The following is a 118,737-nucleotide window of genomic DNA, read 5'->3' as shown; positions in this document are numbered from 1 at the left end:
ACATGAGATATTGAACATTAAAATAGTGTAGTGAGATTGCCCTCAATATAATAATTACTTGAGGCTGCTGGTGCGTGGAAGCTCAATATGAGCTGCCAGTGTGAACTTGCAGCCCAGAAAGCCAACCATATCCTGGCCTGCATCAAAAGAAGTGTGCCCAGCAGGTCGAGGGAGGTGGTTCTCCCCCTCTACACTTCTCTCATGAGACCTCACCTGGAGTACTGCATCCAGTTCTGAAGCCCTATTACAGGAAGGATCTGGACGTGCTGGAACAGGGCTGGAGCACCTCTCCTATGAGGACAGATTGAAGGAGTTGGGGCTATTCAGTCTGGAGAAGAGAAGGCTCTGAGGAGACCTTATTGTGGCCTTCCAGTATCTTAAGGGGCTGGTGAGGGACCTTTTAGGGTGTCAGGTGATGATCGGACTAGGCAGAATGTAGCAAAACTATGTAGCAAAATGGGTAGATTCAGATTGGATGTTAGTAAGAAGTTCTTCACCATGAGGGTGGTGAGACGCTGGAACAGGTTGCCCAGGGAGGTAGTGGAAGTCACATCCCTGGAGGTTTTTCACGCCAGGCTGAGCAATCTGATCTAGCGTGAGGTGTCCCTGCCCATGGCAAGGGGGTTGGAACTAGATGATCCTTGAGGTCACTTCCAGCCCTGACAATTTTATGATTCTGCAAAGTGAAGACACAAAAAGAACCAAGACAAAAAAAATTGGAAATAGTTTATTTGCTGCATAAGGAAACTTCTTGTAAATTACATATAAAGAAACTTGCTATGCTGTAGTATATAATTTTCAATATTCCACAAAGATAACTGTAATAAATATACAAACCAAAACAAAGTAGAAGACTAAATCCATCAGGCAACCTACAAAATGGTTCATCAAGTTTTATACTTTGCAGCATTAGCATGCTTAAAATCTCGTTGTTCATTGTGAAGTGCTGCAGCAAAATTCTTTTCACATTTCTTTGGAGCATTTTAAAAACCATCTAACTATAAAATACTGTTTAAAATTAGCTGGCATTAGTCAAACCACCCAAGGAAAGTGACACCAAGGTCTAACTGATGCTTTTAAAATCCATTTTAGTTTTGCCAGGGTTAGGGATTATCTGGTGTAAGTGCACTACAAATTCAGTCAGCTTGAGGCACTGCTGACTCGTCATATGATGACTCTATATAAACTTCATAGATTGTACAGCTCTGGAAGATTTCTCTATTAGAGACATATCGACTAACAAGGAAAAAAAACACAATAGTGAAGCTGCAAGCTAGTTAGAATGGTTGTACCCTCAAGTGAAGTGTGCACTTAGAGTAATTTTCCCATATTTTCATACTATACCACATCAGACAGTTTTGCTTGACTTTTAATACAGAAGTGCTGATAAAGGCTTCACTGATGGCCCTAGCCTCTAGAAACAACACGTAGGAATTTTTGACACCTTTGCTGTTCTCCACCTATCATGCCTACATTTTGTTTCACACTTCACTGCTCTTGACCAGACTGACAGCCAGGTCTGTTATTCCCTACAGATCTTTTACAAACTGAGAACACTTCATTCTGCTTCACTACTACTGAATACTTGGGGGTATAAAAGGAAACTTTCTAAAACACGATTACCTAGAAATATTTGTTAATAAGCTTAATGCAAATACGTAGAAAAAATGGTCTAGTTACAAAAAAAAATTATTAGAAGGCCAATAAAAATATACTGAGGAGATCTTTATAAAAGTGAGGTTAGGAAGTATGAGGCATTGACATTCACTGTAAACATCCTGTGTTCACTAGAATCCCTTGTCTAAAGTGTATGTTCTGGTTTTGTTCCTGAGCTTCATGGGCAACACTTGCATAGACAGCTAAACCTATCATCAAGGGTTGTTTATACAGATGTTTCTGTACCACTTTGTACAGAACTTCAAGAAATTAATGATTTTGCCTTTTGAAATAGTTTCATTACACTATCAGGCAATTCAAGGAAACTATGAAGCATGGTATGATTTTTGTGTACTCAGTGCATCGGATGGTTTGTGACAGCTACCTCATGGAGCATAATTCTTAAATAATAAGCTACACTAACAAGTGTAGTTGTTTGATGTCCTGGCTTAGCATAAATACCTATTTCTGCTCACTGCTGCAAGGCTCACTTCTGCTCTGCCAAAGACTGCATATGGCAAAATGTCAGGAATCTGAGTGCTGCAACATCAAACAACTAAGTTTATCCCCATTAATAAGATGCAGCTTACAAACAGTACAGAAGACATAGATAATTTCACCTTTACCCAGGCAACGTAAGTGCTTTCTTCTAGGTTAACCTCCCTCTACTGAAGGAAGCTAGAAGGTACTTTCAGGGTAAAGAGGGCATGGAGTGGCCTAAGTAAAAAGTTTGAAGAACATGCTTGCATTTTGGGTAGGAAAAGCAGGCATGTGTTTTAACTACTGCACATGCAAAAATACAAATGGGAAGTGGTAGAGACAGACAAACAAATCCACCTCACAAACAGCACAGTAACACAGAAGCAGCAAATTGGCGATTTTAAGTCTTACGTTAAGGCAAGTCTAGATAAACATCCATAACAGGAATAATAAAAATGGAGAGTTTTCCTTGGCTTTTTTTTGTTTACTTTTTCTGTGATTGGCTTTTACACATTGATAGAATTTGTTTGAGCACTTTCTGGACATCTTCATCCATTTGACCCTAGACAAAGGAAGAGAGAAGAAAAGACGACTGAATTCAAGCATCTATCTACTCTTTCAAAGATTTACAAATTGCTTCTCAGGAACAGAATAGAATAGAATAGAATAGAATAGAATAGAATAGAATAGAATAGAATAGAATAGAATAGAATAGAATAGAATAGAATAGAATAGAATTAACCAGGTTGGAAGAGACCTTCGAGATCATCATGTCCAGCCTATCATCCAACACTACCCAATCAACTAAACCATACAACCAAGCATCCTGTCAAGCCTCGCCCTGAACACCCCCAGCGACGGCGACCCCACCACCTCCTCAGGCAGCCCATTCCAGTGGGCAATCACTCTCTCTGTGTAAAACTTCCTCCTAACCTCCAGCCTAAACCTCCCCTGACGCAGCCTGAGACTGTGTCCTCTTGTTCTGGTACTGGTTGCCTGGGAGAAGAGACCAACCTCTGCCTCACTACAACCCCCTTCAGGTAGTTGTAGAGAGCAATAAGGTCACCCCTGAGTCTCCTCTTCTCCAGACTAAGCAATCCCAGCTCCCTCAATCTCTCCTCATAGGGCTTGTGCTCCAAGCCCCTCACCAACCTTGTTGCCCTTTTCTGGACACGCTCCAGCAAGTCAACATCCTTCCTAAACTGAGGGGCCCAGAACTGGATAGCAATTAGATAATTCCCCCAAAACGAAGCAGTGCTAAATTTATGCACAAATAGCCACATTTTCTGGGTGGGATGATTGGATAAAACATGCAAAGTTCTCACTAGATCTGCAGCAGAAACATCTTTCATTGAAATACTACCGCTGTGTAACTGATAATATGCAACCATACCTGCACAGCATACAGAAGATGCATCCTGTAAACTGAGACAATCTCCTGATGTTGTTTCTTTGTCTCCTGGAAAACAATTAAGCAGAAAGTCACAAACTGTTGAATTCAGAACTCCTCAACTAGATTTAGAGAGGTCTGGGGAATTATGAACCATGGTCTTACGCATGCATGGAAAACCAGCTCAGGCAGTACTGTGCCACTATCCATCCAAAACATAATTTGCTTGGAAGTGTGGTCCACAGAAACACTCTTATTCTACCTGCTGAGCTGCAAAGTTGTGGAATATGCACAACTCCTGCCTGAGTTTATCAGCAAGCAGAATTGAGGAAAGCCAACAGTATACTGACATATCAACCCTCAGCTGCAACTGAGCCCTTTCCTGAAATCAGTGACCCCTCTGTCAGCTAATGTCTTCCCAGGGAAGAGGAGATGGTTACAAAGCTCTTAACGTGTTAAATCCTTACATGATTACTACACATTCCAACAAGACTGATCACAGACCACCACATTTCAGCAGCCATCCTTCCAAATCCAGGTGAAGCTATTAGGAAAGCTAGACTACAAGAAGGAAAAATGCCTGTGTCTTGTTTCCAATCCTACCCACTTCCCTAGTATGAGGGGTATCTTTGCACCTTACACTACTCTGCGGATCCTTGAGAGATCCTTGGGAGATGAAGGATGATTCTGAATTTGGTGGACTGAGGCAGGCAACAGTTTACACTGATAGGATGCAGTCTTTTACTGTCTGCCAACTTATTTCTCAACATTGCAAGAGAATTGTTTTGGCCCATACTGACTCTTCTTTCTGCTGGAGAAGGCAGGAGAACATACACCAGGTAAGCCATTTAGCATGTCACACTGGGAATTCTCCTTTCAGACTCACTCTGGAGCTCTCAACAATGGCTTCTGGTGGGCAGTACCTTCTCTTCACCCTCAGCAATGAATTTGTGTTTCTTTTGGCAGGAAAGCTCTTGGAAATAGCAATTACAACTTAATCCAACCTGTAAGATTACCCTTTTCATGCACAAATAAATGCAGTAATAATAATAATAAAAAAAATTTAAGCAATCCAGAACTTCAGAGGATAAACTGTGCTCCCTATAAACAGATGGGTTTACTTGATTTGAAACTTCAGTGACAGATTTCTTCCAGAAAGTCAAACTTACTTTAGCTTATAAAAACCAGTAAGCCTTCAGCTGATGAATATTCTTGAGAAAACACACCAACCCACTGCACACTGCCCATATTTTTTCACAAATCAGGGTCTCAGCAGCAGGTCTGGTCACTACATTCCACTGCAAGTATAGGAACTTTGCTCCACGACTGATCTGAGGAAATACACTGGGGGAAAAGGATTTCACCTTATGGAGACATTATAGAATTTCTGGATAAAAATTAATTTCCTTGTATTCATTGACTGTGCCCCACTTTACATAAGGCAGAATGGAGGAAGGCAAGCATTATCTTCAGAGAACTGGGAATAATGGTGGCTTTGCAAATTATCACACTTACAGTCAGTTGGTTTTGCAACTGCTTCACTTGTTGTTGTAACGCCTCCAGCTGTTGGCTTTGTCTTTTGGGAGCACCAGTTGAATAGGAAAGCTGAGAAAGGCTGTTCAATGCTTCTTTTAATTTGCTAACTTCCTTGGACATTTCATTGATCTAAGGAGGCAAAAAAATGCTTTCACTAAAAGCCACATAATGTAGTGCATTCTTGTGGGTCTAATCTTGGGGTTAAAGAGACATCATACAAGTGAAAAGCTACAGTGCTTCTCTATCCCCCCACCCCTTCCTAGCCCAGACTATTAGAAATGCATTCCTTATTCTGAAAGTCAGTAATATTTACAAACAAGGATTGCATTTACCATCTTTACAAATGCTGCTGCTGAACACAAGAGAGAAACATACCAAACACAGGTCAGCTACTCAGACCCACCAAAATATAAAAATCCCTGTAGTGACAAACATGGTAGCTACAGAGGGAAAACTTAGTCAAGTCATGGTAAGACTGAGATGATAAAATCAAAATAGTAATTCTTTTCTCCTTTCTGATCTTTTGTTTTCTTGTCTCCTCTGGAATCTCTTCCTGCTGTGAATCCCTTTTTGCCTTCAGTTGCCTGAATAGTGTGAACCAAACAAAAGTGGAATTTAAAAGAGGTACACTGAAAGATCACGGATATCTCCACAGGGGAGGGAAACCAACTGTGAAGATAAACATACTGAAAACTTTGACTTTGCTACATGAATTTTCACATAGGTAGTTGTTCCACTCTGTAACACTTGACACAACATCATCTGTCAGGTTACTCATGCACCATTCAACACATTTTGCAGCCTGAACTCATGTACTACCCCTGCAGTGTAGTGAATCACCAACCTTTTTGTCTTTGTCCTCTTCTAGTTTTGATGAGCTTTCAGAATATCTTTTAATTTCTTCCTGAGCTTGGCTGTACTTTTGCTGAAGACCATTCACCTCCCATTCCTTTGTTTCAAGCAGAGTATGCATACTTGCTTTCTCTTCTTTCAAGTGCAAAATTTCATTTCTCAGTTGCATAGCAACTAAGGACACATTTTCCTTCTCTTGGATCACATCCTTCAGTTTGGATGACAAAACACTGACTTCACCTTCTAGTGAAGACTGGAGCTTTTCATATGTAGCCTTGGGTACCATTGCTTCACTAACTGCAGCTTTTTCTTCCAGCAGTTCCTTTTGCAAGTTTCTTACTTCTCTTTCCTTGTTGCTAAGCAGTGCTTTGAGGTCATTTACTTCTTCCTCCATTACCTTTACAGTATTTCTGAGTGCATTCATCACCTGATGGTGTTCAGTAATTGGCAAAGAGTTTTGTTTCTGAATGTCTAACAGTTGCTTTAGTTCTTCTGCTTCATCTAATGCTTTTGTGTACTGGGATTTCATTTCTGATAGCTCATTTTCTGCTTTGTATTTCAAAGAATTTGTTACCTGCATCAGCTTCTCATGTTCATCTCTTGGAATGTAGTCCAAAGCTATATCATCTACAGTTTTTCTCTTCCTGTAGTCTTCAAGTTCTGTTTGTGCTTCTTTGTACATCTGGGACAGTTCACTAAGTTGTCTGTTGAGCTCATCTACCATTCTGTGCATGACATCTTTCTTTTCTCCATCTTCAGCACTAGCTTGCAACTGTGTCTGACTTGTCAGCTTGTCCTGTAGCCTTTTAATTTCCTCTTGCCCTTCTTTGTACCTCTCAATCAACAATGCTTTCTCTTGATTAATATTATCGATAACTGAACAATATGAATTCTTCATTTCCTCACACTCTTCAACAGATAATTTGCTTGCTACATTCTGCTCTCTTTCTTCAAACTTCTTCTGTAGCTCTCTCACTTTCTCTTTTTGCCTTTCACTTTCCTCCAACGCTCTCTTCAATTCTTGCTTAAGAATTTCGACTTCTTCACACGTAACCTTCAGTCTACTCAGATCAGAATTAGTCTCATCACGTTCAGAGGAACTAAGACCCACCTTCATTTGCCTTTGTATGTTCAGAATCTCTTTTACAGCTTCCTCATACTTGTTTTGACTTTCTTGGAACTTCAGGTTAAGATCAGAACCATTTTCTGAAATGCCTGTACTGTTTAAATGGTCTGTTTCTGGGACTCTAGACTGGACCTGAGCTTCTATGTGCTTTCTTTTGGCTTCAGAATTCTCCAATTTCCTCTGTGCATCCTTTAAGTCTTCCTGGAGGTATTTCACTTTTACTTCACTGGGGCTTGTCAACTTTTCTTGAATTTGGGTGGCATTTAATGCAGACTTCAGCTCCTGAGCTGAGAACTCATTTTGTCTATCGGCTGTTTGATCAAGTTCCGTTTGGGTTGAATGATAAGATTCTACTGTTGAATCCACTTCTTTTGGTGTTCTTTCCTGTGCAGAGAGAGACCCAAATTGCACAGTAAAAGCAAGTACATGATTATACTTTTAAAAATAGAGTAAGAAAGGAAATCTTTCTGTACCCTACACAGGGAGATAATTAAAACAACATGGAAGGCAGTTATATTAAAATTCAGAACTCAGCTGGTCCCATTTAGTCATCTACAGTGAGAGAAGGCAGTATGTGCCATGCTCCTCTGAAAGTCTGGGCTGATCTCCATAAGCAAATAATCAAAGCTACATAAATTAAAATGCTGCTAACACAACTGTTAACAATATCTTTTAGAATGTGTTTATCATAATAAACAAATTTATTCCATAGCTCATGGGAAAAGTGAGAAGATCAAAACACTGATCCTTTGGGACTGAGTGTTTCCATGATCTTACCACCAAGAAAGCTCATGAAATTATCTTCACAGTACACCTCTTTAAAATGGTAAGCAGCACTTTGTTCTGCTGGAAGATTAAGAGAGTACTAGAACAGCCACCTGTAATTTGTCCTGCAGCTCCTTATTGTGCAATGTCAAAGAAGCAATTTTTGCTTGCATCAACAGAAGTAGATCTTGCTGGTCAGCTTCAGAACTTACATCCAACAAACTATCAGGACCTTTGGAGGGGAAAAAAAAGATTCAAAAGCTTTCAGAAAGATGAAATGCTAGCTAGTTAGTTATTCTAACCTTTCAAATTGAGCAGTTTGTTCCCATGAACTCTACTGAGCAAGAAAACTCATCCTAAGGACTCTCTCCCCAAGAACATGTTCAGTCACCCATTAGAAGCAGGAGCTTTTGGAGGGGAGCTGCTAATGAAATTAAAAAACATTACCCCCAATAGTGATTCTGTGTCACATTTGAAGCAGAAAGGCAGAGAGGATTTCTGACCAGAATTCAACATTGCACACCACCTCAACCATGCAACTGAATATGAAAACAAGGATTAAGTATTGTTGTATACCTGTTGTGCTGTCACTCAGTCTGTCTTTATTATCTTGATGCAAGGAGCCAAATTCCTCCTGCTGAAATATCAAAAGAAAATGCTTTCACAGAAATCAGTTGTAAAGCTGGACTGTTCAAACAGGATAGCACAGTACAGCTAGTGATGAATAAAGCCTGGCAAATGGGTTTATTTCTAGAGTCTTGTTTACTTGTAGCATGTGGCCAGTATTTCAAAATCTTACATACTTTTTAACTTGGATTCCATTGCCCAATTAGATATTAATGAAATGTGGGCAACAACCTGACACACTGTAGCTGCTGTGATAAATTATAGCAGTATTCCCTAATGTATTTAAAACCCAAAAAATCTTCACTACCATAAGGAAAACATCAAACAAAACACAACTCAGTCATTTCCCTGATGTCTTTTGGTGAAAGGATTTCTACATTTGCAGTGCACTACACTTGGTGAAAGGGTTTCTACATTTACAGTGCACTGCACCATGATGTTTCCTAGTAGTAGGTAATGAGCTCTCACAGCATTAATACTTACTTCCACAACCACATTTATGACTCATTCTACTTACATAATCAGTAAATATAAAGTAATCCACACTTGCTTTATAAATTACATTGAAATAGATTTGGATTATTTCCTTTTCCTAAACGTCAGTGAATTAATTCAGAGGAAGTTGTGCAGACAGCTAAACAGATTATTAAGATACTGTACTTTCCTTCCCTAGCTTCCTAAGAACAGAAAACTGATACCTTGCACACTTGATCAGCAAAGAAAGCCTGCCCCTTTCCAGTCATGGGAGTTGAAGTTGATGAGAGTGGAGAGGATATATCACTAAGCTGTCAAAGTTAATATAAATAGGTTATGCATACATATGTGTATATACGAGTACCTCTCTAACACATGCCCATATACACATACATCAAAGAGCAACTTTTCCCTTCACTAACATAACTCATAAATCTAGGTTAGTTAAAAAAAGCAGATATAATTGCTCAGTGCTCTTCAGAGTCAGTATAACATATGCACTGTGGGTGTTACACATAATATTCCAGCTTAACATTAAACCTGTTACACTGGATTTTGATACTACCTGCATCTACTTAAGAATTTTACTTTCAAATGTATATGTACATATAATAATGTGTGCAGGTATATGTATAATTAAAATATACATAACCATTTATGGAAGTTGGCAAAACCGTAAGACCTTCTTCAACATTAGGTGGAAGAAGAAACTGTACTGTAAAATTTGTGCGGTTGTATCCCAGACCATGATGTATTTCAAGCAATTTTGCTTAGTTAACATCACCAACATCTGCTTTCATGGTAACATCCTAATGTCACAGAAAGCACTCATGGTAAGACAGGCATATAAAGCAACAGTGACAGAGAAAATTCAGCTCACATCTTTCACATAATGTTCAAAATGCTCTTCACCCCCTAAAAGCATTTCAAAATTGGTCTTGTCTTTACCTGAATAGGACTGACAGGAGGAGGTGGGGCTTTGCGTTTTTTTGGAGTTCCACTTCTTTCTGAACTTAATTTAGAGCCTTGATCATGCTGAAAGTTTCACCAGCCAGAAAAGGTAGGTTTGTTAGTTTGGTTAGTAAAGTCCGAGCAAGTTGTTTTGTAACGAACGAACAAACAAACAAACAAACAAACAAACAAACCCACATTAAGACCAACTTGAGCAGCTCATGCAGTGCCTTTTTTTTTCTATCTAAAGACTACATCTCTACCAACACAAAGATATTAAACATGCCTGACATTAAGAATCTGCCCCCTTGTAATCCATGCTTCAATTAAGATTTAGTGAAAAAAGCAGAAGCTGACAATAGGTTTAGCACTACGTATCTTCAATACTTCCATTCATACATAATCCAGTCATGCCACTCTTAACTGCTACTATCTTTCCCCTCCACCAACTTCTCTGAGATCCCTGAAAAACCCATCTCTCCATTAAGAAAAGGAAGGAATCAATGCATTGCACTCTCATCTACTGTTCAGCTACCAGGACATCTACAAGGTCTACTTGCACTCCATGACACTAAATAAAAAACATAAGAAACTAATTTAATTGCCTAAATATTCTGGGTTTCTCACTGGCAAGAGTCTCCAGTAAGATTTAACGAGGGATAACCTTCAACTGTGTGTTTTGGAAGCAGGGGACTTTTCTAGATCATCATCCCTACAGTTTAAAGAGCCAGCCTCTTGTATGACACATGAGAAAAGTGGCACATCTTCCTGACACACATTCACAAACACTCTCCCTTCCTTTTAGAATAGAATTAACCAGGTTGGAAAAGACCTTTGAGATCATTGAGTCCAACCTATCACCCAACACTATCTAATCAACTAAACCATGGCAACAAGTGTCTCATCCAGTCTCTTCCTAAACACCTCCAGTGATGGTGACTCCATCACCTCCCTGGGCAGCACATTCCAATGGCCAATCACTCTTTCTATGAAGAACTTCCTCCTAACATCCAGCCTACACCTCCCCTGGTACAGCTTGAGACTGTGTCCTCTGGTTCTGGTGCTGGTTGCCTGGGAGAAGAGACCAACCCCCACCTGGCTACAACCTCCCTTCAGATAGTTTTAGACAGCAAGAAGGTCTGCCCTGAGCCTCCTCTTCTCCAAGCTAAGCAACCCCAGCTCCCTCAGCCTCTCCTCATAGGGCTTGTGCTCCAAACCCCTCACAGCTTTGTTGCCCTTCTCTGGACATGTTCCAGCAACTCAACATCTTTCCTAAACTGAGGGGCCCAGAACTGGACACAGGACTCAAGGTGTGGCCTAACCAGTGCTGCGTACAGGGGCAGAATGACTTCCCTGCTCCTGCTGGCCACACTATTCCTGATGCAGGCCAGGATGCCATTGGCCTTCTTGGCCACTTAGGCACACTGCTTTTCTCACTGAGGGTGCCAGCTGCTGTTACAGAGAGAAGCGAAGTCTAAAACCAATGTTGAAACACTTGTCTTAAATAAGCAACACAACCTTCTCACATTATAGAGTAGTCAATGGCAGTGCTTCTCACAGTGACATTTACTTTTGCTTCTAGACATGCCAATTACTGTTTTTTCTTAAGTTACACATCTACATTGCTATTTTTAAAACTAAAAGGACAAATACCTCCTTTGCTTTTGTTGGTGACTTTGTATCTGTGAAGCAGAAAAGAAGTGAAATTAAGAACAGTAATCAAAGAAAAAAAATTATTTGCCATTCCTAACCCATCTCTCAGGTCTGCTTTCCACACTGTAAATACTTCACTGTTTTTTTAATTCCATTTGAAATCTGAGAAATGTACTTTAATTTCTAAATTTCACTTGAATCATACCTTTTTTCTGATGCTTTTTGGGTTTCGTAGAGGTAAAAATTTGAAGGATTGAGACAATTCTTATTCTAATATAGTCTCACAACATTCTGGCACATTACCTCCTGCTTTAGAAATCTGTCATAGTTTGACCATAAAACTCTGTCTGCATTAGTCCCTTCTCCAACCACTCTGCTGAGGAGCTGTAAGTTCTTCTTACCCTACCACATCATAAAAATAGGATTCCAAACTATGCAAGACTTTATAATGCTGCTGTATCAGCTTACATTTTCACTCTTCAAAACACTTCTTTATGCCCTGCTCAGTGCCTTATCCCATGCTAAATATCACCATCTATGGCAAAGTCCACATTTTCCTGCTTTTAGAAAGCCTCAGCCAGATCACCTTTAAACTTTTCAGGCTACCTTATGAAATAAGGCTACCTTATGAAATAAATTTGTTCATTGCTAATCACACACATAGCCATTTCAAGAAGTGACAAACTGCAGATTGGCATCTCTCACATACCCACATCCTGAGATAACTTTGATGACAGGAGATTCTGGATCCCTGTATGCTCGGAGAGCTTGGAGTAATGCAGGGCATTCTGTCCAAAGACATCTACTAAACTGACATCTGCACCTTTCTTAAGCAAGGTTTCCACCATGTTAAGGCTACCAGCCTCACAAGCCATCATCAAAGCAGTTCTGGATAAAACAAACAAAACACACACACACAAAGTAAGAGTCAGGAGTGTACTCTTTAAGCAGCAGCTCATTTTTTCAGGACAAAAGCACGACAATCATTGTGTGAAAAAGTCCAAGAGTTTATCAGCAAATGTACTGACAGGTATACACCTCTGCTATTTGTCCTTACAAACACCTGCCTGCCCCTCCTCCTCTTCCCTGTGTTTCCCAGCTGGACCCCCTGAAAAGACCTGGCATGATTTGCACAGACAGGTCTCCAAACATTTCTAGAAATAGGTTCCTGATGCCAAGAGGAGAGCCATGGACAGAAATGGCCGCAGAACAGATCTCACCAGTCACAGTCCAACTGCAGCTCTGCAAGCAGTGGTACAACACAGAAGCACTTACTTCATTGCTGCTCTCCTTCACAGGTTGCTTTTCGGTCAAAACAGGCAAAGAAATTTCAACCAAAAAGCCAAACAAACCTCTTCAGTGAGACTGAGAGATATGTTTGACCTGAAATTCTGACTTGTATAGTTTGGAATTTTTTAAAGAAATCCATTAGGGCACAACCAATTGCCCCTCCCACACAGGGCAGGTAGGCAGTGCCAAATTATAGAGTACACATAAGGAGTGTTTTCCTAACGACTTGTATCTGGTTTTCTCAGTTACTTGAAGGGGTCATAAGAGATGTACATAGTAATTAGAAACACACAGAAACCCCCACCTCTCACGTATGATCTAATACTGCTTTCCTCATTGAGCATAATTCTCCCTTCTCAACATGACAATGTGCCTAATAAGGTGGCCACATTCGCTGGCAAACGCATTCATCAGTGCAGATATGCAACTTAAATTACTACTATAAGCATATTTGCTAAGTGAATTAAACATAGTTGCCACACTAATTGAGCCTTGGAGAAGTGATGGTTGTTTCAGTGCTGTGCTAAAACATAGTGCTGACTGGGAACTTGGATAACATCTCCAGTCACAGGGATGCTTTTTGTATCACCAAAATAATTCACTTAGTTTGGACTAAATAGGAAACTGGAGCTGCCATTTTCAAACGATACCCTCTTCCTCTCTCAATGAGGCTTCTTCTTTCCCAGTGAAATCTACTTTTGTCAGCACAAGACACGAGAGTAGTCACTCCCCTTAGCAGAAAGGAAGCAAAAAGTAAAAATGTACGTTCCACGTTACAGAATTTTATGCTTCTACATGCAGTACTCTCTTAAAAAAGAAAACGCAAAAGAAGCAAGTTTGTCCTATCTGTGACAGAAATGCCCTCATCCAATTGAACTAGAACTTATAACATTGTCTGTTGATTAAACAGGAAGAGAGTGAGGGGGAAAAGAGGTCCCAGAGAGCACAGTACTTCAGGTTCAAAGCAGTGATAAGGCCATTCAAGCGAATCCAAAGAACAAAGGGGTTTCCTTTAGCCAACCTAAAACAAAGAGCACACTAATAAACTTTGGACTAATAAAAACCAAGTTACGAGCCAGTCTTATCCTCCCAGGTGCTGCCAAAGAACAGTGTAAGCATTGTATGACATATAATAATCAAGATTGATATCAGGTGTAAGAGCCAAGTCTTCTCAGCATCCAGCTTCACCTTCACAGATTAATCAACTGTTTACAAAACAGTCCATCATTTTCAAAGACTCTTGATCTTCGTTAGTATCACCACAACAAGTGCATTTTTCACTACAATGATGTTGCTTTTTAAAAACATGATTGTGAGACAGGCATTACCTATATGAGCAACACATCTCTAAGTGGCACTTCCTAAGATGACAGCAGCTCTGCTATACAGCCCTGGTTTTGGTGGGTTTTTGTCTTTCTCTTGCTGCTGTGGCTGCATTAGGTTAGGAAAAAGAGCCCTCCACAGATGTCACTGCCAAGTAACAGTTTTAGGATTTAAGTTGGAGAAATTAATTCATGTCAAGAAGAGAGCAGCACTTAAAACTGAGAGATCTACAAAATGATGTGTGGACAAGAGCTATCCTTCAGATTCCTGTTGGAATTATTCAAAAAATGGAATGCACTGCTCTGGTAGACCAAGGGAAATCTTACAGACACATCAACTTTTATGGCTGCATAGTTTCTTCTTCACCCTTCCCTTCAGGCAGAACTCTCTAAGCCTTCTCAACAACCAGGATGTATTGTACAGCACAGAAGACATTATTTCACCTAACAACAACTATTCTGGGGAAAATCTGAGAAGAAATTTTTATTTCACAGTCAGCTTCAGGGAAGAATTAACATGTTAACCTGCTGTACCTTCCATTTTTATCCCTGGTATTGACATCTGCTCCGTGGTCCAGAAGATACTTGCAAACTTCCATATGCCCATTTTGTACTGCAAGAAGCAGAGGTATGTTCCCATCCTAGGAATGCATTTAAAGAAACTATGAACAACAATCCATTCACTTACACATATCAGTGAAGGTCAGCTATGACCTTTACTTCTATGTAGCACAAATGAGGTGCTACTATCAATAGATTTTTCTCATGTACCATAAATACAGCTGGGTTTACCTTACTTTCTTTCTTGATCATTGGGGCTGCAAAGCATTAGGAGTAGCAATGCTGTTTGCTACTCATACTCCATTTGTTGTTTGCTTAATATTATAACACAATGCTTTTGTGTTATAACACAGCATCTTAAAGTACCTTCAGAACAAAAATTATCATTTTAACTAAGTTCAAGGGAAAAGTACAACACTTCACATAATCACAGAATAACTTATTTAGAAAACACCTTCAAAGGTCATCTGAGGTTTCTCCCCCTTTGCTCTCAATCCAAAGCTAGGCAAACTTGAATTTACAGAACAGTGCTCAAAGACTTGTCTAGTCAAGTCTTAAGCATCTCCCAAGGTCATTAAATCGCTGGGTACTAGTTTCAGTGTTTGACCACATTTAATGATGAGGTATTTTTTTACCTGGTACCTAACTGGAATTTCCCAGTTATGTCCACAGCCCAAATTCTGAGGTTGGGCTGGCATGAGGAAGTTGAGGACAGCCTTTTCTTAAGACTGAGCAAACCTTTTCTGCCTTTAAATGGCATCTGATGAAACTTTAGATCTAATCTCCGTGACAGACTTTTTTATTAGAAAGATCAGATAGGAAGGAGATAGATCCAAGTCAAAACCAACTAATCAAACAAGTTTAAATATTGTTATGCCTTTCCTTTTCCCCCTGCCTTTTGCATGTAATTGCTGTTAGGTCCTTTCCCTTTATCATCAGAGTGTTTTCTGTCAGGCAGTTGCATCATTTCCAGAAATAATCCTGGCTGTTGTCAGTGTTTACAGTGTAGTTGTTTATTCATAATAGTGACTGTAATACTCCTAAGCCTTTAGACTACATCAAATATAACTTTTTCCCCTTCAGGCTTGTTATACTTTGGTTGGGATCTGTGAGTATTGCACAGCAGTTGGCCACATAATGGTCCTTTTTCAAAGGCTACCACAGAAGATAGAAAGACTTTTAATTATCTTCTGAATGTATCAGAATTGAATCTAGTTTCTTGTACCAATGCCCCCATTTAATGAGCATCAACCCTGCCATTACTGTATTAGATTGTGAAGTGCTTCCCCACCTCTGCTATGGCATACTGCAAAAAGAACTTCCCTCATCACAGAAATCTCAGAAAAAAATATCAGCATAGTATTGCTTTGAACTGCTAAGCCCGAGATTGACTGGAGTGGAGGGTGATATAAGCTCTAAAGTACCTGAAGTACAGAAAGAAACAAGAGGTACATACCAAGTCTTTCACATTAATTGGACATTTGTGTTCACACAGAAGCTGAACTGCCTGAAGACAACCACACGTGGCTGAAAAAAATGAAAATAGACAAGGATGGAAGTCCATTAAATTCCATATTAAAAATTTGCTTTCAGTGCTTGGATGGGCACTACAGTGGGATCTCAGAAGAAAAATCAAATTGCATTTCTGTTTTAAGAAGGAAGGACAGAAAGACTAAGAGGGTGAACAGCAAGTTGTATGCAGAAATATAACCAATATTCATGGTCCAAATTAGCAGGAGAAGATACAGTCTTTAAGGATTAACATTAAAATCAACCTAATCTGAAGTATTCCAATAGCTCTGCACTTGCAAACTAAGTTTGCTTGCTGAAATTCAGTATTCACAGTATTTCTCAAAAAAAAAAAGAAAAAAAAGAAGTAAAATACCTGAAATTTGTGAACCATATAGATTTATGTAATTAGATAAAAATCCCCATCAGGCTGAAGAACTAGGAATATCAAGCATGAGAAAAGACATAGTACAAGCTTTAAACAAGGCAGTTACCTGCAAAATGTAAAGCTGTTTTCCCAGAATTGTCTGTGCTGTCCACTGGACATTTACTCTGCATATTTCAACAAGGAGAAAGGAAAAAAATACAATTAGAGGAACACCAAGAAAATAAAACATGCTGGATGACAAGGACACAGTGATGAGCATCTTTGGGGAAAGTTTTGCGATACTCCAGGAAAGAATACCAAAGAAAGGCACAGATTTCCTCTAAACCAGTCTGGCCTCTCATTTCTCTCGTTTCCACCTTATACTGAAGCCACAGGAAAAACTCTCAGTGAGAGAGACATCTGTACAAAAAACGTTCTAGCTTTCGAGTCATTTAAATCAGGAAACAAAAAAAAAAAGGAAATAAATGTTCTCCTCTACCTCATATAGGCTTTGTATTTTTCTACATTACAGTAAGAGCTAAAGCAACCATGATTATGGAATCAGCTACATTGGAAAAGACCTTCACGATCATCAAGTTCAACCATAAACTTAACACAGTCAATCCACCATGAAACCATGTCTCTGCTCACCACATCTACATGCTTTTAAATACTCACAAGTATGGTGACTCAATGACTTTGCTGGGCAGCCTGTTCCAATGTTTTACAACAATTTAGGTGAAGAAATTTTTTCCACTACCCAATCTAAACCTTCCCTGGTGCAACCTCTTGTTTTGTTGCTTATTAGCTGGGAAAAGAGACTAACAGCCACTTCCCCTTAATTTCCTTTCAGGTAGCTGTAGAGAGCAATAAAATCTCCCCTCCTTTTCTCCAGAATAAACAACCAAAGTTCTTTCAGTTGTTTCTCACAGGACTTGTTCTCTAAAACCTTCATCAGTTTTATTGCTATTCTTTAGCCACAAGAAGATATGACTCTGAAACAAGCTTCTGAAACTCAAATGTAGTGCTGCCTCCATCAACCCTATGATTTTCTAGGAAGGCAGGTTCACATAGATTATTACATTCTGTAACAAAAAAGTCAATATTCTGTGTAAAATAACTGCTTAGCCTTTTTACTGCACCTCCAGCACAGGAAGATTAGACATTCCTCACACACAGTTTTGTCACTATGCTGGGTCCACATAAGCACAAAAGCAATCCAGAAAACAACGGGCTTGCACTTACAAACATTTAAAAAGCTGCATATGTAATAAGCAGAATATCAACAACAGTACTCTGTGGTAGTAGCTGGTCACTGAATAGGCAGCAGATATTTGGTATTAGAAACACACCTCAGTGGATGAGGTATCATACCGCTGCATGCAATACCACCAGCGACAGCTTGATGTCACTGTTCATGCTATAAATGCGCTTGCGATAGAAGCAGTAGATACAATGACGTCTGGAAGAGGGGGACCTTAGCGGTTAATGATAACCCGTTGGTTAATGATAACCATTTTGCAGGTGTGGATGAAGAGGGGAGTCAGCTTGCAAAGAGCATGGAGGTGAGAATGAGTTAAACTGGATTCAGTATTTTCAGAGACATTGACAGGATTCAGTCACAGGACAACTGGAAAGACCTGAGGGAAGGATGTGACCTGATAGAGTGGGTCCAGGGGAGTACCATGAACGTAATCAAGGAGCTGGAACACCTCTTCTATGAGGACAGGCTAAGGGAGCTGGGGTTGTTCAGCCTGGTGAAGAGAAGACTCCAGGGAGACCTAATAGCAGCTTTCCAGTACCTGAAGCGGGCCTAAAAGATGGCTTGGAAAGGGACTGTTTACAAAGAACTGTAGTGATAGGTAGGACCAGTGACAATAGTCTTAGATTAAGTAAGAATAGATTTAGGTTGGACATTAAAAGGAAGTTCTTTACTATGAGGGTGGTGGAATAGTGGAACAGGCTGAGGCCCCATTCTTGGAGATATTTAAGGTTAGGCTTGACAAGGCTTTGAGCAGCCTGATCTAATGGAGAATGTCCCTGCTGACTGCAGAGGGCTGGACTAGGTGACCTTCAGAAGTCCCTTTCAACCCAAACCATTCAATGATTCTTTGATTCTATGGAAAAACAGAGGTATGGCATCCCTACTCTTTCTGTACCACTGTGCTCCAGTGGAGTTATAATTCATTATTTCATCTGTAATTTGAGCCACAGCCTTAACCATTAACTTCAAATGCTAAAAATGTGTCCCATTTCTCTGATCACCTCCATCAAAACTCAGCTGGCTTTCTAAAATGGAGCCAAGATGGGCAGTGTTTGGAGTCACCATCACTGGAGGTGTTCTGGAAGAGACTGGATGGGGCACTTGGTGGCATGGTTTAGTTGATTAGATAGTGCGGGATGATAGGTTGGACTTGATGATCTCAAAGGTCTCTTCCAACCTGTTAATTCTATTCTATTCTATTCTATTCTATTCTATTCTATTCTATTCTATTCTATTCTATTCGCACATCTTAAGACTCAATGCCATCTTCTCTTTGCCTTCACTTTTGTTTTTCTTATTTTCTTTCTTCATTCTTTCTACCTACCCATTTTATTGCCCCTTGCCGCCTTTAGCCTCATTTCACTGAGGATTTGTGTGTTTCCATATTTCAGCATCTGAACTGCTTTGGCTTCTTCTGCATTTGATTTTAAAATTTGACAGGCATTTGCATGGGAATAACAAACAGAAATCATTCCAGTGGAACAGTATCAAAATTCACCCATAAGTGAAAAAAAATCTTTTCCTTTACACCTCTTAAGCCATCTACTTCCAAACGACCCAATCACACAGACAAAATACAGTTTAGGAAGGACATCAAGACACTTGAACGTGTCCAGAGAAGGGCAGCAAGGCTGGGGAGAGGCCTTGAGCATAAGCCCTATGAGGAGAGGCTGAGGGAGCTGGGATTGTTTAGCCTGGAGAAGAGAAGGATCAGAGGTGACCTCATTGCCCTCTACAACTACCTGAAAGGTGGTTGTAGACAGGAAGGGGTTGGTCTCTTCTCCCAGGCAACCAGCACCAGAACAAGGGGACACAGTCTCAAGCTGTGCCAGGGGAGGTTTAGACTCGAGGTGAGGAAAAAGTTCTTCACTGAGCGAGTCATTCGTCATTCGAATGTGCTGCCCAGGGAGGTGGTGGAGTCGCCGTCCCTGGAGGTGTTCAAGGGGAGATTGGACGTGGCACTTGGTGCCATGGTCTAGTTGTGAGGTCTGTTGGAACAGGTTGGACTTGATGATCCTTGGGGTCTCTTCCAACCTTAGTTAATGTGATACTGTTAAGATAGGGAGAACCTGCAACCTCCTTGAAATCCAGCCCTGCTATGTCAGATCAGCTGATTTGCAGACCACTCAGAGTGGATACCACACTGTTTCCTATCATCCATTCACAGTGCCTAAACCGTCTTTAAACCCAAGCACCTCCTCTTGATTGCAACAAGATAGTGCAACGGTGTAGAAGTGTTGATGGATATATGTAGCAGGAAATGTGTCAATATGTAATGGAACCAATTGAAAGGAATAAAAGGAAACTTAGAATACAAAATTAAGTTTTTACTTTACCTGAAGTAACCTCTTAATGCAATCCAGGTGACTGTTCTTTGCTGCAAGATGTAAAGCACTGTGTCCTAAATGAATAAAAGTAAAGCAAATTAAGTACTGAATCATGCCAAAGCGTGGGAATAAACTCTTTTGTAAACACAAAGGCAACATTTTAAATTATCCACCTTGTTCCTATCATGACACATGAAAAGGATAATGAAAATAAGATAAAAATCTACATCAAGCAGAATAGATTTATGACAAACTGTTTTTCAGGCAGGTTAAGAGAATAATCTTAATGTCTAGTTTCATGTAAAGGAATGACACAAATGTTGTGTCAGATTACACCTTGGCAGGAGTAAGCCTAAGATTGTGCAGTAATGTTTTGTTTCTTAAAAACAACAAAAAAACCCCAACAAACAATTTTCCTGTATTACTCAGCCTCCTCTGCAGAGAGATGTCTGTCAAGCATCTGCATTACTTCTTCCATTTGGCCATGAATAGAATAGAATGGGATAGAATAGAATAGAATAGAATAGAATAGAATAGAATAGAATAGAATAGAATAGAATAGAATTAACCAGTTTTGAAATGGCCTTCAAGATCATCAAGTCCAACCTATCATCCAATGCTATCTAATCAACTAAACCATGGCAACAAATGCCTCATTCAGTCTCTTCTTAAACATTTCCAGTGATGGCGACTCCACCACCTCCCTGGGCAGCCCATTCCAATGGGCAATCACTCTTTCTGTGAAGAACTTCTTCCTAGCATCCAGCCTAAACCTCCCCTGGCACAGATGGAGACTGTGTCCTCTTGTTCTGGTGCTGGTTGTCTGGGAGAAGAGACCAACCCCCACCTGGCTACAACCTCCCTTCAGATAGTTGTAGACAGCAAGAAGGTCTGCCCTGAGCCTCCTCTTCTCCAGGCTAAGCAACCCCAGCTCCCTCAGCCTCTCCTCATAGGGCTTGTGCTCCAAACCCCTCACAGCTTTGTTGCCCTTCTCTGGACATGTTCCAGCAACTCAACATCTTTCCTAAACTGAGGGGCCCAGAACTGGACACAGGACTTAAGGTGTGGCCTAACCAGTGCAGTGTACAGGAGCACAATGACTTCCCTTCTCCTGCTGGTCACACTATTCCTGATGCAGGCCAGGATGCCTTTGGCCTTCTTGGCCACCTGGGCACACTGCTGGCTCATGTTCAGCCTACCATCGACTAATACTCCCAGGTCCCTTTCTGCCTGGCCCCTCTCCAGCCAGTCTGACCCCAGCCTGTAGCTCTGCATGGGGTTGTTGTGGCCAATGTGTAGAACCTGGCACTTAGATGTGCCAAATCTCATGGTGTTGGACTCTGCCCATCTGTCCAGCCTGTCAAGGTCCCTCTGCAGAACTCTCCTACCCTCTAAGAGATCAATTCCTGTCCCCAGCTTGGTGTCTTCTGCAAACTTACTGATGATGGACTCAATCCCCTCGTCCAGATCATCAATAAAGATATTGAACAGGATGGGCCTCATCAATGATCCCTGGGGGACATTACTAATGACTGGCTGCCAGCTGGATAAAGAAGCAGCCCAGCACCAAGAGCAAAAACAGCCAAATTCATGAGCTACTACTACAATGGATTTGCACTCAGAAGAGGAATCAGAACAAAAGCCTACTTCTGTTTGCATCTGACAGATTCCCTTTTTTGGTTAATTTATTCAGCATTTGTGAGCTCATATTTAGCTATGCAATATGGTTATTTACTGACTGGATTTATGATAACAGACTGCAGTGTCTCCTTTAGTTTCATGTTACAGAGCATCTGAAAAATTAAAGGGGCCATCACAGCAAAAGAATAAATTATCCATATAACTAAGAAAAAAAGGAGCTAAGATTTATTCTCAACACAGGCAGCAGAACTTCACTGTAAATGACCTGATTGTTACAGACAAGGCTCTCCTTGATGAATGCTGGGTTGACATTCTAAGGTGAGAGACCAGGCAACCTCTTATTCAAATAACTAATGAAATTCTGGGGCAAGACAAAGTATGAATTCTGAACAGTAGTCTGTATTGTCTACATTTATTGTCTTATCATTATATATAGCCTGAATGCTTCTTCCAGTACCACAGACACTTCCTTATAGAGACAAACCGTTTCCATGCATGACAGAAATTCCCTGAGGCTGCAATCAGTGGCCAAATCAGAATTCATGAGCCCAGCACACATCACTCCTGGAAAGACAGAATACTGACAGCTTATTAAGAAGACTTGGCTAACCAGAGCAAATGCTGGGCACAGATGCCACAGATATGTCAACTGAAATCTATTATGAAGACTTTACCAAATTCAAATTCAACTCCCGTCATTCTCTCAGTGGAATGAGTAGCAATTAAGGTATAGACTCCTGAGGGTTGTAACAGCATATTTGATAGCTCTCAGCTCTCTGTTTTGGCCTGTATCAGTCCTTTTCAGTTTATCATAATCCTGAAGAAATGTCTTACTGCGAGTCCTGTACAGTTAATTGGGGATACACAGAAAAGTAACACCAAAGACCTTGATGTAACCTATGAAAAAAATCCTCAAATGAAGTTAATAAAAGGAGTTGGGAGTGTTTGTGGTTGTTTTTTTTTTTAAAGTTTAAAATAAATAGTATTTTAAAAATTAACAATCAAGTAAGCAACTTGCATCTTGAGTCTACTATAAACGTTGAGGTTTACAGGAGGTTTTAAGGGCTTTAAAATATTAATTCTTCATTCAGAAAAGCAAATATGCCTAAATCTGCAAAGTGTAACAATTGCTTCTCCCATACACAGCATGCATGGAAATGCAGTGTTGCCAAACCTGTAGCTGCAATAGGCAAATTGAGTGTGTAGGTTTGGAGAGGCATACCTGCACCATCTTGGGCTGTCACATCTGCACCATGTGTCATCATGATCCTGAGGCACTCTGCATGCCCTTTTGTAGCTGCCAGGTGAAAACTGGAAGAGAGCAATTGCATGTCACTTTTCTTTTATTACTACCTCCTTTCCCTTACATTCACAACCCAGGTACTGGCAAGTCCTCCCTTTCCTGTCACTTAAATCTTCTGGCATCCCTCCACAGCCTCCCAAGAAGATAATAGCTCTGAAAGTGAGAAGGCACATCAGAAAGTTTTTTAGTCATACTTTCACACAGGCTGCTGTCTCATTAACCCATGCCACATGATTTAGTGTCTAATTAGTACCACTCAGTTTCTAAACTAATGTTTCTAGTGATGTAATATATCCTCACAGAATATCTCTACTTGGGAAATTAATGAAGAAAATATTCATGACTGACTTTGCTCTAGTCATTCTATTGGATCCTGATTTCCCCTTTTCAGTGGACAAATTTTAGACACTCTAGAAGGTAATTAATCTTCTAAGTTAAACTAAATCAAGCTGTGCTCCTACACTGTCCATTACAGAGTTCACCTGGGAGGTGGGGGGAACCCATGTTGTTTGTGAATATCAGCTGAAGAAATCAAGCTACTGCATATTTGTGAGACTATGGTAAAGATTTTTTTTCCTCCCCAACTTTTGCTTTACCTGCTTTTATAAACAGTTGAAAAACACACCATGGCAGGATGCACTTAACAAGATCAATTACCAAAGATGTAATTACAGAATGAATCAAAGATGTTTACTGAATTCAAGTCTTTTTACAGATGATGTTTCATGTTTAACATCCTTGGCACCTCAAGATTCACAGAAGTCTCACACACATGCTCAATTTTGCTGGGAAGCAAAGATAAAGGAAGAACTTCTGAAAAGAGAAGTTTATATGCTCCTGATGATTATTGTGCCAACATCAGTGAGTCTCATGATATGGGCACAGCAGAGGCAGATATATTGCTTCCCCATGGGTCCTAACAGTATTATCTTGATATATAGAGCTGTTTTTTCAGCGGGAGCAATGTAAAACACAAATTCAAGAAAAACACTTCCAGTTACTATTAAATTGCATGTGAAAAGTTGGAATCCTCATCAACATGCACCAAATTGAAAAAGTCAGCATTTCTGGGATGTTTTTTAGCATCTTTTAAAGTAGAAATTAATTTCACACATCATGCAGCCCTATGTTAAAAGGATTTTGCTCTGGAATCAAAAAGGAACATCACAATCACACAGTCATACCAACTACTGGATTTGAGAGTTTACATTTGGAAAAACTGCTTCCTTTAAATGTTAAATACAAAGTTCTGCTTAGAACCAGGGAAATTGGGAAAAAAAAAGGCAGGAATGCAACAGGCATTTCTGACACATAGTATATGCATTGCAACCCTGTTTCTCTTAGCCATAGACTTCTTTGCAGCCTTCTTGAAAACTGAGCAGGAAAAAAAAACACAAAAAGACCTACAGACAAGATGTGCCAAAGGGCATGTTAATCAAAACAGGAGAGCTCCTGGAACAGAGTTCTCTATCAAATACAGCAGCTACCTCATTTCCGACAATGAATCTGTCCACACTGGCTGCTGCTGATTGCACATGGCAGACAGGCAGCACGTAAGCTTTGAGCCATTCTCTGCAAACATAAAAAAATCCTGTGTGCTCATGCTTACTACTGCCATAAACAAGCTGAAGAGTTAACACTTCCAAGAGCACAAGAAGCACTGCTGCTGGCTGTTCTCCGGTCACTAAAAATCAAAACTTCATGTACTTGGTGACTAACGCAAAGTTGTATAAACATTATTCTTTTGAAGAAGTTTCTCGACTCTGGGAAAATGGCTAGGGGAGGAACATAAAACAAGTCTGACAAATTCCAACACCTCTCATTTTGCCAGCACAATATACCAACAAATACTGAAACATACTCAGATACATTTGTGCAGACACACAGCACAATCCAAGTCACTTAAATATTAGGAAAGCTGTGAAGCATGCTCTTGGCTCACTTACATTCGACAATACTTGCAGTAATAAATACTTGAATAATAATAACTTGGCTGAATCCAGGACACAGAGGTTTTATGGACAGATAGTACCAAATGCAACATGGATACATAAAGTGCAAAAGTTTTATGGAGAGAAGAAAAACTTAACCCCCTTCAGCCTATGCATCTCTAAACACGTCAGTTCCACCAACGTAAATAATGCCCATGGCAGTTCTCAACAAAATGTCACACATTCAGGTGCTTTGTTTCACATGGCCAAAAATATCTTCAGGTATGAAGGGCCTGAGTAAAAACGTTGTTTCTCCCAAGCTGATGGAGTGAAAAGAGACATCATCTATCTGAGAAAGTGCACATAGTGTGAAAGGTGAGATAACATTTATGAAGGATGCAGAGATCTAAGGAGGACAAAAATATGAAACTGATATGCAAAGTCCCATGAAAAGAGAGAATGATAAGGTTTAACTCTCAGTCACAGAACTACAGTATCACCAAGGTTTGAAGAAACCTCAAAGATCATCAAGTCCAACCTGTCACCACAGACTTCATGATGAAATCATGGCACCAAGTGCTACGCCCAGTCCCCTCTCGAACAATTCCAGGGATGGTGACTCCACCACCTCCCTGGGCAGCACATTCCAATGGTGAACAACTCTCTCAGTGAAGAACTTTCCCCTCACCTCGAGCCTAAACTTCCCCTGGCATAGCCTCAGACTGTGTCCTCTTGCTCTGGTGCTGGTTGCTTGAGAGAAGAGACCAACCCCTTCCTGGCTACAACCACCTTTCAGGTAGTTGTAGAGGACAATAAGGTCTCCCCCCGAAGCCTCCTCTTCTCCAGGCTAAACAATCCCAGCTCCCTCAGCCTCTCCTCATAGGGCTTGTGCTCAAGGCCTCTCACCAGCCTCATTGCCCTTCTCTGGACACATTCAAGAGTCTCAATGTCCTTCTTAAACTGAGGGGCCCAGAAATGGACACAGGACTCAAGGTGTGGCCTAACCAGTGCAGAGTACAGGGACAAAATGACTTCCCTGCTCCTGCTGGCCACACTATTCTTGCTGCCTGTCAGGATGCCATTGGCCTTCTAGGCCACCTGGCACACTGCTGGCGCATGTTTATGCAGCTGTTAATCAGCACCCCCAGGTCCCCCTCTGTTCGGGAGCTCTCCAGCCACTCCAACCCCAGCCTGTAGCTCTGCATGGTGCAGCACCTGGCACTTGGATTTGTTAAATGTCATCTTGTTGGACTCTGCCCATCGTCCAGTCAGCTGAGGTCCCTCTGCAGAGCCCTTCTACCCTCTAACTGATCAACATCTGCTCCCATCTTGGTGTCATCTGCACATACGCTGATGACTGACTCAATCCCCTCGTCCAGATCATCAGTGAAGATATTAAAGAGGACGGGGCCCAGCACTGATCCCTGGGGCACACCACTGGTGACTGGCCGCCAGCTGGATGTGGCACCATTCACCACCAGTCTCTGGGCTTGGCCCTCCAGCCAGTTCCTAACCCAGCACAGAGTGCTCCTGTCCAAGCCATGAGCTGACAGCTTGTCCAGGAGTTTGCTGTGAGGGACAGTGTCAAAGGCCTTGCTGAAGTCCAGGTAGACTACAACAACAGCCTTCCCCACATCCACCAGGCAGTCACCTGATCATAGAAGGAGATCAGGTTGGAGAGGCAGGACCTGCCCTTCCTAAATCCATGTTGGCTAGACCTGAGCCCTTGGCCATCCTTGAGGTATGCAGTTATTGCTGCCAGGATAATCTGCTCCATCCCTTTCCCTGGCACTGAGGTCAGGCTGACTGGCCTGGAGTTTCCTGGTTCCTTCATCCGTCCCTTCTTGTGGATGGGGACCACATTGGCCAGTTTCCAGTCATCTGGGACTTCTCCAGTGAGCCAGGACTGGAGGAAAATGATAGAGAGCGGCTTGGCCAGCTCATCTGCCAGCTCTCTCAGCACCCGAGGATGGATCCAATCCGGTCCCATGGACTTGTGAGAGTCCAAGTGGCTCAGCAGGTCCCAAACTAATTCCTCGTGGATTTCCGGGGCAACGCACTACTCTCTGACCCTCATCACCCAGCTCAGGAGGCCACTCGTCCTGAACTCCTCCTGCCTTGATGTTAAAAATTGAGGCAAAGAAGGTGCTCAGGACCTCAGCCTTTTCCTTATCTTCAGCTATAGTGTTCTCCTCCAGGTCCAATAAGGAGTGCAGGTTCTTCTTGCCCTTCTTTTTAGTGTTAATATATTTGTAAAAATGCTTTTTATTGTCTTTCACAGAGGTGTTCAGCTTCAGTTCCAACTGGGCCTTTGCCTCTCTAATTTTTCTCCTGTATAATCTAACAATATCCTTAAACATACCTCGAGAAGCCTTCCCCTCCTTCCAAAGGTGATACAGCCTCTTTTTTCCTCTTAAATCCTCCAGGAGCTGCTTGCTCATCCAGGCCGGTCGCCTTCCCTGCCGGCTCATCTTTCGGCACGTGGGAACTGCCAGTTCCTGTGCCTTCAAGAGCTCCTGTTTGAACTAGGTCCAACCATCCTGGACCCCTTGGTTCTTGAGGGCTGATACCCAGGGAACTTCCCGAATAAGTTTCTTAAAGATGCTGAAGTTTGCCCTCCGGAAGTCCAAGGTGAAGGTTCTGTTGGTGCTCCTCCCTATCTCCCTGCATATTGAAAACTTCACTGTCTTGTGATCACAGCCTCCCACCATCACATCTCCCACCAGCCCTTTCTATTGGAGAAGAGCAGGTCAAGCAGAGCCTGACCTCACTTAGGCTCACTTAACAGCTGCATCAGGAAGCAGTCCTCCTGGACTGCCTCCTCTCTGCTGAATTAAGTTCCCAGCAGATACCTGGCAGGTTGAAGTCACCCACAAGGACAAGATCTGATGATCTTGAGACAGCCTCCAGTTGCTTGTAGGATATTTCATCTGCCTCCTCATCCTGGTTGGGTGGTCTGTAACAGACTCTAAGAAGGACGTCAGATTTGTTAGGCCTCCCTCTGATTTTAACCCACAGGCTCTCAATCCCTTCATCCTCCACTTCAAGCTCTGTGGCATCGAGTGACTCCCTAATACACAGAGCCACCCCTCCTCCTCTTCTCCCTCACCTGTCTCTCCTAAAGAACCTGTAACCCCCCAGTGCAGTACTCCAATCTTGTGTATTGTCCCACCATGGTTCTGAAATGGTGACTATATCATAGTCTTCCATAGTCATTTATGTCATTTATATAGTCATCTAACTAAATAGCATTGGGCTGCTAAAGCTCCCTTCCGGTTGTTTTCCCTGTGTCCCATTCCTGTGTCCTTACACTGCTACCATCTCACAGCCCAGTTATCAATGTTTTTTCTTAATAATCTAAAAGCAATGGAGAGGAGAATGGGAGACATGGTTAGTTAGCTGCTGGTTAAGTTGAGCTGGCTTACCAGGAAATAAGGCCTGCTCAAGACAGAGAGAAGAATTACTCTAGACTAATATGAACCTATACACTCATATTTAAGTCTGAGCATTTAGAAAGCATTGGGCAAAAACTTTCACTTCAGGAGTAATTCTACTGACTTTAAAGTCAATAGTCCTTGCTTCTTTTTGTTCTTTTTTTTTAATGAACAAACAAAACAAAACAGAACAAAAACCCACACTCTTAAACAACAAAATACTTTAGTAGTAGATAATGAGGGCTCCTGCATAGCAAGAGAGGCTCTTGAAACAAAGAATCTTGTAGACATTCACTTCAGTACAGATTAATTCTTTACAAGCTACATGAACTTTCCTGAAATATTTAAGACAAAAGCTGCAGGTTTCCAAACACTGGAGTTCTCACCATCTGGAAGCATTAAACAGTGATGCATTTTATTTGCATCAACTTCCCTCGATATGAAAGCAAACAACTTTTCCTCCCACTTCCTGGTTGTGCAATGACTTTGACAAACAAAAATAAACATGTAAGGCTTGATTTGGAGCAAGGGCCACACTGAGAGTTAGATTCTTATTCAGCCTAAAATCCTATTACAACACAGCTTCATTTTCCCTTCACAATAGACAAGACTACTACTTAGAGCCACATCTTGATCTCCCAGACTGAGCTGATTTGAGATAATTTTTTACTGCTGTAAAACATTTCTATTTTTCCTGAAGGGTGGAGTGGTCTTCTATAACTGCCTCCAGACCCTTCAGTGCAGCAGAGGAGCAGCCACGCTTCTCAGTGGTTTTCTCATTGGATTCAGAAATGAAGCAAGACAGCATTTGAGATCCATCTCTGCAGCAGCTGAGAAAGGTCAGTTGGTTTACACCAGTTTTTCCTACTGAGAACGTACAGACCTCATAACTACTCAGTCCTTAACAAGCTACAGCAAAAAACTCTTTGTGAGGCCAGCAGGAGCAGGGAAGTCATTGTGCCCCTGTACTCTGCATTGGTTAGGCCACACCTTGAGTACTGTGTCCAGTTCTGGGCCCCTCAGTTTAAGAAGGACATTGAGACATTTGAATGTGTCCAGAGAAGAGCAACAAGGCTGGTGAGAGGCCTTGAGCACAAGCCCTATGAGGAGAGGCTGAGGGAGCTGGGGTTGCTTAGCCTGGAGAAGAGGAGGCTCAGAGCAGACTTTATTGCTATCTACAACTACCTGAAGGGTGGTTGTAGTCAGGAGGGAGTTGTTCTCTTCTCTCAAGCAACCAGCACCAGAACAAGAGGACACAGTCTCAAGCTGCACCAGGGGAAGTTTAGGCTGGAGGTGAGGAGAAAGTTCTTCACTGAGAGAGTCGTTCACCATTGGAATGTGCTGCCCAGGGAGGTGGTGGAGTCACCATCCCTGGAGGTGTTCAAGAGGGGACTGGGCGTTGCACTTGGTGCCATGGTTTAGTCATGGGGTCTGTGGTGACAGGTTGGACTCGATCTTTGAGGTCTCTTCCAACCTTGGTGATTCTGTGATTCTGTGTGAATGCAAAGCCTGGTTGAGTAAACAGGCCTTGAGAGTAGCAGTGAACACACAGCAAAATTTAATCACATTCAAGGTCAACTGAAGAACAGCTACAAGTCCTGTCAGGACCTCACATTCCAGACCACAAACAGTACTTTTTTTTTTTGAGGGATTTGGAACACAAGCCCTATGAGGAGAGGCTGAGGGAGCTGGGGTTGCTTAGCCTGGAGAAGAGGAGACTCAGGGGTGACCTTATTACTCTCTACAACTACCTGAAGGGAGGTTGTAGACAGACGGATGTTGGTCTCTTCTCACAGGCAGCCAGTACCAGAATAAGAGGACACAGTCCCAGGCTGCGCCAGGGGAGGTTCAGGCTAGATGTTAGGAAAAAGTTCTATACAGAAAGAGTGATTGCCCATTGGAATGGGCTGCCTGGGGAGGTGGTGCAGTCGCCATCATTGGAGGTTTTCAGGAGAAGACTTGATGGGGTGCTTGGTGCCATGGGTTAGTTGTTTAGGTGGTGTTGGATTGGTTGATGGGTTGGACGCAATGATCTTGAAGGTCTCTTCCAACCTGGTTTATTCTATGTATTCTATGTATTCTACTTAACATCTTCAGGTGCACTGATAGATGCTTTTTAATGAATATTTTGTGACTGAACAGAGCAGACAGTTGTGTTTGACATCCCTGAACTAGTTTTAAATATCAGATTTCTTACAAGTAAATGTCAGTTGGCAAAGCACTGTCAACTGTCCAAAACAAGTCCAGCCCTTACTCAGGACAAAGGACCTTCTCCACATTTCAGTTCTAAAATCAACCCAGCATGAGAATGGAGGCTTCTCCAATGAGTTTCTGACAGTCACATAAAGCTGGTTTTTGCTAAAAGGGTGAGAGTGAGCCTTTCCAGAGATTACTCAAATGCCAGACCATAACTCAAACAGAAAAGGGCTGTGACTTTTACTACATCGCTTTTCACCACAGTAGAATAATTAATTCACATTGATAGGTTAGACTTGTAAAAGTGGAGCTAACTGAGCTTGTTAAGGTGGTGTTAGCAATAAGACATAGGTCTGTCATATCCAAGTTCCCTGCTTGACCACGTCAACAACTACATTCTGCAAAACTGAGCACAATCCTCTTACTGAATGTTACTCTGACAGGTAGCTAAAGACAACTGGCTGGTCCATTTATCTCGGAAACATGCCACAGAAGTAGAGTGTGACATGATAAAATAATTAAGACACAATACTTATTAATAAAATTAAGACAGCAACCTTCTAACTAGGAAATGTTCACCTGTGCAAATAAAAATTGTGAGGAAAAAACCCCAAACCCAACAACCAACAAAAAGCAGAAAAATGAAATTCAGTCAGCGAACTCCATGTCCATTAGGCAAGAGGGGTATAGTTAGTATCCTCTTAAAAGTGTATTATCTCCAGGGCTTGAAAGCAGTCCGACATCTTACTTATCAAAATCCCAAGCAAATAAATAACATGGTTGAATTATGGATGGTAAGCAAATATTGTATTGCTATTTTGTATTATGCCAAACACAGAGCAAAGCTAAATTTGTATGTAAGCACTTAAAATATTGCTCTCTGCCATTTTAATCTGAGTGCTCTGAAAATATTTTAAGTGCAAGAATGTTTGCAATACACTATGAACTCACATACAGTCTTTGTCAAGGTTTATTTTGAGAAAAAACATCCTTCTCCAAAGCAGATCATTCTTCATTTTCTAATATATGTCAACTCTTTGTTGACTTTTACAGTCTAACTTGTCTTCCAACAGTTTGATGATTTACAGTTTTCCAACTGACCAATACATTCATACAAATAAACAAGCCTGATAAAGATACAAAGCTGCTTGGAGACTTCATAATGCTGACTAAAAAAAAAAATACAGAAATTTAAAATAGTCAACCTTCACCTTTACCAGCTAAGACAGGCAAGCAATTAATGAGTTATGTCAAGTCAGAAAAAGGTCCACAGACTTTCTACACTGACTTGAGCTTTCACATGATTTTCAGGCAGCATCTATTGCAGTATCTATTATCCTTCAAAACCTCAATTCCCACTTAGAGAACAAAAGCAAAAATAAATACATTAGGTGACACCTGGAATTTAATTGTTTTCAACCACAGGCTGAGTGGCAGCACCACTAGAGAACCCAAGAAAGGACAGATGGTGACTACCATTAAAGCAGCATATTCTGTATGTGAAGGAAGTGCCTGCTCTTGTTCATACAGAAATCCAGTGTAGTCTCCTCTTGCATGTGAGTGGGTTGGGATTTTATCAGCATTACAACAATGATGAGAGTAAGCCTTTTAAACAAAACAATTTTTGGACACATCCTGAATCTAATTACAAGAAAATTATCAGCTTCAGACTTAAAAGATTAGGAAAGTCAGTCCCAGTATGTTCCTGAAACTGGAGGTGCTGTCTGCCTTCCTCTTCCAGGCCAGACAGGGGTCTCAGAAAAGTAACAACCATCTGTTCCAGCAAGGATCATGCTACTGTGAGTAGTGCATACCTGATTCTGCTTCTTGCTTTTGCCACCACAGGTAGGTAGGTACCTGTGTGACTGGCAAGTTGATATGGGGAACAAAACCAGTTGGAAAGCAAAGCTGTTTTCCACCGTTTTGTCACACGGTCAGAGGTACATGCACCCCAGCAGTTCAAAGGAAAGAATGGGATGTAGAATTTTGCCTTAAATCTAAAAGCTAAGATTAAACCTGTGAAAGCTACAGAATCTCTATCCTTCCCTGACTGCATTAAGAGACATCTACTCATTTGAGACGATAAATGTCTTAGGCACAGACTGTCATTTAATTATAGAGGAAATACCCAGATGTCTGGCAAATTGGACTGCCTTAAAGGAAGAGCAGACATTTACAGGTAACATTATCAATCATTCCTAGCTCTTAAGGGGTTTTGTTCTGTGTTGGGGTTTTTGTTTGTTTTTTTTAATAAAAACAAAACAAGCCACAAATAGAAGATTCACTGCACCCACTTGATCTCATGCTAACAGTAAGTGTAACAGTAATGGTTCTTCACTAAATGCTGGCAGTCTGTGTCATGATCCTGTCACGTTCATGCATGTAGTCACAAGAATGCAAAAATTAGCTTGGGAAAAAGTTACAGGAAATATGTTTTGTTTTCAAGCCAGAACTGACACCATTACAAAGTGAGAAAATCAAATATTCTTAGTTTTAAGGTATTTAACTGATGAGTTGCTAATAACATCTTCTAGAGTCCAAGCAGGCCAAGGTTTATGGAAGCTGGCATGGTATGACAGGTATGGAATTATTAGAGCTGTGGGAGATTTCTCCTCTCTCTCTGCCTTAGCATCAGCCACTGCAAAGTGAAGCAGCACACACAGCTTGTGTATTCCTGTCTTCTGTTCAAAACTGCCCTCCCCCAGTACAAATAATACCCTTTGGCAAAAATCTTATCTGCCACTTCTGTGTTAGCATATACTCTGGAACAGCTTTCCAAAACAAAACAAACAAAAAACCCAAACACATTTTCCATATAAAGTTTCCAGCTTTGCCTCACAGCACAGAAAGTCTTGTTTCAATCATACACACCTCAAAGTACAGGACATTCATAAAAGGCAAACCTGCTGACCAGCTGTTTTCTTAATAGGAAAGAAGCAATTGCATCATGCAACACAGGAGCTGGCATGCTACGGAATCCTGATTTTCGCCTTGAAGCTCAGCAAAAATATCCACCCAGCTACTCTTCAGAGAGGTTTCTGGGATCCCCAGAAGCTTCATATTTTTCATTCTCAGGTTGTGTTCCAGCAGTTCCATTTTCATACACAGTTTTCTTTGGCAAACTCTGTTACTACATCAACACAAACTCCCACTTCAAGTCTGAAATGTACAGACTTTTCTTCCATGTCCTACTTGTAAATCTAAATTGTGAGCACTTAAATTTATCAGATGAAGCCTCTTGCAGAATGTCCATTTTTTAAGTCCCTCAGTAACTAACATCAGCAAATTGCAATAGAGATTCTGCCAAGGACAAGCCTCAGGCCACTCCTAGGTGTTGACAGAAAATCTGGAGTTTTGAAATGCTTTTTATTTTTGGTATTGTAGGGAAGGAAAATGGACAAAGTACAACAAACAATTAAGCCTCAAAAAACTTAACGAGTCTAGCAACAAGAGCAATGTTGCCTGTACCCCTAAAGCCAAATTCAGAAGGATGGAGAAAGTCAGAGGAGTAGGGAAAAGCATGCCCCACATCTAAAGTCCAAAGGAATGTACAGTCAGCTTCTCAACATATACACCTTCTGGAAAAACATCTTGTTAATATAGGGTGAAACCCCTAAGGATGCCATGGATGTGCTCAGGTCAACGTAACTTCCCTCCTGAGTCAGGTAAAACCATCTAGCCATCTCCTGTGTTTTCTTGCAAGGCCACAATACAGTTCAGCACAACAGTAAGAGCAATGACTAGCATTCCCTCATGACCTTCATCCTCCACCACAACTCACTTGGTATTGCTGCCTACAGGCTAGAAAATCCTAATAACCTTAGTACCTTAACTACCTTAGTACATTAAAAGTCATGAAATTAGAGCAAGGAAATCTCAAACTACGTTAGCATAACAAGAAGCTAGGAATAGGGTGGAAAGGATGAGAATTGAGTAAGAGTTAATCTAAAGAAAATATTTTTGCTGCCTGAAAATTCAGCAAGACTTAAGAATGGCATATACTGCCCCAAGAACCAAAGAACATGGATATCTTTATGCAACATGAGGGATACTGATGAAGTATAGCTCAGGGTTATGTGCTATGTTTGAAGTTTCTGTGCCTTTTACACTTGTAATACCTCAGAACTCTTCAGATTTAGAGAAACAGAGTTATGTGCTTTATTGTTTTGTTCAGGTTTTATTAAGCTGCATAAAGTGAGTTTATATGTGCAATAACATATACTTACAGTAATTAATCTTCTAGTTACACATTCTTCAAAGACCACTGTTTAAGATGACCTCTTAACATTTGTTTTAATAAACTCTTTAAATTAATATAGCCATGTATTTTAATTTGCACTTCAGAATAACTATATTAGTAAAGCTTTTAAGATTCCACATCCCTGAACAGAAGTAGGAACTGGAACACACATGCAGAAAAGGCAACTTGAGAACATTCCTACAATTCCAGTTAGCATTTTTCTACCACAGTATGCACCTATAAAGCAGGTAAAGAAATTGCAGAGTGATATGTAAGTCCAATAATAGGCAGCTACTGACACTGTCTATTGCCTGAGACTTCATTTTGAAGCTAAAAACCAAAAAATTCCAACATTTGCAGATTGCTCTGTTTTGGCTGTTCATTCCATTTCCCTTCCTAGCCTACATTTTTGAGCCAGAAACAGCCAGTTGTTGTACTTAAAACCTACACATATCACTCATTTGGTTGTGTAAGTCTTTGAAAAATGTGTAAACCAACTGCAGCCCATTATGCAGACATCTGAAAAACAACTGCAGCCTTAGCCCTGTTCCCTCCAGCCTCAGAGCACCTGTTTCTGTCTCAACCTGTGAGGGACACATTTCCCTCATGCTCCCTTGCCAGCTCAGATAAGATGAACACAAGAAGCAGCCACAGTGGTTTTACAGAAAATCGCTTCAGTGATGCATATGGTAGAACCTGAAGGCTAAGAACTAAAAAAGGGCTCATGAAATCTTCAAAACTAAATGAGATGTCATGTACTCAAACCCATCAAAAACAGTCTACACAGTTCCAGCCAAGAGCAAGGAACAAACCGCTATAGTGAATTCTACTCTGTAGATTCTGTTTAAAAACCTGCATGATTGTCAGTGCAGTAATGTTGATATGCAACATGGATTTTTTTAATGTATTGCCAAATAATAAAATCAAAGTTAAGTACTCTGCCCTATGATGGAGATAAGAACATTTCCTTTCATTATACATTTAACAATTGGGCTCATACTGAATATAATAGAAAGTTAATTACCTCCTGGCAGAGGACAGCTTCACCTGTGTTAGTCTAAAGTTGGAAGGAATTTTTCAGGAAACTTAAGATCAATATCCTAGTTGAACTGTATTCCTACAACACTGCTGGGGAGAGGTGTGACAAAAAGGAATAATCAGGATTTGAACCTGGAAAGAACTTCAGGTAAGTTTTGGAGAGACAAAAGCTTTTACATCCAAATCACCCAGAAAAATATAATTCACACAGAATTTTGGAATGAGGACCCAATGTTAGCCATCTATTGGCTAGAGATGAAACACTGGTAGAGATTACTGTAGTCTTCTTTATTTTGTCCATGCTCTGAAACATAGACCTTAATGGGACCATTTGGACCATCATAAATAAAGTATCGTTATAAAAGTAAATAAAATATTGTTTTTCTCTCACAGATAAGGTCACTGGAACATCAACAAACTCTATTCCTGGAGAGGTGAAAATTCTCAGACTAGTATACTAGTATACTTTTTTAGTTAAGTGTTTAAGCAATTTTAAGGGATGACACAGAGTCTATACAAATAAAACATCTTCTAGAGCCTAAATTTAGACTGAGAACCACAGCACAGAGACTGTCTGAATTTCAGAGATCTCCTAGAGAATATATAGCAATTTGTAATAAAGAGAGGAACTAGGCTCACCTGACTTCTCCAGTTTTGAAAATCAGCTGTTTAAATAATTTCCTATGGTTTTCTTTCTCAGTAGAAACAATACAGTGACTGTACTAAGTCAGCGTTCTTCCAGCAGCTTCCTTCAGGACAAACTTTATCATGTACAAAGACAGAATCTCTCTCAAAGGTAATTAATACCTAATTCACTTTTTGAACAATGATGTTCTTCAGGCCACCTGCCCCACATTCTTATACAATAAGATCCAAAAAGAAGAACAAATAAACACTATGCACATGATAAACAAAGGATTTGAGATTGGAATATGCTCCAGAATGTGTTTTTGGCTAAACCTCCAAGGCATGAACATTCTGGTTCAAATGAAAAAAACAACCAAAAAAACCCAACAACTTTTTACTGCCACTGACCATGGTTTTATAAAAGTTCTTTAAAAGCACATTTTTTGAGGTTTCTAAAGCTTTTTATACCATTGTTAAACTTGTTTTATTAAGCAACAGTCTATTCATCTGCAGATAAAAGAAAAATACAATGACTTATTGTTTTATTTAATAGCCATAAGCATTTAATTTTAGGTCAGTACCTTGCAGAAACATGCAAACATGGCAGTGATAGACTGGCACACAGACAAAATAACTTTAGAACAAGCAAGTGCTGTCATTTATACATTATGAATACTTTCCAAAATTCTCCCCTCTGCACTCTCCATCCGTTATAGCAGCAACCTCTTTAAATAACAGACTATCTGAACACTTGCTTTTGTGGGAAGCACAGTATGTGAGTAAATCCTATCTGTTCCTGAAAAGGTTCTCCTTGAAAACTTCTTTTTTGTTAGTTTCAGTGGGAATTAAATGATCAAATTCCAAACTGGAAAGGACTGTTTTGTTGCTTAAAGAAACTGGACTGAAAAAAAAAACAACCAACCCCACACCACACTATCTGGCAGAATAGGACTACAATGACAGAGTCAGATTTCCAGATAGGTTTTATTAAAAGTGTGCTTGGCAATAGTTTGTGCTGTGGAAGTGGGACCAATAATGGGGCTGTATCAACTTATGCCAAAGGTGGATTTGCTCCATGGCCTTAAAACAGTTTAAAAAAGAAAACAAAAAAAAAGAAAGGTGAGGTGGGGGGGGAAGAGGGAGGGTGGAAATGGAGGGAGGGGCACACAGGGAGGGGCAAAAGAGGACACAGATGAAATTTAGGTGGTTATGTCCAAAACTGCATCAGAGCTTTAGTACATCATAGTAGGAGTCAGTGGCATGATGCATATAATACTCAACAAGACCAACAAGGACGATCATGAGTTCTGGTCTCTGTTCCTCTCACTTCCAGCATTTTATATTTGATTAGAAAACAAAAATTCAGAAGTACCCTTTTAAGCATAAGTCATCTCCCCCTTCTTTTTAAAAGAATGTAGTATATTACTACAATTAAAATAAGGATTTGGGCAGTATTAGAATTCTGTTTGTGGGGTTATTAATAAGAATGAAAAAGAAAAGATCTTAAAATAAACATGTCATATCTTATGGGAACAGACAATTACATAAGTAACAAACCTGTACTGCAACATGTTATTGTTTCTCCTTTATTGTTTTCAGGCACATTCCAAAGACATTAATCGTATTATGCACATTGTTATGTAACTGAACCCATCATGTTCTTCTGGTTAGTCACTTTCAGCCTAATTATGTAAACAAATGCATCAATATATACTTGCAGGGATCAATAGACCACTCATCCAAAGAGCTCCCTTCCCACATGGCACTGCAGATCACTTTCTAAATTATAACCAGTGAAATCAGATCATGATGCTGGCCAGTTGTCCCAAAAAGACCTCTCCAGATTGTTATTTCCCAGCATGTGAGTCTCCCATATTACAGATAAGGCAACTGAAAAACCAGTACCATGCTTCTGAAAGATGCCAACAAACCTCAGTTCTGGGCAGCAGCAAGTTCTGTGCCTCTGAACAGAACTTCTGAGATAGGCCATAACAGCTGTGTTAAGCATCCAGAATCACACAGTATCACAGTATAACTAAGGTTGGAAGAGACCCCAAAGATCATCAAGTCCAACCTGTCCCAACAGACCTCACAACTAGACCATGGCACCAAGTGCCATGTCCAATCTCCCCGTGAACACCTCCAGGGACGGCGACTCCACCACCTCCCTGGGCAGCACATTCCAATGATGAATGACTCCCTCAGTGAAGAACTTTTTCCTCACCTCGAGTCTAAACCTCCCCTGGCACAGCTTGAGAATCATACTGCATGGAAGGAACAAGCCTACCTACACAGAAATGATGGCTGTACTTCATTTTGCACACACTAAAAAAATATTCTCCAGTGGAAAAAATGTAAACAAGACACTGCCCATTACTATGCCATACTGAAGAACATTTCTGGATCATGACACTCTTTGGCAGCTATGTCCCTCCAGATCAGTGTCGCTGCACACCTGTCAGTCCCTATATTCCAAAATTAAGATAGAAATAACTCGAGCAGGCCTGCTAAGTTTCCCAAAGCACTAAAACCAAAATGAGACTTGACATGCTGTATTTCTGTACAACAATACTACTACTATTTGTTCTTTTGCAAGCTTTCTTTTAAATGAATACACAGAAACAACAAACAACAAAAGTAAATGACAATTAAATGAGCTTACAGAACAAGCAGAAGCAGAAATCATCACATCACTAATCCATGTTTGATCCATGAAACTAAAAGAAGTACTTATATTTGCATTACTAATAACAGTATCATGAATATATGGTCATCAACTTCTTCATAATTGCAAATACAGAAGAAAAATGGGGATTCATGTGCATCCTTCTAAAGGTGATCTCTTTGCACCAAATCCCTAGTTACAACAATCCAGATTCTTAGAGTTGAGAAGCTTGCACATACTCACTGATAACGTCAGTTTTGGTTGGTTCCCTAGAAAAATTCATAGGAGCAAATTATATACAAAACTTTCAAACTAAGTGTTACATTGGTGTGCGGTGTAAGAGTCTGAAGTTATGTTGATTGTAAAAACATCAGATGCTAAACTTAGCTGTAATTCAGATTACTCAAAGGAAGTCATGCTTTGATTAAGTTTCAAAAGAAAAACACATGTATGAAACTTATAAAAATTAAAACCGTATTAAAGTACAAAGAAAGCCCACTTGAAGTAATTAAAGGACTTGGACTTCTGCAGTGAGAAGATGCAGTCACTGCCATCATTCAATTTCTTTAGATGCAGAACAGAAATAGAACAGATGCAGGAAACTGAAACAGACCAAGCAAGAAGCAGAGCATGAATTCCATGAGGAATTACTTCAGGACCTGCTGAGCCACTTGGACACTCACAAGTCCATGGGACCGGATGGGATCCATCCTAGGGTGCTGAGAGAGCTGGCAGATGAGCTGGACAAGCCACTCTCCATCATTTTCCACCATTCCTGGCTCACAGGAGAGGTCCCAGATGAATGGAAACTGGCCAGTGTGGTCCCCATTCACAAGAAGGGTCGGATGGAGGAACCTGGAAACTCCAGGCCAGTCAGCCTGACCTCAGTGCCAGGGAAAGTGATGGAGCAGATTATCCTGGAGGCAATAATTGCGCACCTGAAGGACAGCCAAGGGCTCAGGTCCAGCCAACATGGATTTAGGAAGGGCAGATCCTGCCTCTCCAACATGATCTCCTTCTATGATCAAGTGACCCAGCTGGTGGATGTGGGGAGGCCTGTGGATGTGGTCTATCTGGACTGCAACAAGGCATCCCCCACAGAAAACTGCTGTCTATGCTGTCAGCTCATGGCTTGGACAGCAGCACTCTGAGCTGGGTTAAGAACTGGCTGGAGGGCCGAGCCCAGAGAGTGGTGGTGAATGGTGCCACATCCAGCTGGCGGCCAGTCACTAGTGGTGTGCCCCAGGGATCAGTGCTGGGCCCCATCCTCTTTAACATCTTCATTGATGATCTGGATGAGGGGATTGAGACAGTCATCAGCAAATTTGCAGATGACACCAAGTTGGGAGCAGATGTTGGTCAGTTAGAAGGTGGAAGGGCTCTGCAGAGGGACCTCGATTGACTGGATAGATGGGCGGAGTCCAATGGGATGGCATTTAGCAAGTCCAAGTGCCGGGTGCTGCACTTTGGCCATGGCAACCCCATGCAGAGCTACAGGCTGGGGTCAGAGTGGCTGGAGAGCTGGCAAACAGAGAGGGACCTGGGGGTGCTGATTGAGCCAGCAGTGTGCCCAGGTGGCCAAGAAAGCCAATGGCATCCTGACCTGCATCAGAAATAGTGTGGCCAGCAGGAGCAGGGAGGTCATTGTGCCCCTGTACTCTGCATTGGTTAGGCCACACCTTGAGTACTGTGTCCAGTTCTGGGCCCCCCAATTTAAGAAGGACATTGAGACTCTTGAACATGTCCAGAGAAGGCCAACAAGCCTGGTGAGAGGCCTTGAGCACAAGCCCTATGAGGAGAGGCTGAGGGAGCTGGGATTGTTTAGCCTGGAGAAGAGGAGGCTCGGGGGAGACCTCATTGTCCTCTACAACTACCTGAAAGGTGGTTGTAGCCAGGAAGGGGTTGGTCTCTTCTCTCAAGCAACCAGCACCAGAACAAGAGGACACAGTTTCAAGCTGTGCCAGGGGAAGTTTAGGCTGGAGGTGAGGAGAAAGTTCTTCACTGAGAGAGTTGTTCACCATTGGGATGTGCTGCCCAGGGAGGTGGTGGAGTCACCATCTCTGGAGGTGTTCAAGAAGGGATTGGACATGGCACTTGGTGCCATGGTCTAGTCATGAGGTCTGTGGTGACAGGTTGGACTCAATGATCTTTGAGGTCTCTTCCAACCTTGGTGATTCTGTGATACTGTGATGAATCAATAAATGTAATCCAGAAGTAATTCATTCGAACTTACTATTTAGTATAAATTGCCATGGTGCTGGCCCTCCCAAAACTAGAAACTATTTTCCTTTCTCTCCATATTTCTCTCCATATTCTCTCCAGAATTTTAGGAAGGCTCCAGTTTTGTCACAGGACGTCTATTTCTCATTTATACATTTAATCGTTTTTCTCTGCCCGATGAGATAAAGTTGGAGTACAGTGATTTCTTGGCTGAAATTCTCTTACTGTAATTTTTTCACCTTTCACAATTCAGCATGTTCACAGAACAAGAATAAGAAGGCAAAAATGCTATACATAAAATGTACTGAGACTACGTATCATGAATTTAGCCAGTTTGGATGAGTATTCTATACCATGTTGATGTCAAACCAGCTTTGAAATGAAAGTGATGGCTGGAGTGAAGTTCAGATTGTAACGTGAGAGGCTTCTCATTTCCAGTTGCTGCTTCCAGTTTCCTATTTAGGAGGGTTGGTCTTTTCTGCTGGGCTGGCTGTGGGCTTGAGAAGTGGAAGAACCACTTTATTGCAGGCTTTTGCTGCTGCTACTGCTTTTGCTGTGCTTTTCAGTGAAACAGGCCATGGTTATTGTACATTGTATCATCTCATCAAACTCCTTATCTCAACCCAGAGCTTTTTGTGTTTCCCTCCTCATCTGTGAGTAGTGCGGGTTACTTGGTACAGCAGGCTGTAACCAGGGGAGTCTATTTTGGTACCCCAACCTGCAGGCACCATTACTACTCAGACTCCAACAGCAGGCATGGCAGCTGCACCAGGGAACTAGCCTGTGCCAGGATCAGTCATCCCTGAACAGAAAAAGAAATATACAAGAAAAGCACCTCATGTGGCAAAGGATGAGGATCAATCAGGGTCATCAGGGGAACAAGAGGAAGAGACAGAGGTGGTCACTCAGACTTCATCCCTAGCCTTGAAAGATGGCTAAGAACAAAGAGTGGATGAAACAGCTAGCAGGTTCTGGCAATATGGGGAAAGTCTCTATTCCTTTGTACAGGCCTGTGTTCCAGCTGTGAAAGAACTGTCCCACAAAGTCACGTAAATCCAAGAAACTCCATCCTTTTCCTGATTTGTATGGTCCCGTGTTTCAACCATGAGGAGTAGGCACCTCTGGGAGGTATGCACCACAGCATACCCTGTGGTTTTGCTTCTGTGACCATGGAGAGGATGTGAGGAAGTGGGATGGAATACCCCCTTCAGTCCTAGCTGCATGAGTCTGTGAATTACAAGGAAATTCTCCCTGGAAAAATGCTGCCTCAATTTCCAGTGGAAAATCACCCAAAAGGAGCAGAGTAACTGATACTGCATCTAATCCTCCTGAAGGGACTCCCAAAGCATCTTCACAAGACACAAGTGATTCTAATCAAGATTAGAGGGGCCCTGCCCCAACCAGATGGAGAAGAGGGACAGCTGGGTTTATTGGACTGTATGGATCCAACAGCTTGGCAAGTTGAACCCCCAATAATATACAGCTTTACTAGATAAAGGCGTACAGTGTGCTCTGATACCGTCAAAACCATGAGGAATGGAATCCATCTGTTTTTCTGGTGTGACAGGGGATCCCAACAGTCAGATGTGTTGGAAGCCACAGTTTGATTTCACTTGAAGGGGTAAAAGAAGTCACTGGAATCAGCTACCTCAGGGGTGGAAACACAACCCCACTACATTGGCTGATCATGGTTGATCCAGACTGTACTGGAACAGGCTGGAGCTCAAGAACATCTGTAGTGAGGAGTCTTCTCTGCACCACAAGGTAATCTCATTTTGAGTGAGAATGGACAGTGACTAATGTGTGATGTGTGTTGTTTGATGTTAATTGCTGCTGGGCATGATGTAGATGGTGTCAAATAAGAAATGGAGAATGTCATGGGTTTAGTCAATTGAATCACCATCCCTGGAGGTGCTTCAAGAGGAGATTGGATGTGGCACTTGGTGCCATGGTTTAGCAGTCATGAGGTCTTGGGTGACAGGTTGGACTTGATTCTTTTCCAACCCTATCGATTCTGTGATTCTATTCTATGAATCTGTGGATGAGTATTCAACACCATGCTGCCATTATGCCAGCTTTAAAATGAAAGTGTTGGTCAAAGCAAAGGATCATGGGGCTTGGAGTTTGGATTTTAACAGGAGACTCCCTGTTTCCAGTTACTGTTTCCACTTTTGGGAGATTGGTCTTTTGCACCAGGCTGGCTGTAGGCTTCATGGGTCATTTTATTGCTGGCTTCCGATGCTGCTTCTGCTTTTGCTGTGCTTTTCTGAGAAATGGGTTAAGGTGCATTGTATCATCTCACTAAACTCCTTATCTCAAGGATGGGTGTGTCTGTGTGTGAGACAGAGGGTTGTCTCAAACTAGGACACTGCACAAGGAATTTCATTCACACAAAAATTCGATTGCCAAACTTCAATCGAAACAATGAACAGTTGCAAGAATCACTAGCATCTGCAAGATTACAAATTCAGTCATAATAGTTTCAGTTCAAAGTAAGTAATCCATTAGAAAGACAATTTATCTTACCTTCTACATCATTGATCTAATGTACATGGGGAAAAACAGCCCCAAAGTTTAATGCCTTTTGGAGTGTGCAGTCTTGCAGGGTGCTGCAAAATTCCTGAGTGCCAAAATACCCTTGTGACAAAACGTCCCAATGAAGCAATCCTGCTTCAAGTTATCTCAATGTGTTTGTGATTTTGAAATGACATTTTAAATGCAGAAATGCAAACAGACTTGCAGAAAGGAGCTTTCCAGAATGTACTATGCTTCAGATGAAGAAACAAGCTCCTTTGTCAGGATGCTCACTGGCTCGTAATTAATGTATACACATCTAAGGTTGGTTTTCTCACAAGTTGAAGTTGTACTTACGCGGTTTTGCCCTCACTATCTTGTTTGGTGGCACTGGCTCCCTTTTTACCCAGCAATGAAGCCACTTTCTCAAGATCACCATTCTCCACTGCCTGCAGTAGCCGATCATCATTCTTATTCCACTCATTGGTCTGCGGTGAAATAAAAAGAAGAGAGAAATATTAATAGTACCACAGGCTCTTTTAAATGATCTTTCACATATTTATCACTGAAACTTCAAATCAAAGCCCAACTCAAAGAAATGGCACAGACATAGCCACACAGAAGTAATTTGCAAGCTGTGCTACACAGGTTCCCATAGACTCAATAGCTCGAGCCAGGGCCTAAGAGTAATCAGTGAAGATGACCTCTAACATAGAAACACTGTAGAAGAGTGGGAAAAAAATCCACCTGCTCTTACTGTATTTGTTTGTCTAGTCCTGGTTCCATTCCAGAGTAGGCCCTACTGGACCTTTGTCACTTTCATTATGAGGATAAGCAATGAGGTCCCTTAGCTGATTCACAGCCCACCCTACCAATATAGGACAGCCAAATTCTTCCGTATTTAAAGCTTTTCCCAGCTCACACTTTGTAGGTTAAGAGCAGGTTAAGAGACCGCACTTTGCAGACTATAAGTAGCTTTACTGAGCTTTTATCTCCCATGTTTGTCTTTAAGTCAAACAAATCAACCGCCTACCACCCAGACAGCACATCCCTAGTACTACTGAAAGAAAAGACAATCACTCCACACTTATATCTTTCAAAACTTAATCCACTAAGTATTTTTGCTCCTTCTCATCAGTGAAAAGAACTTAATTCCTCATGTCATGATTTTCCCTCCCACTCTGAACACTCAGGACATGTCCTATTCCCTCTACCAGAACTCCAAGATAAATCTAGCAAGACACTAAGAAAACAGAGGATAGTAAACCTTCTATACTCCATGTGATCACTGCAAAACACACTCTGGAAAAGAAGTTCCAACCACATCTCCTAGTCTGGGCTGACAAAAAGGTTTGGTCTTTAGGAAAAGCAATATGGTGCAATTAAAGGCTGCTTTTAGATTAGAGCTAGCACTCTTCTCCACTCCACAGAGTTATCTTCAATAGACTATGGCTTGCTTTTTGACATTGATCAGCTCATGTCCATTCATTATCACTCAATTTCTGCACAACTTTCAGAATGGTGAAATTCTTATTAATACACTCCTTGAAAAACACTCATCTTAAAAATCCCACTTTGATGTTTTTCTGTCTGGAATTGAGAAATAGTGTGCCAGATGCACAGCAGTAAAAACCGATTCCATAGGCTGTGCACACTGTGAAAACCAGAACAGGAGGGAAGTGCTCCGGGTAATTAGTTTTTTAAAAACTAAATTTAAAAAATATAGAGTGCAGCCTGAGCAGGAAGGCAGACAGGAGCTGAAAGCACACCACCTGGAACCAAGAGTATGAATGGCAGCACAGTCTAAGGAAGTAGCATGCAGAAGATAGCATTGTAGTTTGTTATGGTGGTAGTATGACCGGTGGTTATAAATGCACATCAAGTGAATTACATTCTTTATCCTTGTAATACTGGAATTATCTCCTGTAGACTCTAGAGCATTAATTACATAAGAAGAAAAAAAACCAAAAGTTTTCCCTAGCAATATTTAGACTCAATGATGAGTGGCCAGCCAAGCAGCAGGCTCATCCTGAAATGGAACTCATTGCATACTCTTCGTTTGGGGAATTTCATACTTTAAAGGCAGCCCATTACTAAAAGCAGAAGTTTAAAAAATGTATTTTACTTGCAAATAAACTCCTTTAATGTTAACCATGTTTGACATCATATTATGCCTTTCATTTTACAGTTTGTCCTGTTTCTGTGATTTTTCTTGTTCAGTCATACAAGAAAGCTAAAATACAGGATATTTTATGTATCATTTTTACCCACAAATTACCCAGATGACTATAAAGCTTTGGTAGCACAAATTTCCCCTTTGAGAAGCTGCTGTGATAACTATATCTCTGTCTAGAATTACATTGTCATTAATATCCCAGACCCAAGAGAAACTAACACAGCTGTGTCCCAGACTGCCCCACAGTAACTTGTCTAGTATGGAAGCTGCACCTAGGAAGCATACAAATATAGAATGGGGAAACTGGAGTGTTCTGGAAGTGATTCTGATGCTGCAAAATGATCCCATGCTCATGGTAACAGTAAAACATTTTATGACATATGCCATTAGTCTGTCTCTTATAAGAACAAAGACTTTAATTAATTTTTAATATAGGTTTCAACAATGCCCTTCTGGTAGCAAAAAACACACTCACAAACACCATTACAGAAAGATTTAACAATGCTTCATTTAAAAATTGTTTCCTACTTACATGTACAGCAAAATTGACTCCCTCATATTTAACAGCTAAACAGAACAAACTTGGACAGCCTCTCACAAGGACCCTGAAAATACTCTGTTCTCTCAAATCCATCTCATGAACAAGGAAAAGCTGGTAGTATTTTTTTCTGCTTAGGGCAACTGGTAGAGGGTGAAGTCTATGATAGGAAGACATTAATGGTAGTCATTTTAGACCCCTCTTTTCAGTTCCACATCCAATTAGTGTCTCTTCTAAGCACTCTGACTCACCGTTGTTAAAGAAATGAGTAAGTTTAGAGAATAACGCATACACCATCTGTTCATGTTAGCGATTGCATGTTTTCACATCTCCTTACTGATGCTTTAACAGTACTGTGCCAGCAATTTTTGTTTTGTTCCTGGAGAACAAAAGGATACATAGTGGTAACTGGTTGTTTGGACTTCAGTTGATGTGTATTGATGATGAACTATTTCTGTCTGCTGTATTTCTATACCTGTTTGGGTACATACCTTTAATGAATGACCTGGAGCTTTCCCTTGTCACAACAATCAGGATAAGGAAATTGCTAGCATTCTACTGAAAGAAATAATCCCTGTGCTTCTAACAATAGGCCTCATCTATGACTGAGGGAGTTCAGAGAGTACCCAAATTCCATTGGTTTAAATGGGATCTGTGGCCCTTGGAGGCCACATTCTAGTGGTAAATCAGAAAGAACAAACCCAACTATTAATAGACAAATTGCTAAATTATGCCAGGAAACTCATTTTACATGGGTAGATGTTTCTACCCATTGCTTTGATGAGGATTAGGACTACTCCCTGAGCAACAGAAAGGGTAAATCCATTTAAAATTCAATATGGCACACTTTATCCAGTCAATAGCACTGTAACACAAAGTGATCAAACAGACATTAAAGGGGAAGAAATACTGAAAAATTATCTGCTGTCCCTTTCCTGAATTTGTCATCTTTACATAAGTATCTGATACAACAAGCCCCACTACCTTTCAGGCACTCCATTGCATAATTTTCATCCAGATCAAGTCTACTTTCAGGCCTAGAAAGACAAACCACTACCACATGCACAGCAGCCAAGGTGGAAGGAACGGACTTCTGAACTCAGTACACAGAGGTCAGGAAAGCACCAGGACAGTGGACCACTGAATAAATCAATGAACTCAAAATTTTCCAAGACTTAATGAACTGTACTTGTGATTCAGGGGACACATTCCAGGAATTAGATTGCCTCAAATACCAGTCATATTTTGTTGTACTATAACAGTGACGCTCCCCACTGTAATATGTATTTGTAAGAATACTAATTTATTTAGAAGGTATCAAGATCATAAGAAAACAATTATCCTTTTGCTTAATAATGAGAATGTGTAAACAGGGCATTTCAGGGCAGACAATCAAAAACTCATGGGAAGAAAGTTTACATTTTAAATTAATAAAAAAAAAAATGATGAAGGTAGCTAACAAAACTAACTGTTGGGTCTGTACACACTTTCCAGAAAATTTTAGCATCCAAAGTGTGGAGTGTGCAGAATGCTGAACACTGCTTGCTGTGTTTATATAAATCAAAGCAGTACAACAGCTACTGGTCTTAAAATTTGGAAACAAACTAAAGTCTTGCATGCGACTCAAAGGGATAATACCACATATGGGTTTTCAGAGGTTTGGTATTGGCTGACCTCATGGATGCCTGATTTGAGTCACTAGCTGAAGAAAGTAGTAGGAGTGACAGCTGCAGGGCTATTGATATTAGTATGTCTATAAGTAATTATGCAATGTATATGGACGTGCTGCTCTGCCTTGGGAAATCGAACTTGTGGAAAACAAGAAAACTGGTTGCTCAGAATTCAGCTGACCTGTACTGGTGATTAACTGCTTCAGGCTTGGCTGACTACAAGATAAGATGGTCTGAGAAAAAGCTGGGCACGTCAGATGGTTAAAGGTTATGCTGTCACTGAGATAACTATCCCTAGAACAACATTAGAGGTCATACACCCTTGAATATCATTATTGTTTCAAAAAGTCAGCAAAGTCCCCCAAACTGGTGTCCTGAGCCTCACTATAATGTGAAAGCCTGTATCTCCTATCTTAAGAAGCCCACTCCCCAAATAAGCCCCTTACCGTCTGAGCATGCACATTGAAATTACAAGTAGCTGTATCTTTAAGATGAAGCAAGAAAGAAACTAATCAATGGCTAGTTAGCAAGAGGCAACATGAGGTGTAGTTAATACATTTTACTGCACACTTTATCTGTTGCAAATTTCAATGGGTATACTCGCTTTGTGGAATTACTGCATCACAGTCTTTTCTGTGCAGAACCGGAATAAAACAGGTATCTCAACTGAGTGTCAACTGGTCTTTGCACACTGGGTGGAGAACCCAAATCTGGGACAAAACACACAGTTTCCCTTCACCACTGTGCAGCAGGTCTATGCTTACTTATAAACTAACATAGCTACATTCTACATGAAATGTTTAAAAGCCATCATGCTGCACTTCATTAAAGCAATAGATTCCATTCTAGAGCATCAATAAATATGTCCTTATTGCAGATTAAATATATCTAAGCTTTCTCAAAATCATATGTATTAAAATATAATTCAAATTGCATACATTTACTTACAGACCTCATTTTATTTTCAGAATTAAACCAGGAATAAATCTGTCCACGCAAACAAAACAACTATGCATGCATCAACTTTTGCTCAAGTGTTCCTGATAGGCTTGAACTCTTTTTTTATTTTCCCAGCTTGTTCAAAACAGCATAATTGTACAGTGCATTCCAGAAGTTAAAGGTACAGCAAATAAAATATCATGAAATGGATTCTCAAAACCAGTCATTTGAATAGGGCCCTACTACCCATTCTCTAAAGGGGAAAAAAAATAATCTAGACCAAAAGAGAATACATGACACACAGGAAACCTGTACCCAGGACTTGGCAAACAAGTAGGAAGTACTTAAGGCAGTAGGGCTCTCACAATGCATTGTGTAATCAAAAACTGTACAGCCACTGCTGCCCAGAGCAGATGAAAGAATACAGAGGCAGTAACTCTTGCATTACATACAATTTCTGAATCTCTTGTGATATTAGTCTGTTTTTGACCCTGCAAGTCACACTTATCACCAAGTATCCACCAAATACCTGGGAGGTAAATTCTGCAGGAATGATGCAAAACTCAGATAACTCCCAGACAGAGTTAATACTGTTCAATAGAGAAGCCACCTTGAACTGCTATTTATCATGCAGCTCTAGCATTTGTTTCTCTGGGAAAACATGCATGAAAGATGTTCTCTTCTGCAAAGACTACTACAAGGACTGAGGTGACCAGTGTAACTAGAGATCTTAACTTCATAAGCCTTGCTGCATCAAGCTTCCTTCACCATAACCTCACAAATCATCCCGCTCACACCTAAACACTTCCCTAAGGCTGCTTCTTCAGCTGCCACACTGCCACATCCTGACTCCTCTACCACTACAATGCCCACTGATTCAAATTTCACATTCCTTTCATCTACCAAACAGGCACCATCCATCAATAGCCCATGGGACATTTCAGTACTGTTACTACCACAGTTCTAAGTAGCATAAATGAATGTTTTCTTTCATGTCAGAGATGCCTAGACTTAACACTCGGAGAAAAGCCCTGCAGGGCACATCAAACTAAAAGTTAACACAGAGTAGCAGTAGAGTCACCAAAGCAATAAAATCCACCAGACTCAAGCACCTAAGCAGATACTTCTCATCATCCATAAAACTAACACTTTATTGGTTTTTTGTTTGTTATATGTTGATTGTTGGAAGCAAGTGTTAGCTAACATGCATGATACATAATGCTATATATGTAGCATGCAAATAAAAAACCCTGAGCAGCAAAGTGTAAAGGTAAATACACACATGTGAATCTGATCCTGGAAAGGATTCCATTTGTATTTTTTTTATGCCTTCATTTTTCAGACAGGAAACTGTATGGCCTCACTCAAAAGCACCTCTCAGGGTATAGAATCATAAAATGAATAAGGTTGGAAAAGAACTCAGAGATCATCCAGTACAACCCATCACCTCATGACTAACTAAAACATGGCTGCCTACCCCACCTGTCTACAACCTCCTTTCAGGTAGTTGTAGAGAGCAATAAGGTCTCCCCTGAGCCTCCTCTTCTCCAGGCTGGTATTGTCTGATCAAGGTCATTGGAGTGAGGCAAAGAATGGGAGAGAACTGATTGACTTGATTTACACATGTCATGATTAGTTGATTAAAAAGAGCATGATATTCAAATCAAAAGTTCTCACAATACCATCAATGATCACCATCAAGATAGCTTGAACTCTAAGAACTGCAGCTTCATCAGCCACAGATATGCACTTTGGCAGTGAGTTCTGACATAACCGTACTGACAGTTGTCAACCCTCTGTCTCCTCTAAGCTTCCTCTAGGCACAGATTAGCTCCTGTGAAAACCTACAGATAATACTGTTGCTGCAAGATACTAATAAAATAGTTACTGTACTTTTGGGGCTGCAACCACCCAGTGTCTCTGTCCAGAGCAGGAAAGAGACTCAGTTCTTTTGAATATTCCCATGTTATGAAATTAGAGGCACAAATGAGGCCAAAATATCAACAGCGAGGCTATTTATTAACAGAATAAATTGGATGGATCAGAAGGAGAGAGAGAGAGAACAGAGAATGAGAGAGAGAAGAGGGAGAGAGAAGAGGAAGAGAGTTATATTACCACACCCCTCACTCCCAAGACAGTTTGGGTCTGTGGAGGAAGGGTGCTGCAGCTTTGGCATGGAGGAGAGGTCATCCTTGTTGGCTGTGCTGTCCTCTGAGCAGCCTCTTCAGCTCTGTGAGTTGCAGCAAGCGGAACTTAGGACACGGAGAGAGGGTTCCTCTTGGTCTGCTTCTTCCAGGCTACATGGTGATGTCCCTGTCATTCTTGTCTCCTGGTATTATCTCCATTTTTCTTCAGAGCAGCATTGCCCTGGTCTTTTCCTTCTCTCGTGTTTTCCTTCTCAGTGGCACTGTCCAGGTCTTTTCCTTCTCCCGAGCCAGTAGCTGCTCAGATCTTTTATACAGTTTTTTAGGTATATATATTCTATAGAGTATCGATAGCAGTGGCTTCTGCCCATTATGTCCAGGGCAACTGCAGTCTGGTGAGCAATCTTTTTCTATGCACCTTTCAGAGAGTTGTTATCCAGTGACACCACATCAGCTATTGTCTGGGCAAGCAGTAAAGGTGATTTTATGTTTGTTGAGTCACATCAAGACAGACGAGATTTAGTCTCTCACACTCAGTAAAAATCTTTCATCACTGGGCTCACACACAGTTCTTGACACGCTAACAGACTGTTTAGAGGACAATGAAAAACCTTTACATCAAAGCCTATTTTTTAAAGTCTGCATTACCTATTTAACACATCATTACCTCTGTCACATTTTCCTTTCCAGAAGAGAAGCTCACGCATTAAAAACTGTATTTAAAAGAGGTACCTGTTCTTTTTTTGATCACTCCTATATCACGATATTAAACCTCAGTTGCCTTTGAGACTACAGATAAAAGTCATGCAAGAAATACTAACACATAACAAGAGATGGTAGTTCTGCTTAGCACTTGCACAGAGTGTTTTCCATGTGCAATGACCTGAGCAAACATTAACTGGACAACACGTTTGTTACTTTATCTTTGGCATGCAGCCTACAGGAGATGATTTAAGTGACCTTGCATTGTTGTAAACCTACTGGAAACAGAGTTATGTTATCTCCACTGAAATCAGAACTGCAGGGAAGCTGAGTAGCAAATTGAAATTCCTGATAATTTCAAACTCAGCAACTCACTGTCTGAAAAGGAAAGGAATACTTAAAGACTGGCGTCATAAACAATTGCATGGCTGAGACACTGAACACCTCTGCATCACAAGGTCATCCAGAAAAGTTGGCATGTGCTGGACTTCCCAAGAAAATCTTAAAAACAAACAATCCTATTGTAGGGAATGCATTCACTAGGCAAAACATCCCTCAGAATTAAAACGACAGCAGCTCTTCTCAAAAGAATGGCTTAGCTGAAAACATTATAACCTAGGAGTCAGTGGTACACAGCGAGGTAGTCTACACCTTTCTCTGCTCCCCATCCTCAATTTAGAGATTGTGTTTCCCTGTAGCAAATGTGTTGTGAGAGTGGAAATCTCCCTTGCATAGAGGTAGGATGCTGAGCTTACCACCAACATCTTATCCAGTTCCGTGGCAGAAGCTCATAGGATATTCAGAGCTTAGTAGATGCCAGAAGCTGCTGCTTCCCAGTTCTTTTTCAATTGCTCTGGCCAAAGCTCTTTCCTGTACCTTTCAAAGCCTACACATACATATCACCGGTAGTGTTGTGAGCTGGGGTCTTGTAATGCACTCCACTGAGACAGAACCCTGAAGGCCATGCGAAAGACTCTACTACATTCATAAACTTTACCTCAAGTAAGGTCTAGACCACAGCATTGAAAAGTAATTCATAGTGGTATTATTTGAAGGTCACTAATGGCAACAACAGAAATAGTCTCTTTCAGCTTCACTTAGCCATTTATATTCCCTGTACTGCCAGCTAATAATGCTATATTTATATCGGACATAACAGCTCACAACGCCTACACAAGTATTTCTTTAAAGGTGGAAACAGCAGAAGCAATATTAGTAAACTGTGAACATTTTAGAACCACAAGTGTTAATCCATTTTTATCTTCTTTTTTCTTGAGATACCATGCCCTGTTGGGGTAACTGTCCACACAAAGTGTATGAGGTCTGTTTGACATTGGAGACTACATGAATTCCATTTGAACTGGCAACAAAAAGCACCATGGGGAAGGCAGGAAGCAGTTGGAGAGAATGAACAAGGAATGGTGACAAAAGACTGACAGACTGTCAGTAAACCCTGATAATTACACATTCATGGGGGAGCTTCTGTAGATAAAGAAATTATTATTATACAAGAAAATAATTTTTTCATGCTGAACCCCAGAATAATGCAACTGAACAAATCACTCAGCAAGGCACTTCTATCAGCCAGAGAGGCTGTCCGGAAACCTCCCTGGCAGAAAGGGACTACAGGCTACGAAAAGAAAGCGTCTTTCACCAGCAGAGAAGAGGAAAGATGACCTGACTGAAATGGTCATCTGAGACTGCAAGCTGGAGGAAGCTGTCAAAAAGCTGTGATTCTGTGAAAAAAGATCAGGTAGTCTTTGCTTGAATAACAACTGAAATTTGCAGCAGGTTGTGAGCTGTGTTCCAAGATCACTCGAGAGGGAAATGAAATTGGAAAGAAACATATTTAAGAGTTTGCTGGTTTGAAGAGGTATTTTTGGTTTGGTTTTGATTATTTGTTGGGGATTTTTTGTTTTGTTTTGTTTTCACAAACCTGTGTTTGGTTTCACAACTTCAGTCAGGCTTTAAATGCAGAGCAGCCATAAGGTCAGCATAGGAAATTTGTACAGTTAATACAGTATAGATAAGAACCTCTTCGTAATTCAACTCCATTTCTGTAATACTAACAAAGTGAAGATGCAGAACCCCAGAGTCTGTAGGGGAGGACATGAGAGTATGCCACAGTGCATTTGCACCAAGGAATACAACTGGCCCACATCTTGTGAGCTTCAAGGCTGGTGGTGGAGCTGCATGTGAGTTGGGAGAGACACAGATCACACATGCTGCTCGTCTCACTTCCTAGTAAAGGCCACAACTTTTCCTTCAGATGCTACTTTTAAGCCTTTTAAGAAGATAAAAGAAATCAATCTTTGCATTTGAGGAACAGTCAGATTTCCCAAGTAGCTACAATTAGGTAGCAGTGAGATTTCCTAACTAGATATTTAAGTAGTTGCTGATACTTGCACATAACCAATTTCATTCCAATGGAGATAAAGTGATGAGCAAAAAGCTGAGAACATGCAAGGCATTAGAACCAAGGGGGGGTGGGGGTGGGGGGAGAAAAAGATAAAAGAAAAACTACATCTAACTCATTAGTGACACAGAGCCAGAGCAATGACAGTAAGTCCAGCCACTGTTCATTGTTTATCACCTCACACATCACCAATACAGTGACTGGAGATTTATCTTTACTTTCAGATACCAAAGGATGAATGTGGTGTGGTTACTGCTGCAATGGATCATTCTCAGTAAGACAGAAGAAAGTACAGCCAAGAAGTAATTGTGTATATTTTGCATAAGTGAAACAATGTTTATCATAACACTGGGAAAAACCAAAATAACAAAAAACCCAACATGAGACCTTTTTAAAAGGAAAAGAAAAAGCTCAATCAATCCTGTCTGCAGTGACCACCTCATATTGCTCTGCCTTTTCCCATAGTTCTAAACTTTTGAGCTACAATGAACTCAGATGACTGTGATTCTCATCTTGAAATTACTGTTACCAAAACCAAAAATCACAGAATCACAGAATGGCCTAGGATGGAAGAGACCTTAAAGATCATCTAATCCAACCTCCCTGCCATGGGTAGGGATGCCTCTCAACTAGACCAGGTTACTCAAGGCCCCATCCAACCTGGCCTTGAACATCTTCAGGGAGGGAACATCCACAACCCCTCTGGACAATCCATTCCAGAGTCTTACACTTCCATAGTGAAGAATTTCCTCCTAATATCCAATCTAAACTTAGTCTCTTTCAGTTCCTATTGGTGCACACTCTTGTCTCTCCTCAGCCTTCCTGCAGGTTCCCTTCAGGTATTGGAAGGCAGTTATAAGGTTCCCTCAGAGTCTTTTCTTCAGGCTCAACAATCCCAGTTCCTTTAGCATATCCTCATAGCAGAGGTGTTCCAGCCCCTGAATCACCTTTGTGACTCTCCTTTGGACTTGTTCCAACAGATCTATGTCCTGCTTATGGTGGGGACATCCAATAGACTGCTATTTACTGCTGGACACACAGCAGCTCTTTCCCTCAAAACAAAATAAAATCTGTGTCAAAACACAGACTTAAAAAACCAAACCAAACAAATTAAAAACCCCCACACCTTTAAAATGGTTATCCAAGGACCACCAAGAATCTTCACATTTAAAAATAAAAAGACACAAATAAGAAACTAATCATCAGCACGAGATGTGTGAAGATTTCTTTCTAACAAAGCTTTAACAATGGAGAACTATTGAAACAACAGATTCTATTTATGTATGAAGGTCACATAGGTTTCACATAAGATCTTCCAAGTTTTCTGTATTTCTGCTGCACAGCAGCTCCAGAGTTAGCTGGGAAAAATAGAAATCATGAGATTTAAAGTGAAAGTGGATGGACAACCTAATCTCACCTATTCCCTGCTAAGTATATTTCTGTGGTATGCTGTAAGATACAGGGACAATGCCAAGTACACAAGCAACATTTATTTATTTAGCTATTGTGTTGACTCTCTTGCATTCCTCAATACTGCTTTAGACATAATGGTCTGAGAATATCAGAATGTGTCTAATGACTACAGCATATGTCTGAACTCTCTGGATAGAGACAGTGACAGGAACAGCCTGTTAGCTTTCAGCTTTCTTTGTGGAATGTATTTATACTCAGGACCACTTATTTCTTTGCATGAGTATCTGATCTGACCACATTTACCTAGACTTTTAGTGACATACTCCAGTTTCTGTTCACTAGTAAATTTAGTCAGAGAACACAGGTACTTCATGGCTCTTCTTACTTCCACGTGGGCAAACAGGAATATGTCATGCTGGAAACCACTCAACTGCAACATTACCTCACTTTCCAGGACTAGCACTTTAGACCCATGGCTCCACCTTTCCTCTTGTCTAGTGCTAAACCTCTCCAAATGTTGCTTATCTTGCATGTCTGCATAATAAGCTGGCCCTTTTTCGTTCCCTATCAATGTACAAAGGGGAACAGACATGCAAAGGCTAATTATGAAGTCTTTAGACACAAAAAAACCCCAATTAAACATCAAGAATAATTGCACACGGTCCAAAATTATGTTAATTGATCAGTATGACTACTGCTAAGATGTCTTCCTAAGGTGCCAGCCACCATACCACCTTGTTTTTACATTATAAATATCTACATATATATATATATATATATATAAATATCTATTATAAATATCTACATATATATATAAAAAAATATTTATATTATAAATATCTACAAGAGGACACAGTCTCAGGCTGCGCCAGGGGAGGTTCAGGCTAGATGTTAGGAAAAAGTTCTATACAGAAAGAGTGATTGCACATTGGAATGGGCTGCCTGGGGAGGTGGTGGAGTCGCCATCATTGGAGGTTTTCAGGAGAAGACTTGATGGGGTGCTTGGTGCCATGGGTTAGTTGTTTAGGTGGTGTTGGATTGGTTGATGGGTTGGACGCGATGATCTTGAAGGTCTCTTCCAACCTGGTTTATTCTATGTATTCTATGTATTCTATTCTACATGATAACACAGCTCACCATGAAAGCTGTTTCCTTTTTTCTCCTTCTACTACCAAGACTAAAGTAGATTACTTGACAAAGCTCCACTATTTTAATATTCTCCACAAGCAACAGAAAACAGATAGTTGTTTATAAAAGCACTTACACACTATTTTTATAGCTAGTATAATACCACTGCAGGAAGCAATACAATTTCAAAATTCGTAACAAAATATGCATTAAAATATCAAAACTATTCAGAGTAGAAAAACAGTCTATTTATAGTTGAATTTGTCATTCTTGTAAAGGACACATCCACTGTTACAGGGTTACAGACTTCTATTCTGAAACCCATGACAAAGCCAAAAAAAACACAGTGCATGCATAGAAATAAATCCCTATTCCAAGAAATTATTTTGTTTGGAGTCTTCAAGGGCTCAACTCAATCTCCAAAAGTACTTCATGACTACAAAATAAGGCAAAAAAGTCTTGCTATCTGTCTAATCTTCATGAGGCCACTGACAGATGTTTGCACCATGGATTGACCTCTAGATCTAGTATTTATCAGTTTCCAAAATTAAATATTAAAACAGCAAGCTAAGCTTAGCTGTTTTTACTTCCATGGGTGCAATGAAGGATAACACAAGAGTCATAGGAAACTTATACCTAAGATACATTTCCAGTGGGACTTAAAAATTGGGAAAGAAAGCAATTGTTTTACATGAAAATAAAATCCACTTCAGCAGCCAGTGAAGTGCATTTGAGATTTCACCACTACATCTTCCCACATTGTTTATCCTTTGCATCTCATGCACTGAGAATCTGACAAGTCTTTTATCCATCTGACTCTCTGTATGCAGAACATCAACTGCCCACACATGGCAGGACTTAAGTAAAAGGAGAGAAAGAGCAGGCAGGAACTCACCTCAATTCCTTCCCTTAGGCTTCAGCCACCTTCAGAAGGATCTGCATTTCTCTACAGGGATGAACAATAACATGCACAGCTCTTACACAGATTTTATGTTCAGTAAGCATGGATGGCCTCACCTTCCATCAGATCAGGGCCACACTGGCCAATCATCCTCCAGGCAGCCTGGAGGAAACTTAGTGTTATGGTTTTTAACTGGATGTTTTAACCAGAGTACAGTCCATCTCCCCTATATAAATGGACAGCACTTTTATTCAGCCCCTTTTCCAATCTCTCTCTCTCTTCTCCCACTGCACCAAGCTGGTATCTCTCTGGTATTTACAGGGGAGTTGAAGCTTTTAGCCTCAAGCAGCCTGGATAATTTTTACTGCATCATTCAGGCCTGGGTAGGGAAGTATGAGGTGCAGGCATTGAGGTCTGGGATTTTGGCCTGGTTGTGGTGGGGAGGTTTTGAATTATGTTGGTTTAGTGAGGTTTAGGTAAGCCCAGGGTGGAGAACTGGTCCGAGGCTGAACATGGATTTGTATATTTTGTATTGTTTTGTGGATTTGTACTGTTGTATATCATTGTGATTAGTACTTCCATTTAAATTTCAATTCTTTCCAATCCTGCATGGAAAGTTTTCTTTTACTCCTTTGGGGAGGTGTAAAAGAGCTTCTGTCCGTTCTAAAACCACAACACTTGGTTTCAGCTGCCCCAAGCTAATGCTGGGGTTTATTAACTCTTGCCTGTTGGAATAGTGATTGAGCTATGTGTTACATGGCACAACCACCCCAGCTCAGTATTAATGCACCACTCTACACATTCATATCTGAATATTCTTATCCATGTGTGATTTACTAGAGAGCTACAAGCTATTTCTACAGTGCTCATACTGATTTGGGCACCCTGAACTCACCAAAACAAATGCTAGGATTATTCACACAAGATGACAGAGCACACAGACAACTTTTCTTTTTTTGTTTTTTTAGCTCCTGACCCCCCAGTTTAAAATTCACTTGTGTCCTATTCATTACTTCTAGGCTGGATTACATTGCATGCCACAATCATCAAGTCACTATTATAAGAGAAGCAGGCAAACATTGCTTTGGGTTGCCTAACTTACATTTTAATGTCTTCACAAGATTTGTGCATGTTTTCTGTAACAAGAACGCTAAGCACCTCAACGACCTAGGGATTTTCATCTTCCCAATACAAAACCACTGCAAATTAAAAACTGGGAATGAAAATACGCACAAAGCATAAAATCCTGACAGGCAGTACAGTGCCCAGAGTCTCTTTGGAGACACAGGATGCAATCCCATGCAAAGTAAGTGAGCCTGCTGTGCTGCCAGCCCCTCACCATCATCAAAAACATCCCCATATTCTATTTGTCAGGGTCCATGGAGGGGCTGACATGAGATGCCTAGTAATAATATAAATCTTGTAAAATGTTTCACTAAAGCCACCCTCTCTCTTTGATGCTCACAAGTACAGTGACCTGACAAATGGCCCAGTCACATTTGCCATCACATTCTGTTTGCATACATTTCAAAGGCTCAGAATGTTCACCAGGCCTATGGCTGGATTCTGTGGGTTGCATCTAAAGTGACAACTATGAGTGAGTAATTGCTGATTTCAGACTGTTCCCAGGAGAAAATGGCCAGTGTGCAGCAAGGTAATTCTCATCCTTTTCAAAACATGCTTTTCAATTTCTGAGAAAGGGTGGAGTGACAGAGAGCAAGGATTTTTAACAGCTTTAAAGTCTTCAAGAAAGAAGAGATAATGCCTAAGACCTTTTTGAGTCATTGCAAAAATCCAAAGAACATGTGTTTGTTGATTCTTTGCATTATTTTAGGAATCCATGTCATAGATCTTTGGGGTTCCTTTCCATCTCCTGAGATAAGAAACCCAAAATAACATGCAAATGTGGTTCTTTGGTTTGGTGGGTTTTTTGCATCCTGTAACATCTTCCTTAACAATAGAGTAACAACTGCAAAGCATTATATAAATAAGATGAAAATGAGGCGTTGGAACAAGATGATCCTTGAGGTCCCTTTCAACGCTGACAATTCTGTGATTCTGTGAAAATGGGGTCGTTTTCACTGCCAGAAACAGCAGAGGGTTTCCAAATCTTATGGGTTAAAAAAAGCCAATAAATTTAACAGTCTTTAGAAGAAGCTAGTGTAATCCTTCCAAAACTAAAGAGAACAGATGACTCAACCATATGGCCAAGTTCCATTACAAGACACAGAATTATGTCTTGTAATCATAAAATATGATGTAAAGTAGTCTGGTCCCAGGAGAAGGAAAGGCGTTAGACATATGTGACATGCACAGGCTTTCCCTCCATACATCTGGCTAGCTATTCAAAAGAAGTACTATACAAATAAGCAGGGATTTTTAGAAGTCGCCAAGATAAATACTCTTAAGCCTTCTCTTGGAAAAGAAATGGGTATTGCTCTTTAAAATCTACATTAATACATTAACCATTATTGTTAAAAACACTGCTCAGCTAAATAGGTCTAACAAACGACATGCCACATCTTTCCGCAGCAATGCAGCTTTACAAAGTTTGCCTTCATGAACTGTGAAAGCAACCTGTGGTTTATTACTACTTCACAACTAACATGAAAATGCTAGGAAAAAAAACCAAACCACGGTTTAAAGGACTACTTGCAAATAAAAAGACACTTCTCTTTTAAAAATACCTAGGGAAGAGAAAAAATACACATCAAGTATGAATACACATACAATAAGTTGCAAAGAATATTATTTTCTGCATTAAGTAAAGACTAAATGAATAAAAACCACTGCTCATAAGAAAAAATGGAGCCATCAACTAGAACAGATAAAAACCTCTTCAGTAATTACCCAAATATGCACAACAGAAGTAAGTCATCTACAGCGCAGTTTCTTGAATATTTCACATGATCACTTGAAATTAATGGCACCATTCAATACACTGTTATCACTCTGGTCCTCATTTTATTCAGGGTGCTATTTTAACAGTTCTACCAAAAAGAAACTCCACTTTTTATTACAGGTAGTTTAGATCAAGTCAGCCTAGAAAAACAGACTGAAACCAGCACAAAAAGTAAGGAAAAAGCAGCAACAGCTTTCATTTCTCAGAGTGACAAAGCCAGCAAGTGAAAATGAGTAGGAACTCCAAAGCCTTTCTAGAACAACCATGTTACAATTCCCCACTGTGTAGTAATATCTTGCTCTGCAACAGAGACAAAGCCCTGCCAGTCACTACAAGACCATACACTGAGTACCTTTTCAAGAATAATGTGCACACTTAACATGTAAGTTTAGAGAAGCAGCAGAAACTAAGAAGCCAAGTGACTACACAAGTGAGCTGCTCAACTCTTAGTCCAATCCCTATGAAATCAAAGCATTATGAATCATCAGATAAGACATAAAGAAGAAAATAAAATAGGTATAAACTGTACACTGACTGTATATGCAAGATGTTCACCAATACATGGTGTTGGTCTCTTTTTCTACAATGGCATTACAGCTGGAAAGTCAGAAGTGCAAACGAGCATCTGTATGAAGAACGAGTAGACAAGGGTGCCTCTGCCTCAAAACAAAGGCAAGTTAAGAGCAACACAAAGCTAACAAAAAACCAGTAATGTGGGGATCAATTTCTCAGTGTCTTAACCAGCAAAGTGAGGGGCCACTATGAGAAAGTACAACCATGTCAATACCAAACAAAAGAAACTCAACAGCAGACTTGTGGGACTACTTTTAAAGGATGTTACAGATGCAGTAAGTTTACATGAGTTTAAGGAGGACTGATCGTATACTAGGTACAAAGATTGACTATAGATTTGGAAGACGTGTCCATCCAAACCACAAGGAAATAATTTCAACACTCAGGAAAATTCTTGAGCTGACAATAGTAAGCAGTTAGGAAAGTATTATGCAGAAGCATCACATTTGCTCAGTAATTGCTTTTCTCTAGATATGGACTCAAGAGGCACTACTGGAAACGAAAGACTATAGAACCTCAATCTGAACCAGATACCACCATCCTGTTCTTAGCAGAAACCTGTTCAGAACCATCACATCTGGCACCACAGCTTCTATTTCCTCTGCTGATCTACAGGAAAGATCTGCAGATGTCTGTACAGGACAACTTCTTGACACAACTGGTGAGGGAAACAACTAAGGAAGGCACCCTGCTGGACTTGCTGTTTGTGAACTGAGGACTTGTGGATGGTATGACAGCTGGAGGCCATCTTGGGAAGGGTGATCATGACATTACAAGAGTTTTCAATTTTTGGAGAAGTTGGAAGAGCCAGTAGAATTGCCATCTCGGACTTCCAACAGGCAGACTTTGGACTGTTTCAGAGACTGGTTTACAGATTTCCTTGGGAGCCAGTCCTGAATGGCCAAGGTATCCAGAAAGGCTGGGCATTGTTCAAGAAGGAAGTCTCAAAGACACAGGAACAGACCATCCCCATGAGCCAAAAGACAAGGGGACAAAGAAGGCTGGCCTGGCTGAACATAGAGATCTGGCTGCAACTCAGGGAATTAAAGGAGAGTTTAATGTCTTTGGAAAAAAAGAGGCAGATCACTTAGGAGTACTAAAAGATGTTGTGAGGCTATGCAGGGAGAAAATTAGAAGGGCCAAAGTTCAACTGGAAATTAGCCTGGCTTCAAAGAACAAGAAGTGCTTCTACAAATATATTAGCAACAAAAGGAGGAATAAGGAGAATCTCTGTCCTTTACTGAATGCAGGACAGACGACAAGGATGAGGAAAAGGCTAAGGTACTTAATACCTTCTTTGCCCCAGTCTTTAGCAGTAGGGTAAGTTGTTCACTGGACACGCAACCCTCTGAGCTGGAAGACAGGATTGGGAAGCAGAAGTCCCCATAATCCAAGGGGAGGTGGTTAGCAACTTGTGCCACTTACATGTAAACAAGTCTATTGGGTCACACTAGAAACACTGCCCTAAAGCAGCAGTTACACATGATGACACTGCTTTTCTTCAGTAGTCAGAGGCAAAATAGGCAGTCAAAAAAAAAAGCACTGTTATACTGCATTCATGCTTCAGTTCACCATCAAGCATATTTCCAAGAAAGGAACCCTGTGCTCAAACAATATGTGAGCTGTAGGTCCCTGGTGATCTCTTAGCTTGTTCTCAAGTATCCAAAGACAATTAAGAAAAGCAATAATCTTGAATTCAGCAGGCCAGCTCTGTGTCACAAGCCCAGCATTCTTTAGATGACTGTAGAACAAAAATGGTTTAAACCCACCAGATTTAGCTATGTTGCCTTAATTGCTCAGGAAGAAAGACAGAATACTTTTGATTGCTTGGTTTTCTCATACCCCGGTCATAGATTCCTATAATCTTCTAGCAAGAGCTTTTAATGATAACTTGAATCAAGGGTTGAGGTCTAAATCAAGGGCTACAGTTATGCTTTAATTCAGGGTTTGAATAAAAACCTAAGGATGGGTAGAACAGTCACTCTGACAGAGGCTGAGAACATTACTGTGCAAGGATACAACTTCAGTGGGCTATCCTCTCTAACATTATGTATAATTTATACCATGCACATCTCACTATGGAAATATTTGTTTAACCATTTTGAAAGTTAAATATCTTGTTTATGTACTTAAATATGGATTTGGAAAAAAGCTCTCAAGGACTTGGCCTGCATGCTACCAAAACAAGTATTTAAGGTTTTTGTCGTTTGGGGCTTTTTGTTCATTTGTTGTTTGGGGTTTTTTTGTATGAACCATAGAATCATAGCACAGTTTGAGTTGGAATAGACTTTAACAGTCATCTAGTTCCACCTCCCCTGTCATGAACAGGAACATATTTCACTAGACCATATTGCTCAAAGCCTCATCCAACCTGGCCTTAAACACTTCTAAGGAGAGAGCATGAACAACTTCCCTGGGTAACTTGTTCCAATGTTCCACCACTCTTAAAGCAAATAATTTCTTCTTAGTATCTAATCTAAACCTAGCCTCCTTCTGTTTAAAACTGCTGCCCTTCATTCTGTCATTACACTCCCTGATAAGGAGTCCTTCTTCATCTTTCCTGCAGGGTCCCTTTAAGAACTGGGAGGCTGCTATAAGGTCTTCCTGAAGCCTTCTCTTAGGCTAAAAACTTCAACTGTCTCAGCCTGTCTTCATAGGGAAGATGGCCCTATGATGGGAGAGAGCTCCCTGATCATTCTGTGACCTAATCAAGCAGGTCCATGTTTCTCTTGTGCTGATGACTCTAGAGATAGACACAATGCTTCAGGTGGGATTTTAACACAGTAGAGCAGAGCAGGACAATCATTTCCCTCTGCTGACTGGCCACAGTTCATTTGTCACTGCACTTACAAACAAACAAACAAAGCAAAAGGTTGAAAAGAAACAGGGGGGAAAAAACAACAAAACAACAAACAACTCTACATAGTATTTCAGAACAGCCCTGCAATTACCACTGAGAAATCTTCTCCCAGGCAACCACCAACAGAACAAGAGGACACAGTCTCAAGCTGCACCAGGAGAGGTTTAGGCTGGATGTTAGGAAGAAATTCTTCACAGAAAGAGTCATTTGCCATTAGAATGGGCTGCCCAGGGAGGTGGTGGAGTCACCATCACTGGAAGTGTTTAAAAAGAGACTGGATGGGGCACTTGGTGCCAAGGTTTAGTTGATGAGACGGTGTTGGGTGATAGGTTGGACTCAAAGATCTTTTTCAACCCGGTCTCTTCTCTTCTCTTCTCTTCTCTTCTCTTCTCTTCTCTTCTCTTCTCTTCTCTTCTCTTCTCTTCTCTTCTCTTCTCTTCTCTTCTCTTCTCTTCTCTTCTCTAGATTTTTGGCTTGGTATGCTCTTTGAATGAGAAGACACTGACAAAACTAACTCCTGTTACTTTTCTAGAAAAGGTTACAGAGAAGACACTGCTATTAAAATATGGGGGTGATATACTGTAGTGACTGCTGAAATTACAGAGAAGTGTGAACAGACAAGACCTCCATAATCTCACCACAGAACATCCCTACCCACTTGAGAAAAAGAACCAGACTGCTCTTCAGCATCTCCAAAGAACTCTGCAAAGCTGAATGATTATGCATTGGAAAATGTTTCCTTAGGAGTGAGGAAAGTCTTGGCATGCATACTGTAACATCACTATAAATTAAACCTCCTGTGCTGCAGCTGTCCAAGGCTTTGTACTCAGTCCCTGACACAACTAGTTGCCTCGGGCTGCTTGCTGAATGCCTGCCCAGCCACCGAACTGGTTCTACTATTCTCCCCTTTGTAAAATGAGGCTGTTATGCTTACTACAGGACGGCCACCTTCAATGCCACATTCTTTTAGAGCAAAGCTGTCAATGACACAAGACATCAAACACTGGGCCAAGGCTTCAAGATTGCTGGAAGGTTACCTGCAGGCTCCACAGCATGTGAAAGAGAGCTGGGAGCCTTTTTATGCTCTAGCTTTTCACAGCAGAAATAAAAGCAAAGCATCAATATCAGGTATACATGAAAGGGAGGAGAATTCCACCATCCCAATTCAGGTTTGCCTGGGGAGGGGAGGAGTTGTGGGGGTTTGTTAGTGTTTTTTTAATGAAAGCAGCAAACATTTTGGCAAATGAAAAAAACATTTAGATAATATTACATTATTTGGAAATAAATTTAAAGTTTATATTGAGCTTCATGGGTAGCTAGCCACTTCCTTAGCTTTGTTTTATTTTCAAATGAGTCATTTTTTTATTTCTGTGCCTATCCAAAAACTTTTCCAAACGCTTAATGTCAAACAGGAAAAGTGAAGTGGAAAGTGGATGACAGCCAGTCCAACTAAGCTTTATCAACAGACTCCATACATCCTGACACACTACCTATGCTCTGAGTTGCCACAAGTACTACAACCAGTCATGGCACTGCTGTGTTAAGTAACATCATATTTTGCAAACAGAAATGACAGAATTTCAGTGTAAAGTCCAAATGAACACACCGTGTTGTGTATGTTCCATACGGTGTTTTCAAAAGACAAATAAATGGACAATAAAATATATCAATGCATGTCAGTAGGCCTAGAAAAATGAAATACTTGTGGTATGACTTTACAATTATTTTAAAGCCATCAGAACATAGTATGTTTAGGAAGAATTTTGTTTTCAGCCTGACAAAAGAAGAAATAATAATACAAGACTTCAGGTTTCATTTATGTATTTCACTGTCTGCATAACCACTTCCTACCAGTATGAGTCAATTTTGGGTTTTAGTTGGCTGAAGAAGGTATGACTTGGGAGGCAAGCACAGAATGATTTATTCTCAACTCCATGAGTTGAGCATGCTTCAACATGTGATCTCTTATGACCCTGGGAGCTTGGGAATGAACTCTAAACCCTTTCAGAGAGGTCACAGAGCCTGTCTCATATGGATGAACTCTGAATAAAACACTGGGCAATAAGCAGAGCACTAATTACTTGTGCCTAACAAAAAATGATGTGACTCTTGCTACTGGAACGAGGCAGCCACTACCAGCACTTATTTTAGACAGAGCTATTGAGTTACGCCAGGAAAAGCCTGGTTACCTTGGAGACCACTCCAGACAGCTCTGGCAGAACTCACAAGATGTATTTTACCAAAATGTATCTCTCTGTTGGATACAGTAAGTTAATTCCTATGTGCTTGAGGAGAACACAAAAACAGAGGAAAAAAACAACAATCAAAATAGCTAGCACTTGAACTACCTTCCCTGCATTGCTAGAATTTCAACATGACAGGGAAGATAATTGTGTCCAGATTCTAATACATACAGGAGTACTAACACCATGGCGCCATAGACGTTTGGGTTGGGTTTTTTTCAGGGAGGGGATTGTTTTGTTTTGTTTTGTTTTTATTAGGGATTGTACAGATAACAAGTATGTATCATACTGAAAACACTTACCTAAGTAGGCTTTGTCCCCAGTAAATGTAGAAAACACACCAAACAGTTCATTGGTTTAATATAGTCTCTGTTAGGAACACATGTTGAAACAAATGTCCACACTTGCTTTTAAAATAATAGAACATGTTGAAATTGCTCCTTCTAAACTAAACCTGAAATCATTTATATCCAATAAATACCCTATAGGCCCCTGCACTAAACAGTCACATGAGAACTGAAAAGAGCTATGAAAAAGGAGCTCAACACATCTATGATGATGCACAATATTCAAGAATACTTTTGTTCTCTTCCTGAAGACAGCACAAAAGGACATTTCTTACACCAACAGCTGGGGGTGGGGGGAGGGTGGAAAGAAGGGGAGGGAAGGCAAAGAACTCATTCAAAGAGTACAGTTATAACTGATTTGCACGGTCAAAGCATTTCAGTTTCCTTAACTGCTTATGTGAGAAGACAGAGCATGTTATCATGGTGACATTTTCCACAATCAGCTAGACTTAGCTGTATTATCTGTATTTAACTGTACTCACAAAATCACAGAATGGTAGAGGTTGGAAAGGACCCCTGGGAATCATCTAGTCTAAACCACCTACTAAAGCAAGTTCACCTAGATCAGGTTGCACAAGAATATGTCTAAGTTGGTTTTGAAAGGCTTCAGTGAAAGAGATTCCACAACCTCTCTGGGCAGCCTGCTGGTGCACTCCAGGAAACCAGTGGCCTTCTTGGCTCACAGTTAACTCATTGTCCACCAGGACTACCAGTAGATCAACCCCTAACCTGTACTGGTGTATGGGGTTATTCTTCAGGTGTAGGACTTCCCGAGGTTGCCCTCTGCCCAGCTCTCCAGCCTGTAGAGAACTCAAGAAATGGCAGCTCAGCATTCTGGTGTGCCAGCCATTCCACCCAGTTCTGGGAGGAGTCAGTGCTCAACAAGTTGTGGCACCCTCTCAACACCATCTTGGATCTCAGCTCCCAAGAGCTAAGCTTCCATACAGTCGGGTCAGCCACAGGTTGAGTTCAAAAAGATAAAAAGATTAACTTTTTCCCAAAAGATCCACTTCACAGTCACTTCATGACTACAGAAAACATAAAAAGCACACACTTCCACATGTATTTTGAAACTGCTACAGGGACACTGAGCACAAATTTCAACCAGTATTAAGGCATATGCATCCCTGTACATCCCAGGAATGATCAATAAGCTAGAGTAACAAGGTCAACAGAAGCTACAGGCTGGTAAGGACAAGGAAAGCATCATTTGTTTAGAATTCCCTGCATTGATTTTACAATTTCCTCCTATTTCAGCACTTCTGCTGAACAGAAACAAACACTAATTCTAGTTTTTCTTACTGCATCTGTGCAGCTCACCTGCTCACAGATCATGAGGTGTCTGCATTTTTTTTCTTAAGAAAAAGCAATCCTTACCATTAAATTCTGTCAGAAGTTAATTCCTCCATAAATCAGGCTGTAAGAAAAGACCACTCCACTGCCTTGCTTTAATTCCATACAGCATTGCCAAACAGGACTTTGAGATCTTTTCAACAGAGACGAGTTCTCAATTATGTTATTATTCATAACAGCCTCCTGCTTCCTAAGACTGCCTGAGGATGTACAAGGAGTGATACACGCCATCTCTACTGCTCTAATGACACATAGAATTATTCCAGCATTATTCATTGAGATGGATGTGCTTTTCAAAAAGCTCCCTGTTCTTCAGGGAAGTCATGTAGATGTTTCTAGATTCTATTCTGCAATAGTCAATCCATTACCACAATTTAAGCTCTTTATTCACACCCAACTTCTCCCTCAAACTCTCCACCCTTAAGTTTTGGCAGAATTACTTTTAGTACTACAGCGGCTACCTCTTAGCCTGCTCAATTACTGCACTGCAACTAGATTGCCCCAGCAGGAACTTCATACCTACTAGACAAAAGGTTCAGCTTCTGCTTGGAAGGGTGCCAGATGAATAGTGAGCAACACAGAGCAGGAGCCAAAAGTAACCAGGGCAAATACATGTACCAAAGTTGCAAACATGCTTTAAAAGCTGTGAAGAATTTTAATGCTTTCAATGGAAAGTACTGATTACAGAAGGCTCCCCTTCCCCTAAAACAGCTAAACAAGACAGTCAGTTATCTTTGCTTATTATAAAAAAATTACAGACCTATTTTTAACCCTTAGACAAAGGGGTATTTTCCCCCCAGCCCCATCTACATAGAGTGAAGTTGTGCAAAAACATAAGATGGCTTTCAATTCATGATTCACATTCCAAAAGAAGCATTGAGTTCTTCCTGAGATAAAAATCATTCTAGAATTCTTTCAGGTTTTAATTTCTTTTAGTGAGAATGTTCTAATAGCATAAGGTTGGGAAAGGAGCATATTTCCATTCCTATTTTCTGAGTTAGCCTTCCCTTCCCCCCAAACTTTCACCTCCTTGCAGAAGTTCATGCCTGTTGAAAATTAGGATGTCTGCATTGCAGGACTGACCATTATAATTCAACACATGCTGCTTTGGTGGAGAAAAAAAAACACATGGTTTTGGAGTAGCTCTGTTATGGGTCAGGATTGTAAAGCAAAGTTCGTATTTCAGATTAAAATGGGAACCAGAGCTTCTTCTTGCAAACACAATGCAGCTTTCCTGTAATGAAGGAAAAAGAGCTCTGCAGAGTAAGATCTTCTCGATGTCCTGCTTCAGGTATTTAAGAGGTCACTGATTGCTTGTGTTTTGCAAAAGTTAACATCGCAAAGTCCTGTTTTCACCACTGAATGCAAGTTGTCAAAATTTGCCTCAGAGCATACTTTTCTGCTACAGCCATTGTACTGCCACAGATGACTCAATGAGCAATCATGTGCTCTGTATCATTCCAGAGAGCATCCCAGGCTCCCACAAAAAAAACCCCCTGCACTATTGAAACACCGCAAGTAGAAACAGTAACACCTCAAATGAGATGGTATCACAACTACGCGTAAGTTCTTCAAAGCTATGTAGACTGTGGTTTGATGCATTTTGCTACATGTCCCAACACTTCTTAAAGAAGAGCAAAAGATCTCTTTGCACCTAGTCCCACAAACTGGTTTTGTTTGTCTTCTCCAAGCAGTCTTTTCTCTTTTCCTTTTTTTTTTTTTTTTGACACTTAGATTCATATGTTTGCTTAAGAGAGAAAGACTATGAAAGTCACTACATCTCTGTAATATCAATGTCAACACCCTGCAGTGGAGCATCTTGCTTGCTGGTCTTTTCAGAAGATGGGTCGGAAGCCAGGGAAAGGGAACAAGACTACAAAGGCCAGGCCATTCCACAGAATTTGTGTTACAGAATTTGTTCATCCCTCACTTCTATTTGTCTAATAGACTTGCTAATAATAATAACAATAAACCAGGTTGGAAGAGACCTTCAAGATCATCGTGTCCAACCCATCAACCAATCCAACACCACCTAAACAACTAACCCATGGCACCAAGCACCCCATCAAGTCTCCTCCTGAACACCTCCAATGATGATGACTCCACCACCTCCCCAGGCAGCCCATTCCAATGGGCAATCACTCTCTCTGTATAGAACTTCTTCCTAACAGCTAACCTAAACCTCCCCTGGTGCAGCCTGAGACTGTGTCCTCTTGTTCTGGTGCTGGCTGCCTGGGAGAACAGACCAACATCCGCCTGTCTACAACCTCCCTTCAGGTAGTTGTAGAGAGCAATAAGGTCCCCCCTGAGTCTCCTCCTCTCCAGGCTAAGCAACCCCAGCTCCCCCAATCTCTCCTCACAGGGTTTGTGTTCCAAATAGAGTAGCACATCTTGACTGTTAACTAGAGTACAGAATCTTGTTCAGATAAGACAGGAAAAGCTCCTGCATCTACCACACAGAACATGCACATTTTGCATATAAGCTCTTTAATCACTGCCTGTCTTTAGACAGAGTCTCCTGAGACAAGGCATCTCAATATATTATACCCATAAAACCTCTGCTGCTCTGACAAGTTGGAAAGACAGCAGCTCAGACAGACTAGACATCAGTCAGACAGCATCCCTGGAAGGCACCTAGACTGATGCATACATAAGACACTTGCAACTGCAGACTTTAAAAGTCATCCAAATGGTGAAGCATGAAATTTTACCTCATACACCAAAAGAGGATCATAATAACGACCAAACACCCTATTCTAACTCTTCCATTTCTTGTCTGCAACAATGGTGTAAAAGAAGCAAGAAACAGGATGTATGAGGTACCATCTAAGTTCTCAAAACAATGACAGTGACAGAACATGACTGTACTCTATCGGCACAAGTTATGCCCATTAACGTCTACGACATCAGGTAGAAAAAAAATGTGCATTGTAGCAAAAGTTTGAGAACTATTTATTTTACAAGAAATTCTGTAGTTAAGATGCATATTAGAGTTCATATTATCCTAACATTTCAGGGCCTCAGTCATGGTACCATGACATAAAGCAGTAGAAAAAAACAAAAGCCAATCTACCCTTGCTTATTCTTAAATTGCAACTGTAGCCAGATGCTTGCTGAAATGAAGACAGACTCTAGAACAGCCATATTAAGTTGCTTTATTAAACAAGTTCAATTCAAAATGACTTTCAGAGCTCCATCTATTTTACAGAGGAACTGGGGGTCTCTAGATGTTTGCTTAACACAGGCAGAAACCCTATCCCTATTCTTGAATATAAATGGTCAGCTTTAAAAACTGATCCCAGCTGGTAGCTTTCTGTTAGCACTACTGGTATTCACCACCAAGTGTAGAGAAACACGCTGCCCTTGGTAAGGCTAGTTTTAGCAAACTCAGCAATAGAGGTTTGAGGGTCCTGTTCTTGTTCCAGAGTTATTTCTTTGGAAGTAACTTTTAACTTGGTTTGGAGAGTTCTGTTCCCTTCCTGATCTACCAAGATGTTTATGCAATCATTCTATATCAGTACACCTACTCCACAATTACTGAGAGCTAGTATGCAGTCTCCAAGACAAATAAGCTCCGGCAAGTTTCACAAAAAACAGTGATTATGTCAACAAGAATGACGGAGTGCTTTCACCAAAGGCTGCAGCACAAGCTTTGCTGTTTTATTTGATCTGTAAAATGCCAAATAACTAACTGCACTACCCACTTCAGCAGCTTCGAACAGCCCCGGCAGACACTGCTTGATGCCTGGCAGGCACATGTGGGACACAGGTGATAGCTGCTTCTATACATGTCAGAGAAAGAGCTGAAAGGGCAGATACTGAAGGCCAGAGTAGGAAAACCACAGGTACCATGATGAAGTGGAAGGGGAATTCAAAACCACCATGCAAAGAAGCTAGGCTTCAATAGTTCTGCTGCTCACAAAGGACCTTAGGAAATCTAAGAAATCTAAAACTAAACAGTCCCAAGAAACATCACAAAATGCTCACATGATGTTTCATGAAAGGGTCACTTTATTTTCCTACAGCTTTTACAGACTACGTAGCCACGTTTGCAATACAAATCAGGTAGACTTTTTACTAAGAAAGAAGGTTTAGTTCAGGGCATCAAGGCAAAAAACAAAGGTAAACAGGATTCTGTTTGGGCCTCTTAACACCAACTGCACCAATTCCATACCATCACCTTGCATACATAAATAATAGACTAAGTCCCTTTAAAACACTCTCTCTATTGGGTTACTGTAGATGGAGAACTGCATGAACACTACAGAGTTAACCACATTGTTTTCCACTAGTGGAAATAAGATCCTCTGTCATTCTCATCAGACAGAAATGTTTTCCCCAACAACTGTAGTGCATGGCAGGTCTGGCAAGCTTACACTAAAAGACTGGGACAGTTAAGCACTAAATAAGAGAATGTGAATTAACATCAACTGCTGATTTTCCCCACCACTAGGCTTTCTTGTAACAAAGACTAAGAACATCGTAATTAACTTTGCTCATGAAATGCTGTGTTCTAAAGTTGGCCTAATTAGATGCACTATAACTCTTGCCAGAAACAGATAATGTGTGTCTTTCATCAGCTTGGGTGATCCGACTTTTTTTTATTTTCAGCAAGTCTGCATAGCACAAATTCTGTTTACCCACAGCTACACAAACAAATGTGGTGTCTCTTAGGTATGACCAACTGCATTTGGTACTTTATGAGAAAAGAACTTTCATTTAAGAATTATTTTTTGTTAAGACAAGAACCCCCCAAACTCTAAAGGCAAGAAAAGAGAATAAAATTAACACCAGTAAGCACAGCAAGATCCTGACCCAGTACTAGCTTTCTGCAGTACAGATACATAACAAGCTTGTGGGGGGAAATCAAAGGGATACGGAAAGAAGGAAGACGGCAGAGCTTAGCAATGATGCTTTTCATTATAGCAATAACAGCAACTAAGATCTATTGGTAAGCACAATGCCTCAAGGACTGCGTGAAAAAGCCACATGAATAAATGCCAAAAAAAAATCCTCAAAGCTGCCATAAGACAATGGAGGTCCAGGCTGATGGTAACTCTCCCCCAAGTTAGTCTTCTGAAGTTACTTTAGCTTGAAATTCTTTGGAACTCCACCCACTATCAGCTAAAGAGAAAACAAGAAACAAAACATGGATGATTCATGTCAGTGCAAGCTCCTATTTTTCTGTTTAAAATAGAACTCAGACTTCAATAGACAGATTTTCTTTTCTTTCTTTTTTGTTGTTGTTTGTTTGTCTACCACTGCAGAGAAGCTCTTGGTTGGAAGCAAAACAAACAATCTCAAATGTCCCAATACTCCTCCAACAAAGAGAGCATGAAGTGATGTTCCCACCTCTGCAGGAGGCAAGCAGTGTTAAAGATCCACCTAAGGTCTCAAGCTGACTTTGTCAGAGTAGTCCTGCTGTACAAAGAAAAAACGGTAGGCTGTTTCCTTTTTTAATGGAGTTCCCTGCCAAAACAGTCCAGGAACAAACAGAAAACTGAATGGCAGTGCAGGAAGAGGAAGGGGTGTAATAGCAGAAGTTCTATTAAATTCGAGTCTCCCCTTACAAACCAAAGTGGCAACAAATCACACATTTGATAAGGATTAATTGGATGGAAAACAAATTAAGTCCAGAATTGTGAATGTCAGAGCGCAGAAGACCCTCTAATTTCATTATAAGGTCCTGCCCACATGCCTAATGAGTTACAGTATTCAACAAACAAGGTTTTGATGTCATGTAGTAGGCACTGAGTTCTAATTGTATATTCTTAGCATACTACAACGCCTTCCCCCAACCTTTCAGTGTTAATTATTGCTATAGGTGTTGGATTTCATAACCAGAGCTCCTCATCCTCTTTAATAATTACTGTTGTGCAAATATTTCCAACTTATGTAGACACTGTTAGAAGAGATCATCTAAGCTAAGCAGCCAGCGAGGCATTCCAGCTGAATTCTGGAAAGCTAGATCACAGAGTTCAAAAGCTACAGAAATTACAACAGCATCTTCTGAGTAAGACTGAAGTCAAACATTAGTCAGTTTTAACTCCTGAAAGTACACCAAAACTACTAGTCAGCTTATCTAGCTTTGTCATACTTTAGACATCTTGGGCTCATACCTAAGTTTGAAGGAGCACAGGATTACATCTAATGTGACTATTTAAGGATATTTTAAGATAAGCAGTTGGTTAGTTTTGGAACTTACACTTATGTGTATGTGTTTGAAATGACTCATGAAGAGGCGAGACTATCAAAAAAAAGAATTCACATCACACACACGCTGTATAGGAATTGTGTATTTTTGGTTTAGCCTTGCATGGTTGCTCTGGCAAGCACAGCAAATAATTGCAAGATTTGTCCTATTAACCAGCCAACAGGTACAATTATCACGTCCACCACTACTAACAGTCACATTCGGTATGAAAAGAGCTTTTAGACAAGAAGCCAGGTGTTAAGAAAGTGTTCATTGCCTCAGTTAAAAGCCTCAGATAAAGGGAATTGTTTCACCTATGAATAACATGAAGTTCAAGATCATGCTGTAATACTTGGCAAGGTACTTCCAAACTTCTCTTATTTTTTAACAAGGAGATACGCCTTTGTGCTTCTTACCTGGATATTCAAGATGACCAGTAAAACCAGCAGGGAGATATAAACATAGTTTTAAATATTTCAGTGTATAGAAACACTTCAAAGAAATGGGGGAGAGAGGGTTGTTAGTTTTCATTTGTTTTTAATAGTTTGTAAGGGCATGGATTTAGCAGTATTTATGTTGGGGGGGGGGGGTGTTTTGTTGTTGCTGTGGGGTTTTGGTGGTTTTTTTTTCAGATTTCTAGACTGCATCAGGAGACTTGGAAGAGAAAAAAATGGCTGCTGTGAAGAAAAACCTCACTAGAAACAGAAAAATTAAAATTCATGGAATAAAGTGAATAAATTATGATTGTACTGCAGAAATTCAAATAGCAAATTCCTGAAAACAGTGGTAAGGATTGGAAACGGCGATGAATATTCTTGTCGTACTAAACTGTCACCATTTCTAGTGTTAATAAGGTAGCACTCCCACCACTTCTAACAGATTAGAGATGCATATAGCAAGATTTTGTTTTCCACATACCTAGTCTGCACATACTTCTATTTAAAATCCAGTCAGTTTTCTTCTTTAAACTGCAGACAAAGTAACTTGGATGATGTAACTTAAGAGCACATTGAAACCTTCCCCTATTCTCAAAGCAGAAATGCTTGCAGCAGTAGAAGCATGGAGTGTGAAATAAAGCTGGTTAAAAGAAGACAAGGGAATTGGTTAGGGAATAGGGGTTTCTTGGCATTCCTTTAAACCATTTCCTGTTCACCCTTGTGGAGTGTAATATAGCCCTAAGAAAATACATCTGACCTCATTCTTTTCAGCTGCATTAAAAAAAAGTTTTTTAAGCAATTTAAATATCAGATTGCACATTCATAAATCATGGGGGGGGGAAGGTTATGCATATTATTACCTTTTTCTTCCACCAAGACAAGTTGGGTTTTTTTTGGGTTTGTTTTAATTAAAACGAGAGCTTTGTTTTTCCCTGGGAGACAAGGTCAACAGACTAGGGCATTTCCTGTCTGGAGCAATGCTATGTGCTTATGCAGACATGAGTCTTGTGACAAACAACTGATTTATTTCAAAGAGGGGGTCATTACAATCATGGCATATAGCAAGACCACATTCTTTCCTACTTGGTTTGCTTAATACTATGGATTACTCAAACAGACTCAAAAAGAAGAAGCATTTCAGCTGCATTGATCCAAAATCATATGCACAAGAAAACAGAAGAGGAAAAGGCATGTTATTCCAGGTCAGACTATGATCATGCATTGACAAAAACTGGGAGTAATCATACTGAAAACAACTGAGCTATTAAAGTATAAAGAATCTGGTCCTACAAAGTCCTGCACATCTTTTCACCAGGCACATAGTTTTCTGCTTTTCAGAAAAGATCACTGGAGCAGACTATCATCAGGGCAATCTATGGTTTCCCTATTTAAAAATCACGCCTCTGGAATTGTGTTTGTTCTATGTACAGGGAATCAGAAAAAGTTCTACATTCATAAAACTGAAGCTACTAAGCACTGCCTAAGTAATGTAGAGACCAATGGTGGAAAAAACAAACAAATCCCAATCCCCTTCCACCCTTTGTTCCTCCCCCCCCCCAAAGAAACACACCCCACCACCAAAAACAACAAGGAACACCCAAAAAAAAGAACATTAGAGTTAAAACTAGAAACATTATTAGTGTTAAAAATAGAAATATATGTCTAAGAAAATTACAATTAAACCTGTGAGACTTATCCACGAGATGGAAGAGGAGAATGGGTGCAAGAGTTGCTATTGCAGATGAACAGGAAGAAATCTATCATTAAGTAATATTGTCTGTAATTTCTACATAGTAGGCTTTTTTCTGTTACCTTGTAGACAGATACAACCCAAGTCACCATTGTAAGAAACACACAACTTAGCATCTTAAGAACAGAATATAAAGTGACTTACCCTTAAAAATATCAGGACATATAGGAAAAAAAAAATGAAAGAGAAATAAAAAATAAACTAAACAACAACAAAACATCACACACATTAAAAAAAACCCAAGACCAAAACACCAGATTATAAATTCAAATTACAGGCATGGAAACTGTCTTGGAGGGACTGGGGGAAAATACACCATGGAAGAACAATTACAGTCTTATGTGTCAGAAGAAAAACAGTTAAAAAAAAAGCCAAGTACATTCCAGCTACATGTTAACTTACTAAATTTCCATTCCAAGTCCGTGAAGAATACTTAATATTCTTCCATTTCATACCAGAAAATCTCATATTGGAATTGGTACCTTCCCTCTCAACAACACCACACAGCTACAAAGTAGATACTATAATTTTACAGGCTGTTAACAGCAGCTATAGTTGCTTATTTGCCCCAAACTGTGCAATGACATAGTGAATGAGGAAAGCCTGGAAGCAAACTTCTATGGCCAGAGCTTAGCCCACTGTTCCTCCAAAGGAAGTTTGATGCTTACTACCTGCTGTGTAATGACCATGCAAGCATCCACAATTAGAAATGAGATAAAAAACGTATCATACATTACCCCAAAGTCGTAGTCAACTAACAGAAACTGATGGTCACTCTTCCAACAGGCCTGAAGAAGCATAACTGTAGCTTCTCCCACACAGTGTTGGTGTTTGCCACATCCCATTCATTGTATCACAGAGTTTAGCACGCAATATGAATACAAAAAATTACTTTCTCCCTCAAATGATCATCTAAGGAAAGCAATAGTACTCTCAAACAAACATAAAAAAGTCCAGTCTTCATCTGGCCTCATACATCTTACCATCATCTGAGTAAACAGAGACAGCTGAAGTGCAGCACAAGAGGAAATTTTCAAGAATTTTTTTGCTGACATTAATCTGAGTTGGTCCTCACAAATACATGGATAACACAACCTTCCTCTTGAGAGCACAACACACTAAATAACCAGCATTGCAAACTAGCTGAAGCGAGACCTGGCTTGTGAACAAGAAACCTTCATTAGCAACAACAAAACCAAAACACCATGAGCAAGTTTACAAGCAAATAACATATGCATTAAGCACTGGTATTCACTACAAGAAAAAAACTCCTGCCCAACACAAAGCCTGAGGCAGCTTCTTGGAGTGCAGCGTTTCACTTCAGCATAGTCCTGTTTGCAACACCTATTCCAACTGCAAAGTTGCACATCTGCTGCGTAACACAATGACACAATGACTGTGTGGTGCAGCAGACACACTGGAGGGAAGGGATGCCATCCAGAGGGACCTGAACAGACTGGAGAGGTGGGCACAAGCCAACCTCATGAGGTTCAACAAGACCAAGTGCAGGGTCCTGCATCTGGGTCGAGGTAATCCCAGGCACAAATCCAGGCTGGGCAGGGACTGGCTGGAAAGCAGCCCTGAGGAGAGAGACTTGGGGGTGCTGGTGGACGAGACGCTCAACATGAGCTCTCACTGTGCACTTGCAGCCCACAAAGCCAATCAGATCCTGGGCTGCATCAAGAGAAGTGTGGCCAGCAGATCAAGGGAGGTGATTCTCCCCCTCTACTCAGCTCTGGTGAGACCCCACCTACAGTACTGCATCCAGTTCTGGAGCCCCTATTATGTGCTGGAATGTGTCCAGAGAAGGGCCACGAGGATGATCAGAGGGCTGGAGCACCTCTCCTATGAGGACAGACTGAAGGAGCTGGGGCTGTTCAGTCTGGAGAAGGTTCTGAGGTGACCTAATTGTGGGCTTCCAGTATCTGAAGGGGGCCTACAAGAAGGCTGGGGAGGGACTTCTCAGGATATCAGGTAGTGATAGGACTAGGGGGAATGGAATGAAGCTGGAGGTGGGGAGATTCAGGCTGGTGGTGAGGAGGAAGTTCTTCACCATGAGAGTGGTGAAGCCCTGGAATGGGTTGTCCAGGGAGGTGGTTGGGGCACTGTCCCTGGAGGTGTTTAAGCCCAGGCTGGATGAGGCTCTGGCCAGCCTGATCTAGTGTAGGGTGTCGCTGCCCATGGCAGGGGGGGGTGGAACTAGATGATCCTTGTGTTCCCTTCCAACCCTGACTGATACGATGATACTATGTGTGGCCGTTTGACGCTGTGCCTTTAAGGAAGGGGCACACTGGCTAAATGTTTGTAAAATATTTTGGTTTTCTAAACGAATTTCATTGGTAGGATTGTGGGAGGAGAGATTGGACCCAGGGGAGTTGGGAACTTTCTCTCAGTCTTCCTTCCTTCGCTGTCCCTCTCGGCTGGATCTGCTTCTGGGATTCTGGCCAACTAAGATAAGATACTAACTCCTGTGCAAGGCCTTTATTCCTTTCCTGCCCTGTTAACTGTCCTCGTCTCTTCTTCTACCTCTTTTGGGGGAGAAGGGAGGTAGGGGGTTGAAGGGGGCACAGGGGGAAGCCCCCTCTGTGGGGGGTCTGGTTTCTGGTTGAGTTCATTTGCTGTATATTCCTGTATATATTGTAAAATACCTGTATTTGTTGTGTTACACAGAATCTGTTTCCTTGTAAAATATAATCTCATTTCTCCGACTGGGTTTAGCCGTGGTCTCTTTCTCAGTGGGGGAGGGAAAGCAGAGCCTTTCCTTTCAAACCACCACACTATGACAGTCATGAGACAAAGTGTGCCCACCAGCTGAGGGAGGCAATTCTGCCCCTCCACTCTACTCTGGTGGGATCCCCACCTGGTGCAGTGTGTCCAGTACTGAGGTCCTCAGCACAGGAAAGAGGTGGACCTGGAAACATTCAAGGTCAAGTTAGATGGGGCTCTGAGCAAGCTCATCTAACTGAAAATGTATCAGATCATTGTAGAGAGTTTGGACTGGATGACTTTGAAGGCCCCTTCCAACAATTCTATGACACGAAGATCTTTTAAGAATAAACTTCCAAGTCAAGTACACATATACAGATTAAATAGCTTCTGTACCTGGATTCATAAATCATTGTCTTCATCAAACCCCCTCATCTACCATTTAAAGGGTTGTATGCAGATTTATAACTTTGAATCTGATTGCATTCCCACATGATGTTTTTCCCCATTTTATGCATGTTGACAAGAAGCCAACAAAGGCAAAACAACCAAAGTCACAAATCTGGCAGTGCACTAGCTTCTCCTCAGTGACCTACCACATACTTTTTTCTATTGATTCATAAAGTGCTTGCACACAATGCAGCTTCCTCTCCTCTCTAAATCCAGCAATCTGTCTGCCACTGAGATGTGCAATAAAGCTGCTCAGAAGCAGTGCACTGAATAACGCTCTATAACCTCACATTCTTGGTTACTTCCTGGAAGATCCCCGAGTTTACCTGTGGCGCATTTCACTTAGACATCCTAGACGCATATCAATCATCGATCTGAAATAGTCATCAAAAGTTCAACGACACTGAGGAACTGCCATTGCTCCTATTGACCAGAATCACATCATATCATAAGCACCCTCCTAAAGCAAAAAAACAAACAAACAAAAAAACCCAGGACACACACACACAAGAGAAACCGACACACTCTATACCCTAAAAAGAAGCTACCGTTGCATAGTCTGCCTGTCTGAAGATCCTCAATAGCCTCATGTGTTTCTATGCTAAACTGAGGGAAAATCCATGCCTTACTGGAACCCAGCCATACAGTCCTGTGGAGCCAGCATTTTAGTTTGGGTTCTTGATTCAAAGTTCAGTCAAGCACACTGAAGTCTTTCTTCTGACTTCAAAGGATACTGTTTCAGCCTCTAGATAAGCAGACAGGTTACAAAAGTTTCCAAGATTCCTAAGAGGGTTCCACCATGCATAGTAAAGAAGCAAAGATAAAAGGAAAGAGGTATGCACCTGTGGACAGAGCAGAACAGGTATGTCAGACATGCATATACATTGATAACCACATTATGTGCAAAGTTGTTAGAACACCCTGGCTTCCATCAAGTCAATGCAAGTGTCTGGACGGTTAGCTCTTTCATCTAAGATACAGACATACAGCATATCAGGGGAATGAGACTCCTCAGACAGCTGTAGAGCAGTGAATTTAGCTTGAGTTTCAGATTATGTTTGCTAGTTGTATTGTTACTTCTCAAAACCCAAACAATACAAAACAGCACTACTGTTATGCATTAAATCATAACACCATTGGAAGAGGCTCCTATCTCAAAATACTTCAACATAAAGTATGAAGTCCATGTAACAAGCAAAATATGGAGAGAAGAGTACCTGTGGTAACAATACATGTGAATACAAACTGCACGTCTAAGAGATGAAGACATCTTGTGGCTGTAGTTAGAAGGCATTCAACTATGAGGGCTTTCACCAGCACAAATTTAACAGCATTTTTAAAAGTTTAAGGCTTATTGTTTAGGTCTAGAACTATGAAAATCAGATCATTAAAAAGCTTCTCAAATCAGAATAACTACACAAGTCCAGGTAGCTATGCTACTAACATATGGGCAAGAATACCAAAGCTGGTGCTGGGTCTAAGCCTCAACTTTTTTCAGGGAACTAACAGCCTAGAATGGGATACTCCCAATTTTTTAAGACTGTTTTGTATCTTTCAACATGACCACAAGCCTCTTACATGATTGTTTCAAGATACTGATCTTTATACAAAACCACTGAATAGTCAAGTTTGGAAATGGAGTTTCCATCTTCCCTGCTCAAAGGAAAGCCAACTACAGCAGGATGCTCAGAGCCTTGTCAGCCTTTGTTTACAAAATTACAGTCAAATGTGAAAAGCTGTAAATTCTTAGCCTTGCATCAATTTCCACTAAAGAGAAACATTTGAAAACCTGTAGTGTTTCAGAAGTTCATTAGAGTAGGATCACATGTTAAGACTTTAATAGTTGTTCATAGAATACTTGCAGCACTGACATACAGCATGCACACAAACTGTCCCAACAGTATGACAGACACCATGGTATTACAGATTTTCCCACTAACAATAAGAAAATGTTAGGTTTCAGTATTCACCTGTGCTTTGTGCTTTTCTCTACAAAGATCTATTTTTCAAACAGTCCCCTAATCACTGTAGCTAACTGTAGTTAAGTGGTCAAGCCCAAACAAGTATCATCCATTAATCTCATCTTGCCCCACAAATCTGCCTTCATCCAACTTAAAGCATCTCCTCACAGTTGTGTTGAACAGAGCAGCTCTCATGAAGGAAGGCCTCCTCATCATTATTCCTTCTACCAGCCTGTCCCATGCAGTGCTTCAGTCATCTCACCTTTGACTAACGAAAGGCACCTTCAGTGATGTACCAGAAGTTCAGTAGTCTCAACTCTCCCTAAACACTACACAGTATTTCCCGGGAAGAATGGCCACTGACACCCCTCGTTCTCCTCTAGCTCAAGATTCACAGATCTTCACAATGTGCTTCTCATGAACCTCAAGGAGACAAGTGTGGTAAGCAAGGGAGCAGAAAAAAGCCTGACACAGCCCTAATGCTGTGTATCTGTGTGGATGACACAATCAGAACAGCTTCTTGAAGAATAAGACTAGAAAATATTGCTGAAATAAGGCAAATCTGTTTCAGGTGGTTAACTCCTTAATGTTTGTTGTCTGCTCATCATTCATAGACTTGCAAAAATATAAGCAAAGGATAAAAAGACTCAAATCTCCAATAAAATAAAATGCATGGGTATAATATTTTTCAGATAATCCTACATAGCCTAATCATAGCAAACTGCTTTTTATTCTTGGTAAAGACCAGACAGCATTCTTCAAACATAAAGACAGGATGATTTGTTAAATCCTCTCCTTTACATTAGTTTCAACTGACAACTTTGACAGCTGGTTGGAAATATTTTATTTTTTAATCAGATTAGGCATGAGTACTGCCAAAAACAAAGAGACAGTACCATGGGAAGAACACTTAGATTGCCCATTAATCCTATTTTTAGTTAATTTTACTTTACATTTAGATCTTACTAAAGATAAACAAATAAATGAAAATAAATTACAACTGTTTTTCTCTAATTCTTCCAAATTCAGGCCTTCAAACTTTTGTGCTCTGTTTAAATGGACAAAAAAAAATTACAAGATTTTACACAAAGATTCCTTTCTTGTTACTAATATATTTCAGAATATTGACTTCTTTTCTTTTACTCTTCCTACCCACTGCCACTTCATGATGCTTAATTTTTGGTATTTGATTTAGCAATGAACTGTCAACAAACTGGCCAGCTTCACATTGTGGTTTTCCAGCAGTTATCTACTACAATTTTGTATATTGCTGCCCATAAAACTCTGGGGTTTAACTCCATTTAGAACAATTTTGAAATGGTAGGGCTTCTCTTCCATCTTTGCAAATCTGTGACTCTGATATGTAAAACATTTGCAAAGATGAAGAGAAACCCTACCACTACAAAACTTAATATTCCTTTTAATGAAGGATCACATGAGGATGGCCAAAATACCCATTTTGGCACAATTAAAACACAGATGAACAGCGTTTAGCTTGCTTGTCCTGGAACCCTGAGACAGGCAGACACCAGAAACTTAACCCTTAACACACAACTTGGGTTGTCAGGGCAGACCAGTGTCCAGGGCTAACCAGTGACTAATCAGTTTCCACAGTCTCCACTCCTTCCTTCAGTTCTAGATGGGTGAGCAAGAAGCCTAGGTTAACAAAGCTCACAGATCTGGGCAAGCAGTACCTGGGAAAAGGTCCCAAGTATGTATGTACAGAAGAATTATTAACCCCACATCATTCTGTGCTGGTAAGAACACTACTTCAAGGACAATAATGGGAGATATATTCCTCATCTAATCTGTGGCACAAGCATGGGTGGAGGTGGAAGTCAAAAGGAAAGCAGTGCAGAAACAGTGTCATTTCCTTAGGGCAGTGGTTCTGGGACAAGCACAGATGTGAAAAGCAGAGCCCACATGAGCACAATGTGCTATCAACAAGACAGAGAAACTGCAAGCAGCTGAGTGAGGGCAGCCCTGCAGGTCTGACCTGATACTCATTCATCCCCAAAACCTCCAAATGCAAACACAGGGTTTAATAGCACCGTAGCACAGCTCTCATTTAATCTCTCTCTCAGCACAGTTCTCATTTAATCTATTCCCTTTTCTTTCTGTCACAACCATTTGGAGATGCTGCATGTTGTTCCTAGAACACATGCAAGTTAGCTGGAAACATACTGCTAAAGCTATGTACTTTCCCTTTCCAGAGACAGCTGATCAGTAGGCATCCCACAAGAGCCCAGTTATTCCTTCTCACAGAACAGTTACCAAAATACTAACACCAATCCCCCAGCTTTAACTGTCCCCCCTTTCTTCCTCCCTTCCCCTATCCTTATCTATCAGTTTTTCTTTGCCTTCTCCTTTACATTTTCCTTTCATCATTACAAGAGGTTATGTATGGACTGGTATTGGCCCTCCTCAGAAGGCTCCAGTGCACCAGAATTACACTTGTCTGATGAAAGTAATCTTAGAAATACTCAGAGCATATTTCTATTGTCAATAAAGAAGAAAAGACAAGAGGTTCCTGATGAACTGACTGCAACAAGCATCAGGCCTTACTCCATGTATTATAGGACTCAGAACACTTTTAAGTTCTTTCCTGCACAAAGCATTTAAGTGTGGAACAGCAAGCTGACTGGCACAGAACCTTACAGTGTCCAGAAATGGATGCATGAAGCCAAATAGCTCCAGAGCAGAAAATGGAGTAAAAGGCAGAAGAACCCTTGACTCCAGACAGAGTGAGGGGGAAGCAAGCCACGGCACTTGTTTCAAGTGGACGAGAATGCTAACTCTTCCTTTCCCCAGAAGAGGTGGCTGAGGACAATCTGTACATTCCAGTGACACAGTCTTCTTCTGTACATTGTACTACAGAATCAAAAACTATTGAAATACACAGTAAACTGAGGAAAAGCTACAATCATGATGATGTGTTTCCATCTGATTTAATTCAACTTCCAATAAGATATGGATACCTAAAAGAACCCAAGCTTCAGTAGTTAGTTTTCTGAATAATTGGGTAAGGTGGTCAGACAGCATTGCTATTTTCCTTTATAGCCAGAGTGAACTTGCATGCATTTGGGTTTGGGTTTTTTTCGGTTGGTTGGTTGTTTTTTTGTCACAATTGCCCTGAAACAAAGTAGTACATGTACAGAATGGATAGTGCAATTTTCAATAATCCCATGCTTCTTTTTAGGTTAATTGTAGCTTTCAGTGGATAAAAGAATTTAAGTGCTGCTTTAAAAAGATCCTGCTTTATTATTTCTAAAGTTGCCCCACCCAAGTTTTATTCTCCCACACATTCAGCCCAGAGCATATGGAAACACAGTGGAATGCATCCCAGCAATCTCTCTGTTCCAGACCCACACACAGCTTTTTATACTTTAAAAACTGTTGAATCTGAGTGTACAACTTTGAACACTTGGAATTAAGAAGTGCCAAGTCTTAATTAGCATCGTGTCTAGATTAAGACTCAGATTTTAAATGACAACACACCTAACTGCTTCATCATCTTGAGATTTATGGAACAACTACACCAAACACCAAACAGCAGATTTTTTCCCAAGAACTGCAAACTTTTCAACCCCTGCATGACAATACAACCAATAGGCATTTCCAGAAATACCAGAAGACAGAGCTTGCAATTAGAATTAGGAAATCCCAGACTGTCTTGGCTCTGCTTCTGACATTGCTTTTTCTGCTGAACTGCACAGTCAATTTTAAAAGACACTGCTATTTCAATTATTCAGTATTTAAGATATTTGGAAACTAATTCCAATTCCAATCATCACCTTATCCAGTCAAAAAGCCAGCAATCAGAAGAAAATTGGCCCCTTGTGAAATTGCAAGCAGTGTTTTTCAGCAGATCTTCTGGGCTCACAGGTCTTAAAACCTCTCAGTTTTCATCTAGATATATTAAGAAAGTGAAAAAAATCCAGCCCCACATAATATGCTTTTCCTAGAACATGCAAGAATGTAGTTAAAAACATATTTACCTAAACAGATCATTTAGGTTCCTACATCTTAGTATCAAAGAGACAAATATTTAACTATGTGTAGGTGCTTTAAAATGCTGATGAGCATCTTGTTGTATTTAAGAAGCAGAAAAAACATGTTTAGACAGGCTTAATACTTGTGCACATTTGAAAATCTACTCAGCCCTCATCTGCCTGTTTAAGATTCTGGATGCTTTTGAAGTCAGGCCACAAACTGACTAGTTACTACAGAAAACAATTCCATCTCAAGTATTAATGAGGCCTAATAAAATATCAGTAGCACTATTTTTGTTTTAATTAGACTATTTCAAACTGCTTTTCCAAACAGGAAAGAACTTCTGTCTTACTGAGTAAAGATGTTGATTCACTGCCATGTGAATAAACAGCAGGCTATTAAACAAACTGAAGTTCTGAAGTGATAGTGCCTGGCATCACCACTCTTGCAACAAATAAAATAGTCATCCTTTTAGACTGTCACCTTCCCGATGTAACTAACAGGTTTCACATCAATAATGAGGAACAGGATGAGAAAGAAGAGCAGAAAATACAGCTTCTCAGATAGATAGGTCTACTTGCTTTGTCAAGACCTAAGTGTGATTTCTCCTCTTTTGTCTAGAGACACTTGGAAGGATGCACATCCACTACTTAAGTTCCCATCTCAGCATTTGCTCCCACACAGCACCCTGTGTCACAGATCTCATTCTTGGACTCCAAATGCACATGTTCACGTAGCAAATCAACCCCAGGAAGCACTTCACAGGGACTGAGTGCATCTAACAAGAGAGATTCTTCAGTTAATTGAGCTGCCTGCACACAAAAAGTGAATCAGATGAGGTACAGAGGAGCTGAGCAGAAACAGTATCAAGTGACTCTGGTTTAACACCAGTCAAAGTCCCAACACTCAGCTGAGGACTACACTGATTTTGCTAAATCTCAGAATTAACAGCCTTATTTATTGTGCATGTTCCCGTAACTTCCTGGCTGGCATGCCTGTTTCCATGGTTTTTAGACCAATAATCTCAGGGTATGATTTGACTACGCAGCTAAGCCAAGCAACAACTGCAGGAAGCAATGTCTTTCTACTCCATCTACCTTCACTGTTGGACTGGCCTCACAGTGAGACAGAGCAGAAAGTCAACCTGCTCTGGGGAGCTAAAATGCACCCCACAAAGTAGTTTCCTATCACTTTGTGTTCCTGAACTGGCTCACTGCAGAGTCACCCTCAAAACTAGGAGGGCAGAAAGAAAAAGGAGCTGGGACATCTCCTTTGCAAGCTGCAAGACTGGTGCAGCTAACAACACTACAGCAAAGCCTCACAGCAGAGGCCCAGATATGTAAGCATGATTATCAGCAGTTGCGCCCACTGTCGATTCAGCCACTCCCAAACAACCAATAGAGCTTTAATAATTCACATGTGTTCTTCATTCCAACATACGGTTTTATGTTATCAGCCTTACTGCTGGATATGTGTTTATGCAGCTCCTTTTCTCACACACACCTTGAAGACTTATTCCTACTCCTTGACCTCTTTCTGGTTTTGTTTTGGGTGTTTGGGTTTTGTTTGTTTGTTTGTTTTATCCTAAGATCTAGGGTAATAGGAAGGGTACTACACCTTTCCTCCAAGATACCATCAATTCTGCAAAAGAAGGCATTAAAGATTTCCTCCAGAAAGAAACTCAAGAGAGGTGGTATGGGAAAGCGTCCCTCGATCCCTTCTGACTTCACCCTCATTACCAATTCAAAAGCAGTTACCACATCTTATAAATTGGGATACAAATAAGACCAGTTCCAATTAAAACCACCTCCTCTTCCTCCTTCTCACAAATTATAGCTAAGGGCAGCTTCTGGAATCTAAATAGAATGATAATTTTCCTTGCTTACCTTGCACAAAATACAGAACAGCTCCTGTTGGCTGTTTTGAATTATGCCCTTAAGGTCTGGCTTCAAAACAGAGGAAGCCAGCCTGTAATGGATTTAGACTGCTGTGCTCTTAGAGCTGTATATCTAAATTTTAGGTATCTAAAACACCCTTTGTGGTCAACTTTGTCTCAAGCCAGTAGACAGCAGTAGTACCAAAACTGCAGTTACTTTGAGACTCCCAGTTTTGGGGAGAGGCATGATCAAGTTATCAAGGACAGGTAAGTAAGGAATAAGTGAACCAGTGAAGTTTATAACAGTGGGTGGACTAGCTACAGCAAGATTTAGTTGCATCACGCATGTCACTTACCCTTTGCTCTAGAGCAGAAGCCCAGCCAACTAGTATAAAAGTGTCAATTAAATCACCCTAACACAAAGGCACACCTAACTTCCATAATAGCAAGTGTGTTCATATATTAGCCAAGGGGCTGTTCCCATTACTCAAGCAGATGCCTATAAAAAGTTTTACTAGTGCAGGTAAATTCAAGATATCAATTGCTGCTACTCAATGCAACAGGAACAATGTCTAGCCACAGAAGTCTAGCAGTTCTAAACTGAATGGTATATTCAGTTAGATGAGACACCAGAGACTTGTAATATTATTTTCATTTGTGCCACTGGTCAATTCAGTTTGGTGACGAGCAAAAGCCAAACACTACTTAAGTAGTTAGAAGTGTTTCCCTCTGCTGCCAAAGGTTGGTTAACATACTTAGCCCACCTCTAGAGCTAGTCTTTTGAGAAAGAGCTCTTGGTAAACTGAACCAGGAAAGCATTCTGCAGTGTTGCTACTAAAAAGACAAGAGAGCAGCTGCACGAAAAACTAAACTGTAGCTTAAAAGACTTTCAAGTAGTAACCACCACATCGTCAGATTACACCACAACAGTATTTGTACAGATACTGAAGTGCATTACAAGATGGCTAAAGAGGCCACTCTCACAGCACGCCACAAGATCTCCTTTACAAAGTATGGCCTGTACTACTCATGAGTGCTGTGTGTAATTTTATTCCTGAACATCAAAACTATTGGAGAGGCTCCATTTTGAACCTTAAAGCATCTTCACCAAACATGGCTACTGTAGGAGTCTGTGCAAGTCTCACCAAGACAAGAAACAATATGTATTTATTTCAAAGCAGCACAAAAATTTAGGATGAAGGGTGGAACATAACATTCTTAACAGACCATGGAAATTTGTTGTCTGTACCAATGAAAATCCAGAAAGTCAACTAAACACAGTCAGCTGTTTCACTGATTGATCACTTCATTATCAAACAAGCATTAACATTAGTGTTATGACAAAAAAGCTGGAATGAGTAGCAGTAGGAAAAGAAAAACAAGAACACGACTGGATTACAGCAGTTCCACTACTCCAAGGGGAGTATGCTTACTATGCAAATTGAAGCTTGGGTCTCCACAGGTACTACTACCAGCAAGTGGTAATATATGATGTACAGACTAATGTAGTTCTGAAAAGTCTCCTGTAAGACCTTCATATTTGTGTCTGTCCCACTCACTCACATCTTCAAGCATCATATCCACCTCTACTGTTGCACCAGAACTCAATAGCCAGAGCTGCCACAGCTGGTTCCTGTATTATTGCTGACAAAGAAATCCTCAGACTTGGAGATGTTTTGTTAAGTGCTCAAACACTACACTGATAAGAATGGTATTATGTTTAGACAGAAATATGACTGGGCAGTAAAGTCCTTACTAGGCTTAATCCTACACCTAGAACAAACTTTCCGTCTGGGCAACAGCACAACCTAATAGAATTTCTGCAGACCTCACACATGTGCGTGATTCGTTACTGGGTGTAAGGTAGGAAAAGTGTTAGCTTGTATCACTGAACAGAAACAGCCTACTCCATATTGTACTCAGCTGTTGCTTTTTTCTCTGTAATTCATTAACCTACAACCTTATCAAGGTGGGAGTAAACAACTTGTTTCCAGCATGGAAACCAGAAGTCAAACTGCACAGAAACACTTACGTCACTCTTCCTGAACTTTGCTTTTAAGCTCTTCATGCTGATCACATTCAACCTTCTGAACCTTTGAGGAGCTTTTTATCCTTCTTCAGTATCTGTAAGGAAAATAAACAAATAAATAAGATTCCTACTTGAACCTTTCAGTTCACTGGTATCCAAGTCTGAACTGAATTTGCATACCTTAATCACCCTTTGAGGATTTAGCCCTCAAGCTCTGAAAAAGGCTAACAGCCAGGTTTCTGTTTCTCCAAAGCAAGCCTAAGTGTGATCACAGAAGAATAGAGTGAATAATTTACTAAAACTCAAGAGTGTATCATGCTATACTAATTACCTCTTGACATAATTAGATCACCAACATGTTCATACATGTAGCAGTTTTCCCTGCCCATTGCCTATTTTGCTATTATCATCAGGGTGGTGATTTGTGAAATGGGAAAAGGAGGAATAAGTGTGCAAAATCATTCATTAAAACTTCACCATCCTACAACCCTGAGACTGCACTGAGTAGCAGAAGTAACACCACTATTGTACATACAAGTCTAAACACTAATTAAACTCAAAAATATGCCTAAACCGTGCATGACACACTAGGACAGCTGAACACAACACAGCAGATAGAATCATCTGAACAAGAATAGAGGCTATCACTGGTATAATTGTTTAATATTCTTCTATATAAAACCTATGTATTCTTGGAGTCATAACTGTTCCTGATTTGGCAGTGCACTATCACAAACAGTAATTTTCTCCCTTCCTCCTTTCAAAGTGGAAAAAAAAAAAAAGCAGCAGCTGTGTATACATATACAACTACCACTACAGATAAGCTGCAAGCTCTTATAGAGTACCAGGAAGCCAGTGCCTAGAGCAAAGTTTTAATATAACAAAAAGTTTTAATATAACCACATACTATTAATTGCTAATGTAACAGTGAACATCACCTTAAAGTAGCATGCCAAAGTACTTCTTCCTAGAGCACAGCAGAAAAACTTAATGAAAGGGAAACATACATCTGCATTGGGCAGAGCCATCCATGCAAAAACATTCAAAATTTCAATTTTCACAGTATGCTTACTGAAACAGCCAGTTATTCTCATCTGCAAGTTTTAACTGCTACACAAATTCTTTCTAAGGAACAGTTTAAAGTAAAGGATGTTCAGCTGTATAAACTTCCTCCCTCCACCCCAGGAAAAAATGAGAAAAAATATTATGAGTCTGGTCAGATAAATAAATAACTAAATGAGGCCCGAAGCATAAATTTAAATAGGTCATGCATGGTCACTAATGTTTCACATCACTCTTCAGAAACAGTAGATTACAGTTTGATAAGCAAAGTTAGATCCAATTGCTCCATAAAAGAAAGTCTAATTAGTATGAAGCACGTTGCTATGTTCTAGATAATCACTCTACTATGAGGTCTAAAATACAGCTACACAGTATATCTTTGCTTCCACAGAATACAGCACATTTAGGAACAGCATTTAGTTCAACCCTCTATTTATCTGACAGCCACTTAAGACAAACACCTTTCTTTAAAACACACAAACAAATAAAGCAATCTCATACCCTACTTACAGACAAATACATTTCCCACAGAACATAAACCTCCAGTAAGTCATCTGGATAGGGTAATTTCATAGTCTGTTAAAATATTGTTAAATCTAATTAAATTACTCTAATTAAACAGTCATTTTTAAGTCCTATCAGATTCCTGATTGCTTTCAAGCATATGATTGAGGGGTTTCATTCAAGCTTCTTGCTCTTCATCTCAAGGAGAACATGTTTGTGGCATTTTGTTTAATACTTTAGCACATAAAAGAAAAAAATTTTTCACACCCTCACTCAGTTTACTAGCTTTTTTCCTGCACAGACTGGAGTATATGTAAAATAGTAGGAGGGGGTTTTTTTGCTTTGTTTTTCAATATAAAAAGCACATTTAGAACAATCAAAAAGAAGGAATTATTTTAAGTTTTTCTAAGAAGTGCATCACTGTTTCCGCTACATCTACTCAGACTTTATAGAAAAGTGTTTCAATTGCACAGCAGCTGTCAGCTGGAATGGAAAGGAGCCTGGACCTCAGCAAGAGGCCAATAATCTCCTAAATCATTCTCAAACACCAAGAATGATGAGCACAGCAAAGACCAGAAATGCCACAGTACAGACAAGACAAACCATTGCACTTATCTAGACCTCTTTCCATAGCACACCAGCCAAAAACACACAAACACAACAAAAGAAGAAGAAGGAGGAAAAAAAAAGGAGGACAAAACCCCAAACTGTTTTTAAAACTTTGGGGAAAACAAAACAAACCACAATTTAACAGAACTTTAAAAGCTAAGGACATCACACACTTCCCCACAAAATCCAAAACCCAACAGAACTTTTTATTCTAAAACATAAAGATATTTGACAAAGAGGAAAAGTAAAGTGTTTCAGTAGATTAGTTAAGAAAATATAAAGAAAACCTGCACATAGGGAACTGAAAACAAAAAGTCTTTCATCACAGACGGCAAAATTTTCTGCTATAGGCTGTCCTTCCCCTCCCCACCCTCTCAGCATTTTTGGCTCCCATGGTTTGTTATAGCTCCCATAGAAGATAAAGTACTAAACTACAGGGCCGTGAGGTAGATGATAACTCCATGAACGCTGGAACGAGTCCAGAGAAGAGCAACAAAGTTGGTGAGGGGTTTGGAACATAAGCCCTACGAGGAGAGATTGAGGGAGCTGGGGTTGCTTAGCCTGGAGAAGAGGAGACTCAGGGGTGACCTTATTACTCTCTACAACTACCTGAAGGGAGGTTGTAGACAGACAGATGTTGGTCTCTTCTCCCAGGCAGCCAGTACCAGGACAAGAGGACACAGTCTCAGGCTGCGCCAGGGGAGGTTCAGGCTGGATGTTAGGAAAAAGTTCTATACAGAAAGAGTGATTGCCCATTGGAATGGGCTGCCTGGGGAGGTGGTGGAGTCACCATCATTGGAGGTTTTCAGGAGGAGACTTGATGGGGTGCTTGGTGCCGTGGGTTAGATGTTTGGGTGGTGTTGGATTGGTTGATGGGTTGGACGCGATGATCTTGAAGGTCTCTTCCAACCTGGTTTATTCTATGTATTCTATGAAGGTATATGTGCAAAACTGCTGCAAAGCTGGACTCTTTTCCATGAGGAACCTATAATAGTCTAATTATTAAACAAGCTTTGCAAGCACTCCTAATATGCTACTCTTGCCCCTTTTGAGAAGGGAGAAGAGAGGTGAGCCTCTTGTAGAAGTACATTTTATATATTGAATGTGCAAGTCAAGTCAGCATAATTAAAAATTCATGCACACAAAACCAGCATGCCAGTTTTAGTGCGTGTCACAGCTGTATTTTCTCCAGAAGAGATAGTTAAACACAGACATTAAGAGTATAGCTTGTGCATCGTAATGCTGATAATCTTTCACCCTGTAATTGTGTTGTGCTCTTGTTTTCTATGTATGTATCTTTCAGTTGCAGTGATAAAAAAAGGTGAAAAGGTGAGGGCTGCCTTTTCTTGGTACTTTTTAAAAGAGGAAGTCACCTCTCAAAAGATGTAATTATTGGAACTGATGCAAAAAAAGTCAGCATCCTGATTCAGCAGAGCTTTATGACAACTGTTCATTTGCCAGAGGGGGAATAATGGAAGCATCATCAATATACTGCTGTTTTACAAGATAGGGAATGACTAGTAGAAATTCACCAGGGAGCATCAATACACGTCAAAACAGTATTTCTGAATGAATCATAGGTATTAACATGAAGCAATCTCTACTAACAGTGGCATTTTTTCTCCTTTCAGAACTAATGTGATAGTAAATACTGAGCACTGTCTTTTTTAGTTGCAGCAAGTTAACAATAAAGAAGTGCTTAACTCCAGGGATTCTCAGCAGCCAATGCTGATCACATGGTTTAAACTATTAGCTCCAAAGTTAAGTGTCTAGCCATCTATCTCATCTTTCTTCAGCTCAGTATTAAAAAACAGCTTTCAGAATACAAACCACTGAAAACATCTTTGGGTCGGTGGTAAACCTGTCTGGTTAAAACAAGAGACAGCAAAATCATGGTAATCTTCAGCCCAAGTAATTTCACTGAAACTGTGTTTTAATACATAATGTAATGTCAGATTCAGACTGCATCAAGGGTGAAGGGACCCTCAAAGGTCATCTTGCCCAACCTTCCTGCAGTGAGCAGGGGCACCTCCACCTAGATCAGACAGACCAGGGCCACATCAAGACTGAGCCTGAGTGTCTCCAGGGATGAGGCCTCAACTATATCCCTGAACAACCTGTTGCAGTATTTCACCACTCATTGTAAAGAACTTCCTCCTTACATCCAACCTAAATCTGCCCTGCTCAAGTTTAAAACTATTGCCCCTCGTCCTACACCTACAAGCCCTTCTAAACAGTCCTTCCCCAGACTCCCTGTAGGTCCCCTTCAGATACTGAAATGTAGCTGTAAGTCTCTCCAGAGCCTTCTCTTCGGCAGGCTGAGGAGCTCAAATTCTTTCAGCCCGTCTTTGTACGAGAGGTGCTCCAGTCCACCTTCCTTTGTGGCCCTCCTCTGGACCCACTCCAGCAGGTCCATGTCTCCCTTGTGTTGGGGGCCCCATAGCTGGACACAGTACTCCAAGTGAGGTCTCAACAGAGCAAAGTAGAGCAGAATCACCTCTCTTGATCTGCTGGTCACTCTTCTTTTGATGAAGCCCAGGATGGTGTTTTCCTACAAGTGTACATTGTTGGCTCATGTCCAGCTTCTCATCCACCACTTACCCCGAGCCCTTTTCTATATGGCTGCTCTCAATTTCATCATCCCCTCAACATGCATTGATATTAAGGATGGCTGCAGGACCTTACACCTTTTAAGTTACAATTAACTTCTTGAATGGTCAAAAATCCAGTGATGCAACAGTAAAAGAGCTTAGTTTTACTAAGTATAACTACAAGTTTATAGCAAAACTGTGCACTATGCACACTGTTCATTACAATGACATTTATCCTTTACTGGTAAGTGCAGGACACCCTGAAAAGCCTCATTCTCAGACAGCACTCTTCTGCAGCAAAGAATGATTCATGTCATCAACTAATTTCCCCTTTTAATCTCAAAAATACTTAAAAAAAAAAATATTTAACCTTGTGAGGTTATAGGAAAGAACTAGGAACTCCACACAAGATAAAGAGAGAGAAAAAAAATAAAGTAAGAGTCCGGAAGAATACTATTGCTGTCACACACTTACACTTCCTCTGTGTGAATAAACCCACACTCACAGTGAAAAAATAAGGGGTCACACAAGTGTCTTCTCCCAAACCACATCACCACCATTTATTCTCTGGACAATCACTTTCTACATCACAAGCCTTGCCCTGACACTGAAGCACAAGCCTTTGTGGCAGCCAGCCCTACAGAGCAGCCAGAGGTATCCATATCACTAGCATCTCTTCTGCTGCCCACCTTCAGTACCCAATTTCTCACAAGTCATGCGCCTGAGCTCCCCTGACCTAGTACACAATACCAAGAACATGCCCAAACTTGAGGTTCTCTTTAGCTTTGCCAAAGCCACAGGCATTAGCCATTGCCCAGCCTCACTGGTTGTTCACACATAGGTGCAACAAGCTCATGTTGTCCTAAGAATATCTACCCAACACTTAAACTCTAACTACTTTCTCATTTCCCCATCCAGCATATTTTTCTCTATCTCAGGTCAAAGCAGGGAAGCACATACAATGTCACTAAAAGCAATGGGAACACTTAGTTTCCCCACTCTTTATCTGCACATCTTATTTTCCCATCCTGAGTAACCTATCCTCCTATCACAGGAAAAGTCAAATGGAACAGAATTATTTTAAACTTAATGTCACCTACAAAGACAAATAATTCTTGGCTTGCTTAATCTACTATCACTGACTAATGAAAACACACTGCAAAATACATTGAGAAGCCCAAGCTCTACAGGAGAGTGGGAGTGATTTATACAGAGTTAATCCCACACTAAACAGAATCAGACATCAGAGATAGTAAGGGCCTTGGGTTATTTAGCAGAATCCCTTTATCTGTTCACAAATCTCTGGCAAAGATGTGCTGAACTGTACAAATTTAAGCATTTGAGCCGAAAAGTTAAAGCCCCATAGATATTGCATCACTAACAAATCTACTATTGTTCCCTCCTCCTGAATTTTTTGCATCGATTCTCTACTCCTACACTTCCTTTAAATATTCAAAATTTACAAACATGAAACTTCATTTTTAATGGATTCAGCTGAAGCAGTACCAGACTCTGTTGATATTATACAATCAATACAAACTGAAGCAAGACTGTCAATGTGAAGATACGTTAAACACCGTTTTCACAGTCAGTTCTAGTCAGCTAGGAGAAAGCTTGCATCAACAAGACCTTAGACACAGCGAATTACAGGAGAAGATTAGAGAAAAACCATAATGCAATATTGCTCTGATTTGTTTACTTGGCATATTAGACAGCACTCCAGGCAAAATCCTAGTTCAAGTGAAGTCCAAGCAAATTTGTCATTCACTTATTACATACAACATTACTCTGTTCTTACTCCAGTTCCTTTGCAGAGTCATGTCAACAGACATTCAGCTCACTGAGAAGCACAATAAAAAAAGACAAGACTTACTGCACAAACTAAGACGTACTGCTGTCTTTCTCTACTCTTAGTTTCTCCATCTCCAAAACAAAAGGCCACTCCTTGTGTGCCCCTCAACATTGAGACCATGTTCACTGGTTCGATCATACATAGAATATATTGCAATTCCAAAGATATTTTATGTGCAATCCAACTGGGCTAGATTGGAATTTAAACATCCACCTCCAACTAGAAAATGATAAGAGCTCCACCTGTGAAATGCCAGTTCCTAAAAGAAACCTACATGGTAACAATAGGTAGTACTTCTTTACACTGAACTTCCTAATATTCTGTTATCAACTATTCAACTAAATGCATTCAATAATGGACACATACAACCATCTATACAAATGCAACATTAAATCTATGAAGAGACAAACCCATGACTTTATGGATTAATGTTCTGAAACAGCTTAAGGCAGAAGTCAGCCATTAGGGCAGGAGTTAGGAAGATGGGAGTATCGATTTTATTTACCTAAGACAACTGCGAAGTCCCATTCCCATAAACTCTGCCCTTACGCATTTGATAGGTCTTGGAATGGTATCTAATGGAAAACTGCAGTCTAGAAATACCTTCAGACATTGTAATAGCTTTCTAAACATTATCCTAAAATGGGATGAGAGTTGGGTGTGTTTCCACCCTTCAATAAAATGGACTAGCAATTCAGACATTTTCCACCCTGGAGGACTATCAGTGCTAATTAGCAGAACATCGACAAGATTAATAGCTCCACCTTGGTGATAATCAGGTGACTGCAACCTGATTTTATTCAGGTTATTGAAACATACTTAATACCTTCAGTGCTAGATACTCTACAAATACCAGACAATATCTAGCATTTAAGATACTTTTCTATGCCTTCAGCTGCCTATGAATCGCTACATCTCCTTTAGAGTTATCACTTTGCTGTTTCAGGCAAGCCCTTGTGAACAAGGTCCTCAGTATGTCAAACTCTGAGAGACACTTCAGCATGTGCCAGTGCCCTCAGGAATCCAGATATCTGCAATAACCAACAGAAGTTCCCTGCCTTTCATCAATTATGAGGAAAGAATTGGAACATCCTCAGCTACTGAAGTTACAAAGTTACAAAGTCACAGAGACCAGCGTACAAATCTTCTTTTTTCTATTTTAATGACTGAACAAACTTGGCTCTCCACTGTACCCATCACCCCTAAAGACTCATGTAAAAAACCCTACACACCTACTTCTACCATATTTTGCTTATCAGCAATGGCTTCCAAGCAAAATCAAAAGGAGACTATGCAGCTGTAGAAAATACATGTACATTATTACAGTGTCTATTCAAAATACAAGATCTGCCTATGGAGCAAGGACTTGAGTCAAGACCTAACAGTTTTCAGGGAAATGCACCAACCATAAGGCCCAAGGTTCTCTTGTCCAGAGGTGGTCTCAAGTTCAGCACACCAATCACCACCATCACCTCCACGTATAACTGCCCATCCTGTTCTGGATATCAACACAATGGAAAAATGCTTCCTTTTGCTGCAGCATACTTCCACTCCAGCAGTCCTCATCAAGTATCTGGACTGGTAGCTAGCACAAGTGACAGCGGAGATCTTCAGCTGCTTCCTCACTTCACTAAAGATACATTTGTTTCCAGCAGTTTGACAGTGATAAGCTCTGCTCCAGTGTACTACCTGATTTACATCTATTTGCACTACTCTTATACCTAATGGTAGATTATTAGGTAACTCTCAAAATGCAAGGAGTAGAAAGGACTGACAGCTCCAAGAACAAGCCCCACACTACCTCAAATGCAGAGCCATCATCGGTGTGCATTCACAGGCCCCTAGACAGCAAATCATAGGAACAAAGGCAGGAAAACAGGCTTCTCAGACACGCAGGAAGTATGCACATAGCAGGAAAGGCAGTTACTTGAATCTATAACCCCAGAAGATGTTACGGATTGCTGTGCTCCCACATCGGGATTTTCAGTAGTCTCTGCCACTAAGCAAGGAATTAAAGCTTTGCATTGATTTGTTCTCGTTTCACTGGTTATTTCTCTCTAGTTATTTCAAGCATTATCCCTGTGCAAAAAGAAGTGGCCCACAATCAGCTCTCAAGAGGAATGTGATTAGGCTATTGTTGCAGCAGGATTTAGAAATTGCCAATATCACACACAAGAACTTAGCTTTCATGTTTCTCCAGGCACTGTTTCTCCCTCAGAAGAGGCACAGACTCCTCATCAGAGAGGAGGAGAAGTAACATTGTAGGGAACATAGAAAAATAAGAAATAATAATAATTAAAAAGGCAGCAATGAGGCAAGTGAACCTTCTTGTGAACTGCTTACATCACTTCACAAGACCAGGAGCTTTCCATCTATTCTCTTCTTCATTCGATGTTACCCATCTCTTGGTTTGCACAAGGTGAGAGAACAAGGTAGCATTTTATTGTTTTGCTAGCAGATGCACCCTTTGAAAAGGTAAGAGAATTGCATGGAGAAAATATTCTTGGACTGGAAGGACAGATGCCTGCTACTGCATACTGACTTATTGGCACTGAGCTTGGCTTCAGCACAAAAGAATCTGAGCTCGTATCAAGCCCAGTTCTACTCAAATGCTGTTTTGCTCCAGTTCATACGGCTGTTACACAATCCTTCTATTAGTAAACAAAATCCCATTGACAGCTTTCCATGACTGTCCAAAGACATGAGCCAAGCAGGTCATTGACAGGTATTTAATAAATTAATTTACTCCTAGTTAATCTAAGACATCAGAGGGTCTCTCTAAAATAATGTAAAGATAGTTTCTAGCATTTGATTTTTTTCTGGTGGTGGTCTTTAAATAACACTTATCTGCAGCCCATTGGTGAAAGGCAAGAAGACTACAGCTTCTAACAAACTAGCACTGACTCCATTAAACTGTAAGCGTTTCATATCAGTTCTGCACGCTCACATTCACTACAGGAACAAACAGGAGAATTTGTTATGGCTCTGCAATGCTGATAAAGCAGAATTTAACCGGTCTTTTCACGGGGAGAAACTTAAGAATGTTACAGGTGGCAACAGCAGCGCTGCCGTGCTGCCAAACACTGTGCAAGAGAAACCAAAATCTTTCCCCTGGTCTGTTGGAAGTTTGACGCACATGTTATGCTTGATGCGATTCCTAAAGCAAACGAATTAAATTTTTTGAAGTTACAATAACGCTTGATCGTTCCAGCTCTCGTAGCCAGAATAAGGCGTAGCCCTGTGCGTGCCCGTGGGGCAGAAAGAGACTCTACCGACAGCGGTGCCCGGGGACCCCGCGCGGCCCGGCCACGCCGCCCCGCCTGTGGCCGCGGAGTCCGGCAGCTAGATCTCCCTTCCCCGAGCTCCCCCACCAGTTCCACGGCGAGAAACTGCCCCACTCGAGCACTTCAGATTACGTTGTCCCCGCGGACACTTCTTTTATCGGAGTGGGGCAATCAGAGCGTCTCCTCCCTAGGGGCGGATTTAACTCCTGCCCGATTCTCCCAGGAGAGCGGGTAAAGAAGGCGGTGCGGCTGCTCAACGGGTTCAGCCGCACCCGTGCTGTCACGGCTCGGGTGATCCCCTGCCCGAGGCGGCGAGGCCGGCCCCCGCGGCGACCCACGAACGGGCGGACTGGTGTCTAGGGAGAGCGAGGATGTTGAAATAGCGCCGGCCTAATCGCACCGGAGTACCACCGCTCACCCCCGCAGGCAGATGTGAGCGCCCGTCAAGCACCGAGGGGACAGACAGAAAAATCACAGAAGTATAAACAAAGTAAATACAATAAACAGCCAAGCGGCAACGGCTCAGGGGCTGCGCCCCCACCATCACCACCCGGTGCTCTCCGCTCCCTCACATAGGGAAAACAAGGCTCTCCGGCGGCGGCGGCGGCGTAAGACAAGGGGAAAGTTTCCGCCTATAGCACCCAGCAGAGGGTTTGTCCACTCTTGCGTCCCCGGCGGGGGAATCTCCCGGCGACAAGAGCGGTAGCAGCCCCGCGCGGTCGGCGGCGGAGGCGGGGGCAGGTGGGCGCCGCACACAAAGCTGCTATTCACAGCGCCCGCCGCCGTGCCTGCTGGCAACCTTTCCCACCCCCCCCCCCCGCCGCCTGCACGCCGCGCTCACCTCATGGACGAACCTCGTCCCGCTACGATCGCCGCCTCAGCCGCCAAGAGCCGCGCACCGAAGCCGTACCGCTGATGAAGGGCGGAGCGGCGCCGCCGCGCGCCCCGGGACACTCGGGCACTCCGCACGGATAGGGCGGGATGGGGGCGTGACATCACTCCGCGGCCACGTGATCGCGGGGCTCCGGCCCCCCGTGGGGAGCGGGAGGGGCGGTGAGGGGGAAGAGGGGGACTGGAGGGCCTCTTCCACCCTCCTCCTCTAGCTCGTCGCGGACAGCCGGAGCTCCGCGCTCGCGGAGGAAGGTCACATGGCGACTCGAGGTTCCCGCCCTGAGGAGCGGGGTGCTGAGGGGAAGGGATGGCTGGAGGGATTCCTGAGGCCGGGCCACAGAAATGGTTAGGGGGCTGGAGCACCTCTGCCATGACGTTAGGCTGGCGGAGCTGGGGGTGTTCAGCCTGGAGAAGAGATGACTGCGGGAAAACCTTACTGCAGCCTTTCTGAACTTAAAAAGGGGCCTCTGAGAGAGATGGGGATAAACTTTTTAGCAGGGCCTGTTGCAACAGTACAAGAGGTAATGGTTGTAGAAGAGCGTATATTCGGAATGGTTAAAAGACAGCATTTTTACCATGAGGGTGATGGAACACTAGCACGGGTTGCCCAGAGAGGTGGTGAAAGCCCCATCCCTGGAAATGTTCCAGGTCAGGTTGGGCAGGGCTCTGAGCAACCTGATCCAGTTAAAAGATGTTCCTGCTCACTGCAGAGGGGTGGAACTAGGTAACCTGTAAAGGTCCCTCCAAACGTGAAATGTTCTGTGGCTCTATTATGTTGGTGGTTGATTCTTCAAGGAGCACACCCTGCTCACTCAGGGCCCCCTGTGTGAGAAGGGTACATCAGAAGGTAGGTGCCAAGTCCACAATGCTTTCTGGTCTCCTCAGGAGAAAAGTGAGTGGACTCAAGTCCTTCAAAGAGCGCAAGTGCTTCAGCACATGAGAGCAGTCCTGTGCTTCACTTCTCTCCAATGCTTTTCCATGCATTGAATTCCCCTTTCTCAGACTCCCTGGCAGGAAGGACTGCTTCAGAAAGAGAAGTGGGGCACTTGTTTACTGTCCAAATTAACAACCAATCTATTGTTTGATTACACAGGACCTTAGAGGTTAGAAAATCACAAACGGGCTTTAAAGCTGTGCCAAGTACTGCTTCACTGGATGCACCCCAGAAGTCTTGTTTCTATGTAGGACAGAGTCCTCAAAGATGAACCTCCAGAGCACCCCTTCTCAAGTCTCCTGGCAAGCTGATGGCAAACCACCTTTGTGTCTCACCAAAGAGATCCTGTGCAAGCAGCTCTGTGAATACTTCAGATTGTCCTTCAGTTGGTGGTCTCTGCCTACCATCCCACCACAAGGGTCCTGCCACAATTCCTAGTCATTTTCCCATCATGTCATGCCCATATATTGGTCTCAGTCACCATAACCCATGTTCCCTGTCACAGAAGGTCTCCCTTAATCTCTCTGATCGCTCTTATCTTCTCTGGGCTCAACCATATCCACACTTTTTAAAGTGGCAAACAGTACAGGGAGGAAATGAGCACTTCAGAATGTAAGGTCATTACTGCAGTAGTGGCAAGTATTGTTACTAAACAAATACACTTGATTATCACAAGAAACATACTTTCCTCTGTTAATCTACAGCCAATTTTTTTGCCTTGTGTTTTGCCCCTGAGAACAGGCATCGTTGTGCCAGCACTACTTGTGGAAAAGATGCACACCAATGTTAATCTAATATTGTTAATGCTGATAATTTACCTTGCACAAAACTAATAAAACCAGGAAAATTAAGCTCAACAGCTAGAAAATGTGTAATTGTTACACAGTTATTTTTAATTCCAGCAATTTTAAAAAGTGAATATGTGCATGTAATATGATTAGAAAATCTCTTGCTTCTTCTTCCAGCACCAGCAAAATTCCACGTAATCATGAAAAAAACATGAAAATCAGTAAATATGCAAGCATAGCCTCTTACATTTTGAGAAGTCTGACCACCAATTTCTGTTCTCAATGCCAGCATGTCACAAAGATGGCGTTTCACCCCACACAACACTACAGGCTTGGGGCTGGAAAGCTCTCTAGCAGAAAGGGATCTGGAGGTTCTAATCAAAAAGTGGCTATGAGCCAGCAGCGTGCTCACGTGGCCAAGAAAGCTAATGGTATGCTTTGTATTAGAAATAACTGTGGCCAGCAGGAGTAGGGAGGTCATTGTCCTCTACTAAGCACTGCTAAAGCCACACCTAGGATATTGTGTCCAGGTTTGGCCACCTCACTAAAAGAGAGATTTGGAGGTGCTGGAGTGAGTGCAGTGGAGGGCAAAGAAGCTGGTGATCAGCCTGGAGAATAAATCTTATGAAGAGCTACTAAAGGAGCTGGAGCTGTCTAGTTTGAAGAAGAGGAGGCTAAGAGGACAACTCATGCTCTCTACAATTACCTGAAAAGACTTTATAGGGGGTTTGGTGCTGGTCTCTGGTCTCTTCTCACAGGTGATTAGCAATAGAATAGGAGTGAATGGCCTCACACTGCCACAGGGCAGCTTCAAGCTGGACATGAGGGGGAAAAAAAATCACAGAAAGAGTGGTCAGACATTGGAGTGGGCTGCCCAAGGAGGTGGTTGAGCCACCAAGCCTGGATGTGTTTAAGCTCCCTTGGATGTGGTGCTTGGGGATGTGGTTGAGGGGTGAACTTTATGTGGAGTCGGGTTAATGGTTGGACTTGATGATCCCAAGGGTCTTTTCCAGCCTGAATGATTCTGTGATTCTGTTTGGGATGCTTGCATGTGATGGTTGCATAGAATAGAATAGAATACAATAGAATACAATAGAATAGAATAGACCAGGTGTGGTGGGTTGAGAGAGAGGGCCCAGCTTTCCCTCCCCCACTAAGAAGGAATAACAAGACCACAGCTAACTCAGCTGGTGAAGCAAAATAGGGAATGCTGTATTTACAAAGCAATTTGGGATGCAGGGAATTTATGTACACAAATATACAGTATTTACAATATATACAGAAATATACAGCAAGGAAACAAGAACAGAAACAACCTCCCCAGAAGAGGGGGTTTCCCCCTGTACCTCCTTCACGAGCCTACCTCCCTTTTTCCCCAAAGAGGGTTAGAAAGAGAAAAGGGGAGTTAACAAGGCAGAGGCCTAGTGCAGCAGGATTAATGCTTATCTGTTGTTTGGCCAGAAGCCCAGAAGCAGACAGCGAAGAGGAACACACAGGAGCAGGAACACATCCACACTGACCAAGATTCTAACTGCACCAAAAACTTAAAACTGCACTCCCACCTATCTACCAATGAAATTCATTTAGAATACCAATATTTACAAAAATATTCAGCCAGAGTGTCCCTTTCTTAGAGGCACAGCCTCAAGCGGTCACACCAGGTTGGAAGAGACCCTCAAGATCACCACGTCCAACCTATCAACCGATCCAACCCATCTAAACAACTAAACCATGGCACCAAGCACCCTGTCAAGTCTCCTGCTGAACATCTCCAATGATGGTGACCCCACCACCTCCCCAGGCAGCCCATTCCAATGGGCAATCACTCTTTCTGTATAGAATTTCTTCCTAACATCCAGCCTAAACCTCCCCTGGCGCAGCTTGAGACTGTGTCCTCTTGTTTTGGTGCTGGCTGCCTGGGAGAAGAGATCAACATCTGCCTGTCTACAACCTCCCTTCAGGTAGTTGTAGAGAGCAATAAGGTCACCCCTGAGTCTCCTCTTCTCCAGGCTAAGCAACCTCAGCTCCCTCAGCCTCTCCTCATAGGGCTTGTGTTCCAAACCCCTCACCAACTTCATTGCCCTTCTCGGGCCCAGAACTGAACACAGTGCTCAAGGTATGGCCTAACCAGTGCAGCGTACAGAGGCACAATGACTTCCCTGCTTCTGCTGGCCACACTGTTCCTGATCCAGGTCAGGGTGCCATTTGCCTTCTTGGACACCTGGGCACACTGCTGGCTCATGTTCAGCCTACAGTCAACCAGTACCCCCAGGTCCCTCTCAGCCTGGCTGCTCTCCAGCCACTCTGACCCCAGCCTGTAGCTCTGCATGGGGTTGCTGTGGCCAATGTGCAGAACCCGGCACTTGGATGTGTTAAATCTCATGCTGTTGGACTCTGCCCATCTGCCCAGCCTGTCGAGGTCCCTCTGCAGAGCCTCTCTACCCTCCAGCAGATCAACTCCTGCCCCCACCTTGGTGTCTTCTGCAAATTTACTGATGATGGACTCAATGCCCTCATCCAGATCATCAATAAAGATGTTAAAGAGCATGGGGCCCAGCACTGATCCCTGGGGCACACCACTAGTGACTGGCCGCCAGCTGGATGTGGCACCATTCAACACCACTCTCTGGGCTCAGCCCTCCAGCCAGTTCCTAACCCAATGCAGTGTGTTCCCGTTCAAGCCATGGGCTGCTAGCTTGGCAAGGAGTTTGCTGTGGGGGATGGTGTCAAAGGGCTTGCTGAGGTCCAGGTATACCACATCCACAGGCCTCCCCACACCCACCAGGCGGGTCACCTGATCATAGAAGGAGATCAGGTTGGTGAGGCAGGACCTGCCCTTCCTAAATCCATGCTGGCTGGGCCTGATCCCTTGGCCATCCTCTAAGTGCTGTGTGATTGCACTCAGGATGACCTGTTCCATAATCTTGCCTGGCACTGAGGTCAGGCTGACAGGTCTATAATTCCCTGGCTCATCCAACTGGCCCTTCTTGTGGATGGGCACCACGTTGGCCAGCTTCCAGTCTTCTGGGACCTCTCCAGTGAGCCAGGACTGTTGAAAAATGATGGAGAGCGGCTTGGCCAGCACATCTGCCAGCTCTCTCAGCACCCTAGGATGGATCCCATCCGGTCCCATGGACTTGTGGGGATCCAAGCAGCTGAGGGGATCTCTAATAACCCCCTAATGGCACATGAATAATAAATAGTACATTTTGGCTACAGTAATATAAAATATTTAGTTATTGAGAACTGAGAAATACCATATTTACCAGTTCACATAGAGGTATTCATCATAAATGTGGGGCCAGGATAAAGGCTTTGAGCTTTGTAGTAGCAGCTCTCTGTCTGACAGAACCTGACTGCCCTCTAGATTAGTCTCCTTGCATTGAAGATTCTGCTTTGATCTTTTATAAGCCCCCTTTTATGTCCCTCTCCAAGGGCAGAGAGTCATGCAAAACACTCCCATGTAATTTTGTGGCTAAGGTCTCTGTAGGCAGAGAACAAGACTGGGAGTCAGGAGACCTCAAGTCTATTCCCAATTTTGCTTTAAGTGAGCTCTAGGACTCTGAATAGTCATGTTTTTCCACCTTCTACTGTCAATCTATGAGGTAAGAACAACTCTTTGAGAATTTTATGAAATACTCAGTGTGAGCTAACAGAAGATATTAGTAAGATGGAGAGAGTAATCTGCAAGAGGCAAAAGGTGGAGCACAAGCATCTTCTCTCACAATCTAAGTATTAGCACATTGGCAGTGTGATGTCCTTCCCATGCCACTCCACTCCTTTGTACAATAGGTATGAGGCAAAGGTGATAGAGAAATCCTCTTCTGCTCAGTGTCCTGGAAAATCTGGGGGATTGTGGGCAGTTTTGACTTTGAATGTCTGCTCAAAATGAGGATGTGGGGAAACCACCCATGCATTCCTAGAGGCCTGGAAGTGGTGTAAAGATGTCTTTAATCACACCATATCATTCTGTTGCATTATGGTGACAGCATCTGCTGATTAGCTCACTTGACATTGTTACTTTTTTTTTTTTGATGCTTCTGTCTAGATGATAATTTTGTTGTTGCTTCCAGCTACTACCTTCTGCAGAACACAAAGCACTGGTTACATCTCTGCTTAGAAATTATTCACAAAGGAGATCACACTCCTGGGCTGCCTGATCACAGCTATCCTTCAAGCTGCTTAAACCTGTTCTGCAAGCTGTAAGTTCCACATTTGCTCTTCACTGGACTTGTTCTGCTCTGGTTATTTCCAATCTGAATATTGTTTGTTTTGCTAATCCTGGCTATTATTTTTTTATTAAGGACAATTTAAAGAAACTTTGAGTTGAGTTGAAAACATGATTTTGTTCCCAGGCTGTTCTTTGCCTATAGTGAAAAAAAATAATTTCACCCTCTGTGTCAGATGACACCCCCCACCCCCCATAGATGCAGGAATCTCTGTGGTAACAATTGAGAGAGTTAAAAACTGTCTTTCATGTCCTCTCCAACCTGAGCACTTTCCCTTTTTAATGATGCCTCTTCATAATATGGTATATATGGTATTTTTCAGAAGACTTGGTAACTTTTCTCCTTTATTCTTTCAGTGTTGTTTGTGTAGCAACAGCAGTGGGCCTGACTAGATCAGTACAGGAAGCTCCTTAGACAGGGCTCTTACCTGAGACAAAATCAAGAGAGAAAGCGTACCTGGGGATTTCTTTGAATTGACCTTTAAACAGCTGAAGGAAAAATCCAGTAATAGTTTCAGAGAACAGTCTAGACTATTTCAGCTTTCAGTTGCTAGGTAGATATTGCCTCTGCCTCCATCAACCTTTCTTTTTCCATCTATGCTGTTCTCTTTGCACCTTTATGCATGGAATCCCAAGTCTATAATGTGTTTGACCTGTTCAATGTCACCAGGTGACATGTCTTGGAAAACTTAAGAGAAATTTGTTTCTTTTGCGCTGGTGATTCTTCCTACACCACAGGGCCTTGCTTTGCCATGGACTCAAGAGGAAATACAAGGCTGAGCTGCCCTTCAGTTGGGGCCTGAAAATGTGAATCTTCTTCTTCTTCTATAGGAGCAGAAATTAGAAGCCAAAAGAAAAGGCCCAGCTGTCTGTGTCACTGTTTCCTAATACTTTAGGGGTTTTGCAGCGGGACCCTGGGGAACCTCCCTTGAAAAGCTACCTTAGCTGGCTAGCACTGAATGGACCAGTTCTTGTTAGGAAAGAGAACACTCCTCTGGAAATGTAGCTTATTCTTCTGTCCCTAGGAGAGGAAGGACAATATCTGCCTCTGGATGTATTTTTCATTTTAGAATAGAATAGAATAGAATAGAATAGAATAGAATAGAATAGAATAGAATAGAATAGAATAGAATAGAATAGACCAGGTTAGAAGAGACCTTCGAGATCATTGTGTCCAACCTATCATCCAACACTATCTAATCAACTAAACCATGGCACCAAGCACCCCATCAAGTCTCCTCCTACACACCTCCAGTGATGGTGACTCCACCACCTGCCCGGGCAGCCCATTCCACTGGGCAGTCACTCTCTCTATGAAGAAATTCTTCCTAACATCCAGCCTAAACCTCCCCTGGTGCAGCTTGAGACTCTTGTTCTGGTGCTGGTTGCCTGGGAGAAGAGACCAGCCCCCACCTGTCTACAACCTCCCTTCAGGTAGTTGTAGAGAGCAATAAGGTCACCTCTGAGTCTCCTCTTCTCCAGGCTAAGCAGCCTCAGCTCCCTCAGCCTCTCCTCATAGGGCTCCAAACCCCTCACCAGCTTTGTTGCCCTCCTCTGGACATGTTTGTAGTCATTGGAATATACAAAAGGAATTACTGCAATCCTTCTAAACTACAGAGTAAAAATCCTCCTTTTTTCCCCTCTCACTTTCTCACATCATTATGGAAATCTGTGCTTGCTTGTTAGTGTCTTTCTTTAGGTTTAACTAGGAGAAAAGATTAATTTCTTGGCCTTTTCACCAATATCTAGTATAAAGTAAGTTCATCTTGTACATCTTCTCTGTTGGGACTGCAGCTTGGAGCTGCAAGGAAGTGGGCTTGATGATCTGATGCAGCCTTCCCACAGAGGCTCATCCTCAGAATTCTTCCATAACATACTTCATGCTTAAATTATTTTAAAAGTCCATGGAAAGAACAAAAGAGGATTATGCAGTCCTTATACAAAAAGGTAGTGCCTGAAATAGGAAAGCATCTACCATTTTTAATTATATTTAAGTAATTTTAATTTAATTTAATGAATTTAATTTTAATTTTAGGGAAGAGTAGATTAAGATTGGATGTTAGGATGTTAGACAGGATGTTAGGAATTTAATTTTAATTTTAGATAAGAGTAGATTTAGATTGGATGTTAGGAACAAGGTCTTTACCATGAGGGTGATGGAACACTGAAACAGGTTGTCCAGAGAGGTAGTTGAGGCTTCATTCACGGAGATATTCAAGGTCAGGCTTGACAAGGCTTTGAGTAACCTGATCTAATGGAGAGTGTCCTTGCTGACTGCAGGGTGGTTGGACTAGATGACCTCTGGAGGTCCCTTCCTACCCAAACCATTCCATTATTCCCTCTGCCTGGTCTCACAAAATCAACCATGGTTGCTCATGAGAAAATCCTTTGTTTCCCAGGTCCTGCACAATTTAGAAGCTTCCCTGCAATCTTAAGGATTGAGACTTCTCCAAAGCCTTATGGGAACATCTGTGTGAAGCCAGCAGACTACCAGAAGCCAGGCGGGGTACACCTTGCAGAGAGCTAGCTTCCACCCTTCTGTAACTATAAAGGACTCTTTGAAGGCACACCACTGAAAGTCCTGAAAGGTTAGTTGCCCAGGAACAGCCAACAAGAAGATTATACTAATCTGATACTCACTAAGGAGTAAAAAAATCAGGTATTCAGTCACACTGAAGAGCACCTCGATTATGTTGTAAGAGCAGAAAAGTCAAAGCAGTTCCCACAGGAAGAGGCAGTTACATGCCTTATTTACTCCATACCATGCGCCAAGTGGCTTTGTCTCTACTTTTGCTCTAAGGTTGCAATTCTGTTCAGAATTTGTAAATCAATTTCCTCATCCTATTCAAACCAAAGAAAACCGCATTCCTGCATATTTTGTATGACTATTTGCATTACAGAGAAACCAAGCACCTTGCAAATGGCATTTCAAACTGCTTTTCTTCTTCTTCTTCTTCTTATTTTTTTTTTTTTTCCTGTGCTACTTACAAGATTTCTTAATGTACTTGGCGTCTGCAAGCTGAAACTTTTCAGTTCTGTCCCACGCTGTATTCCCATGACACAATTTCTGCTGCCGATTCTGTTGTGGAGGTGCAAAATCTCATATGCATTTTATCTTTGTTGTCACCCTTCCAGATTTTGGAAAAGAAGTTTCCTTACATCTCCAGAAGTACCAAATCTCACTATGTCAGTCATCTGTGGGTTTTTTTTCATGGTGGGTTTGTTTCTTTTTTAATGCTTCCTCTGATACAGAGAATTTAAGACCATATTTTCTTTCTTCTATGGTCTTAATTTATTTTAAAGCTTTAGGATCTTTCAACTTTTCCCTGTTAAAAAAAGATTTCAAATCCATGATATATTTTCCCTGTGTCACTATAAATAAACTATTTATTTCTGTCTGATTCATGTTTGTATGCAAAGCACCATTCCTCTGCTAGGGTTGGTGTAAACAAGCATCAGACCTTCATTTTTACTTCTCAGAGATGGCTACAGCATTTATCCTGGATCACAAGAGAAAAATACCAAAGGGTTGGAAAGTGGGATGGCATCCAAGGTTAAGACTCTGCTATTCAGTGTGGTGACCTTGGAGATTTCTACACTTTGCACAAGGACAGATATAACTCTTACGTAATACTGCTCCAGCAGAGAGGCTCAACCTACCACAGCTTTGCATAAGGACTTCTACAAATAAAGCACCTGATTACCACCAAATGTGTATCAGAGGAGTGAGACTAAATCTTTGATGTGCCATACTAATTCTTGGAGATTATGACAAACCAAAACATTACAGAGGAAAGTGGTTGTATGTAGAAGATTCAGAACAGGTAGCTAAAGAGAGAATGCAATGAAATGATGAGATATGGGTTTGGCATGATTAAGATTTTTCAAAAAAAGGCCCAAACCACATTGTCCAGAGGAGTGAACCAGTATAAATTCACTCCACTTAGTAGAAATAATTAATGTGTTTTTTGAGTGACTTCTTTAAAAATATTTTTTTCCTGTCTGGTAGAATTTTTTCAACATGGAATATCAGTACAGTGCCAAAAACATCTTTCATTCTCACAGTTTTACACTGTGCACTTGCTCTTTTGCCTGAATTATCGGTTCAGACATTTTGTTGCCTGCAACCAAAGTAGCCTCAATCCATCTGTTTAGTAGTTTCCTCTCGTCTTGAAGGAAGAAATAATTTTGTTGCTGTGGAACGTCACGCAGGATTGTATGTGTGAGGATTTTGTTGAAAGGTCATTGGTCACTTCTTCATCCCACACTCTCACCATCCTTCATGACCATTTGTGGATTCATGCATCTGTGACTGAGTTGAGGCTAAATCTCGCTCTTCCCACCTAGTCAGAGCATTACATGTAACAGAAGGACCAGCATACTCTCACCCATCTGCTGCTTCCCAATTACATGGAGCATACCACAAACTTTTGTTTTCTAGGAACCATTAGGACTTGTTCTTCTGCCTCTCCTGCTCTTCCAGGTGGGGAGCTGGGGTGGGCAGATTGGTCTGCTATCACAAACACTGTCCCATAGAACAGATTCTATCTGGTAAGGAGGAAAGGAGGGTTTTGTCTTCCAGGACCTGGTATGTGAACCACTTTTATTCTCTTGCTTAGAAAGACGTCACCAGGGAGTGAAGATACTCATGCAGTAACCATTTTCTTCCCATTTGGTGGGAATATGGGAGCTGAAGGAATGCAAAAAGGCTCAACAAAATGAATTATCATGATGGTGGGGTGGGGCCAGCAACTCACTACAAGCCTAGAGCCTTTCCAGAGTGCATTAGTCAGCTATGTAGATAGAGGAATACAAGACATACCCAATAATATGCTCCATGTGCATGTCAGTGTAAAACACCATGTGGTGGCTGTGCTGGTCTGATGCCAGGTTGGATGTGCTCAGATTTAAAGCTGATCACATTTGTGCTGAGACCTGTCTAGCCATGCACAAATCAACTAATAATTACCCTGAAACCACAGGTTGCTTTAACTGATGGTATGCAGATTTCCTAGAAGTATGGCTCTTACCTCTGTTAACTTCCATTTGGGATCAGCAACATCTTGTGAGTCTTACTATTGTCTTTCAATAAAGTATATATTCCATTTCTCTCATACCAGTTCTTTCAGTTTCAAACTTTTCCTGAGTTTGAACTGCTATCCAAGAAATGAAAACAGGGCACTTGTTTTTTTTTGCCAGAATGCCAACTTATGCAGAAATATCTGGTACTACAAAGGATTCTGGTGGGTACCTGATGTCAGGAAATATGGAACTTGACTTTGGAACCACTTAGCTTTTGCCCTGGGCACAGGAGCAGGCAATGATGGCCTGCAAGATCCTGGCTAACAGTCTAGTGCTGCTTCCATTTCCTTTAGATTTCAAGTTTAATAAAAATCATTAAATAGAAAAAAATGAACATTTGTTTCTAGTCAGTTGCTAGTTACTGCCTTCTGTTGCTCTGAAAGGAAGAATACAACTACTGAGAAACAGGGAAACACTTTATTAATCAACTTCTAAGTGCATTTGGAAATAAAAGCCAAGAAACTATAGCCTGAGGTTGAAAGTATTGCTGGAAGGAATGGAACCATTTGCAATAAAATGTAATAATAAAGCACAGAACATAACTAAGATAGAATTGTTTCCTTGGGTACTTGCTGGTTTACATTCCAGTTTTAAAGCACAAATCTGTTTTGCAAATAAACAGTATATATATTTTAGCAGTAATAGGATGTTGTCAATTCCATTTTAAGTAGTTGAATAACAGAAGTGCAGAAGTGTAGATGCAACTGGATACTAAAAGTAAAGACAGATGGATACAGCAAACATTTTTTTTCTATGAGCATTAGACAGTTGGTGCTTGTTGGAATGAAGTAAATACCAAGAACCTTAAAATAATTTTACTGCCTTTTCTCAGCATTTGTTTCTGCAACCGTTTGTGAAACCAAGAGGGTTTTGTTTAGAAAATTCAAAAAAAGGAAGAGTTTCAGGAACATTTGTGCATATAAATGCTCATAGAATGGCTTGTAAACCATTTTCTGTCATTTTACCAAAAAGGACTAGGTCACCATCCTCCTATCAAATATGCTGGAAAGCAGCCCTGAGGAGAGAGACTTGGGGGTGCTGCTGGACAAGAAGCTCAACATGAGCTCTCACTGTGCACTTGCAGCCTGGAAAGCCAATCAGATCCTGGGCTGCATCAAGAGAAGTGTAGCCAGCAGATCAAGGGAGGTGATTCTCCCCCTCTACTCAGCTCTGGTGAGACCCCACCTGCAGTACTGCATCCAGTTCTGGAGCCCCTATTACAAGAGGGATATGGAGGTGCTGGAACATGTCCAGAGAAGGGTCACAAGGATGATCAGAGGGCTGGAGCACCTCTCCTGTGAGGACAGACTGAAGGAGTTGGGGCTGTTCAGTCTGGAGAAGAGAAGGCTCCGAGGTGACCTAATTGTGGCCTTTCAGCATCTGAAGGGGGCCTACAAGAAGGCTGGGGAGAGACTTCTCAGGATCTCAGGTAGTGATAGGACTAGGGGGAATGGAATGAAGCTGGAGGTGGGGAGATTCAGGCTGGAGGTGAGGAGGAAGTTCTTCACCATGAGAGTGGTGAAGCCCTGGAATGGGTTGTCCAGGGAGGTCCCTGGAGGTGTTTAAGCCCAGGCTGCATGTGGCTCTGGCCAGCCTGATCTAGTGTGGGGTGTCCCTGGCAGTGCAATGATGGCAGTGGGGGTGGAACTAGATGATCCTTGTGGTCCCTTCCAACCCTGACTGATACTATGATACCATGCTAAATCGTATGTTCTAAACTATACAAGAGTTTTCTCTATAAAGATGTTCCTGAGGACAGCCACATAACTGAAGTAGATTGCTAAATGGTAAGTAATTAATTAAGTCATTAATTAAAAGTCATTATTTTAAATTAAAATGCTAGCGCATTTGCATTTGGACATATTTGTATTTTATGTAATCAGGTCAGCCCATATCCATTCTGTATCCAGAATTTAATTCCTACTTGGCCAAGGTCTCAAGCTCTACTATTCTGACTTTTGGAGCAGGTTTCATATGCCTCTTTTTGTCTCTTTAAATATCCAACAAGTTAGACCACTTAAAATTTCATTAAATCACCCTTAAATCCCGCCAGAATTCTGTGTATGTTTTGCTCCACTTCTCTGGATGTTGTAAGTCCAGTTTATATGTGAACTGGTATGCACAATGAAATTGCAGTCATGTTCACAATGATTATCTCTGTAACATATATTCTTCAAAGGCTGCAATGAGATGTTCAGAGGTAAAGAAGGAAATCTCCAGTACCAGCTTCATCCTTCAACATGTTCAGTGCTTTGAAAGATTGGTTTGCAGCACTGCATTTTTTAAGGCAGCAGTTTGATCTATTTGCTTTGGAGAGTCTTTGCTAATGTATTCATGGAATGAGAAATTCTCTCAAGAATGGTAGCCTTGCCTTTGAGTTTAATTTTCATTTCTGACGGAGCTTTCATGTAGCTTTTGAACTTTCTTTCACCTCTCTTTCTCAGCATCATTCCTTCCCAAGACTCTGATGTCAGTTCCAGGAACCTGACCATCCCACCTGCCTTCCTTCAGAATATATCAAATCAGATCTTTTTTCATCAGTGAGGAATGAAAATCATTATACAATCATTACAAGAGCTCAGTGAGAGACGTCTTCCAAGCCAGGATGTTAACATCTGTTTGGAGCTTAGGCTACAGTACATGCATTTGAGAGTTATTCCTTCAGCCAATGTTCAGACTTGTCCCCTGAACAAAACATCCCTCACACAGGTAGAGGGGCCATTCAGAAAGTGCGTGTCATTTATTTAGACCCACAGACCTCCCACAAAAGGAGCTGGAGCATGTTTAATGGGCATACGGGATGGAGCTTCAGAATCTAATTCATATGCACTGAAGATGTTCTACAGGTCAAACCAACAAGAGAGATTCACTTTCAAGCCACACCAAACTGAAATGTTAATGTAGACAGTCATATCTTCCTGACTTATTTTTTATTTGTTTGCTTTAACTTGATTTAGGAACCAGAACCAAGAATGTCCCTTTATCTTGATATATGATAGGAAGTGCCTGTCCAAATCCTCTCTCTGCATGTCAGGAGATAGGATTTCATGATCTGTATCCATGTATGAAAGCTGTATTAAATTAAATGGAATCCTTACCATGCTAGTAGGCCTTTAAGTCTCAGTTAAATTCATGATAGAATGAAATTGCCATTGGTATTTAGCAGAATTTAATCTACAATGTAGCATGTATTGCTTTATACAACTGGTATCCAAAGAAGTATTTGTCCATCAGGAATGGCTTCATACTTCACTAATCCAGAAGGTTAGCAAAAAATATGATGTTCCTCATAAAAGGTGTAATTGAGATAATAGGATAAGGATTTTTTAATGTATTGTAATCCTTAATTATGTTACAATTAATTCCTGAAATCAATATGAAAAATCATATGACTTCTCAGTCTTCATGTCCTTTCCCTTCCCCCCCCCCCCCCCCCCCCCAACTTTTTCCTCTTCTGGATGGTTAGGGAACAGGCAACCTGTGACAGAACAAGAGGACACAGTCTCAAGCTGCACCAGGAGAGGTTTAGGCTGGATGTTAGGAAAAATTCTTCACAGAAAAGAGTGATTTGCCATTGTAATGGGCTGCCCAGGGAGGTGCATTGTACAAAAAGAGTACCCTTTTTCCTTCTTTAATGGATGTAAAAGCAGAGCCCAAATTAATTATGTAGGTAATGGCTTTTGGGCCCAGTGACTTGGCCAACATCAGAAACTGAAATCCTTCCCAACTTGATTGTATGTGTCAATGATGCATTTAAAATTTGCAAGAATTAATTTTCTGGATTCATATAAGAAACTTCTGTCCAAGGCCACCATCTGCTAGTGTCTGCACAGGGCAGTTCTTCCTTAATGGGCAGACCTTTTAGTCAAGAAGAGAGTTCTGTTCAAGATCTACCAAGTATTTCCTTAAAAGAAGATTCTAATAATGTTGGAAAGTTTTTAAGGCCCTTTTCCTAAAGACAGGGTAGTGAGTCAAGAGTTGTTTGGTCTCCAGCCATGACAGACAAAAGAAAAACAACCCAGTGCCAGGGGAAGTTTAGGCTCGAGGTGAGGAGAAAGTTCTTCACAGAGAGAGTTGTTAGCCATTGGAATGTGCTGCCCAGGGAGGTGGTGGAGTAACCATCCCTGGAGGTGTTCAAGAGGGCATTGGATGTGGCACTTGGTGCCATGGTTTAGTAGTCATGAGGTGTTGGGTGACAGGTTGGACTTGATGATCTTTGAGGTCTTTTCCAACTTCATTGATTCTATGATTCTATGATTCTATGACTATTGTGGTGGAGTCACCATCACTGGAAGTATTTAAGAAGAGACTGGATGGGGTGCTTGGTGCCATGGTTTAGTTGATTAGATGGTGTTGGGTGATAGGTTGGACTTGATGATCTCAAAGGTCCTTTTCAACCTGGTCTATTCTATTCTTTCTTTTCACTTTATTGTCAACTTATTCTCAGTCTCAGAGTAAGTACATTAGCACAGAGTTCTGCTTTGTGAAAAATTTTGAATCTTCATTTTGTGCCTGTTTAATACAATAGATTGTCTTCTCTTTTACATTTATAAGGATGATTTGTGTTGTTTATTGCAAGTAAAATTCCTCTAAAGTGGATCAGATTACACTTTCCCTGTTTTACTTGCCTGAGTGTGAATAAGAACCTATCCATATATTCTATTCTTTCCTTCAGCTTACATTATGTAGGTATCCAGTCTGGAGCCACATCTACTTTCATTTATATAGTTACAGCTCCTATCTCATTACCAAAACTAGTTATGGGAGTGTTAACAAAAGCTGAGTAAGCACTGAGTCATAAGATCATGCCTGTATCCTTTACCAGCATTCCAGCCATACCAGTTTAGATAGATGGCAGATTGGACTGCTTCTTTTCATTGGTTGCAGATATTTGGTTCTTGTTACTTAGAACTACAAAATACAGGGCTGTATTTGCAGCCTCTAACACAAAATGAAATTAAGTGAAAACCTTAATAATCCTAAATCTGGATGTACCATTAACACAGAGATACCTATCTGATTATGTGCTTGCTCTTTGGGTTACATTGCATCACTAAAGAACAGCCCTAAACTGGTTAAGGACACAGCAAAGGCAGCCACATCTTTGCTCAGAAATGTCATATAACTGGTTAGCAAAAGGGAATTATGCTTATAAATTGTACTGTGAAAAAGAATTCTTTTTACTACGTATCCCATCAACTACTAATAATTGTAGAGTACCCAGTCTAGAGCTGCAGAAGTGGTTTATTGCTACTTCCTGGTCCTTGAAATACTCAAAAGGCAAGTATTCATTTACAGAATTCAAATGAAAAAACACAGATGGCCAGTGTTGATAACTGTACTAAAAGCAGTTAGGGGCCAGTTGTGGAAACAGTTACTTACTCAGATTGCTTCTTCTCACGCAAATAGTTCTATTAAAATAACACAATACAGATATAAGAAAAAGATGACACGCAGACATGCCAAACTTAGCTTAAAAACATAGCAGATTGTATATTATGTCTAGTTGAAAGTATTTCAACATAGTTACATTCTTCAATTTTTTTATTTCATGAAAATGTATCAGTCTAAACTTTTCCTCTCCTTGCTACAAAAGTGATCAGAAGCTATGTAAAACACAGCAAGTGCTTCTCATCAAATATCCAGGTAAGTGGGAGGCTGAGACTCTATGGATCAATTAATCAATAAGATCAATTTATGTTTCATTTAAATTTTAATAAGTAGGAATATATTCTAAGATGTTATTGCTCTGAGATGAGATCCATAGGGGGGAAAAAAAAAGAATATATGGAGAACATGAACTGTTTCTATTGAATATTGGGACAGTGTCTATTAAACTAGAAATTCAGTGTATAAGATTCTTTCAAAGACAATGTCCTCAGGGCATGCAGATTTTTACTCTCATCGAGCCCAGCTATTAAACATCATTTATGCTGACAGTTTCTTTCAATGATCAGCAGGCAATTCAGGCTCCATAGCCATGCACCTAAAGAAATGTCTTGTATTCAAAGTACTCACATACTACATGTGAGAATTTTTGAGAAGACCCAGCATCCATCAGGTTTTTTTAAATGTTTCCATTAGTAATGACACTAATTGATGAAATAAGTTCCTCTGGTTCGTTCTCCTTCCCTTCACTCTCCCCTGCATCTATTTCTTTCACTCTCATGCCTGTTTGCTCTCTCTTTGTCTGGATTTTTTCCTTTACAACTCCCCAGCATCTCCTTACCTTCCTTCATAACCTGTGTTTCCTTTTGCCTGCATGGTTCACTCCCCTCTGTTTGCTTCTATTTCTCCCACTCTTATTTTAACACTCTGTGACTCTCTTCCCAAATTCTCTCTCCCTCCACCAATCCTTTCTTCCCTGGGGTCAGAGTGGCTGGAAAGCAGCCAGGAAGTAAGGGACCTGGGGGTACTGGTTGACAGCTGGCTGAACATGAGCCAGCAGTGTGCCCAGGTGGCCAAGAAAGCAAATGGCATCCTGGCCTGTTTCAAGAATAGTGTGGCCAGCAGGAGCAGGGAAGTCATTGTGCTCCTGTACTCAGCACTGGTTAGGCCACACCTTGAGTCCTGTGTCCAGTTCTGGGTCCCTCAGTTTAAGAAGGACATTGAGATACTTGAATGTGTCCAGAGAAAGGCAACAAGGTTGGTGAGAGGCCTTGAGCACAAGCCCTATGAGGAGATGTTGAGGGGGCTGGGGTTGTTTAGCCTGGAGAAGAGAAGGATCAGGGGAGATATTATTGCTCTCTACAACTACCTGAAAGGAGGTTGTGGACAGAATGAGAAGACACAGTCTCAAGCTGAGCCAAGGGAAGTTTAGGAGTGAGGTGAGGAGAAAGTTCTTCATAGAAAGAGTAATTGGCCATTGGAATGGGCTGCCCAGGGAGGGGTGGAGTCACAGTACCTGGAGGTGTTAAAACAAAAAGATTGGATGTGGCACTTGAAGTCATGGTTTAGTTGTCAGGAGGTATTATTTGGACTTGATAATCTCTGAGGTCTTTTCCAACCTGGTTGATTGTGTGATTCTGTGATTGTGTCAGTGAGGGCAGCTTCAGTGCAGAGATTCAATTTTTCTAAGACTGCTTGATCATGGGTTCATCTTTTTAAAGATAAAATTTGAATTAATAACTCAGGATTTATACCCAAGCCTGAGTATCTCTGCAGCAAGAATTCTTATATTGTAAAGCAGATAATCAGAAAGAAAAAAAAAAAAAAGGAAAAAGAAAGCTTCTTTCTATCAATCTGATTACCTG

General features: G+C 41.2%; 1 protein-coding gene across 2 annotated transcripts; it reads right to left on the bottom strand.

The window, feature by feature from the left end:
* Nucleotides 1–735: 735 nt before the first annotated feature.
* RAI14 (retinoic acid induced 14) lies at nt 736–100,520 on the bottom strand. 2 transcript variants are annotated; one of them, XM_054177983.1, is made up of 18 exons: nt 100,403–100,520; nt 89,663–89,754; nt 44,317–44,447; nt 23,014–23,102; nt 20,160–20,224; nt 16,687–16,744; nt 16,140–16,210; nt 14,657–14,763; nt 12,220–12,398; nt 11,511–11,539; nt 9,855–9,941; nt 9,131–9,217; nt 8,382–8,442; nt 7,919–8,037; nt 5,907–7,424; nt 5,042–5,191; nt 3,530–3,595; nt 736–2,698 (listed from the first exon to the last, which is right to left on the bottom strand). In XM_054177983.1, the coding sequence occupies exons 2-18, from the start codon at nt 89,696–89,698 to the stop codon at nt 2,621–2,623; spliced, it is 2,931 nt and encodes a 976-aa protein (XP_054033958.1). In that variant the 5' UTR covers nt 89,699–89,754; nt 100,403–100,520; the 3' UTR covers nt 736–2,620. The 2 variants fall into 2 exon arrangements, with proteins under 2 accessions (XP_054033958.1, XP_054033959.1); XM_054177984.1 differs by having other exon boundaries at nt 100,416–100,514.
* Nucleotides 100,521–118,737: the final 18,217 nt, after the last annotated feature.

Source organism: Dryobates pubescens, chromosome Z (assembly GCF_014839835.1).
Source record: "Dryobates pubescens isolate bDryPub1 chromosome Z, bDryPub1.pri, whole genome shotgun sequence".
Classification (NCBI taxonomy): domain Eukaryota; kingdom Metazoa; phylum Chordata; class Aves; order Piciformes; family Picidae; genus Dryobates; species Dryobates pubescens.
Note: the sequence above shows the minus strand (reverse complement) of the source record. Positions and strands in the feature narration are given on the sequence as shown.

Excerpts from the sequence above, each read along its gene's own strand:
- RAI14 (XM_054177983.1), bottom strand. The coding sequence starts at position 89,698 with ATGAAGAGCTTAAAAGCAAAGTTCAGGAAGAGTGAC. Across the intron at positions 14,764-16,139 it reads CAATTAATGTGAAAGACTTG|GATGGGAACATACCTCTGCT; the intron begins GTATGTACCTCT and ends ATGCATTCCTAG. Across the intron at positions 7,425-7,918 it reads AGCTGCAGGACAAATTACAG|GAAAGAACACCAAAAGAAGT; the intron begins GTGGCTGTTCTA and ends CTCTCTGCACAG.